The 117885-nt window shown below is 36.2% G+C and overlaps 1 protein-coding gene across 1 annotated transcript; it reads right to left on the bottom strand.

The window, feature by feature from the left end:
- Nucleotides 1–26907: 26907 nt before the first annotated feature.
- On the bottom strand, nucleotides 26908–92819 carry NDFIP2 (Nedd4 family interacting protein 2). Its single transcript, XM_063101524.1, has 9 exons — nucleotides 92689–92819; nucleotides 91421–91982; nucleotides 52458–52623; nucleotides 47561–47694; nucleotides 41406–41499; nucleotides 36676–36800; nucleotides 31749–31815; nucleotides 28945–29050; nucleotides 26908–27435 (listed from the first exon to the last, which is right to left on the bottom strand). The coding sequence occupies exons 1-8, from the start codon at nucleotides 92817–92819 to the stop codon at nucleotides 28947–28949; spliced, it is 1383 nt and encodes a 460-aa protein (XP_062957594.1). The 3' UTR covers nucleotides 26908–27435; nucleotides 28945–28946.
- Between the last annotated feature and the right edge of the window lie 25066 nt (nucleotides 92820–117885).

Below are 117885 nucleotides of genomic sequence, written 5' to 3' on the forward strand. Positions count from 1 at the left end.
GAATGTTGAAAAAATGAAGCTGTATGATTTCTGAGGGAAGGTCATACAAGGCAAAACAGCTTCTGCCTCTCTCTCTCTCTCCCTTTCTCTTTTAGGATGCTTACCCTTGGAACTCCACCACATCTGGAAGAATCACACAGAAAGGCCACACATGGTGACACCAACTTCAAGTACGAGGCACATAAGTGAATGAGCCTTCAGATAATTCCTGCCCCAGCCTTTAAGGCTTCCACCAAAGGCTCCAGTCATCACAAAGCAGAGAGAAGCTGTCTCTCCTGAGCTATGCCTCCATTCCCAACCCACAGAAATTGTAAAAGATAGGCTTATTGTTGTTTTAACCACTGTTTGGGGTAATTTGTTACACAGCAATAGATAACTAATACAGGTACATACTAAATGTTAGTTTAATTGGTTGAATTGGCTTGAATAATGCCAGTTCAGCTGGACAAAGTTGCTGAATGCCTGCTCCTATGTGTGGTGTTAGGCTCTAGAAATACACATAATTAAGACATGCCCCTCCCCTCCACTAGCCTCCAGTAAAAGGTAAACACAAAGTGAAGTTAATTCCAGAATAAAATGATCTGTCTTATTTTTTATACTAGTGGGTCCCTTCTGGGTTATATTTGGAAGGGTGGGGCTGTCAACTTCTGTGAGAACCTATTTCCTTGAATTGATTGGCATGTGGGCACCTGACTTTTCTTGTAAAGATGGGGATGAGAAACACAGCTAAAGAAGAAGGCAGAGGTTATGGTTTAGGGGGGGCTGAGGCTCCAGAGATGAGGGGCAGGGATACAGAACGAGGGTGGATATCTGTTTTGCACCATAGGACTTAATCTCAGTCTCTCTGAGATAGCAGATTGAGAAGTGGAGAGATTTAAGTTTCTGAAAAATCTTATGAGACTCTCAGCACAGTTAAGGTTTTTTCAGGGTCCAAGGGGGTAAAGGCATGGTCAACAAGACTTCAAGTACATAGTTACCATATTGGTTATTTCTCATTGAATTAATACATTCAAAGTCTGTTTTTTTATTGTGGCAAAATATAACATAACATAAAATTTACTATTTTAAGCATACAGTTCTCTGGCAGTAAGTACATTCACAGTGTTGTATAACCATCAACCAATATCCATTTTCAGGACTTTTTCACCGTCCCAAACCGAAACTTCATACCTATTAAACAATAACTCCCGATTCCCCCTCCTCCCAGTCCCTGGTAACTACAGTTCTACTTTCTATCTCTTTAAATTTGACTATTCTAGGTACCTCATATAAGTAAAATCATACAATATTTGTTCTTTTGTGTCTGGATTATTTCACTTAGCTTCATATTTCCAAGGTTCAACCATGTTGTAGCATGTATCAGAAGTTCCTTCTTTTTTAAGACTGAATAATATTCCACTGCATTTATGTATCACATGTTGTTTATCCGTTCATTCCTCAGTGGACACATGGCTTGCTTCCACATTTTGGCTATTGTGAATAGTGCTGCTATGAACATGGGTATGCAAGTATCTCTTTGTGCCCCTCCTTTCAATTATTCTGGTTATGTACCCAGAAGTGGAATTGCACAGTATGGTCAATCACTTGGATCACTTTCTCAGTGATTCCCTCAGAACTGCATCTCCAATGTTTTCTTAAACTCTGAAAGCAAAAGCCAATCCCACATTCCATATTGTCTTCTCAGTCCTTCCTGCAGGTAGCTGAGCTGCTGGGACAACCATACAACCATACAGATTGGCTGGAGTACAAAAGTCACGTCTCCATCATTAGCTGGGCTCACAACACTGCCCATCGATTCTTCCCTTCTGGTAGAACTCCATCACCCACCCCTTCAATGGCTATTGCAAACCTTTTCCACACTCCTCGAGTCCCACACCCTTCCTGGGCTCTTCTCTCCCAAGACCTCACTTCACCTCATATACCAACGTTCCCCGACCTCCATCATTCACATAGAACCTTCATGATTTTTGCCCCGGTCACTTACTCTGGGACTTATCAATTACTTAATATTTTTCTTTAAATTGTTTCATATCTAATTTTTAATCCATTTTATCCGGAAGGTCCGCATTATGATATACCAGATATTTTCTCTGTAACACCATTATTAAAAATGTTCATCCATATTCCACCTAAAATTATTACCATCAGTAAGTATATTACAATTTGGAAAACTGTCTTCCGTAAATGAGAAAATTGAAATTGAGCAAGTGTCTGTTCAACTTCTACAAGATAGCATACATCCATGCCCGTCTTCCCTTCACTTCATGCCCAGAGAATGAAGCAGGTGTTCCTCCTGCAGCTCCAGGGGAGTCTTACCACCTGGACTCCTACTGTCACCCACTGTCCTGTTAGGACATTGAGTCTCCTCCCTCCACCCACATCTTGAGCTACTCCAGCTCCAGCATCTCTCCTACAAGGGTCTCATCATCTGTCCCTACTTAAGTCTCCAGGTTCTTCTGTCACACCCTACCACTGACTTTTTGCTCAGCAACACAAAAGTGCTTGGGCTTTTAACATGTACTGCTTTGTCTCACCTTCTTGCCATTGCTCAGGTTGTTTTCTCTGTCTGTAATTCCTTTTCTTAAGAATCTATGTATCTATCAGAGGATAAGAGGTTTGATTTATTTTTGTTATGATCTTTGATTTTAAATGGATACAGCATGTGGATAAGCTAAATAGGTTTGCTCGTGATTTTATACCCACCACCATTCTTCATTCCAAGCTACCACTCTTTTTTTTTTTCCCATTCTTTAGTTTTGCAACAAAATGTCTGTGCTTTGTGATTTTATAATATTGATAATAACAGTATCAAGCCCAAAAGTTCATCTCTAAGTTCAAGGTAAAAGAAATGTATCCAAAATTTCTCTCACTGCAATATAAAGTCATTCTCAGTAGATATAACTTGTATACTTATATGCAAAATAAGTCTTTAAACCATATCCCATTACTAAAATAAAAGTTCTCTCTAATGTCACCAGTAGATCTCAGGCAATCTGAATATTTAGGAAGTTTATAGTAATACAATGATCTTTTGATCATAATAATTATAACATTAACATATATAATATAATGCATTTGATTTGTCCAAATTATTTGACCAATGTAAATCTTTCCTCAAAGACTTCATATGGATGAATCCTGTCAAAATTTTTGTTCATGATAATATTTGTCAGGAAAAAAAAAAAGCTATAAAGCTAAACTCAAAGCTAATTTTTAGAATAATTTGACAATGTTTATAGGGAAGATATTCCCTCTTAAGAACATCAGCTTCCTGTATGTCTTGTGAAAGTTCTTGCTAAGTCTTATTTTTTCAAGGTCACAAAGAGTAACAGAAAACTTAGTCTACTACCTCAGTATCCAAATCTAGGATAGTGTCAGCAATTTTCTTTGGTGACATTAAAGCAGCAGAAACTATAAGAATTTTCTTTCTTCTCACAGACTTCCATCGATCCTAGACTCCACTGGTTTCTGGACAGTGGTCATTGAATAAGGCACATTTCAAATACTGGAGTTTTTTGTTTGTTTGTTTGTTTGTTTGTTAGTTTAACAGAGCATCTCTATAAAAATATTAATCAATTTAATATTGTTCATATTAAGTTATCTTTCTCATTTCAAGTTATCTTCGAAAACTGGTAAGCCAGTAGTCAGGAAGTACTCTATTTTATACTTCAAAGTCCTCGATCTGGTCATGTCATATTTTTTGTTCTTTCACATCTCGTACATCATTTAGTCTCCACCATAGTCCTGTGAGGTGGTGTGGTAGGTGCTCTTTCCCCACTTCCCCCTCTTCCTTCTAATAGAATCTTATCCTAGTCTACATTTTGGGAGGTCATATGCTTCAAGGGAAGCTGGAGAATCCCATCTTGTCAGCCTAAGCTGGACTCTTTACACTGTCCTTGCCATGAATGGTTTAAAAATGGCAGAGAGGTAAAGTCTCTAAGGGGCCTCTGGAAAAGGTTTTAAAATAAGCCTGGGAGGAACCTCTCTCTTTTCCTTTGGATATTGTAGTCAGAGGAAGAATGTGAGCCCATAAGAGATTATGTGTGGGCCCAAGACCCATGCATTAATAGGAGTGAAAAAAAAGGAGTAAACAGAAGGGAGAAATGCTTACAAACAGTGGGCGATATATATAAATATAATAAATTATATATAAAGTATATATAAACATGTACAATAACATGCTGACATAGATTCTTAAAGCCTCAGCCAAAACTACAAAGTAATAGCACACCTCAACAAAAGAGAATCTGATGCAAAAAAAAATCAAGAAATGAACTACAGTCACACGCATCAACATGAAAGAATCTGAGAGTTGAGTGGAAAAGCCATCTGTGGAAGAATACATACAGGACGGTTGCATTTATATAAAGTTCAAACCATGCAAAACTAGAAACCAGGTATTGGGCATACAGATACAGAAAACCTACGAAGAAAAGCAAGCAGATTGCTATGGTTCAAATGTGTCCCCTCCAAAATTCAGGTGTTGCCAGTGCGCCATGCTCCTGGCATTCCAGCACAGCACTCCTTGGCCACCCCACCTGTGGCTCAAGTGGGTCCAGGTGTGGCTCTGGAGGACATAAGCCACAAACCTTGGTGGCATCCATGTGGTGCTAATTCTGCAGGCTTGCAGAGTACAAGAGCTATAAGACAAGCTTCCTCCACCTAGATTTCAAAAGATGCCTCAGAGAGCCTCTGGAGCCCAGGCAGAGGCCTGCTGCAGTTGTGGAGCCACTGCAGAGACCCCCATTAGGACAATGCTTACTGCAGCCATGGGGGCAGGGCTGCTCCTGAGACCCCAGACCTGTAGAGCTACTGGTGAGCAACACCAGCTTGAGAGAGCTGCAGGCACCTGACTCCAATCTGTGAGAGCTGAGGCATGACTGCACCCAGAAAAGCCATGAAGATAGAGGCCCCTGGAGACTTGAGGGTCTAGCCCCGCCCCACTGTATCTGGAAGGTGGGACTTGGAATCAAAGAAGATTATTCTCAAGCCTCAAGATTTAATGTTGTTTGCCTTGTTGGGTTTTGGACTTACTTGGGACCTGTTACCCCTTTCCTCTCTCCCATTCTCCCTTTTGAAATGGGAATATTTGTCCTATGCTGTCCCACTGTTGTATTTGAAAGCACATAACTCGTTTGATGTCACAGGCTCACAGCTGGAGGGGAATTTGCCTCAGGATGGAACATGCCTTGAGCATCACCCGTAACTGATTTAGATGATATCTGCATGAGGCATGGTACCGATGGGGTTTCTCTGCCGCAACTCCAACCCCACGTTTCTGTTCGGCATTACTCTAGCAAAGGCTGTCTGCAGTGACTCTGCTCCTGTGACAGATCTCTTCCTGGGCCCCCAGGCTTTTCCATACATCCTTTGAAATCAGGGTGGAGGCTCCCAAGACTTCACAGCCCTGGTATTCTGAGAGCCTGCAGACCTAACACCACATAGATGCCACCAAGGCTTCTGGCCTGTATTTTCCAAAGCTGCAGGTCCAGCCACACCTGGGGCCAATTTAGCCATGGCTGGAGCAGCTGAAGCAGCTGGGATGCTGGTGTGGGGAGCAGCATCCCAAAGTGACCCTGTGCAGAGAGCCCAGGGCAGGTGCCTCAGGCCTATTCCCCAAGACCATTCTGTCTCCCTAGGCCTATGGGCCTGAAATTGAAGGGTTGGCCCCAGAGGCTTGTGCAATGCCTTTATGGCCTTTTACCCTTTCCTTGATAATCTCTTTCTCTTGTACTAATCATCTTAGCAAACAGTTGCTGAGCTGCGCCAATATATTTTTCTCCTAGAAACCCTCTCTGCTTCTCTACCACATGGCAAGGCTGCAAATTTTCCAAATCTTTACACTCTACTTCCCTTTTAAATTTTGACTTTACATCATGCCTTTGCTGGCATAACTCAGCATAGGCTGTTGCCAAGTAGCCATGCAGTTTCCTTAATGCTTTGCTACTTAGAAATTTCTCCTGCTAAATATTCTCATTCACAAGTCTTAAGTTCCAACTTCCACAAAGTCCTAAGGTATGGACACAGTGCAGCCAAGTTCCTTGCTAGTTCACAGCAAGGTTGATCTTTGCCCCAGTTTCCAAAAAGCTCTTTCGAATTTCTATCTGAGACCTTCTTAGTCCGTATTTCTATCAGCATTCTGGTCACCACCATTTAACCAATCTCCAAAACATTTCAACCTTTCCTTGATTTTCTTGCCTTCAAAACTTTCACCTGCACCTAGGCTTTTTCTAGCCTGTTCCTCCAAATTCCTCCAGCCTCTCCTTAGCATTCAGTTCCAAAGCCACCTCCACATTTTTGGCTATTTTTTATAAGCAATACCCAATTTCTCTGGTACCAATTTTTTGTATTAGTCCATTTCTGTTGCTTGTAACAACATACCTGAAAAATGGATAATTTGTAAGAAAATAAAATTTATTGCTTACAGTTTATGAGGCTGGGAAGTCCAGAGTCCAGGAAACACACTCAGTGAAGGTTTTGTGGTGGCGACAGTGATGGTAGGGTATCACATTGCAAAAGTAGCAGAGCAGAGAGAGCCTAAACTCTCATGTGCTTTCCTTTTAAAGCCCTCAGAAGCACACCCTGCCCACCGTTATTAATCCATTCACTATGACATCGTCCTGTAATCTAATCACCTCTTCAAGGCCTGACCTTTTAATTACCATAATAGGATTTCCCACCCTCAACAATTACAGTGGAAATTAAGTTTTGGGGGGACATTCAACCCAAGGCAAAGAGACTTTTGGCTTAGACTTTAAAGTTGATACTAGAATGAGTTAAGACTTTTGGGGCTCTTGGGATGAAATGATGTATTTTGTATGTAAGAAGGACATGAATGTGGAGGTAGCAGGGGTGGAATGCTATGGCTTAAATATGTCCTCTCCATAATACAGGTGTTTCCAATGAGATAATATTAAGAGGTGGGGCCTTTTAGAAGTGATTAGGCCATGAGGGTTCCTCCTTCATGAATGGGAGCAGGTGCCCTTATAAAGGAGCTTGACAGAGGGAGTTGGTTCTTACCTACCCTTTTGCTTTCTGCCATGTGAAGATGCAGCAGGAAGGCCCTCACCCGACCAAATGCCAGGACCTTGATCTTGGACTTCCCAGTTTCCACAACTGTGAGCAATACATTTCTGTTCTCTATAAATTACCCAGTCTGTATTATTCTGTCATAGCAGCACAAACACACTAAAATATATAAAGAAAAGAAAGAAGATAATAAATAGTTCAGAAGAAGTTCCCTTATGGTGTGCATAGAGGGGAGTGATCTAAGAGGATCCACAGGGCCTTCTCAAGCTGGGTGGTGGGAGATGATTGTTTGTGTTACTGTCATTTTTTATGCATTGCACACTATAAATCTGATTGCACAGCATTCAATATTTACTGAAAACTATTTACAAAGAAAAAGGAATAATATGACCAATTAGATCTGTGGAATACTTGAGAATATTGAAATATTTTTATTTAGAAAGCAGAGTTGCTTTGACTCTGCAAGAAGGGTGAGGCCTCCTACTTTTGTCTGAGGTCGTGTGACCAGATTCTGAATCAAGGCAGCTCATGATTTTTTGTTGATAGCTGGACATGATGAGGCAAGTAAGCCTTTAGTGTGGGTTTTATGTTTGTCTACGAGTTAGGCTGTGCTTACTGTTTGCTATTGCTGTAGGTGTCAGAGGCTAAAATTTTCTCCAGTGTCCTTATTTTTGTCTCCCCTGTTGTCTTTGGGTTTCCCTAGAGGCTCCTTCTTTAAAAAGGGTCTGAGCCTTGAAGTTCTTTTGTTTGTAGTTCCCTGTTATTATTTTCAGAAGCCTGATTTTACGTGGTGGTAATGTGTGGGGAGAGGGGAAGTGTTCTATAGTCCTCTGATTAGGTTTCAGTCTTTTAGCGAGCCTGTGCCCCTGGGCCATGACCTTCAAACGTGCTTCTCAGCATTTTTTCTTCCTTAGGTGAAACAAGAAGGCGAGAGGGGCCTGGAGTTCTGTATTGCCCTTCCCCCAGGTTCTGAAAAAGATCCAAGAAAATTAATTAGGCTCTGGAATTATAATTTCCCTTTAGGGGAACAGAATTCTCTGGGCATATTTCAAAATGGCTACTTCCCATCACCCAACCAGAAGCGTTAGGAGATTTTTCTCCAGTCTTCACTCTGTGGGGCTCCTGCAGATAGAACTCATAAAGGCTTGGGAGAACCCCTAAAACTGGGCCCCCAGGGATTTTAACTCTCAAGCTCATCCACACTGAGCCTCCAGTTTATTGCTCCCAGTAAGCTATGGTTCTCTTTTTTCACCTGTCTCTCCAATTTAGGGGCAATGTCTTACCCTGTGACCTCAATCCTCTGACAGATCTAAGAAGAATTGTTAGTTTTCAGTGTGTTCAGCTTTTCTTGTTGTGAAGGCAAGCATCAGGACTTCCAAGCTCTTTACATATCAGACAGGAAACAGGTAGCTCAAAATTCACTCTGCAAAGTTTTAAATTTCACAAACAAAACTTTACAAGTAGTATATTTAAGTTTTATTTTCTTCCCCCAACATAGCATGCTTACAGTTTCCAAAATAAAAGGAAAGGGAAGCAAATCAAAATAGGACTGGCTGGGATGAGGGGTTTCCTCCAATGAGCAGGGCATTGGGCCACTCATCCAGGATGGGTCACTGCAGGAAACGGAACAGGAGACCAAAAATAGCAGACTGTGCGAGAGGATGTGCTGTGCAGTAAGTCCTCTCCAAACCCCTTTATTATTTTTTGCAATAACATTTTATAGAATTGGCAGAAATAAGCCACAAAAGAGCACCTGGAATCTTAATTTCACTCTCAAGCCACCTTAATATTTTCTTATAAGAAAAAACATCTGCAGATATGAATATTTTCTAAATCAGGTTTAAAATGCTTTCAAGAACTGTTTCACCAAAAAAAACAGGGACAAGAGGTAGGTGGTATAGGGTTGCATCAACAACCTTTGTGAACTGATTTCAGAAAGAACACTTTGTGTTAATATGTGTTTTGTACATGTTCGAAGTGGGATGTGAAAAACTTTGTAGTCATTCAGTCAGGGAAATAGAGCCCAACACCCCAGTCAAAATCATATTATTTCACCCCATACATTGTAGTAGGGCTTTATTGCCTAAAGTGGATTTATTTCTTTTCATTAAATGAAGATGTTACTGTAAGAAGAATAAATTGGAATTCTTCAATTTTAAGTAAGAAAAACCAGGTTAGCTAACTTAAGCAAAAATGATGAAAAGATTTTAGAGTAGCTCATGAAATCCAAAGATTCTTGAAAACCAAGTTTTCAAGACTCCAGTGGGAACATCACCACATGAGTTTACACATGAGTTCCTTCCTTCCTCCCACATTTTGTTTCAGCTACAAAAACTGCTAGCCTCTGTATTTTAAGTTTCGAATTTCCAAAAGAGAGAATCTGATTGGCCTACCCTGGGTCAGTTGTCTACCTTTGGACCAATTAGGTATGGCCAGGGGACTGGAGAAACACAACAGCTGAAATAGCACCTCCAGGTTTAGGTGAAAAGCTCTTCTCAAAGAAACAGATACAGAGTCAGTGTAACAGGGACCCAGTGTTTAGGATCCACATTTTCCCACTAAAAGGGGAAAAAAGCACATTTCTAACCAATTGGCTTCTCTGAATCAAGGTCTTCATTTAAACTTAGCTTTACATTACAATATTTTTTCTCAACAATAACAAAAAATAGTGTGACAGCAGTGACATTTACTGCACAAGAATGCTGTTGAAATTAGACTGGGAATCCCCTCCAAATGTATTAAATCTTGATGCAACTAATCTATAAAGTAAAAACTTACCCCACAAAGGTTGATATTTAAACTTTCATATGTGATTATTTTAAAATATTTCATCTTATTTGAATGTGTCAGGTTCTGATATAAATTTTTGACTAGGTCCTCATCCTAATAAATATGTACAGACATTTAATCTCATAAGCTGCAAATTCAGTTGTGCAAAAAGTATTTTTTGTAACTAAACTTAATTTCTTTCTTGAGCCTTCATTCCATTAATGACATAAAATTAATGCCTGTCAAGCAGAATTTCCTCAGTCACTTCAGAATGTTCCCCTATCCCCTTTCTAATTCTATGAGACTGCATCTAAGAGGCAGAAAGATCTATAACATCTAGGCATTGGGAGTGGGTATTGGAGGGAATCAAGGCCCTGTTGTCACCTGTCTATGCTGTCATATCTTGCTGGTCCTCACTCTCACTGTCCCTAGTATGGGACATCTATCTGTGCTAGAACCCATAATGGCCAGAGTCCCACCTGGCCTTCAGTCTAAACAGCTAGACAGTTCCTCTGTGTCACCCCTGTGCAAGTCCAACAGTCTTCTCTGACTGTTTCTGTGTCCATCTTAGGCACAGGGCAAGGTTTTAGATGCTCTCCCTGTTATTTTGCCTAGACACCATGACCTGCACATAATGTGGGAAATATCTGGAACCTCGCTGCTCTCCCAGACCCCACCCAGGAGACAAAGCAAAGTTGCATTGCATCCCCACATCCTCAAGCATGTGCATGAGTCCTTTATTTCCTCATGCCCTCCTCTCAACCATGGCATCTTTTCTGCTCTCTTCTTCCCCCAAACTGTGGTAACTTCATCTAGTCTAGGTAGGTGGATTACCTGGATCTCTCCAGTATTCTTTTATGCCTCTTATCTGTACAACAGTCATACACTTCAGTTCTTTACAGTTTGATTTTTGACATTGATTTTCTTACAACTCAATCTTTTTCTCTTCAATCACTATCCTTGCCATGAATGTAAAGTGTGTATTTGAGAACTTGAACCTGAACATTGACTTTTTTTGTTAAAGTCCCTTACTTTTTAGTCTTTGCTTTGCTGTTATAATAACCATACACTGAGAACCTTAGAACCTTCCCTGCTTCCTGACTGGGGAGCACATGCTATAGGTGGGTCATGGGAAAGACCAAGGAAGAAAGCACAGATCAATATTTTAGGCTGTTATCTCATTGAACTAATGAAAAATCTGCAATCATGTTTGATATTTTATTTCAAAATATGTATGGCATTGAAAGCATAAGACATTTTCCTTTAAGTTACCATAAATAAATGAAGTGGAACATTTATTAATGATGTATTAATGGACAGCAAACTTATTCATGAACACTATGATCCATCTTTATTTGGGGGCCTTATTTTGACATATTTTGAGGCTCCTTAGGTAGAGGTAATGATATTAATTAAAACATTTCTTAAACATATTTCCAGTGGGACAACCATATCCAACAAAAACCCAAAGACACAATTTGACTTGGTCAATTTGCCTGCCTGTATGGGCACAGACCAGAGCTGTAAGGATACCTGGGCGTCAGTCACAAGCTTGGCTTCTTCTGTAGAAGGAACATTTGCAGTTTGTGTTCGTCAGAGGCAGCAGGAAATTCTGATCTGTATTGGACTGGCCCCCACCCCAGCTGCCAGCATCCAGTGTTTCCAGTGCTTTAATCCAATCTCTCCACACTATTTCTTTCTCTCTCAGGTTATTTTCTCACATTATGGTTTCCAGAGGCAAGTGACCTATGTCAGCTGAGCACAATAGTCCTTCCTTAGAGGAAAATCTGATGGGAAAGAATGAAGTCTACAACTTGTCAACTCCTCTCTGCTTGTAGCACTGCCACATTGGGGGTTTGCTTCACTTTTGTTTTGTTCTTAATTTCAACAAGTGGTTGGGCCATCCCTAGGCCTCCAGACTCATTAGTCTTCTCCTCTCATCCTGGCTGTCAAGTAAGGTTTTTTGTAAGGGACATAACACAGGAAGCAGCATTGAAAGATGACTCAACCTACTGTGAAGCTCACCTTGACTGCTAGAGCCCAACAGGCTGACCAAAGAGCCACGATTAGAACCTTCATTCTTTTGGCTACTGTTGAAAGCACTGATGTCATCTTCTATCCTGTTTATAGGCCATGATTTACCCCTGCTGGACAATAACTATATTCATTATTTTATTTTCATATATAAGGCTGCCATGGACATTTTTATAGAGTATTTTTTTCTTCTGTTGAATTTTTTTCCATGTGATAAATTCCCATAAATGACATTATTAAAACTATTACAAATGACAATTATGACAATTGTATAAAAATAAAATTTAGGATAAAACACTCTTAAGAAAAAAGAGGATGCAAGTTTGCCTTACTGAAATAACAATAGCTATGCATGTGGTCGAGACCTGGAAGGAATATGCCAAAATGAAAATTGTATACGGATAATGGGATTATGAAAGATTTCGTTATTTCTTTCAATAATTTATAAAATAATGTTACATTGTGCTAAAATTTTAAAAATACTGCTGAAATTTTCTACTTATAAAAGCACATTAGTTTCTCATTGAAAATTACCATTGTTCTTTACAAAGTACGTGGGAAAAGAATGGCTTTTCTTCAGAACATTACAACTTTTTAACGACATAAACTATGCTTGCATTGTTTACTGGAGGTTTCAACATTTGAAAAGTATCTAAAGAGCAATAACAAAAAGAAAAAGAATCTCAAAGTTCCCTCTTTTTTCTACTATTCTTTCTCATGAATATGCACATTTCAGGGGGGATTGTAATGATGGCTGATCTACTAATCGAACACAGTTGAACAGTAATTTTTCATATTTTAGTCCTCACTCAATCAGATTTTAATTTAATTAAGATCTTGTATGTAAATTCCAGAGGAAACACAATATAAACTGTAAGAAGGAAATAACACTGACGGCTAAGTGGCCTTACTCTGTGTGGACAAGGGAATAATAAGATATTTCCTCTGTTTGTAAAATTATCTTAAAAGATGGCCAAAAGCCATCAATGCATTCTAGTTGCTTACGTTAAGTCAATAATAAGATACCCCAATTCTTTCTTCCTTTTGTTTCCAAATACCATTATATGTCACTTTATCCTTACTTCAACAATTAGGTAGGCTCTAGCATTTAATAAGGAGCTTTTGTTTAAAAGTTAAAAAACTTCCACATAGGCAAAAGCAGATACTATTAAAAAAGCAAAAATTCAGCATGCGTAATTCATTTCACTCTGAAATCACAGTACAAAAATACTACACACTGCTGTTGTAAATGCTGTATTTTAAAATTTTTTCTTTTTATTTAAAAAATGTTTTTGGCTGTTGAGTTTCCTCCGTGTGTGTTTCCTGCTTTGGTAAGATTCAATAAGGGAAAAATACGAGAAAAGGGAGGTTACAAGAAAAAAGCCATCAAAGTTCTCTATCAACTTGTATTTGCCATTCTGGAACGGAATTTTGCAAATAGGTCATTCATTAAATGTTTATATGGTGAATTCAGGAAGGCTGGTTCTGAGCAGAACAACAGAGAAGGTTTTATAGAGCATTCTGGGTGGGCGTAAGCATCGGGCAGAACCCAAAGCCTACATAAACCATTTCTCTTTCAGATACTCATCTAGCCTTTCAATAAGCATTCAGTCACTACTTACCCTTAAATAAACACATCTCATCTTTTTTTCTTCTTCTCAGGAATCAAGAGAAGAAAAACTTTGTTACACAATCAAACAAGCCATTCATCTCTCATACCCCTTTTACAGATATGTAAATACTAAAGAGTGACAGACCTGGGGGATGGGAGACAATGTAAAGTAAATTATTTAAAGAATTAGCAGTATTCTTTTCTCTTTACTTAAGAATGTCATCTTTTCCATTTTTGAAAATTTTCAAGGTTCCTCAAAAATATGTGGAACAATTAGCAACAATATACACTAGAGATGGAAATGTTTAAGATTTTTTAAAGCATTTTTAATTTTTACTAACATGGGCAAATTATCTACTTAGGAAACATAAAACTCTTGCCCATTAAAAGCTAACTATACTCTTACCTCTGAGAATTTTGCTAGCTTTGTTTTCCAGATATTTCTGGAAAAATCTGGATGCTTTCATCTCATAATTCAAGACCACTACTTCGTGGTTCTCTGAATGATCATGTTCCCTTTCATTCTTCTTCCAAGCTCGCAGTACGAGGGCTCTAGCTTTTATATGTTCAGCACAGCATCAAGCTCAGGGTGTAATAATCATAAGGGTGTACCTGCTTCTCACTAGTAACAATCTTAACAGACATTGAAATAAATAACAAATGACTGTAATCACTTGTATTTTTCTCCAGTCTAAGTCCCTTTTAAGATTAAATACTTTAACAGTCACATGGGCATTTCTTGGCATTTTTCCTTGGTTTGGATTTTTAGTAACTGTATAATTGAAACCCTTATGACGAGTGATTTTTGAATAAAACCCGGTAATTTCGTATTATGTTATGATTCTCCATAGCTAATTATTTACACCTTCTGTTTTAGACGGCTCTCTCCAGCAGCGGAAGGGAGTTGCTGCTTCAGTTACTGCCAGCTGGAGGCAGAATTTCCAATGCCCAACCAGCCTCCTTTGATGCCTGAGGAGGGGCACTGCTTGTCCCTGCTGGAGAGCGAAGGTCTCCACGGACACAAGGGGATGATCTTGTGGGGAGTGCGGAAAGTCCTGACTCCCCACTAGGCTTCCTCTGATACCCAAGTTCGAGCTTCCTATGTGGCCTTCTCCCTCCAGCTGGGGGTGTGTTGTGCCCTGTGGCAGCCTGGCAAGAATCGAAGTCTAGGATTCTTCCCACTTTGCTGGTGGAGGCTGGAGTGGAACCACTGTTTTTTCCGTGTGGTTTGGCTGCAGTGGAGTGGTTATTATTTAAAAGTTTGCCGTCTTGCTAGGCTGCTCCTTTCCTGGTCCTTTGAGGAGAGAGGTCATAGTTCCACTGAGGGCTTTCTGTGTCTGTGCCCTTTGGTGTTTCTGGGTTGCTGGCTTCTTCATCTCCATGGCCCGGATACATGAGACAAAAACAAACTCAGGGAACTCACACCTATGTCATTCCTTGAATCCTGGGGTTCCCAGCCAGTCTGCTGCCTTCTCTTCACCTTTTGGTGTCTTCTTATGTTTATCTTATGTATAAAGTCCAGGATTTTTAGCTGTACTTCATGGGAAATAGGCAAAGTTTGCCTACTCCATCTTCCTAGAAGCAGTTCTCCCTCCTGGCTTTCCTTCTGTCTTCCTTTACTCACTTTCTCTATTCTTCTTCAACATCATTATTGGATTTTGAGAAATACCACATAGTTTATGGGAATACAAAGATCAAAAGGACACATAACTGGACAAGAGTTGCCAAAAGGCCATCAAAGAAAACAACCCCCAAACAGAAATACCCATAAGACATGATAGGAAGCAAAGCATTTTATAAAAGAAGGTCCAATAGACAGGTATGGAAGTTCAGAGGAGAGAGATACTGACTCATATCTCCTGTGTCGCTAGGCTGGAAGTCATGTTATTGCCAGCCACAAGGACCTGTTAGTACATGTCTGGCATAAATAACAACACACTATAAATGGACACTGTGGAATATTCTGATTATCGGGCATCCTAAATCCAAATGACTGTGCAGAAATTATACAACCAAGAAATCAATTGTACTGGTTCAATTGGTTAGGTTATCGGAGGGGACAATGGGTTATTTTCGAGAGGCTAACTCCTTAATTTCTTCCGAGCCCTCTACTTACAAGCCAGCTGGTCTCTGTTTGATGATCTTGGAAGAGGAAAAATCCTCCTCTGAAAGATTTCAAATATGAAAGTTCAGATAGTCTTGCCTCTGAGTCATTCATATTGAAGGTGGCTAATGGGACCTCTAGTCCACAGCAGATCTAACCAGATGTATATTGTGAGTGTCTGAAGATCTCAATACAGTACCTTTCTTTTCCACCTGAGATATGCATAAGTAAGTAATGAAACAAAGCAGTGGCACGTGGAAAACCAAAATATTAACTTTATTACTGTTAAAATTAGGTTGGAGAAAATAGCTTAGCTAAATGATCTCCAGGCAGCACTGGACTATGGCCAACTCCCTGGGGAGGGGCGCAGCAAAACTGCCCTGGAGGACAGAGGACAACTGAGGAGGAAGGGAAGCTGAGCAGGGCATACCCAAGTATTTACATTTCAAATTTACCTGTCAGATAAATGACTCCCCCGAGGAAGAGCTAATAACGAGGTGGAGGGAGCTCAGGAGTTACACTAATTCCATTCCCTCCACATGGAAGAAACATCAAAAGCAGGGGAGAAATTGCCCCCCCAACAGTACATTAAATCTTAAAAAAACCCAAAAACTCCAGTTTACAAACATATATTAGCATTATAAGGAACATTTCCTAGAATTTGAGGACACAGAGATTTGCCAGTGTTGTATACATGAATTGCTGAAGTGAATATACTCGTATTACACGTGATTTCTCTGGGTGTTCTTTACACTTGGGCTTTGCTCCTCCCTTCAGACAATAATAAACTAGGTATATTTTAGCAAGGAAATGGTGAGACAGGGAGGAGGGGATAGGAAGAAAGGGCAGGAGGTAAGGGATGTAGAAACAGAAGAAAAGGGAGAAGGAAAGGAAGGAAGAGGGAATTACCATTCACAATTAGGTAAAAACCATGCCAGACATTTCCTGTGTATTTCCCCTGCACTCTACACAGAGTTGAGAGAACCATCAGTTTCAGAATCTGAAACTTATCTGCAAGAGGGTGAATTCTCCCTCTTCTTGAGCTGGGACATCTGTCTTCTCCTGCCTGAAGACATCAGAGCTCCTGGTTTTTGGGCCTTTGGACTCTGGGACTTACACCAGTCCCTGCCACCCCCCTGCCTTTACACATTAACTAGAAATTACACCATCCACTCCTCTGGTTCTCAGGCCTTCGGACTCACACTGAATTACACCCCCAGCTTTCCTGGCTCTCCAGCTTACAGCCTGCAGATGAGACTTTTCAGCCTCTGTAATCGTGTGAGCCAATTCCCTAATAAATCTCCAGTTAACATACATACATTCAAACATACGTACACACATCCTACTGGTTCTGTTCCTCTCTCCAGAACCCCAACTAATACAGAGGGGTTCTAAATGTCTGTAAGTTTAGCCAGAAAACAGTGACTACCACATCCTGGAACACAAGTTTGGCACTAAAACAAGGGAATTCATTTTAAACCGATAATCATTTTGTTCTTCTCTAAGCCTACCCAGGAAGGATTTTCTTGTCAACCCTGACCACTTTTCCTCCGTTATGACCTGGTTCCAGAGAACTTCTCACCGAATGGAGTTATAAGAAGATCATAAATTAGGACATTTAAATGCTACAAATATCAGATCCTGGAATAGTCCAGCTCCCAAAGGCCTTTAAACCACAAGTCATCCTTCATCTACAGAATAAAGGACCAAGGAAATAAACCTTGGTTTCTCAGTAGAAATAAACAATGTTTGCAGAAAGAAATACAACTCTCCCCTGAGAGCTCTCTCCTGGAATACAAAGATACACTTTTTCAGACATTGTACCCGGGATCCTCTCACCTTTATATAAAACCAGAAGTTATGCTAACATCTACAGAGCACAGGATCATCCTAGTAAAAAATTTATGTGGAAAAAGTCTGTAAGAGTATATAATAAATGGTTAACAGTGATTACTTCTGGAGAGGGAGATGAAGTTGGGAGACACATAAAAAGGATATGCATAATTTATTCTACATACCTCTTGTACCAGTTTATTTGGGGAAGAGGATGTCTATACCACTGTTGATGTCTGAAGTTAGTAATATCTGCAGTGGCAAAATGAGCAGCTCACAATGCCACGTGGAGAATCTTGGGCTTGATCTCTTAAAGGTGTTTACCCTGTACCAGACACATTGGAGACTATAACGTTACAACAGACGAGTCCTGCCCTCAAGCAGAAGTGATGAGGCATGAATGCACACTACCACACACACAACAGGAAGTGGTTTAATAAAGAGACTCAGATGAACTGTGATAAAAATTGGAAAGATAATGACTTCCTTCTGAGGAGGATCAAGGGAGGCAGAGCATCATTCAAGAGATGGCAAAATATGAAAATGTTTATTTTTTTTTCAGTTAAATTTATTTTTATTTTAACATTTACTTGTACATATTTGTGGGGTACAGTACACATGCATATACAGTACACATGCATATACAGTACACATGCATATACAATACATGCATATACAGTACACTGGATTCACTTAAGAGTAGACAGCACAGTTTTGTACCCATGAATCCACCACTTCCTCTCCCGCCCATTACCCCTCCTCTCCTGGCCTCTGGTAACCATTATTCTGTTCTGTACTTCTATAAGAACCACGTTTTAAAAAATTTTTGAATTTTTTAATGTGCATTATACATATGCCAACATACGTGTACTATTTAATTAATCTATTTATTTATTTTAACTGAAGCATGATTGATTATATGTATTTTGGGAGCACTTCATTGACTACTATCACCTGTGTACAACACGTTGATCAAATCAATATTAATAGTATGTTCATTATTACAAATCACAATTATTCTTTATACCCTTTACCCCAATCTCTCCTCACCTCCCTCTCTCCACTCCCCCACCCCCCGCCACACACACACCTTTAGGAAACATAGATTTGTTCTCTCCTTCTGAAAGATCAACATATTATTCTGGTCTTTTCTTTTTTTTTTTCTTTCTTTCTTAGCCCTCACTTATGAGTGAGGACATGTGATATTTCTCTTTCTGTGTCTGGCTTATTTCACTTAACGTAATTTTCTCCAAGCTCATCCATGTTGTTGTGATTGGCAGAATTTCAGACTTTTTTTTTTTAATGGCTGAGCGGTACACCATTGTTTATATATACACCACAGTTTCCTTATCCAGTCATATGTCAATGAACATTTAAATTGGTTCCATATTTTGGCTATTATAAGTAGAACTGCAATGAACGTGGGAGGGAATGTATCCGTTTGACAAAATGATTTCCATTCCTTTGGGATTGCTGGATCATATGGTAGATCTATCTGTAGTTGTTTCAGAAATCTCCATACTGTTTTCCATAATGGCCGTACTATTTTCCAGTCCCACCAACAATGTAGGAAGGTTCCCCTTTCTCCACATCCTCACCAGTATTTGTTATTCTCGGTCCTTTTCATACTGGCCAGTCTAATTGAGGTGAGATGATATATCAACGTGGCTTTGATTTGCATTTCTCTGATTAGTGGTGTTGAGCATTTTTTCATGTACCTGTTGGTCATTTGTATTTCTTTGTTTGAAAAATTCCTATTCAGATCTTTTGCCCATTTTTTAACAGGATTATTTGACTTTTTACTGAAGTTGTTTGAGTTTCTTATATATTCTGGATATTAATCCCTTGTCAGATGTATAATTTGCAAGTAAGTATTTTCTCCCATTCTGTAGGTTGTCTTTCCTCTCTGTTGATTGTTTCCTTTGCTGTGCAGAAGCTTTTTAGTTTGATGTAATCCCATTTGTTCATTTTTTCTTTTGTTGCTTGTGCTTTTGAGGTCTTATTCATAAAGTCTTTGCCCAGTCCTACTTCCTGAAGTGCTTCCCCTGTTTTCTTTTAGTAACTTTATAGTTTGGGGTCTTGTACTTAAGTTTTTAATCCATTTTGAGTTAATTTTGGTATATAGCAAGAGGCACAGGTCTAGTTTCATTCTTCTACATATGGATGTTCAATTTTCCCAGCACTATTTATTGAAGAGGGAGTCTTTTCCTCCGTTTATGTTCTTGTTGCTTTTGTCAAAGATCAATTGGGCTGTTAAGTATGTGGGTTGATTTCTGGGTTTTCTGTTCTGTTCAATTGGTCTGAGTGTCTGTTTTTATGCCAGTACCATGCTGTTTAGGTTACAATAGCTTTGTAGTATAATTTTAAGTCAGGGAGTGTTATGCCTCTGGCTTTATTTATTTGCTTAGGATTTCTTTAGCTATTCATTGCCTTTTGTTGTTCCATATGAATGTTAGGATTGTTTTTTCTATTTCTGTGAAGAATGTCATTGGTATTTTGATGTAGATTGCATTGAATCTGTCAATCACTTTGAGTAGTATGGATGTAGTGGATTGAATTATGTCCCCCCAATGCAATGAAGCTTAAATTGTATCCCCCAAGTTTTATGTATTAGAAACTTAGCCCCCATGGTGGCTGTTAGCAGGGTGAGAAACCCTATTATGGTAATTGTAAGGTGGAGCCTTAAAGAGGTGATTAGATTGAAGTGCAGTAGTGAATGGATTAAAAATGGTGGTGAGGAACATGGTTCTGAGGCCTTTAAAAGAAGAGGGTAATCTTTCTTTCTCTCTCTCTGCTTTCCCTGCTTTCAAGATCTTGCAATGTGAGACCCCTGAGTCACTGTCACCACCACCAGATGGATTTTGGACTTCCCAGTCTCAGAAACTGTAAGCAATAAATTTCATTTTCTTTACAAATCACCCAGTCTCAGGTATTCTGTTATAGCAACACAAATGGACAAACATAATGGCCATTTTCACAATGTCAATTTTTCCAATTCAAGAGCGTGAAATGTCTTCCTACCTTTTTGTGTCCTCTTTAATTTCTTTCAGTAGTGATTTGTAGTGCTCATCGTAGAGATCTTTCACCTCCTTGGTTACATTTATTTCTAGGCTTTTTTGTTTTTGTTTCTGTTTTTTTAAATTTTTGGTGACTACTGTAAATGGGCTTGCTTTCTTGATTGTTTTTTCTGCTATTTCATCATTGGAGTATAAAAATGCTACTGATTTTGGGGTGTTGACTTTGTGTCCTGGAACATGACTGAAATTATTAGTTATTTATGAAATGTTTAAACACACTGCACACTTCTATTTATTCTTTAAGATTTAGTTCCAGTGCCACCTCTGTAAGTGAAGGATGCCCTGCTTCTTCCAGGGTTTAACCGCTCTGACCCATGATTTTTGTTCCTACCTCAACATTAGCAAGTTTTCCTGATTATAAATCTTTCTCTATCAGACTCTGAGTTAAAGGCCAGAAAGCATTTCACGCATCCCGATACACATACAGATCCTACTAGCACTGGCATCCATCCCATCCATCCATTCATTGAATTTATTGAGTCTTGTGTTAGGTGTTGCACTAGGGGAGGCATGCAAAATTGAATAAAACACAATATTTACCACTGAGGATAGTAACACAAAAATCAATGATCACAGCACAGTCTCTTTAGTGCCTTTACAAAGAAAATTCATAGGGCTCGGGGAACCAAGAGGACCAAAATCAGAGTAAGAGAACAATAAAAGCCTCCCAAAAAAGATGGTATTTGAGTTTTTTTTGAGGAAGGTGGAAAGAGGAATAGAGTACAAGATGCACTTTGTGTGGAAGTAACAGCATCATCCCCTCAAGAACTATACAGACACCCAAAAATATTTAAATGACCCAAATTATGATCAGGGTAGTGTCTAGGGGACTTAACTCTCATCTAAGTATTTCCCTTTTGGAGTAACATACATCTTTAAAAATAAATCCAAGGTTAACCCATGACTATAGGAAAAAGCTGGTGAAGTAATTTATCCTAGAATCAGAAACAACCCACCACTTAATTTCCTGATCACTCCCCAACCAGGATTTCAGCACACTGGCTCCCTGAGCAAAAGAAAAGAATCACCAGTTACATAAAGTAATACCATCTAATCAACTGACAGTGAAACTGAGGGACTGGCCTCTGGACCCTCCAAGCTTCTGCCTGGAGAGACCTGTGGAGGCTTCTTCTCTCCCTACCAGCTAGAATGCTTTACTGCTCGGTACACAGACAACTTTTCCCCTCTTTGTTTGAGTGCCTTAAAATCAAATGTCATCTAGTCATCATTTGCTTTAATTCCAGAAGATGTAAGGAACAAACACTAGGTTAACATGTTCCTATTCTAGTCACCCTTTTCAAAAGGGCTGGCAGATACAATGCTCACATCAGGCAAGGGCTTATTTCAGGTCCTGGAGGCATCTGCTAAGACTAACAGGCAGCCTAGTCAGGAAACATAAAGAGCAGAAACGTAATAATAATGGCTACCTTTTTCTTTGGCATAAATCTCATCTAATCCTCAGGTATATATTGCACTTCCCAATGAACAGGTGAAGAAACTGAGGCTTCAGTTAAGCAAATTGCCTGAGTTTGTAGGAGAGCTGATATTTGAGTCTAAAGTTAATCTGGCTCCAAAACCCATTCTTTTTGTTACACAAAGCTGCCTCTCTCAATAATCCATAGGCTCATCAAGGATGGAGTAAGAAAGTTGCTAATGGAAATTATTTATTGAGGCAAGAAAAGTCAAGTACAAGTACGTGATAGAGCAATCCAATTCTGCTTGCTTTACAGGATTATGAAAAAATAACTGCCATTTTAGTAAAACAGTTCCATTCTGTCACAGTGTTCCCATACTGCCCTGGTGATACAGCCCAGCAGAGCCATGTTGTATGTTATAAAGGCATTAAAACCAAAAGGCCCTCCATTCAGACGTCATAAAGCAGAAACTCAAGAAAGCTCGTTAACCCTTTAAAGTCTGATTTTATATGCCTTTTCCTTTCCCTAGAAGAACTCTCACTGACACACTGATCCTAACATTTTTAACTCTCTATTAAATGTCTACAAGGAGCTAGATATAAAGAGGATGCACGATGACATAAGAATCCACAATACCACAAGACCAAAATTCCAGAAACTCAAACCACGGGAAGGAAATGCAGTCATTGGGGCAGATTTATTGCACTGAAACTTATGAAAATTGAGTCTGAAATGTTAATTTCCCCAAAACTTACAGTTGATTATGAAGCATCATATTGAATAACAATCACTGCTCTGGAGAGAGGTCCTATAAGAATATTCGATCAAGAATTCGTTCCTTGAGATCCTATAGGGTTAGGTAAATGTAGGGCTCAGATATCTTTTAAAAATTCATAACTCTCAATGAACTGATGCTACATTTTCCATGGTCTGCCCATCACTTAAAAAATCTGGGTTTAGTAAGTGATACTTCACAGTTATTCCATCACCATCTATTATATTAGGATGAGTGTTCGCCAATGCTTGCTAGCAATTAAGAGTCTTTAGGTCATCTCTCTGAATGAGTAAGATGGGAATTAAAATTTCACAGCCCAAGTCACATAGATTGCATAGCCAAACCAAATCACTATGCAGGAATTCAGATGTCTGAAAAACTAAATTTGATGGAAAAGGAATAAAAAATATATTTCCACACAAGGAATTTATGCGCATGTTCCATTCTTTCACCTTTGAAGAGTTCATAACTTCTAGTAAGGTTGTTTGCTACTTCCCATATTCTAAAGGCAGTGGTTGCCCTCCAGATTTCTTCTGAGCATTGGGCGGACTTCTATTTTACATGCCAAACTTGCTATACTCCTGGTAAAGCTAAGAGAAGAAAAGAAACTATGCTCCAAGAAAAGACAGCTTATGCCCTTTCATTGTCACTGATGGTAAGCGTTGATTTAATTAAAATGAACACACACAAAAGGAGTGGGAGAGTAATAAAGTAGTTCTTTGCAAGGATGAAGAGACAGGAAAACAAGTACATTTCTGTGAACTGGAAGTGTGATTCTTGCTTGCTATAATCCCAGCTGCTAATGGGGTAATACCCCTTCTGTTCTCTATTTAGTTACTGGATTGGGGTATTTTAAAAATATTTTCATTAAAATCAGGTGGGTTGTTTAGAAGCTGGTAGCTCAACCTTTCAAAACAAAAACAAGAAAATGAAATCTAAGCTGAAAACATCAAGAAAGTAAAACAAGCAAATAAATCAAGTTCAAAATAAACATTTTCTTTTTAATTTTAAAAGGCATGAAATGAGTTTTTAGGTTTTTTTTTTAATAACTTGAAGGAAGTTTTTACATTTTGTGTCCACATGTCCTAAACATGAATACAAGCCCATAAGCAGGTCTTACCTATGGGGACCACTAATCTTTTGCAAAGTAGAAATGAACATAAACTATTTTCAAAAAGCTGATTTTTTTGCACGTATTAAGCTGCAATTTATCTCCTAACATACAAATAATTGTGACAAGATAAATGATATCAAACACTCCAACCTAATTCCACGCCAGAGTTGTTTTCATCTCAAATCTTGAAAGGTCTGCCATAAAAACATTTGAGTGAAGCCAAGATGGTAAATCTTGTTGTGACTCATTGATTTCAAAGGGATGCACCACAGTTTCGTATTTCCACATCTATACAACTTTATTAAGAAGCAAAATACATGCCAGCATGTTTTATATATGGACACGGGCATTCCTGTAAAAATGAATGACACATTATCATCTAACAGTTGAACCTGACATATCAAGAATGGGGTTTTAAAAAATAATATACTAACATTTCATATGACTATTTGAAGAATTAAATAATAAAATAACCTTTAACAGCAGTTAAAAATACAAAAAGTCATTAATTGTTTACTATTTGCCATAATCTAGAATCACTCAAATACCTCTTCCATTAAAAAAAAAAAAAAAAAAAAAAAAAAAAAGACACTATGCCTCTTCTACCAGCCAAACAAAGGACTGGTTGGAAATCGCTATGATGGCAACAGCTGGCACCACCTGCCATTATTCCAGTTCCTTCTCTCATAGGGCAGTGGGTTAAGGTAGTCACTTCTCAGTACAGTGTGCAGTTACATATATAGGGTAATCATAAAACAACCTCCAAATTAGGACACTTCCGCGAGTGAGAGGAGGCACTGTTTAATTAAGCCGGGAAAACAGGAATAAACACAATTGTTCTGAGCTAACTCAGGATATATGAGGGTACTTTAAAAAGTTCACGGAAAAACAGAATTAAAAGATAATATGAATCTTTCCACGAACTTTTTGAAGTACTCTCGTATGTAGCTTTACTTAAGTATCAGTCAGTATCAGATTCACCACCATTACTTTTGTGTTGTATAAAGCAGTACATACCAGTTGAAAAATTTATATGAAATTAAGGAATCCTAAATTTTTCTCCAACATTCTGAACTCTGTATTTCCTGTTATGAGAAGTTTAACTGGAAATATTAGTGATTTTTTTTTAACAGGTTAAGATTTATGAACAACTTCAAAGGCATGTCTAAATTGGGATATATCTTACAAATTCAAAATAATAGGCTAGAGATTAATGTGTTTTCTATTAAGCAGAGATTTTAATTTTAACTGAGTGTAATGGGATTTGTATTTTCACTTTAAATTTCTAAAATTTATTCTGAAAAAGTATTTTTGCCTTAAAATAGTTTATTGCATAAATACATAAAATGGATTATCCTAGCTATAGTTTATTCAAATACAATAGAAATAATTTTTCCATTAATTTCCAAGCCCCAGTTCACATTCATCCAAAAATGTTTAGACACCCTAACAAGAGTTTTGATTTTCAGTCTTTAAGGTAGAGTGCAAAGGTAGTCAAGCCCCCAAAACACAATAGCAGCTGCTCAAGCTCACAGGAAATGAAGGTAAGTACACAGGACTTGTAAGTCTGAAGGGAATGTTAAGTTTCTGAAAGTAACATTTTGATTCCCCTGCTTGGATGATGTGATTTAAGGCTAGTACTGAATTTTACCAATTACAGAGGATTAGGTAATATGTACACTTGAACCCTACCGATTTTGGGGGAAAAAAACAAAACAAAAAGTGAGATTTTGATATTGGATCAAAAGTTACAAATCCATATTCAGAAACCAAGTATAAATACTATAAAAGCAAAAATGAAATTGTAATAAATTGATGTTTGATAGCCAAGCTTCCTAGTAATTTAAAATTATCATATATCAAAGTTTAATTTTGTTTAAAAGTTATTTTAAAAGAACGAAGTATAAGTCTGTAAGGAAACTAACATGAAATAATGAAGAGATCCAGCATGAGTTTGCACACATTATTAGTAACTTATAATTTTAATGAATTTCCAAATTAGGTAAAAATTAAATATTTTGTTTTCTTTACCCCACACCATTGTTTTAACTTCAAGGGGTGTAACACAAGTACTTTAATTGACAATAAAAATTCTATGCGGGGGAGTAAAATGAATGAGGAAAAACAAAAAATTGGAGGCTCAATTAGCAAAACAAAACTGTATGTTTTATTTATCAAGAACAATGAAAAAAATTAGAAAATACAGAGAAATACAGAAGAGGATATAAAGCATAATAAATTTTATTTTTTCAGAAATGGAAAAATGTCCCTGAATAGTTAGATATACCTTTTAGTAGTAGTCAGTGTTTAATAATAAGCTATCAGTTTAATATGTTCTATATAGCTGTATTAAATGATTTTTAAGTTTAGAATATGATATAATTCCCATCATTTTTAATGTTGGCATTCAAGAGAAAGATATAACTGAAAAGAAAAACAGACGAGACATAAAATGATTTGCAAGATGCAAAATGTAGTAGCTTACGAATGTAAAGCAGATTCCAGTTGTAATTATGGCTATACACTCTCATCACAAACACACACCCCCACACCCTTGTATTCCACAGACACATTTTCATAACTTGAAAATGGGTATTTCACATATCCCAATTCAGGATGTTTTTTATGAGTCAATCCTACAATCATAAAGCAGGAAGCTATTAATTGCACAAGATTTTATTCACTAATCTTAAACATTTAAGGATAAATTTATTACAATGATATTGAAAGATACTTTTATTGGCTTTTTAAAAGACAAATGCAAATGAGAATCATATTTGGAAAATTAGCTTTCAAAACTCTTAAATGAAATAAATATAATATCTAATACAATCTTTTCCTACAAGAATCTATGATGGGCAATCCTAAAAACGAAGCTTCTCATTTGAAAATCCCTAAAACTAGTATGTCCCTTAAAAAAGAAAATTTTCTCATAAAGGACATTTGGTATACCCACATTTTCTTAAAATTTGTCCTACAACTAATTCAGTCTTTAACACTCAAAGTTTCTATATATGTTTAATTCACTTAATTTAAGACTAATGAAAACATATCTAGATACAATTTCTTAGAAAACAAAGCAGAAAGTAACTTATGCATGGTTATTTACAGAAAGAGTTTTCCTAAATAATAATATAAATATCATGTTCAAAAATTTGACAAATCCTTCCTAATAATCAGTACTGCCAGTTTCAATGAACTTGACAAATAACAAAGGATGTTTCATTTGTAGAATTACTAGATGAATCTAAAATCCAGAAACTAAACCATTTGACATGGTTAATAATTTTATTTTTATTATACTAAATGTCAGGATAAAAATCAATGGCATTTACAAGCTCAAAGACTGTATCACACTCTCAATTATATCAAACACTGATGAACCAAACATGACTGGACTTTAATGCTACAACTTTATGGTTTCTCTAAAGTAGATGCAAATCTTTTAAATGGGCACATACGCAAATGTACAAAAAAATATAAATATTTAAAGAATGAACAGAAATGACTTTTAAGCATAAACCACCCTGCCATTCAATTTTGAAGCTCTATCTTTTCTTCATTAATTTGTCTTCTGTTATTAGTAGTCTTCTATCCTATTAAAGTTGTAGGTTTACAGATGATTTGGAAATTTCACATAAGTATAAGAAAGGAATGTTGAGTTGATGACAGTCTAGGGACAAAGAAAGAATTAGTCTTAAAATGAATTAAGTTGCATTTATCTAAATCATAATACAATAAAAACCATTTTATAGCAGAATTATATCAAGTATATATAATATTCTTCTGATAAAGATAACATAAAGTAGTATATATCAGAACGTATTCTAAAGTATAAAGTTCCTGTAGGAGACGTTCATCCAGAAAACATTTACATTATATTTTAGACTCTCCAAGATGCATTCATGATAATCACACTTAATATTCACAGAATACCATTCAAATTAGTAAAATTACTTTGCCTTTTATCTTATTGCTAACACGGACAGACTCTTTTTTTTTTTTTTTTTTTTTTTTGGCAGCTGGCCGGTGCTAGAATCCAAACTCTTGACCTTTTGACAAACTTTTAATGCCACTGTTTGGCTGTTTACAAAGACATTTTACTGGTTTAAAAGAAAACGTGTGTGGAGGGTGGGGGCCTTAATGGAATACTTAAAATGAAACTATAATATGATCCAGAAATGCAATTATATTTATAATACTCTTCAGCAAAAACAAGTAAATTATATAAGCTTACGTATAACTCATATAAGTTATAAATAAAATTTAAGCAACCAAATCACAAACCACACTACTTATAAAAAAAGAATACTTACTTATATAGTAACCTTGAAACACACTGTCCTTGTAGTCCTACATTCAGAAGTTAAGTGTTTTAGAAGACATTTTGCTTATGTAGTTCAAATACTTTGAAAGTTTAAATTATTTATAGATATGAAGTACATGGTACTTGTTTTAAAAACAGGATAGGGAGTAAAGATATTAGGTCTGTTTATGTGAAGATATTCTTGACTGCACAATAAATAAATGCTATTACTATATACATGGCCTCCAGATATTCACTGGATAATTAGTAAGACATCCTCTGCTCACGTCCTTATATATTCTCATTTATTCAAGTTGTAGTTTTCATTGTTGATACAAACTGACACACATTAAGGAAACAGTAATAGAGCTTCTATTTTCTTCACACAACTTTTACACCTTGATCCAGATTAACATGACTGCCTGACAAATTGCTTTTCAATCACAGATTTGTTTTTCTGTTTTTTTCACCAGATGTCTATGTGGATTTCACATTGTTTATTAAAAATGCCCATTCCTTCTATTTAAGTACTTTGTCATATTTTGTTTGTTTTTCAAGTCTTCAAATTTTGTGCTGGTGGTTACTAAGCACACATCCTGCAGTCTATCTTTAAAAAGAAGTTCAAAAAGTCTGATTTAAAGTTTAAGTTTACACATTATGTCTTAATAAATTAAAATTTATGAAATTCAATTTTAAAAATCTAAAAGTTATTTTATAAGTCTACAACTTATTAAATTTCAATAAGCTGTTAACAGTATAAAAAATAAATACGCTAACTCTGAGTAAAAATCATGAGTACACATTAAGCATTTAATATGTACTGGTACATATGAATATATAAAGGAAATAAACAGTTAATATATTAATATTTCCTACCTCTATAAGAAGAAGAAATATCTTGTTCTATGAGCAGCTGCCATACTTTCAGACATATTTCTGACTTTTAGGTAATTTACAAATCCTTTGAAGAAAAGAAGCAGGCCTGAGAAGGTTGAAATAATATGGATATATATTATGTTCTTATATAAAAAATGGTCATGGTAAATTTAAAATAAGACAATTATAAACAAGATCTTCTTGGCTTAAGAAATTTAATCTGCAGGATTCCATTCATTCCGCAATATATTTTACACTATAAAGATAACTCCATCGTGAGGAAACATAATAAAATTTTACTGCCACCCACATTCTTTCAATTTGTTAAGCCTAGATGTACCAAAATTAAAGTAAACCAAATCCAGCTATGAAAATCAAGAATTACACAAAAACATAATTTGTTAGTAATTTCTTTGAATAGCAAAGTTACCTAATGCATTTAAACTGATTCAATTAATAGAAACCCCATTTTATACTAATTTTTTCAATTAGTATAACTACTGAGCAAACTAAGACATATTCACTTATATAAAAGCATTCAAAACATAATACATGCATGTAGTTCCTACCAATTACGGAGAAAAAATAAATAATAAGCCTGTCTAGCAATATAAAGTGCCTGTCATTGGCGAAATCTGTATTTGAAGATGTGTGTATTATGTACATATTTTTAATTATGAGTACTTATTTTCAAGTAATAATAAAACACTAACTTATAGTAAAAATTAAGATAAAAGTCAGGAAAGACGACTTGGGAGGCAGTCACTAGTGATTTCTTAGATGACTTAGAATACATCTTATATCTCAGTTTCCTCTGTAAAATAGTATTTTCAAATGATAATCATTTACATCACAGATCTCTAATAATTAAAAAAATGCTTCTAAAATGCTTCAAAGTTTCAGATAGGAATATTAGATAAGTACAAAAGCATTGCTGTTATTAGGATAAGCCTATGAAATATTTAAGCATACAATTCCCAGGGAAACATTCATTGATTCCAGTAAATTTTTAACTCCAGACAATGGTATTGGGCAAAAACAAAAAACAAAATATATATATGTGCAGTCTTCCTCACCATGAAGAAAAGGGTCTGTGAATTTAAAACACAATGTCTCAAACTAAATTTGTACCCCAAATCCAATACAGTAATCAAAGCACTAAAATAGAAAGTATGTTTGTAATAAATTGAAGAAAGATAGAAGAGATGCACAAATAACTACTTAAACAAGTGGTATAAATTTCAGCTAAATCCAATCCCATCTGCTTCCCATATCTTGCTTCCCATCTCCCTCCATTTGTGACTCCCTCTCTCTGAATTCCACCCTCATGCCCTTCCAGATGGTGTTCGAAGATAAAGGTAAAAGTATTATTGAAAAATGTAAACCTAAATTATTTGTGAGATCCTTTCTTTTGTCTATGAAATTGCTGCTTCTAAGACACATTTTGTTCTGTTCAGGAATTTTCTAAACTAAGTCAATTCATATCTACAAATCAATCACTCGGTGGCTGTTTCTTAGCATTCTTCAATGTGCTCGATGTTCTTTTGAGTATATGTGAGAGCAACATTTTCATCATTGATTAAATCTTCACATTCTTCTAAATAAATGTTAGATTATGGCTCTGATGTGGAACTGAAATTGTCCTCTGCATTCTACTCTGCCTCACAGTTACCTTCCTAAGATTCCTCCAATCTCTAAAGAATACACACATACATACACACACACACACACACACACACACACACACACACACACACACACACAAATATTCACTTAATATGCTTAAGTACTTAATAGGCTTTATAAATTTTTCCCTTTTAGGTAAGAAACACAAAATTCAAGCAGTCAGAACACAATTAACAATATAAAACTGGCTTAACCCTTATATGAATCTGGCTTAACTCTTACACAAGTTCCCAATAAAGTCACAACACCATAATAATTTCACTATAATTATTAAAGAATTTAGTGACTTAACTGACCACCAAGAATTTGTTTCCCAGAAGATCCTAAAGATCCAATAGCACGACTAAATAAAAACGCAAAGAGAAGACTGCCACCTACTGAAATGCTATTATTTTGTGGTGCAATTCTTAGAGAAATGTGGGCTTTTAAAAACTTAAGTAGAAATAATACATATTCTTCATGTCAGTAAATATATTTGAAATGTGGGTTAAAGATATAATGTGATTTTAAGATTAATTTAATTATCATGCACCTAAATTGAAAAACACAAGGGAACAAAAATTAAAAATCCATAAAATTAAACAATATTAATAAAAAGATATACCTTGCAAGAAGATAACTCAACAGAAGTCCTGTAATCATTAAGCATGATGCCTTTCCTTGTGCCTGGCTGACTAATGATTAATGTCAGGCACATTTCAAAAGCATAAAGAATGGTTCCATAATCCAAAAATAAGAGAATGAATAGAACATCCAAACTATCATACTCTAAAATTTCCTAAGATCACTAAAGGAAATCATGCACATATATTTTCCAAGATAAATGCTAAAGACAATTTTTTTTTAAATCATGTCAGAATTTTCCAATTTTGTAGCAGTCAATTATCATTCAACCACTGATTCTTTACATTGACAGCCTCTGGATTTTAAATCTAAGAAATGTGGAATGAATTGAAAAGCTGAGATAATGTGAATGTTTGGATATGAGAATTTTACAGAAGAAAATTATTTCCACATAAGTGGCAACATAATTTATTTACATCTCACAGTTTTAGGAAATATCAAAGTTAAACTAAATGCAAATTAGTTAAACTGAAATGCATTAAGAATAAACTTACCAAGTACAAGAAATATCCATAAAAACCAATGTTGTCGATTGAAATATCCAGTAAAATAATCAGAAAACTATGGAATGAACATAAATATATTAACCATATTTGTACACCTAAATTTGAAAATTGTAGATTATCCTCACTTTCAGAATGATTTACCTCAAATAACTCTTAACATTTAAAGACAGCACAAAAGGAAAAATAAGGAAAAAATAAAGACATTAATAACATACAGATACATAATTATTTGAGAAAAAATCTTATGCAAAAGCAAACACAAAATATTTTAGAAACAATAAAACAATTTCAAACTGCTTGCAAAAAAGAAAAGTAAATGCTATACATCTGAATCAAACATTTTCTCATTAAAGAGTTCACATCAGTCCTTTTTTATAATCTCTCATGCCACAACTACCATCCCAAACACACTACAGCAACCCGCTGCTTCAGATATTAACACCAAAAACCATACATTAGTTTAATCTTATCAGATGGGGATGTTCTGCTGGCCTCTAAAGAGAAAAGCTTTTGACCTTCTGTACACCCCCTACTGTTAATCGCTGCCAAAAATACTAGGTGCATAAAGGCCCCCAACTCATTAGAGTCTTTTTATTTCCAAACTAAATGCTCTAGCTTCAGTCCCCAACAGCGAGCTGAGAACAGCTAAATGAACCTTGAAGTGGCATTTCAACAGTTCCTATTAGTGGCCATGGTAGACAGTTTTATATTCTCTGTGATGTGGGAATATGAACAGGCAGATGGAAGGCAGGGTTTGATGATACTGGACACAGGTATGTTTTCCTTGATTAGACTCTAAACATCATACTTCATTAATTTAAAAAGGTTTACAAAAACCAATCTAATTTTCTTCAGCTACTTCAGATAATTCTTCCTTATTATTCTTAAGCACCTAAACAGTGCCCCAAATAAATATCTTTTACAAGTGTTTAATACAAACTATTCTAAAACTACTAAAAACTATAAAAACTAGCTTGTTTCATCCACTCTGCTTTCACTGGTCTCCAAAGTGAATCTAATTTAACTAAAAATGATTTTGTTAAATGCAGATTTACCCTCAAATCCAAAATTAATTCAAAGAATTTCTAACTTTATAGGTAATTATTTCTAATTATTTGTTGGTGTTTTCCTAAAAGCTTTAAAATCCTACAGAATTGGTAATAAAACTGCTTACAAATTGTAAATAATGTCATCATTTAGAAAGCATATCAGCTAAAGATTATGCAAATCTGTCTTTTTACAAACCTTTTAAGTATTTTCTCAGGAAGTATTTTCAATTAATTAGTAAACCATGATTTAAATTCTCAGCTTGGAATTTTAGCAATTTCAAATACTTAAAGTTTCAAAGTACTATTAAAGATGCAAATCCCACATACTCCTATAGCTTCAAAACATGTACAATGAAGAAAGTTTGAAAATTGAAAAAAATGAAACTTATAAAGTAGAACTATACTATATTATTTTTAATCAAGTGATTAATAATTAGAAATAAAAGGTTTTCATATAGGTTTTATAGGCTATAGGAACAACAAAAAAGAACCAAAAAAAAATATTTTGAGCTTTCTGTATGTGTTAACCAGTAAGAGGCCAGAAAATCAAGAACAAAGTCATTCTTCACCAAAAATAATTTCCATAAAGCTATCTCTTATTTACTCCCAACTGAATAATATAATTATCTGCACCCTTAAGCCAAAGACAAAGACTCGCCATGTAAAAGTATGAAGAAATAAGCTTTTGGACTTATTACTGAGTTCTCAAAAATGTTTTAAAAATACTAAAATCATAGGGCTGAGCCAAGTTCTTAATTTTTTTAGTAAGTAAACCAATAATATTGATTGGCCAATCACAGGCTGCAGAAATCAAATTTTTAAAAATAAATAAAACAACATTAAGAATGTATTTATTTTATTTTATTAATATAAAACCAGTATTTTAGATAGAAGTAATATCAGAATCCTGGGCTAGCAGCCTTACAACACCAATGTCATGGGTTCGGATCCCTGTACCAGCCAGCCACAAAAACAACAACAAAAAAAAACAATCCTGGGCTAAAGATATTTACACCAAATCTGAGGTCCATGGCATCTAAGAAACAAAAAGGAAAGCAGCAGTATGACTTAATGTCTAATGAAAGAAACACCAGGCTTTTAGGAGAAAACCTTTTTCTCAACACTAAACTCCAAGAGGAATTTATTCCTTGGAGCCTTATAGAAAAAGACAAAGTACAGTGAAACAAAAGTAGTACAGAACTGGGAGAACAGGCATGTAATCGAGACCAAGCAGATTTTAATCCACATATAAACTGTAAGGCCTCTCAGCAAGTTATTAAACTCTTTTTAATAACCAATAAAATGGCTGAATCATCACCAGCTTCAGAAATATGGATAGGGTTAAGGAACTTGGTGTTCTTAACAAATCATGCCTGGAACTCACTAAGTGTTCAATGGATGGTGGCTATTGTTATCTTATACAAAATATTTTTTTAAATCCTTTTCTTATATCAATTCTCAATCCACACTAAAGGTGCAACATTAACCTTAACTCAGTAAAAGTATTTTAAAGGAAAACTAAACAGTCCTGGTGATCAAACTTGATGCTAGTAGAATTGTCTCTTGGTATCTCAAGGGGATTGGTTCCAGGACCCACAGATACCAAAATCCTAGGATGGTCAAGTCTCTCATATAAAATGATGAATTATCTGCATATAATCTATACATATCCTCACATATACTTTAAATCATCTCTAGATTGTTTATAATCCCCAATACAATGTAAATGCTATGTAAATAGTTGTTATACTGTACATACTGTTTTTTTATTTGTACTTTTTTTTGTTGTTGAATTATTTTTGAGTTCTTTTTTTCTCCAAATACTTTTGATCCATGGTTAGTTGAATCTGCAAATGTAGAAACCATGGATGTGGAGGGTCAACTGCATATACCTTACAAAACCATGAGAAACTCTACTCTTTGAGTTTAAGTTCCCCATCTTATCACATTAACCAGAATTGATTACTACATAATATAACCGCTTCTCAACCAGGGATTCTATGAGAGAATTAGGTTCTAATACCCTAAAGGCATAGGTTGTATATAATGGATTAACTTTCTTCTCATGCATCTAGAAGGATACTAGCAATTTACCAACTTCGGAAAAATTGAGAAAGTAGCCCTCAAATCATTTTCTGTATTCTGTGACTTAGATGAGAAATACCATTTGAAAAATAATAATTCTATTAGTATCATAACTAAGGTTGGACATATAGTGTGCCTTTATCTTTGTATGTTCTATAATAACTGATAGACTTATGCTTATGGTGGGGCATGCTATACATCTTTTAAAATAAAATTAAAGCAAGAAACTGCTAGAGGACAGTTCTTAAAATGGCTCAGATTTTAACCATCTTAGAAGAAACCAGTCCACAGATCCCAAACAAGAATTAAGTGATGTATAACTAAAACCTATAATTTGGTCTGAACTAAGATGGGATCTGGTAAGATTACTGAAACCCTGGGAAGCTAAAAAATAACTTTAAAAATAATAAAGAAGGGCCAAACCCGTGGCTCACTCAGGAGTGTGCGGCGCTGGGAGCGCTGAGGCTGTGGGTTCAGATCCTATATAGGGCTGGCTGGTGCGCTCACTGGCTGAGCGTGGTGCAGACAACACCAAGCCAAGGGTTACGATCCCCTAACCGGTCACAAAAAAAAAAAAAAAAAATAATAATAATAATAATAATAATAAAGAAATGCGTTACACCCACAGTAATACTATTTTTCTATTGGATACTTTTTAAACAGATTTAATAATCTAGGTGCATTATCAAAGTGTCTGAAACATTTAAGAGAAGCTAACATATTAGGCCTATGATTCTACTGAAAATTTTATGAGGATTCAGCTCATTCAATTAGAAATCAATGTTTAAATCAATACGTTTTGTAGAATTTATGTATTTTAATTTATTAATTTTAAAATAGCATTTAAAATGTGTGGGGAAATTTTCAGAAGAATTACTGAAACAATAAATAAATAAAGGCACTCTCGATCATTCTCCTAGGCCTTAACCTAAAACAACTAGGAAGAAACATTTGTAAAAAGGAACCAAAAGGGTCCTTAAGAAGCAAAGGTAGAGACCTAGGGGAAGATTATGCTAACAATACCAATGCCTACGCAATTTACAGAAAACTATTTTGGGACTAGAAAAGCTGTTGAGCTGGGGAAAAGGAAAAAAACCTGTCTTCCTGTGCAACACCTTATAAATGATAAACAGGCAGAGAGTAATTTCAGGGAACAACAAGAAAATGAGAAGAAAGGCTTAGATGGAACATAAAGGAAAAAAAGATGAGTTCTGACAGCCACTTCACAGGCCCCTTCTTTACTTTTGAACTCTCAGCATTCCAAAAAGAAAAACAAACAAACAAAAAATGAGAAGACATTTAATTTCATGATAATTTTACTAACCAATAGAAATTTTTATGTTTTAACTCATTTTAGGCATGCCTGCACTATATCCCAATAATAGTAATGATCTACTGATCACATATATGTGTGCGGTAACTGGGCAAGGTAATTTAATTATATCACTTCCATACCTCATAAAAGTCCTGGCCTATTAATGAAGAAACTAATGCTCAGAACAATTAAACAACTTCAAGTTAGAACACATATAAAAAAAATGAGATTCAAACTTAAATTTTTCTGATTTCAAAGTTCTTTCCACTACACTAGCAGCCTCTCATATAATGTTATAAAATGTTCACACCACAGAGATCACTACAATAATTACATACAGAAGGTAAGAATAAGCCTTGAAATAACTGTATTCATGAGCATAAAATGAATATTTATGAACCACACAGAAAATTTCATAGATTTTCATTTTAAAGATAAAAGATATATAGGCTATCAAAACACTCACCCTGACAATAAGGATCCACTTGATCAATGACAGGCCAAACCCACAGATAGCACCAGACCTTCCTGCTATGGTATTCGTGATACAGATGGATAAACAAAATCCAAGCCAGTTGAAAATAAATGCCACTAAAAGCAACAGAGACATTTTTTTAAAAGACCACAATTTAGAAGCAAATTAACAGAGACATAATGTTAACAATATTTTATCACTCAATGGAAACAGCAGTTCCCTTTCTTTCAACTCAAATATCAATTAAGCCTTTTTTATAGACTGTAGCTTACCTTTTGCAAATGTAGGAGTTATTTACTATAAATCAACAAATAGGTAAGCTTGGTTTCTTGTCAGTTTGGTCAATAGGAATCAATTCCTCAAAGCTTATCACTAGTAAGTGAAACTGCTAAAAACCTGATCACAACACAGATCCCATGTGGTCCCACCCAAAAGTCCAGCCTAAGCAATCAGCCGACAAAACTGGCTTTTTTTTTTTTAATAAAACAAAATAATAAGATTAAATATTTCACACATATTTTATGGATTTCTTAAGGTACAGTTACAATTCTTACATGATCTTTTTCTGGGTTCATTTACAATATGTAACCCCATTTAAAAGCTATATAAAAACAGTATTAATTTTCAGTGTTTGCTGTCCTGATAACACTTTTAAGAACTGTAACATTTTAGACTTGTATATGGTAGGTGCTCAAAATAATTTATTCAGTAAAGATGGTTAACATCATTAATCGTTAGAGAAATGCAAACTAAAACCACGATAAGATACCACCACACACCTATTAAAATGTCTGAAACAATGGGCCGGCCCCCGTGGCTCACTCGGGAGAGTGCGGCACTGGTAGCGCCGAGGCCGCGGGTTCGGATCCTATATAGGCATGGCCGGTGCACTCACTGGTGAGCGTGGTTCAGACCACACTGTGCCAAGGGTTGCAATCCCCTTACCAGTCAAAAAATAATAATAATAATAATGTCTGAAACAAAACAAAATAAAACTATCAATACCAAATGCTGGTGAGGGTTGCAGAGCAACAGGAACTCTAATTCACTGCTGGTGGGAATGCAAAATGGTTCTCTCTTTGGAAGAGAGTTTGGTAATTTCTTACAAATCAGAATTCACATTTCAAACACTCTAATTCTTTTTAAAGTTACAAATAACTTAATTTCTCTTCAATTATATTTCCTTCAAGTCTAAAATGAGAATAATTTGGGTGATTAATTATTACCACAGCATGCTGATGTGAAGGATTGCACATGATACAAATGGCTAAACCTTGGAGGAAAAGTTTTCTGAATAAAGCCAAACACAGTCCATTACATTTTTAAAGCACTAGAGTTCAGGTTCATTTCCATAGACGGTCAATTATCCAGTGAACCAAATCTTAATTTCTAATGTTTAACTATCTGACAAATAACTGGATTCTATTCCATTCTTTTAGAAAATTTCTTAAAAATAAGATCAGAGATATGCAGGTTAGGCACTTATGAGAGGCATTTGTTGTATTATGAGAAGCAAAAACATTATCAGGGGATATGCATATTTCTTCTTTTACATTTTCTGTGCAAGAACATGGAATTATCTTAGCAAATTTAACCGTAAACTTTTTTTTAGGTTTATGTGAGGTAAGAGACTGAAACATAGACAGTGGAAACAAAGAAGTCAAGAATTAAAAGAACAAATGATTTTGGCTGACATAGTCTTATTGATTCACTGTAATTTTATTTTCACAAATTATATAACCTGAAATGCTTAAGTTATAAACCACATTACAGAAAATGTATTTCTAGACCTTTTTACCAACAGTAGCTACTAGAATAGTTTAAACATGAAAAATATACCAAGTTGCAATTTGAAGAACAGCCACTAGATGGTAGTGATTACAAATAAATCTATCTATGCTTATCAAAGCAAATAAGACCTAAGCCTACAGTCTAGCAGAAAAGAGTATAAACGGAAATAAAGGTAAAAAATATAATTTTATTCTAATAATATTCATCCAATATACGTAGAATAGAAAGCATAAAAAATATAGGTTGTAAAAACAATTTAGTAAAAATCATGAATTAAATATATACATTTTTATGTTAATTAGTATACTATTACTGGCCCAAAATAAAGTTATACAGCGTGTCCTTTACAAAATTTACATCATGTATTTACAACACTTACATCAGTAAAATGTTTCAAATCTAAAAAAATAAAGATTAAAAAGAAGATAATGGAGTTAAGTGCAATACTGAAATGAAGAAATAATAAGACCAAAGCCAAATAATTAGATGGTATCAAATAACAGGTTTTTATTCCTAATAAGCATTTATACTATGAACAGTACAATAAATTTAGATTTTCTCTTCTAATTAAGATTTCTTAAAAGATATAACCATGAAAGAAATTAACGTTTAATCTACTCTTTTTGTAAACACAATATGTAGAAAATTTGTTATTAAAATAATTAACAGTTGAACTAAAAAATGATAAAAACCATGGTTCATTAATAGTATAAAACAATAGTCATTTGTAACCAAAGAGTTAATTTCCTTTTCATTGTACCTAACATATCTAACAAGAATTATAACTAAAACCATTTAAGATTTAAATTTTGCATATATATTAGCTGGTTAACAAGCTGAATATAATTTAGAAAATTTGAAAAGAAAAATATATTTGCCTGCCTTCCTCCCCAAACTACCACCTCTTCTTCAGCAGATGACATAAAAAAAAGAAAGGAAGAACCCATTTCAAAATGGAGGAAAAACACTACTGATTTTTGTATATTGATTTTGTATCCTGCAACCTTACTAAATTCATTTAACAACTCTAAGGTTTTTTGGTAGAGTCTCTTGGGTTTTCTCTATGTAGAATCATGTCATCTGTGAATAGGGACAATTTGATTCCCTCTTTACCTATTTGGATGACTTTTATTTCTTTCTCTTGTGTAATTGTTCTGGTAAGTGCTTTCAATACTATGTTAAATAAGAGTGGAGAGAGCAGGCATCCTTGTCTTGTTCCAAATCTTCCAACAAAGAAAAGCCCAGGACCAGATGGTTTCACTGATAAATTCTACAAAACCTTTGAAGAGGTATTAATACTAGTTCTTTCCAAACTATTCCAAAAAATTGAAACAGAAACCATTCTCCCAAACTCATTCTATGAAGCCAGCATCACCCTGATACCAAAACCAGACAAAGATAACAACAAAAAAAGAAAGCTACAGGCCAATATTTTTGATGAATTTAAACACTAAAATCCTCAACAAAATACTAGCAAACAGAATACAGCAACATATCAAAAAGATTATACACCATGATCAAGAGGGATTCATCCCAGGAATGCAAGGATAGTTCAACATATGCAAGTCAATAAATGTGATACACCACATCTACAAAGTCAAGAACAAAATTCAACATTCCTTCATGATAAAGACTCAACAAATTAGGTATAGAAGGAAGGTATCTCAACATAATAAATGCCATATACAATAAACCCACTGCCAATATCATCCTGAATGGGGAAAAGCTGAAAGCTTTCCCTTTGAAAGAATGAAATTCTACCATTTGCAGCAACATGGATGACCCTGGAGAAAATTATTCTAAGTGAAACAATCCAGGTACAGAAAGAGAAATACCACGTTCTCACTTATAACCAGGAAATGCATCCATAAGTAAACAAACGAACCATAAAGAGAGACAGAGAGAAAGAAAGGAAGAAACAACAATCACAGCAACACGTTGAACTTTTAGAAAACTAGAGGTGGAAAAGGGGAGGGGAGAGGGTAAGGGAGAGGGGCTAATGAGGAATTGGTCAACAGACACAAAGAATGATTGTGTATTGTAATGATGAATAAGCTAACTATACTGATCTAACCACCACACATTGTACACAATTATTGAAAATCAACATTGTACCCCACATGTATGTATAATAAAAAAAAAAAATGGAGGAAAAGATTAAGTGAATTTCCAGACTCAAACTCAAGAAGTATGCATTTTCTATTTTTAAAGTTGAATATGGCACATTAAAAAAGCAATTTAATTTCTGTTTTATCATCGAAATAAACCTTATAAGTAAAATGAATTAAATTAGTATTCTATCCAAGAAGGAATGAAAGCTTGATCATTTACCCGGGTTGGGGGCAGAAATTAACTGTATCATAGTCTAATAAATTTACTTATATAAATATTGTGTTTCTACCACAGGTTTTGAAATTTAAAGTTTATTGAATGTTTTAGTATTATTTAAAAAGTTCACTGTGTGCCAATACCTGTGGTAGGAATTGAAATAATGAAGACTATAATATTGTTCCAGTTGTCCAGAATATCCCCTTTTCCAACCCTTTTTCTGGCTTAAGGACATTCGAATGGAAGTCCTCTGCTCCAAATGCAGAATTTAGTTCCATTTTATATGCTTCTGTAAGCAGTGAATGTACGTCAGTATTCCATCATTTCTCTTATAAAACATTATTTAGCTTAAATATGCTTATATACCTTTATACAGACAGCATCCAGTATAATGGCTGCAATGCATAATTATCCAGTCAGTGTTTAATCTAGGATTTGTCTTATAACATACAATCACAGTATTCATTAGTTCAATATCAGGAACAATACATTTTAAAGAAGGTAGGCACATGCTAACAATATTTGCTTTTCTTCACTATGTTACTTTAAATACACACACAGCCAATACACACACAAAAACACAGCTTGGAAAGATCACTTACTAAAAAATGCCAGCATGAAAATGCCATCATTGCCCACTCTGAGCTGGTCTGCATCACTGAAGTCATCTCTTGGTGAACACTCTTCCTCCTGAATCTGTAAAACATATATCATTAGAACAGCTAACTAAAATAATTACAAGTTTATAATCTTAAATGTAAGAATAAGAACTTGAATAAAATCTAATGTTGTGTATTTGTTGCACAGATAAAATGAGATAATGAGTACAGTGTCTGGCAGAGTAGGTACTCAATAAATTTTAGCAAGTATTACTTTTTCAAGTAACTTTAAAGATAAACACAAAAAGAGATAAAAGTTGAATAACATCAAATTTATAAAAACAGTATCAAGAAGATAGATGGGACACTCTACATTAGTATGAAACAGGAAACAGGTACTTTCATGACCATTGGAAGAGTATAAATTGGTACAACCTCTATGGTTGGCAATTTGGCAATTTTTATCAAAAATAAAAATGTACATACCCTTTGATTCAGCAATTCCAGTTCTTGAAATATATTGTACAGATATATACACGCATTCTCACTTATAAAAAATGATGTATTAAAGATAATTCATTGCAGCAATGTTAATAAGAACAAACGATTAAACACAATCAAAATGCCCATCAACAGTGGACTGTGTTAGGAGATAATTCTCCATGAATCTCTCATGTTTCCGCATGTTTTCCAAGCAAAGGCATTGGCTTCCTTTTCTCTGGATGCTTACATAGCAGAGATCTTTAGAAGAGATAGTGTGTCTGTTAAGAGCAGAGGTGTGGGCATTCTTATTGATCATTAGAAAAGATGTAAGTTTCCTAATCTCAGAGTTCCTCTCTTATAACACAACCCACTGCACACTGAGGTTCTCACTTAGCCCTCTTTGTGTCACCCTCTGGGAACTGGGACTCAGAACTGGCAAGAGAAAATGCTAATAGTTTGGCTACTATTATTGCAATGAATAATGAAGTCTTTGTCTCTGACCCAGCAGTCTCGTGTCTTCTGCCAGCATCCCTAAAACTACGACAAGTTAATCAGTTAGCTTGCAAATCAGATAAAATTTCAGACCATTCACAGTTGTTGACAGACTGGTGAAATAAATTATTGCATATCTAGCCAATGAAATTCAAAAAGTAGGGTAAAAATTTAAAAGGAAATAAAAAAGAACCAAAAAGTTCTTGATGTTCTTAATATTCTAATAACAATCTCCAAAATATATTAAGTGAAAATCATTTGTATAGTATAATACCTTTTGTGTACAAAAATAATATACTAACAAATTAATGTATTTGCTTTTAAATGTAAAAAGCTTCTGTGAAAGTATATACAAAACCTGTTATCACTGATTACTGATGAATATTCAGCAAATATTAATGGAATATCTATTCTACAGACTTTGCTTCCTGGTCCTTGGGATACATCAGTGTACACAAAACAAAGATGGTTGCCCTTCTGAAGCCTATATTCCAGTTAAAGAAGCCAGACAATAAACAAAGACATAATAAGTAAGTTATTTATACAATTATTATGCCCCCTCCAAAAAAAAAAAAGCAAAGAAAGGGGAGGGGTGGGGGAGGGAAGGGAAAGAGAAAGGGAAAGGGAAAAAGAAAAGGAAAAGAAGTTTGGAAATACTAAGGTGTTAAAGGTTACAGGTGACACTTGAGCAAAAACTTAAAGAAGAGGTAAGAGAGTTAGCTATCCAGGTATTTCACAGAATAGTGTTCCAGGAAGAAGAGAAGAGTAATAAGCCAGAGCTAAGGTTCTAAGATAGGATTGCACATGGCATGTTAGAGTAATAGCAAGGAGGCTAAAATGGCTGAATCAAAACAAACACAAGAGAAAACAGGTAAAAATGAGGTCAGAGAGAGGCAGAGAGGCCACTGAAGGACCTTAGATTTTACTGAATGAAATGAGAGATATTACAGAATTTTGATCAGATGAGTGACATGACCTGATTTACATATACATTGTATGTACTCAATATCAGTTAAGTTTTAATGTTCTGATTTTGTGAGACTCGGTCAGAGAAGCTAGCGCCTTGCCCAAGATCACATAATTAAGAGGGTCAAGGCAAAACTTGATCCAGGACACTGATGTTCTTTCTACCTAGTCATGGTAATCTCACTAAGTATACTGCTTTCCTGAAAGAAAACAACTTTCAAAACCATGTTATGTTGATAATTATTTGGGCACAAAGATTCCTGAGGCTCTGCAATCATATACCCAAGGCAAACTATGTATGGTAAATTTAATGACTGGCAATAATTAAATGCATATTAATAAAATTTTATATAATTTCAAATTAATTCAAGAAATAAACATTAAAGCACAGTATGAACCAAAAAATACCACTGTCAATATGATGGCAAAGGCATAAATATTTCGTACTATTTTAAAATGCCAGTCCATACTCTGAACGATAAATGCTGGCGAGGTTGCGGAGAAAAATGAACTCTCATACACTGTTGTTGGGACTGCAAAATGGTGCAGCCTCTATGGAAAATGGTATGGATGTTCCTCAAACAATTGCAGATAGATCTACCATATGACCCAGTTATCCCACTGCTGGAAATATACCCAGAGGAATGGAAATCATCAAGTCGAAGGTATACCTGTTCCCCAATGTTCATTGCAGCACTCTTTACAATAGCCAAGAGTTGGAACTAGCCCAAATGTCCATCATCGGATGAGTGGATACAGAAAATGTGGTATATCTCCACAATGGAATACTACTCAGCTATAAAAACAAATGAAATACTTCCATTTGCAACAACATGGATGGACCTTGAGAGAATTATATTAAGTGAAACGAGTCAGGCACAGAAAGAGAAATACCACATGTTCTCACTTATTGGTGGGAGCTAAAAATTAATATATAAATTCATACACACACATAAAACAAAACCGGGGGTGGGGAGAAGATATAACAACCACAATTACTTGAAGTTGATACGACAAGCAAACAGAAAGGACATTGTTGGGGGGGAGGGAGGAGAGGGAGGAGGGAGGGAGGTTTTCGTAAGGGGCAACAATAATCAACCACAATGTATATCGACAAAATAAAATTTAAAAAAATAAATAAATAAAAATAAAAAAATGTAAAATAAAAAAATTAAAAACCTGCTGCATTAAAAATAAATAAATAAATAAATAAAATAAAATGCCAGTCCAGAGATTTTATCAAAGGGTATCCTTTGTTAAAAAGACAGAAGACATGCACAAAGATATCTTTTATAATGTTAACAACAACAAAAAAAACCACCACCAATATTTGAAAATAATCTGATTATTCACTAGAGAGGAACAGCCACTAAATTATAATAGCATATTGATTCCATGGAATTTCACTCAATCATTAACAAGAAAATATTTACATAAAATGTCTAAAAAATAAAAGATGGTTATCTATACAATAGTTTCGACTACATTCAACATTGATTTATAAATCCTAAAATTGGTAAAAGACACCAAAATATTTTAAAATGAAAAGCTGTAATAGAACATTGTGGTGGTACTTCTTTCTAACTTCCCACATTGGCTAATGAAAAGAAATTATTCATTAACTTAATCAATGGTCATTTATCAAACACCAAATATGTGCTAGATAATAGCTAGATGCTAGAAATGTAAATGTAAGATCTCTGTCCTGTTGATCACAATTTATCAAGTGCTAGTTCTTATGTGAAAAGACAAATTACTGGAACAATTTAAAGCAAGTTACAAAAAAATGAACCCTACCCGCTATAACGTTGTAAGATGAGCCTACCTCATGATCAAACATGTTTGAAAAGTTATATAAAGTGAATGATTTGGAACTCAACTATTTTTCATAGAAATACTACAAATGAGTAGTTCCTTTCCATAAATCTATTTAACCATTCTATAATGTACATGCAACTCTACACTTTAGAAACAGGAAATAGTAGAAAACAGTACTTTTTGAAAGTCTCTTGACTACTATATTCTCCCAATGAGAGTTGATTTCAGAAATAAGCTTTCAGTTTCCCAGCTGAGACTCATTTACAATTGAATGTACTCAAATAGCTAATTGGAAAAACTTTTTTTAATTTTTAAAACTTTAAATTGACAAATATAAATTGTACTTATGTATGGTGTACAATATGATGTTTTGAAATATGTATACAATGAGGAATGCTAAATCAAGCTAATCAACATATGAGTTAGCTCAAATAGTTTATCATTTTCTGTGGTAAGACCACTTAAAATCTATTCTCAGCAAACTTCAAGTACAGACCAGTTTTTTATCCGAATCAAGGGTGAAGAATCATATACAAACACTCATACTTTGCAGAAAGAGGGTGCTGGAACACTAGATTAAGAAGCACTGATAAATCTAAAATATTTTTTACAAGTACCTAAGTTAGTCTCTTACATACAATTCTACTTTGCTTTCTATGAAAGTTTCTACAATGCCCATAAGCTGGGGTTACAATAACACCAGAAGCAGGTGAAAACAGGGAACTTTTCTTTACGGACATATTCCAACACAGGCTGGGGATCACATTTACTTTCTAAAACAAGGTACTCGAAATGATGACAGTGAAGAAATGGAACAGTAACACTTAAAAAGAGTGTTCTCTACAAAAGGTGTAAAATCACCTTTTTGCTTTTCTCAAAGTTCACAGAGTAAGATTTAATGCTTCTTACTTTCTCTTTAGAGTTCTGTCCTATTGTATGGAAGTTAGGGCAGTAGATGATCCAAGGTCCATAATACTCTTTAAGGACCTTTGCCACTGCCAAAGTCTATAGGGAGAACCTCCTGAGAAGAGAGGTTATTGTCAATTTACTTCACTGAGAGAACGTGCATATGCAGTTATAAATATGTTTCCAAGCAATCTTGAGTTAATTTTGACAGATATTCCCTACTTTATAGACCTACCCTCCTTCTCTATGTGTCTCCCCTCACACATCAACAATCCTACTGACTAATTTATATTTATGCCACTGTCTTAAAGAGACTTAGTTTCCCTCTCTGAGAGGAAAAAGGCATAAAAAATAAATTTGGGGTTTATTGTCTTTATCTAACTTTGTAACTGCGCCCAAAGCTATTTACGTTGATATTTGACTCTCTGTATGTTGAAGGATGGAAGTGGGAGCAGCTACGGAAAGGGTTGTAATTGATGAAAGAAACCTATCCAGGAAACATGCTCATATCTCAGAGGATCTACTGGCTGGGCTCTGGCCTCACAGTGGCAAGGAGAGAATGTTGTACAAGGAAGCACATCCCTTGGCTCCTCACCTGATTCTAAGCTTTCCTGGGTAAAGTGATTTTTTCTTTTTCCTGAACAAAATGAGATGAATCCAGGGATCTGAAATGACATCTCTAAAGTCTGAATCAAGAAAAAAAGGTAACAAATTCTAGCCCTCCTTGCTGCACACTAAAATGTAAGTAATTTCTACCTTTTACCTGACTGCAGAATAGCATACATGTATCTCAGTGACTCTCTCTATTACTAAGACAAGACGGCGAGGAAGAAAGGGCAAGTAGAATCCTTGACCTTCACTCCAAAATTCTAGGGTAGGATATGATAAAAGGGAAGAAAAACAAGGTAGCTGACAAAAATAATCTGAAAGCCTTATAACTTATTTCTCTGTGTTATTTAGCCCAGCTTGAATTCTTTCATAGAATCACTAAACTGGCTACACTAATATATAAAACATGAGTACAAAAAAGATGACTCCTGATTATAGTGGTAGAGCACAGAACATAAACTATATAAGGAGAGGAATAAGTACATGGACAGTGAAGAAGTCAATGTACTTGAGGTGAAAGAGAACTGTTGGGGTGGTAAGGAGAGTGAGTGAGATAGAAGGATGGGAGGTAAAGGTTAGCATGTGAGATGTCTGAAATCAAAATTTAGGGCATGATAAATATATTGGTAAAGATAATATCTAGGAAGACCACAAGCTGAGGTAGGGTGGAGGGGAAGATCAATAGAAATGAAGAATGGAAGTGAACTGAAGTAGGAGAATGCCAATTTCACCAAAAATGATACTACACACAGGAGTAGTAGAAAAAATACTTTAAAAAAATCTATACTCTCTCTTATACACAGAGAACTATTTTTGATATCACTAGATGTACATATTAATTTTTAAAAATAATATTATCAAAAGAAATGATAGTTTTTTCTTACTCTTTGAGATGTTTCGGCTGCTGCAGCTGCCACTGCAGCAGCTTTTGCCTTCTCAGCTTCATCATATGTAGGAAGAGAGGTAGCAACACTGTAGGAAGGTGGCACAGGATAAAGTTCACTGTAAACTTCTATATCTGAAGAAGAAGGATTTTAAAAAATAACCATTAAAAATAAACTATTTAGTATCATTTTTATAGCCATAACAAGAATTTAATAATTTACAGTAGGCCACTAAGGGCTGCTATTGCTATTGTAGTCCCATGTTATATAAGCTATACAAAGGTACTTCAAAGAGTTCATGGAAAAATAGAATCGAAAGATAATACAAATCTTTCCATGAACTTTTTGAAGACCCCTTGTATATATGTAATTGCTATTACAATTGTATCTTATTTTAGTCCTATATTTATTATAAAAAAGAACTGATAAATATCATCTAAAAGCTGATACACTAAATAAGAACCTCAAGAATAAGATTTTGAAAAGGTGTGCCAGATAACAAGGGAGGTAATATATGATGCTCACCATATATGAGCATCCTCTATGTGCTTATTAGTATGCATAAATAATTTAGTTTACTTGTCCATTGTCTCACAGCCAAAAAAGGGACCAAAAAAAAAAAAAAAAAACCCAAGAATAATAAAAAACATTAGTAACCACTTCATATATCACTCCTATACACATTAATTTTAGCAGCTCTGAGTTTCAGAACAGTTAAGAGACTTGCCTAATACTAAACAACCAGTAAATGGCAGACCCAGAGAGTTCCTGACTCCAAATACTTCACTCTGATAACATCTAAGGGGAATTCTTCTACACATATTGATTTCAACAACTGCCCTAATCTCTTAAACAAACTCAATATTTTCCTTTGCTAAAAGATTGACAAATTTTTACTCTTTTTCACTCTTCTCCCTTTTCCTCCCATTTTTCCCACATCCACCTATTTCTTTAGATTTTCTTTTCATGAAGTAGTTCTCCCTCCCGAATTTTTAAACTATTTCTGCAATATGATCTCCAGAAATACATTACCATAGTAAATGCAGACTGTTTATTTTAAAAATAAAACTTTATCACATTTCTAACATAAGTAGTATAAGTAAAACAATACAGGTGAATCAACTGATTGGGCATACTCTAGAATTCCTGACATGAAAAAAAAAAGGTAGATTCTAAAAGTAGTACACACCACAATGTTTGACATCACTTTTGTAATTTCCTCTATTCTAATTACAGTATGTTTATATTTTCTACATTAGTTTATAATGTTCTCTATCTTTATCAGAATTTAATGCATTTCCAACATGAAAACACACTTTAATCTAGAATACTTTTCCAATTGTATTTTCATGTATATAGGATTTAAAATAATTGTTTATGCTATCAATAAAAGCTAAGAATCTGAGGTTAGGTCATTTTTAATATAAGAGGAAGTGGTAATAGCAACATAATACTAAATGTTATCCACCAGAAGACACAAGGGTCATCAATTCTTAGAAAAGACTTATTATCAGGATGTAAAAATACTACACACAGTCAAATTAATAGATCTCTTTACTTCTGAGACTAGAGTAGAAGCAAAATCTAAGTGAAAACAATGGTTATAAATTTTAAGGCACTAACATTAAAATTGTAAATTTTAAAAACTAAAATAAGGACACATTATCCAAGGAGATGGGATCTTTTCTCATGATAACAAACAAGTATATAAATTTTTTTTAAGTTTTAACACTCAAGTTAGAAAAAAAAATCTCCATCACTGATAGAAGAAAGCTGGGAAGGAGAACTAAATTGCTATGGCTTTAATTTTTGCTTTTTAATTTTATTTATTTTTCTTTCTAAATTTAAGGCAGTGGTTCTCAACTAGTGGATTCAAAGTCTGAGGAATTCCAGCTCCAAATCCTCTTCTTGGAAATCGTGTGACCTCAAGCAAATCGCTTAAGCACTCAGAAGATCCTCTTTCTCATCCATAAAACTGACTCAGCAAGGCTATTACTTGCTATTATGAGATGAAACAGAAGAGTATTCAAGACTGTAAACTGTGAAGCATTATACAAATGTCACATATTATTATTGATGTTGCACAGATCTTAAAAACCAGCCATAGTGACCTAATGGTGAGTGCAGAAAAACAGCACAGCCCATACTTAAAATATAAAACAGGGGCTGGTTGGTTAGCTCAGTTGGTTAGAGCACAGCCTTGTAACACCAAGGTCACGGGTTTGGATCCCCATACTGCCCAGCTGCCAAAAAATAAAAAATAAAAATAAATAGAAAAAGAAAATAAAATTGTTAAAATGGTAAATTAAAAAATAATATAATAAAATAATAAAATAAAACAACACTGATTACAAAGCTGAAGAAAAATATTAATATTGTTCACTAAGAGACCCCAAATCCTAGAATTACTCAGTTCTTGTGCTCAATTATTTTCATAAATGGCCATTCAGCACAAGGTGAAAAAAAAAAAATTTAAAAACTGGTAGTCACAGAGGAGACTGTAAAAATAACTGAACATGTAGGTACCAGGCTTAACTGCTTTTACAGCTGAAATTTATCTAACCTTTAAAAATGATATACTACATCATCAATACTATTTCAGATCACAGAAAAATGAGACACTTCTCAATTCACTTTATGTTGCTTAATACCAAAACTACAAAGACAGTGCTTAAAGTCATAGATTCCACTTAATAAAGCTACAAAAATTCTAAATAACACATTAACAATCTAAATCCAGAAGAGACTAGAAGAGGACATGACAAACAATTTATTCCAGAATATAGGGATGTATTAACTTAAAGAAATCTACAAATAACCTATTTCATTGCATCAAAAATTAATGGAGAAAAGCCATATATCTTTATGATCAGTTACCAAAAAGATAACTCCAAGGTTTCTGGCCTATTGGAGCCATTTACTGAAATGGGAGGACTACACAAGGAAAAGGTTTGGTGGTAGGGGTAAGAGGAAGTATGCAGTTATGGTAGTTTTTAAAGTTAATCTACATGTTCTTTAAAACTCTTCTCATCAAGAAGTGGAGACTAGAGTAGTGCTGATAACATCAAGGTCCATGATTCAATCCCTGTATTGCCTAGCTACCAAAAAAAAAAAAAAAAAAAATGATGTGAACACTAATTCTTCTCTGCTTGAATGACAGCTGAACTTACTGACTCACTTCTAACAAAACAAGTATGGCAGAAGTGACTCTATGTAAATTTTGAGGCAATATTGTAATAGGTAATATAGCTTCCATCTGGCTCTCTCTCAGAGTACTTGTTCTTGGAACCCAGTCACCATTCAGAGAGGAAGCCTAGGCCACAACAAGAGGCCACATAACAGGTGTTCTGGCCAATAGCCCCAGCTGAGGTTGTAGGTGATGCCAGCATCAACCATCTAATATGAAAAAGAAAGCCATTGACATGACTCCAGCCCCAATCACCATCAGATGGCAATCACATGAAATCCTAGGAGATAATGGCAAAGTTGAGCTTTGCCCACTCCCAGAACCATAAGAAATAATAACAATAAATGATTGCTATTTTACTCCATTAAATTTGGGGTCATTTGTTATTCAGCAACAGCAACAGTAGCCACAACAAAGTGATAGCAGTTACACATAAAATTGGCACCTTCCATTACTCAGACATAAACATCCTCAGAAAAACAACTCATTTTCTTTCTTCAAGGTTACCTCAAATCATTTTTTTTTTTAAATCTAGAATAGTAAATTCATTATACTACATTCTGGACACTTGTAAAATATTGTAGAAAATTTAGCACACAGCACATTTTAACAAGCACCAAACCAGCTGTTAAATCTTATTTATCAAAGACAAAGTTGGTGGAAATCAATATAAAAACTGGGCATGAAACTGGGCACTAAACAAGCATATTTATCAAATAAACATGATATACATATAAGAGGAGGAAGTGCTTACTCATTTAATGAGTAAGAAAATCTTCACGGAGAAGATGATTCCAGCAACTGTACAAGAAAAAAAACTGGTGGAAGAAATATTGGGTCTTTTTACACATTCCAAATGCAAAAATGGTACCCAGAGAAAGCTGGCATGAGTTTGAGAAAGTAGATTACGTTAATTACAGAAAAGAAAAAATACAGAAGATGAAATATTCTAGTGAAGGGTTTTCTCTGTTAAAATGTTTTTTAATTACTGATTTTTAAAATAAATATTTCATAATGAATATATAAAATATTTAGAGAAGTAACTTAGAATTTATTTTTAGAAGTTATTAGAATACTAGAGAAATTATAATAGTATACGAAATCATACAGTCATACAAATCAAATAGTATTCAAATACATAATGGTATACAAAAGTCATCATAATGACTAATTTAGCATTGCTAAGAAAATACAAATTGTGGCCAGAGAAAAAGATGAGATTAGTTCTTTAGAATGACCTGAATGGATAGATGAACAGTAGCAAGCAGGAATTACTGCCTTGTATTCAAGAATTATTATCATGCATATGGAATAATTCTACGTACATCCTTCACCTCCAGTCACATATACTCACCACATTCCCACTTACACTCATCATCAGTAACACCTTGTTCAGACTATGTAAGTATGTACACATATACACTCATACTATGTATGTTATGTATGCACGTGTGTGTACGTATATATATATTTGTACATTTATATAAAGGTACTTCAAAAAGTTCATGAAAAAATACATTTAAAAGATAATACAAATCTTTCCATGAAATTTTTGAAGTACCTTCATGTATGCCTGTGTGTATGTATGAATATACACGTATGAAAATGTGTGTACATATGTTTAGAAGCCTATTAACAGACTTGATAATTACACAAAACCATATTGTTAAAAAAAATGAACTACTGAAAACATTACTAGCTGTGTCATACCTGAAGTTGTAGGTACTTCCACAGTAATACTACTATAAGGTGGAGGAGAGGAGTCAGTTTCAAGTGCTAGTGCTGAAGAAGCAGTATGCACAATTTGTGGTGTTGGGTTTGAAGTGGATGGCTGCTCTATAACAGATGACTCTAAATTATCCTCTTCATTGTGAAGCTAAGAGAACAAAGGAAAAAGAAAACATTAGTGTAGTGCTACTTATTATTTTTTTTAAAATTTAGCCTAATTTTTAAAGATCATTTCAGGCAAAGAATTATTTTTGGCCAAACGCTAAGTAAAATAGTATTTAAAAAGATGAATAAAATTTTTAAAAGGTGTAATCAGTCATTTAAAAGTTTAGAATTTTGATACAATAAAGATGAAGTTGAAATTGTTAAGAATATATAAAGGAAAAAAGTATGATTCAAAATAGATTCAAATTTATATAATCCTGCAGTAGATACTAAGTTTCTATCATGTATCGATTACTATATACTAAAAAGAAAAGCCAAAATACATAGCCACAATATCATTTCTACTCTACTTGAATCTACAATAATTGAAAATGGAAACTAAATTAATAAAATGGAATAACAATGTATAAATATTCTAAAAATGTGAAGTACTCTAAGTAGGTTTTCCTAAGTACAAGAAAAAATACTTATAATGCAAAATAATTTAATGTATAAATAAAATTCTAGAAAATGTATTTCATCACAACAAATTCATTAAGAGTTCAATAAATGCTAATCATATGTTAAGATCTTTAATCATTAGATCCATTTATTCCTCACAACAAAGCTATGATATTAAGACTGTTAGTACTCCCAATTATAAGAAGGAAAAAAAAAAAAACCAACCCTGGAAGTACAGAGACTCAAAGTAACTCGCCAAACATCACAACAGCTAGGAAGGGTAAAGTCAGGAATTAAACCTTTTACTTCATTTATAATAACCATTGAAATAGTCATCTCATCTTTAGGACAATAACTATACACAGGCAAATTAATACGATGCATGCCAAAAGCATCAATACTACAAAAAGTGATTCATCCTGAAGGTGCTATAATTGATCCTTAAGTGTATTTGGAAAGGAGATCTTATTAAAATATTTTTAAAGATACTTTTAAAACTAGAATCTCAATTTGAAAAGAAACTACAAGTTTTCAACTTTATTAGATTTTTATATTTTAATTTATTTCTATAACCTTAAGAAATTCAATGTTAAAAATAATCCCCCAAAGAAATTTTGTCACAAAGCTAGTACATTAGTACACATACAAATTAGTGTTGTGATGTAGCAAAACAAACATGGATTTTGGAGTTTAGAAAGAACAGCATGCAAATTCTTGTTCTACCTTTCAAGCTTGGACAAATTTATATTTTCGGTGCCTCAGAGTCCACCTACAAGTTCTGAATGCATCCCCAAATCTTAATAGGGTTGTAAAATAATATTTGGAAAGCATCCAGCATAACAACTAACACACATAAGGCATTTAATAAATACTAGTCTCGCACTTCTTCCCTTTTATGTAGCATACTTTATTTCATGAATTCAAAACAGAAATTATGTGGTGCTCTCTATCAGTCCAATAAGTAATCACTTACTTGCCTCTAAAAAATAAAAAATATATATAAAAAGTAAAATAGGTCAATTTACTACATTGGTGTTTACATCTGTCTTGGTAAGTGATCACATCAGCAGAACATTTTTGTGAGTAAATAAATGTATTATAACTTTTAACAAAACTGTCATAAACATACCTGAAATCATTTATCAGGTTACTAAGACAACTCTTCCCACAGACATCATAGCACCAAGGTTTATATAATAAAATCAATTCACAGAAATTGAATTCTAAGGTCAAATAATCATAAAGTGAATTTCCCATGACATTTACTTGCAGCATGTTTCTGAGTAAACACTAAATTACTACCCTCTTGATTAGCAACATTTTGCACCTATATTACCAAGCATCTTCCATGCTTTGTCATTACATGGTACCCAGGAGAATTTCTCATTTAATCATCAACTGATCATACTTTTAAGAGCAAAAATGTTAGATGAGCAAGGTAAGGCAAATAAAAGTACAGATGTTTACTTGGCAATATCAATGAAACAATTAATAGTGAAGGTGTCAAGAAAAGAAAACCACTTTTACACATTTCCTATTAAAGCTGCAAATGTAGATACAATGAAGTTGACTAACGAAAAAACCTTATATGACAAAACAGCTCTCCTCCAGGTCCTCTCATGAAACATTCACTCCTTAACACATCAAAAACATAATCTTGCTCCCCAGAATGACCAACTCATTTTTAAAACCTGTCAAAATTTACTCACATAACTACAATGAAAAGAATAACTACAGACACTTTTTCCAGATGATCTCCAAAGTAAACCTTCGGAACCTATAAAACATACCATAATTTATTTCAACTATCCTACCTAACCCTACAATTTTATTTTTACAAGATTATAACATACAGTGAACATTTGCTACACGTCAACAACAAAACCCAATAACTCAGTCAACAACCTCTACACACTGTAGCATATAATTCCAATTTATTTAAATGCACCATTGTAATTCTGACTTCTTTGTTAAGCCTTTATTTAACCTTCTTGGATTGCATTTTAAATAAATCCACACAAGAGTTAAATCAAACTACATGTTTATCAGATTAGACAATGCCATTTGGGAATCATTTCCCAAATGAATACTGAAAACTACAAATTTTTTGCCTGAAGGGAAAAAAGATGACAAGGGAACTGTCTTAAAAATATCTGTAGCTAGTCTTTATAGATGTATACTGAGTGTTTTTAATAAGAAAACTGTAAGCATTATGATTAACTCTACCTAGGTAGAAGTCCTTCCTGTGTATAAACTATTGCTTCTTTTACTTTGTCTTATCTCCTATAGTATAGTCCTTCATTCTATCTTAAGGTGATAAAATATTAATGTAGTAACTGGAAGCTTCATTTCTGAGAAGACAGAGACCTCACTGAATGTTTTCTCAAAGTACCAAGATGAGAATGTATAGATGTGCTATCAAGTGTTGCTCAGCAGCAGTGCCCTGCATCAGGGCCTAGTGGACTGGCCAGCAGTATGGCTTTTTTTCCCCCCATTTGTCTTCTCATTTATTTTCTATTCTTTTCTGTTTTAATTTGGCATGGGTTGGAACTATAGGGGAAGAACTGCAAGATTTTGTTAAAAGAAAAAATTTAACCATTTTTAAACTTGTAAAATAACAAGCTATTTAAAGAGCTAATGTATTTTGTATACTACCATATCATGACTATATTTAGTATCAGAGGGCAGAACTAGAAATAAGAGTTAGTAGTTGCAATGAGATAAATTTTAGCTCAATAAAAAGACTTTTCATTATTAGAGCTACCCATGCCACTAGTCTTTTTGTGAGTCAACAAATATTTTCAAGAAGAGTTTGAATGATGATCTGGCAAGGCTGTGATATAACTGGGATGACCACATACCTGTTTTTCCCAGGACACTTATACTTTATACCTGTTGTTCCAGAGTCCCACCCAGTTTAGCATTTTTCTCACCCCTTTCTTTCCCCAAAATGTTCCAATTTGATAAAGTGAATGGTCAATCTACATATAATGGAACTCCTGTCCTCAGCAGGATATTAGAGTAGATGACAAGGCTTCTTCTAACCCTAAGATACTATGACGCTAATAAAAACCTATAGTAGTCTCTATCACTCTATGCCATCTTATTTAACACCTGATTTAGAGAAGAAAACAGATTAGGGTTGCAATAAAATCAAATGGTAGAGTCAAGCTACTGATCTAAGTGACCCAAGAGGAAAGTGAGCTACCTTATCTGTGCTCCTAGGGATTAGGTTATCACAGCAGATGCTAAGAGATCTCTGCAGATAGTTCAAAAGTTCTAAACCAACAGCTCAGAAGAGAAGTTCCAACTAAACAGTGTTGCTGGGCAAACGGAGCTAGATTTTCTACCAATAAAACTGAATTAACAGCAGTCTTTCTCATACACATACCCCATTAAGCAAATTCATAGAATTTTCTTAAAATTTATGCTTCTTTTCCAAATATTTTTCCCACTAAAACTTTGCTGTCTCTAGGCACTATCTGCTAGTGGGAGCTAGCACATGACAAAGCAAAAATATGCACAATTACGAAACATATATAAGCAGTAAATAAATATTAATGAAAAAAACTGTAAGTCAGCAAATCAGGCCTAATTTTCAACTTCTTATTTTGAACAAACACTGAAGTTTGGTGTGGTTTTATATTTCATAATACAATACAGGCATATTTTCTGTTAGTAAACACATTTCTTGTTAATAGGACAGAACATATCAGTATCTCATGGTGCTCCACAAAGAGCACCATGAGCTCCAGATGCTCTATCACCTTAACAAGTTTGTGTAACAACTGTTTAAAACCAATTATCATCAGATATTTTCATCATGACACAGCTAAGTTGTCTTGAATAAACAGGGGTTTCTGTTTCATTTAAAACTACTGTTGTCTGCTCATGATACGTCAAGTGAAAAGTTGTAGAAGGGTATATACACTGTAATTGGCTTTTAAAAATAATAAGAGATATTACTGATGTAAGATATGTGAGCCATCAAAATTTCTGGAAGGATACAAAAGAAACAGCTGTAAGTGGGAGAGAGACTCTACCGTTCTCTATTTGAATTTTTCGCCCAGAACGTAAGTTAACACATAATTTTTAATTTTTAATAAGTAGAACCAAAATGCAATAAAATGAAACCTCTAATTTCTGGTTTGGCATGTCTCAGAAGCAAAAATGTTAAGATACACCCTATAATCTATGATAAAAAGCTTTCTTCAACATAAAATAGGATATAACATTATTACAATAGCTCCCTTAGGTTTACGTATATGTAATTTTCTGTTGAAAATTACACAATCTGGATTTGTAATGAAACAAAAAATAAATTTGATGAACACAAATCAGAAATAGTATCTGTCTTTTCAGGAAAATGTAAGGAGAGGGATAATTAATGGGGCAATGAAGTGATTAAAGAATATAAAACCAAATTTATATTGCCAGACTAGACTGTTTTGTGAGCTCCAGACCTGTGTATCCATTCATCAATCCATTTCTTTAAAAGATATTAAACATAATCATATATGAAAAAGGGCTCTGGGTCTACATATGTTGAATTCTTTTCCTCCCATCCCTTACTACCTAGCTAATTCTACATATTATTCAGATTTCAGTTTAAAACCAAGTTTTCAGAAAAGCCTGTCTTGTCTCCCAAAAGTAGATTAGGACTTTGATAAAAGTTTAACCTTAACCCTGTTCTTCAGAGCACTTATCACAATAGCAATTTTATTTATGTAATCATTTATCTACAATCTGTTTTCCCAGCTCTACAAAAGCAGAGGTTATGTCTATCTTGTTGACACTGTGAAAATACAAGTAAGTCCCTACAAGTACTCTGATTCAGCCTCAGTTAAAATTAAAAGAAAATGAGATATAGGTCACCAGTCACAATAGTATAGGATCTAAAGCTTTGAGAGAATAATCTTGCTAACCCAAGTACTTTGAAGTCTCTAACAGCCAGCTAGTTATTACTTTCCTTAGTAAATTAAAGAAGAGGAGGTTGGATATATTTACATCTCAAAGACTTCCAAGGAACAAAGAAGCCAAATATAAATTTCTATTAAAGAGAATTAAACTTCTGGTTAAATTACTTTTCAGATGCTAAAACATAAATATACTAGACCTTAAGAGTCCCTTCTTGAATAGAACTTGCTCTATATGGCACGTTCATTAGTTGTGTTAATAGTCCTTTAATTAAATGACCTATGCTTCTTAAAATGTTATAAAATATCAACAAAAAAGATACTCTTCAAAATTCTACTAAGCTCCTCAGATCTTACTTGCAATTATGCCTTTTTATCAATAGGTCAATATGATCTTAACACAGATTATTAACAGCTTGCTGGTTGCCTAGTCCTTAAGTAGGAAGAAAGGGAGGAAGGGAGAGAAAGGGAGGAAGGAGAAGAAGAATGAAAGAAAAAAGAAAAAACAGAAAAGAAGCTGGGCTGGCACCTTCTGATACTTTCTTCCATCTAAGATTGTCTGTCGGGGCTGGCTGATTTAGCTCAGCTGGTTAGAGCATGGCCTTATAACACCAAGGTCACAGGTTCGGATCCCCATACCAGCCAGCTGCCAAAAAAAAAAAAAAAGGATTGTCTGTCTTCCATGGCACTGCTCCCTGATGGCCTCCACTTACCTCAAAGTCTCCTGATAATCCACCAATATAGTTCACATCAATTTAGCATGAAAAGACCATAGTGTGAGTCAAAAATGTCTACATTTTTCATCGTGGGAGAATGTTCAGCTTCACTTTTTGCAGTTTTATACCAAAGTAGGTATTAGCTATGACATATTTTAAGTTTAGTTTTAAAACATGGCATTTTTTGAAGTGTGGCCACTAATTTGGGCTTGTGTCTCTCCTTGATACAATGCCCTAATTTCGTCAATGCAAGGAGATTTTGGAAATATATTTACTAGTGACTATGCTGTGGTCTCAAGCAATTAGGGCAGATATTCTTTCTGTCCCTCTTTCATTATAAATCTACATTAATTTGGGTGGAAATTAATCCATCCCACTCCAGGATTAGCCCCTATCTACAGCACTCACGTGACTCCTTTGGCACAGCAACTGATTCCCAACCAGCATGGCCCTCCTCCCAGGCAGGGTACCTGGGTCAAAAGTGGGTGATAAGATGACTTAAGATGATCCAACTAGAGGGTACCCAAAACTGGTCGGGAGAGAAGTGATGACTAGAAAAGGAAAGTTGCAAGAGTGATAAGCCTCCCCTCACACCCCACTCCCTTCCTCAACACGACGGCACTTTTTAGTATTTGTGTAAATTAACAGGGCTGACTAATTCCAAGACAAAGCTGCCTTCCACTACATTATGTCTTATTAGAAATGGCAATATAGAGCATTTCTAGTTTTTAAGATTTCCCTCAAGTGGCTGTGGGACCATAATTTAGAAACCCAGATGGAGAAGCTGCCACACACATTTTTAAAAAGCAGAAGAAATTTTACATAATAATGTTTGAATTTATGAAATTGTTTGAACCCTGACTTTTCAAAATATTCCAATGTTCTGATTTTTACAAGCTCATACTGGCATTTTACCCAACATAGGCATTGAAAATGTAATGATAATGGCAATTTGTAATAAAAGGTTTTATTCCTTCTCTGTTTCCATAATCAAAATAAATAAGAACATTTTGACAGATTCTCCAGAAAGTTTCTGATTTGCATGTACCAAAAATAAATCAGCAAATGTGGTAGCTGTTAAAGTTTAAACAATAAAGTTGCCTAAAAAATATACTCCATAATAAAGAACTGAGATCTCAGACATTAAAGAGCAATAAAAATATCAAACTAGATATCACCAGACTCGGAATAAGCCCCTTTTTAGCAATCAGAATCTGAACATTCAAGAGGTTTTAAAAAGCAAAATTATTTAGGCACAAGAAAAGAAAACATGAGGCAGAAAATTCAAATTGCTACCATTTCCACCCATGAAACACCTAGATGCAAGTTTGTGCTGCTATGAGTCCCTGGGGTCTTAGGGACCTTCTAATTAGTTTTCAAAATGATTCTGCCTTCCCAATCAGCTCATAAGCTTCTGAAATTTAGGAAGTATACTTTGTTCACCTTGATGTCCCCTAAAAGAGGTGGCACAGTCCTCTAAACCTCTCAGAATTCTTCGCTTACTGAACTGGGAGCTTAGTCAAGTATGGATGCAGTATGCACTGATCATCTCAGATTAAGTCTCACAACTAGCAGATTTCTGAGTTTTACACATAGTAGAAACTTGAAATACTGAATCAGTTAACTGTTGTGAGGCAGTCACCATAACTTATGCAACTATATGCCCCCAAAAGTTTACTAAATTAAACTATGTTTTCCAAAAACCACGTCACACTAAATATGTATTCTAAACAAGAATGTAAATTACAATGCCACATCACCCAAGTCTTCACAATAACTACTTTAGAGATGTCCATGATTACTGCAGCTACACAAGACAGCCAACAGTAAGAGTCAAAAAAAATCACAAAGAGCTCATCCTTTCCCACCACAAAATCAAAGAGTAGGCTAACATCACTAGATTAGGGATAAACTGCCTCACACTCTTTACTAATTGATGGATAACGCACCAGTTACCTACAGCAAAGTACAATAACAAATGTTCATATACTCATCAAAACAAAAAGTACACTATTAAACAAATTTTATTGGACAAAACGCATGAAACAACACACAGAAGAAATATAAATTATTGATAAAATTTTTTTTGAATTCCTAGTAACACATTGTCTGGCTACGACAAGGGCTACTGCAAGGCTAAGGCTGATATTGCATATCCTACTCACAGCGCCAATTGTCTAGCTCTTAATCCTGCTCATGACGTCAACTGTAAAGCTAGGTGACCACACTAGTTGTCGTGGCTCTTTTACCTGCTGGTAATCCTGCACCGACTGGGCCGATGGTTGAGCTAGGTCTGGGTCTGGAGCTCCCAGAACCCTCAAGCCCATTCACAGACTGGGTCACAAACCCTTCACACGCCAGGCTGGTCACCATACTCCTTCACGCAGGTCTATGAGCTAGGTAACCGGCCACACAGTCCTTGGAAGCTGCAGGTCTGGGAAAACATGGCCGCACAGGGAGGGTGCCCCAGGTAGTAAAACACCAGACAAAGTGGCGCCATGTGGGTGCACTCACTCTACCCACACTATGTTTACAGAACTGCCCTCAAAAGGCTCCAGGGTGAAGGGAGCCTGACCAAATTGTTCCATTTTCTCAACAATCCACCCCTTCAGTGTCCCTCACCATACAATGTATGCATTCAGAATCTTCCACAATGTTCCCTTAGCAAGGATAAATGACCCTTATATTTACATAACCTATTGTCCGTTCAATATGCCTTAAGGCTTGCAGTTCTGTGCTTTTAACTGTCAGCCGCATATGTCCAGTTAGTAGACACCATTGGTGTGATCCTCCATGCAAATCCTGCAGTCACACTGATGGGAAGTTCAATGCATATTCAGCAGGCCAACATGATCACGCAACTCTATGGGCAAAAAGTTGGAAGAGTTATTGATACCAATAGAAGTTCTCGCCCCTCTGGTAAGATACATGCCACTTTGCCATCCTGAGAAAGGATGGTGGCAGGAGTAGGTATCTTACCTGGCTTATGATACCATACTTTACCTGCTAACACTGTTGGATCTGTAGGTTCTACATGTAACAGTATAGGGGAACTCATAATTGGCCATAATGATAATACAAATGTGCCCTTTAGAATAGAGCATTCATCTGTTCCAGGCCATGTCGCCTTTACTCGAGGTAGCCAGGTACTTGTCACCCAAGGTGTAACTTGAAAGCCCTCCTCCAATCCTTTTCCCCAAGGCCCTATTAAACCTACCCAGCATATATGGGGGGATTTTATTCTCCAAGGCCATTCCCATTGGACTGTCTGTCCCTGTTGCAAACAGGTTGAGGCCAGTAAGAGAATATTTCCATTCTTGCCATACCCTGGCTTCAAAAGCTTATCTTTAATAATGATTGGCAGCTGTATAGGTGCTGCAGCCCTATTCAACAGAGCTTCCACTGAAGAGGGTCCGCCCTTGTGGGGGTCTCTCATTTAGAATTCTGACTGTTGGCCATAATTGCCGTGCCCACCCCTTCAGGGACGGGGGTTGGGTAGATAGCCTTAGTCCCTTTTTAAAAAGGCTATTGTACCATTCAATCATTCCCCCCACCTGGGGATGAAATGGCACATGTAACTTCCACTGAATGGACAACTGGGAGGCCCACCTCTGAACCCCATGTCCAGTAAAGTGGGTTCCATTATCACTTTCTATAACTATAGGCCGACCATACATAGCTGTAAGGCTATTCAATGCCTTCAGAGTGTTTACCTGGTCTGAGGCCTTACAAGGCCATACAAACAGAAGACCAGTAGCTGTATCAACAGCTGTGAAGATGTACCTGAAATTCTCCAACCTTGGCAGTGGTCCGACAAAGTCCACTTGCCATCGAGTCAGGGGCACCCTTCCTCAAGTTATTTGCCCATCTGTATGGGGCATCCGCCGGGGGTGTGGACTCTCTTGAGCACACACTGGACAAGCACGACAAGCATTCACTACATCTTCCCATTTTATAGTCAAGGCCCATCTTTGAGCTGCCATCCATATGGTTTTACTGCCAGCATGCTGCATTCATCGATGTAACCACTGGGCTACATCAGCAGCTGGGGCTTTCTCCAGCCATCTTACCTTAGCCAAGGCATCAGCTTCATCATTTCCTGGACTTGCTAAGGGGAAGTGTCCTGTGACACGGAAAAGAGTTACTTCTTTCTCATGCCCCAATTCCTATAACTCTTGCCACATGGCTTGTCCCAGTGGCCTTCTATCCACCATTGATACTTCCAAGTAGAGATCCAAAGGGTTAAACCTTTGAACACAGCCCAGCTATCAGCACAGACGGTTAAAGACCCAGGCTCATTCTTTATCACCATCCATACTGCTCTCAATTCAGCCCATTGACTGCTTTCCCTGTACCATTTTCATACCACGTGGTATCTGTTAAGGGCTGAACAGCAACCACTGCCCACGATACTGAAGGTCCCATGCTAGAGCCATCTGTATACCAAGCTTGCTCTGTGATAGGTCCCTGTCCCTCATGGAAAGGTGTAGCCTCCACCTCCAAGGGTAATGATTGTGTCAAAGTTTCTTCCACAACCTCTTCTGGGCCTAGCACAGTTTGCAACTCTTTGGACAGAGGATTCAACACAGTGCTCCTTTGTTGTATGTATGCTCCACATTTAGACAAAGTGGGAGTCTGAGCTACACCTGTTTTAAAGTTGGTTGCCCACGTGCGCAGCCAACCTATTATGGGGTATGTCGTCCTTACTATGACTTTGGCAGTTTCTGTGATAGCTTCAGTGGCTATCAAGGTAGAATACACCGCTGCTAACTGCTTTTCCATTAGGGTGTAGTGCACTTCAGCACCCTTCCAGAGCTGAGACCAGAATCCTACAGGTGTGCAGAATCGGTCTTGTCTCTGCCACAAGCCTCATCCTAACCCCTCCTGGGTTATATGTATGTCTAACTCAAACGGCTTAGTGGGGTCGGCCACCTGTAAAGCTTGTAATTGCTGTATTGCCCTTTTGGTATCCCAATAAGCTTGTTCTACTTTCTCAGTTCAATCCCAGAGGGCTCCTTTCTTTGTCAATGCACATAGTGGGCATGCCATTTGGGCCATATGGGGTACAAAAGCTCTCCAATAAACCAAAAGACCCAAATATGTCTGTAGCTGAGCTACTGTTGTCAATCTAGGGTATGTCTGTATCTTATCTATAATAGCTTCTGGGATGACTCTCTTCTTACCCGAACAGACCACTCCCAGGAATCTGACTACAGCCCAGGTCCTTGCACTTTGGCTGTGTTCATGGCCCACCCACATTGTTCCAAATGACTTAGCAGTATTGGAGCTGACTGGGTTAAATCTGCAAGAGAGTCAGAGGTTAGTAGCACATCATCAATGTAGTAAAACACTGTAACCATGCTGGGCCTAGCCCACTTGGTTAGGGCCCCAGTCACTAAACCATGACAGATGATTGGGCTATGCAGATAACTTTGGGGCAATACTTGAAAGGTCCACTGTCTTCCTTCCCAGTGAAGGTGAACTGATCTTGGCTATCAGCCAAGACCAGAATGGAGAAAAAAGCATTTGCAAAGTCCAATACACATAATGATAAGTCCCCAGCTGAGTTGTCAGCTGATCCATCAAGTCATGAACTGAAGGCACAGCAGCATGCAAAGGAGGCACTACTTTGTTCAGTTCTCAATAATCTAGTCATTCTCCAGGTACCATCAGGCTTTTTCACTGGCCATACTGGAGCATTAAATGGGTTCTGGGCCAGACAAATAATGCCAGCTTTCTCTAATTCCAATGCAGTGGCACTTATCTCTGCATGTCCTCCTGGGAGGCAATACTGCTTTACATTAACTACACATCTTGGCTTGGGTAACACCTGTGGGTCATGTTTAGCATATCTTCGTAACACAGGCTTTACTGTTCTTACTCACAGCCAAAACTCTCCAACTGTTGTTTACAGGTGCAAACCGTAAAGTACATCCACACCCAAGATGTATTCCGCTACAGGAGATACATATACCATATATACACAAAGAGGTAATCTTCCTATGCCCAATGGCAATGACACAGCTTTTACCTCAGTAGTATGTCCTCCATAGCCATCTATACGAACTGTAGCCCCTGGAAACCTATCTGGATTGCCATATATCAAGGTACATTCTGCACCTGTATCCACCAATGCCAAAACACGCTGCACATTCGTCCTCAACCAATATATTGCCAATTCAACATGAGGTCTCCGGTCCTCACCTGCCCCCAAAAGACGAGTACCTTGGCCTGCTCTCTAATCAGAATGGAACAGTTCATCCGCCTCCTTGGGAGCAACCAAAAAGTCCTCTAAATCCACTGAGCGTACCTTGCTACCTGTTTCCCAACGTTTGGTGAAATGCTGTTCAGGGCACAATTGCTGCCACAAGGTAAACAGAACTGCATTTGGCTGCCAGTCAGTTTTCTTTTTATCAACCCCTGCTGCAAGCAAGTCAAGCCACATCTGCTTACAGCTAGTCTTGCTTGGTCCCTTTGGGATAAAATCCTGAGCATTCCTTGGACGTTTGGTCTTAGCCACCTTCCAGACCCCTTTTGCTTGTCTTCTATCCTCTACTTCACCCAAGCCCGCTATCACGGTCATTACCTCATGGATAAGACGACCAATGTATGGGGCCAGTATGGCTATCAGTGACCCAAAGGACGTTGACGGGGCATTTTGCAGCACTATGTCTCTCATGCTGCCTGTAAAGTTTTCATCGTCCAGGCCACAAGTGTTCACATTAAACATGGACTGCCACATCCCCAGCTCCTGAATTATTTGGGCCAATTCAGCATATGTTTGCCATTTACTAACAATCTTGGGCAGTTCTCCAGGATTTGCCCACACGGTTCGGGCAGCTGCATTCACCCAGTCCATCAAAGAGTGATTACCTCACCCTTGTGCATACCTGTGACTATTCTTCAGCCACTGCCTCAGGGATGGGTGCATGGTAATGGAGGCCAATTTCTCCACCTCCTCACCAAAGCATACCACACTATCCACCCCTAGGTCCCATAGCCGTAACAGCCAAGAAGCAGGGTCTTCCCATGTTTCTGCCTGAACTGTCTCCCCAAGTTAACCAGTTCAACCTAGGTATACGGGACATACGTGGTGAACTGAGTCACCTGTGGATCGCCCACCGGTTGTCCATCCGGTCCCATAGGCTGCTCGTGCCTCAAATTCTCATGCACAACAGGTCGTGCCTGGAGATGCACGGTTTTCCCCAACTCACCATTGGGTTGGTCGTCTTCTCTGCTGTGAGGGGCTGGAGTGGTCAGTCGCTGCATGTTGTCTTCCAGGACATTTATCCATGCTTCCAATGACTCTGCTTTTTGCCTCATATCTTCCAGTCACTGCACATCATCCTCCAGGATAACTGTCCATGCTTCCAACAACTCTGCTTTCTTCTTCAGCGCTTGATCAGTTGGCAGCAGAGTGAGCAAAAGCCACGCTCCGGTCAGCAGAAAAGTGGCCACCGGGCAACACATGCTCAAAGACAGCCACATTTCTTCCCCCTCCCTAGGGGTTTTCTGCCATAGTACCTGGTCTATGCTGCCTTGCAGTACAGTGTGCAGCAACCAGGTCCCAGTTAACAGAAAGGTGGCCATAGGGCACAGCATATTCACAAATAGCCACATTTCCTCCTTCTTCCAAGGGCTTTCAGCTCCTGTACCTGCTCAGAGTCCTGACGCAGGCTATGTTTGGCATTTGTGTGGCATAATCCTGCCCAACTACGCCAATTTGTCTGGTGTGGTCCTGCTGACTACACCAATTTGTCTGGCTATGACAAGGGCTACTGCTAGGCTAAGGCTGTTGTCATGTATCCTACTGACAGCACCAATTGTCTAGCTCTTAATCCTGTTTGTGACACCAACTGTAAAGCTAGGCGACCACGCTCATTGTCACAGCTCTTTTACCTGCCAGTAATCCTGCACCAACTGGGCCGATGGTTGAGCTAGGGCTGGGTCTGGAGCTCCCAGACCCCTCAAGCCCATTCACAGACTGGGTCACAAACCCTTCACATGCCAGGCTGGGTCACCAGACCCCTCCACACCAGGCTGGGTCACCAGACCCCTTCACGCAGATCTATGTGCTAGGTAACCAGTGACACGGTCCTTGGAAGCTGCAGGTCTGGAAAAACATGGCTGCGCAGGGTGGGCGCCTGAGACAGTAAAACACCAGCCAAAGCAGCGCTGCTGTGCAGGCACACTTACTTCACCCACACACAATGTTTACAGAACAACCCTGAACTGGCTGCGAGGGGAGCCTGACCAAATTGTTCCATTTTCCCAACACATATCTTATTTCTGGTTGATAAGATGTGGGTGCTTAAATTGCTTACTTCTTTGTTTTCATACTGCCTGTATTTTTTAAAATAAGTATATATCACTTTTATATAAAGGTCATTACAAAAATACACACACTTCAGCTTAATAATTCCCATTTTAAGACTATCCTAAGGAACTAGTCAGAAACTTAAAACAAGACTTCTTTATAAAGCTGTTCATAATGTTATAATAACATAAAACTGAAAAGAAAACCCACCCATCCAAAATAGAAGAGTTAAGCACACTGTGTCAATATAATGGGATATTATACTGTCATTTAAAATGATGTTTTGGAAGAATATTTGATGGCACAAGGAAATGCTCATAGCAAGGTGTTAAAGGAGTAACAAAATTGTGTGTGTGTGTGTGTGTGTGTGTGTGTGTGTGAATCATATCATTCCAATTTTAAATAAGACAAAATGTTAACAGTTTCAAAATGACTGTTAATAATAGGCAAAATAGGTAGCATGGTTACTTACAAGTTGTTTTTCTTTTCTTTTTTTGACTTTTTTGTATTTTTTCCCAGTTCTGCAGAATAGGGATGAAAGTAAGAAACGTTCTTTTGTTTTTAATGTAGGACAGAATGTAACATGATAAAAAGATTTCCATCTGTGCTTAAAGTAAGTTTCTATAAGTTAGAAAACTCATACTTGTAAAATTTCTCAACGACACAAAACAAAATTATCACAGACTATATTCATTCAATAACCTTTTATAGTTATTATTGTCTTCACAAGAAAAGTCAGGTACATAAACCCAGATATGATTATGTTTGTTATTTACATCAATCATTTAACAGTACTAATGCTTAAAGTAGCATGTATCCATTTTACTGTGACGATTTTCTTATGAAAACTAGTTTAGAGGTAAAAATGCTTCATAAGGACTTTTTGTGTCTTTCCTACCTATAAAAAGATTTTTCCTCATAGTGCCCTTTTGCCATAACTAGTTATTAACCATGTTATATATTTGTCTATATAATCTAAAAGGGCATTCTGTTTTCACATAATATGAGGGTACTTCAAAAAACTCATGGAAAAAGAATCTATCCATGAACTTTTTGAAGTACCCTCATACTATCTATTCTTTAGAACTACAACTGTAGTTGGCAAACTAACATTGTGAACAACATGCCACCAATGTTCCAACTGCTTTATTCAACAACTCAGCTGATAAAGAAGTCTAACAAACTTTCCACAAACAACTCTATGAAAAAAAGTTCATTAAGCACCCAGCACAGTAGCAGTAAACTACTATGACAGTAACTGTTCTGTTGTTCAGTTTTCTTCCACTGTTGCCCTGTATTTATGTAAGGGCAAACAGTGCTTCTTCAATCCAAATTAAACTCTAGAAATCAGACACTTTCACAGTATCTAAAGGCTATATAGAAGATAGTACAACAATGATAGGGATATGTTACAAGGACACAGGAGCAGATAGAAGAGGCTCCAGCTGGTCAAATCTGGGATAATCCGATCTTCAAAATAAATGACAGTATCACCATGAATTCACACTGACATAAATAAATTGGGAGCAAGGGAAAGCTTTTCTTTACAGAATTCTACTGAATAAATGTAGGGAATAAATGATAAAATTAGGAAATCACGATTTGACAACCACCACAGTTCTAACTATTTCAGGCAAGAATAACCAATGAACTCTAAAACCAGTGGGTAAAAGTACAAAAAAAAACAGGACATTTGTGGGGTATACTACAAAGTAACTGACCTGAGTCTTTTCAAAACATTGATATCATGAAAGACAAAAAAAAAAAAAAAAAAGATTAGAGAACTGCTCTTGATAAAGATTGAGACTCGATAACTAAGCACAATGTTAAATCATAGATCAGATTTTCAATTCAAAAAAATGCCTTTTTCTTCTGCTATAAGACATTAGTGGGAAAACTGGTTAAATGTATTTACAGATTATAGTATTTTATCAATGTTATGGCTTTTGATATCTGCACTGTACTTATATAAAAGATGCCTTTATTTTTAGGAAATACACATTGGAATATTTAGATGTAAAGGGACATTATCTCTTCCATTTACATTCAAATGTTTCAGAAAAAGAATATGTGCATGTGTGTATATACATAAATACAAAGAGAGTATTACAAAGCAAGTGTGGTAAAATGTTACCATCATTTGGGGAAAGTGAGTAAATGGTACACAGGAGCTCTATGTAGTATTCTTACCATAGTTTATTGAAAGTCTAAAGTTATTTTTTAAAAAAGTTTAAAAAAACCCAAAATGCTATATGATAAGAAAAAACAATATATCATATAAAAACAAATACATTAATCTAAAACTCTACAATTCAGCTTCTAACAATTTCCGTTCTATCTCTAGAAACCCTTTATAATCAACTCCTCTACACTTTCACTTTACAAAATGATCTCTCCACATTTAATCAAAATCCAACTTCCCTGGATGACACTACTTCCCCCCAAATCTCCTCAAATAAGTATGTTAATGTTCCCATCCTTCTATAAGGCAAGAAAAATTGTCTTGGATATTGTCAATTCCAGATCAAGAGCCTCTCTTAAAGTTCACACTATCCATACAGCCTGCTAGACCTTCTCTTACCCTGTTCTTATTAGTACTATTTACAAGCATCCAAATCATTTCCAGTGAGTAAGAAAGACTTACAAGCCAGGCTCCCCACCGCCAGCATTATCCCCTCAGCTTTAAATCTACTGTAATAAAAGACAGCTAAACCATCTTAACACCTCATCTACAAAATAGTAAGTAATGATATCTGGAGTTGAGTGGTCCAGTAACTACCTCAGTTCTACACTCCCCTGGTAGATTCCCTGACCTGGTCATCATATAAAACTGCTTCTCCTCAAAAACATTAAATTTACACATCTTGGTTCCAGATCACAACCTCCTGGACTTTACCTTTCTCACTCCCTTACTTTCACTGAGTTTATTCTTTGGCTCTCCATTCAGTGCCACCTGGTTTTACTTCTATTCTATGTAACCCGGACTATGAAATTTAAAACTTGCATGATGACACTCAATAGCACCCTCCATTCCCTAGTCCTCTTACTCTGGCCACATCTACCCCATCAAGACCCAATCTGGGATAACTGCCTTCTGGTGGACAGAGGAAAACAAATCACACAACTGTGTAGACTGGTACCACTACGAATTTAGTTTCCACTCCCAAGAGGGCCATCAGAATTAGTCATCACCATGGAGTGTTTCAATTCAACCATTCTACTTTCCCCACTTCAACCATAACTCACAATCAAAATGGTTGCTTCCTACTTCACACAGAAGAAAATAAGCTTTCAAGCAAAAATTCCTTTGAATTCTCTCCCCTGAAGATCTAAACTTAGAATTATGGCATCCGTCTTAACTTACATTCTTCGCCTCCAAATGCCAGACAACTGTACAGAGAAAATCCTGACTCCCAAAGGATTACTTTTTCTTCTCTCCTTCGTTTTCAACACTGACTTCTTTCTCTCTACCCACGTATATAATTCTATTCACACCATACTTTAAAATAAACTGCCCCCAGTTAAAAATGCTTTTCTACTGCTTTTTCAACTATTCCTATCTCTCCCTTCTTTCCTTCAATGAAAACACCCTGAAAAGAAAAAAAAGAAAAAAAAAAAAAAAAGACATCTATTCCCATTCTCTGTACTCCTAATTCTCATTTCTTTCCTAATCCATCATCTGGCTTTCACTCAAACATTACTTACTAAGAATGATGACCTTCTATTTGTTAAGCCAAAAGCCAATTTTCAGTCTTCATCCTTCCTAAATCTTTAATACATTCAACACACTTGACTACATTTCTAATTAGTTTTTCTTTAGCTTCCAGGGAGCAATTCCCTTCTAATTTTTCTCCTCCCTTTGAACATTCATTCAGTTTATTTTGTTGGGATCCTTATTTTCCTCTGCCAACTTTAAAGAGTCTTAGCTAAAACTGAATCCAGAGTTGCTGATTCTGTCTCTGACACAGGGACTGGACTGAAGCCAGTGTGTAATTGATTTGGTTTAGTTTCATTTGCAAGGGCATCAAATCAACTAACACCACGTAATACTATTAAAGTTACTCTTACAGGCATTTATTTGTCATTTTCAAAATTAGCATGATATACTGCTTTATTTGATTCATGTTCTCTTAGAAGATTAGGTACTTGCTAAATGAATAAACTAGAAAAGAACATAATCTGATGCCAGGAGATTTAAGTTAAAGATATGAATCTACCACCTACTAGTTGGATAACCTTGACTGTGTCATTAACCTTTCTGAGCATCAATTTCATTCTGTAATTTATGTGTTTTCATTCAGTCAGTCAATCAGTCATTTAACCAACATTTACTCAATGCCTAATATGTTCCAGGTACAATACTGGGTGCGGAAATAGGTACAAATCCATTCATCAATCCCTAGAACTTCAGCTTCTAACAACTAGGAGCTCTAAGGCAAGGCCACAACACAGTATGACTGCAGTGAGGGGAATAAAGGAAAATAAAAGTTAGCATATTATATCACAGGTAAACCAAGCAGCTAAGACAAGTAAGGGCCAGGCCTGACACAGCAACTTGCTTCACAAAAAGTTTCATTCTTCCCTCAACAAACACAGAGAAGCTAAGAACAGAATCCTCAAGCAAAACTAAATACAGCAATGTCGATTACTTAAGATGATGATTTATCCTATAAGCACAGCAAATGCCAAGACACTACTGCAGACAATAGTTTAAAGATTTATCCATCAAAGTGTTACACCAAAGCAAAAATTCTCAAAAGTTGGCTGCTAAATCTAAACGCATAATCTGAATAACTTCAGAATGTCAGAAGACACACACATACACACACACTATCACTCACTCAGTCTTTGATTCTCTCTCGTTCGCTTTAAAGTTAGCAATCATGTACCCCTATACTAATTTACCATATCATATCTTTTTATTTTAATTCACTTTATTTATTTAATTTTTATTTTTATTATGAGCATATTCAATTTTTTTTATATATTTTATTTTATTTTGTCAAAATACAATGTGGTTGATTATTGTGGCCCATTACCGAAACCTCCCCCCCTCCTCCCTCTCCACCAATGTCCTTTCTGTATGCTTGTCGTATCAACTTCAAGGAACTGTAATTGTTAATGTCTTCTTCCCCCCCGCCCCGTTTTTTTTGGTGTGTGTGTATTTATTTATTTTTAGCTCCCACAAATAAGTGAGAACGTGTGATATTTCTCTTTCTGTGTCTGACTTGTTTCACTTAATATAATTCTCTCTAGGTCCATCCATGTCTTTGCAAATACCTGAGTAGTATCCCATTGTGTAGATGTACCACATTTTCCATATCCACTCATCTGATGATGGACATTTGGGCTGGTTCCAACTCTTAGCTATTGTAAAGAGTGCTACCATATCATATCTTTTTAAACATAGTTTACATTAGGGTTTACTCTTGGTGTTGTACATTCTATGGGTTTTGACAAATGTATAACAACATGTATCCACCATTATATCATACAGAGTTATTTTCACTACCCTAAGAATCCTCTTTGTCCCATCTATTCATCTCTCCCTATCCTCCAAACACCTGGCAACCCTGATTTTTTTTTAAACTGTCTCCATAGTTTTGCTTTTGCTAAATATCATATAGCTGAAATCACACAGTACAAAGCCTTCTCAGACTGGCTTCTTTTGCTTAGTAACATGCATTTACATTTCCTCCATGTCATGGCTTCATTCACTTCTTTCTAGTTCTGAATAATATCCTAATATCTTGATGTACCACAGTTTATTTATCCATTCACCTACTGAAAGATATCTTGGTTGCTTCACACTTTTAGCAATTATGAATAAAACTGCTATAAACATGCACCTGTATGTTTCTGTGTAGATCATAGGCTTTCAACTCCCTTGGGTAAATACAAAAAGTGCAATTGATGGATCAAATGATAAGAATATGTCTAGTTTTATAAGAAACCACCAAACTATCTTTCAGAATGGCTGTACCATTTTGCATTCCCACCAGCAATGAATAAGAGTTCCTGTTGTTTCACATCCTCACCAGCATTTGTTCAAAGTGTTCTGGATTTGGGCCATTCTAAGACGTGTAGTGGTAACTCATAGCTTTAACTTGCATTTCAGAATGATGCTGAGCATCTGTTCATATGCTTATTTGCCATCTGTATGTCTTCTCTGGTGAGGTGTCTGTTAAGGTTTTTGGCCCATTTTTTAAAAGAGTTGTTTTTTCTTATTGTTGACTTTTAAAAGTTATTTGTATATTTTGAATAACAGTCCCTTATCAGATATGTCTTTTGCAAATATTTTCTCCCAGCCTCTGGCTTGTCTTTTTATTCTCTTAGCAGTCTCTTTCACAGAGCAAAAATTTTTAATTTTAATGAAGTCCAGCTTATTAATTCTTTCTTTCATGAATTCTGCCTTTGATATTGTATATAAAAGGTCATAGCCAAGCCCAGGTTCTCTAGATCGTTTTCTGTTATTTTTTAGGAGTTTTACAGTTTTGCTTTTTACATTTAGGTCTGTGATTCATTTTGAGTTCATTTTTGTAAGGGTGTAAAAGTTTGTGTCTAGGTTCATTTTTTGCATGTGGATGTCCAGTTGTTCCAGTACCATTTGTTGAAAAGACTATTTTTTGCTCCATTGTATTGGCTTTGCTCCATTGTATCGCCCTTGTTCCTTTGTATCTCCTTTGTTCCTTTGTCAAGACCAGATGACTATAATTATGTAGGTCTGTTTCAGGGTTCTCTATTCCATTCCAGTGATATACCTATTTTTTCACCGATACCATTTTGTCTTGATTGCTGTAGCTTTATAGTAAGTCTTGAAGTCAGGTAGTGTCAGTCCTCCACCTATGTTCTTATTTCAATACTGTGTTGGATATTCTGCATCTTTTGCCTCTGTACATAAACATCAGAATGTTTGTGAATATTCACAAAATAACTGGCTGGAATTTTGATTGGGATTTCATTGAACCTACAGATCAAGTTGTGAAGAACTGGCATCTTGACAATATTGAGTCTACCTATCCATGAACATGGAATATATTTTCATTTATTTAGTTCTTTATTTCATCAAAGTCTTACATTTTTCCTCATATAAATCTTATATATATTTTATCAGATTTATACATTAGTACTTCTCTTATGGGGGTGGTAATATAAATAGTATTGTGTTTTTAATTTCAAATTCCACTTGTTCATTGCTAGTATATAGGAAGGCAATTGACTTTTGTATATTAACCTTGTATTCTGCAACCTTGCTATAATCACCTATTAGTTCCAGCAGGTTTTTTGTTGTTGATTCATTCAGATTTGCTACATACATAAGCATGTCTTCTGCATACAAAGATAGTTTTACTTCTTCCTACTCAATCTATGTATTTTATTTCCTTTCTCATCTTATTGCATCAGATAGGACTTCCAGTAGGGAAGATATTGAAAGCAGTGGTGAAGAGATATTCCTGTATTCTTCTCGTTCTCAGTAGGAAAACTTTGACTTCCTCACTATTAAGTATGGTGTTTGATGCAGGTTTTTAGTAGCTATTCCCTTCTATTCCTGGATGGCTGAGAGTTTTATCATCAAAAATGGGTGTTGGATTTTGCCAAATCTTTTTTCTGCATCTACTGTATGATCATGAGTTTTTTTTTCTTTAGCCTGTTGATGTGATGGATTACATTAATTGATATTTGAATGCTGGACCTGCCTTGCATATCTGAGATAAATCCTACTTGGTTATGGTGTAAAATTCATCTTATGCATTAGGGATTCTATTTGCTAATATTTCGTTGAGGATTTTTACATCTATATTCATGAGTGATATTGATCTTTTGCAAGTATTTTCTTACATTACAAAATTTCTTTTCTTGTAATACAATGACTTATCTGGTTTTGGTATTAGGGTAATGCTGGCCTAATAGAATGAGTTAGAATTCCTCTCCTTCAGTCTTCTGGAAGAGACTGTAGAGAACTGAAATAATTTCTTCCTTAAATTATTGGGAGATGCTATAGTTTGAACATGTCCCCCAAAATTCATGTGTTGGGGACTTAACCCCCAATGCAACAATGTTAACAAGTGGGACTAAACTTTAAGAGGTGATCATGTTATTTTATGAGGAACCCACTGCCGTTATCATGGAAGTGGGTTCCTCATAAAATGATGAGTTCAAGCCCCCTTCCACTTGCTCTTTTACAGTCTCTTGCCTTTCCACCTTCTACCAGTACAAAGGCCCTTGCCAGACTTCAGAACTGTGAGAAACAAATTTCTTTCCTTATAAATTACCCAGTCTGTGATATTCTATTATAGCAACACAAAATAAACTAAGACAGTAGAATTCACCAGAAAACCCATCTGGGCCCAATGCTTTCTGCTCAGGAAAGTTCATATTTCTTTATTCCTATATAAATAAAATCTATTTTCAAGTTACAATGATCACTATAAGACCACATTTCTAAAGACACTAGTCAATATAAAAACACTGTTGTTTATATGAGGTTTAAAAAACTTAATAATTGGCATTTTCTGGTAAAAGTTTATACACTTAATTTCATTACTACATTCATTTGCAACAGGAGTAAAGATCCACAGGACAAAGTTATAATTTGTGCCTCTAAAGAAACCAGAGCAGAAATACTACCCAGAGAGAAGCTGAGTAGATGGCTCTTTATGGTACTCAGATTCCAATCGTCAACAAACCTATCTCTGGTACACATAACAAAACATATTACCAAATAGTTTTGGTGGAGAAAAAACCTGGTAATCTAAATTTTGAACTTTATTTTTTAGAAAGACTGAATTTTGCTTTAGAGAGAAACCTTTAGTTAACATAATTAAAACACTGATGAATTAAGATTTGAAACTATTTCCTTATACAGTAATTTTGTTTCAACTAGGCCAATAGAAAGCACCATGCAGGAATATATTATGTACAGATAAAAGAAATAACATAATACTGCCACAAATAGTTCTGAGCTTATGTACAGAAATGTATGTTCAATCACATACATTGGGCTAAGACTAAGAAAATATGAGGTAAGTATGTAGACTCGGGAATTATAGTTTCTCAATTAAAATCCAGTCCCCAGCACTTATTAACTCTGTGACCTGTCTGGGCCTCATTTTTAACATACGTTAAATGAGGACTATTTCCTCACAGGGTTTTTGAGAGGACTACAAAAATTAATAGCTGTAAATAATTAGAATAATGTCTCATATAGTAAAAGCCCAATAAGTGTTAGTTAAAACAAAAAAAACAAAAACATCTTACATATATCATCTGTTTTAATCCCTACAACAATCATCTGAGGTAGATATCATTCTTCCTTTTATAAATGATGAAACAAACTTGAAAGAACTGAATTGGCACAGGGACACAGTCAAAATTCAAATTCAGGTATTACTGCCTCTAAATTCAGGCTTTTTCTATTTTAAGGTGCTTTCAATAAAAATTCACAAGTAGTAATCTACCCTGCCCCTCCCTCTCTCCACAAATTGACTTTTATAAGTATTTGTAATACTGATTTGAATACACACACAAATGCACACAGACACAGATCTTTGAATCCATCCATCGATTTCTCTTCAGTGCCATCACCCTAATCCATGCCACTATTATGCTCTACCTAAACTACTGTCATAGCTTCCTAACTAAATTGCAGACACTGACATTTGGGAAATAACCAATGAAAAGGCTGGCTCATCAAGAAACAACACAACACTGAAACAAGTCAAGAAAACACAAACACAACTTACAGGATATAAACAGGCACAGAAGGAACACTCAAATTTAAAGAAAAGGTCCAACATGAAAGAAAAACAAAACAAAACAAAAACACTAGGAGGCAAGTTAATACAAGGAGTACCTTTTCTATGATTAAATACACAAATACTTACTATTGCATTACAAATGCCTACAGTATTCAGTACAGTAACATGCTGTACAGGTTTACAGCCTAGGAGCAATAGGCTATACCATATAGCCTAGGTGTGTAGTAGGCTGTACCACCTAGGTTTGCAGAAATACAATCTATGACATTCGCACAATGACAAATTCACCCAATGATGTATTTCTCAGAACATATCCCTTTCATTAGTGACACATGACTGTGCGTACCTTACCTTTTACTGTTAATTATAATCTTAGAACACCCACAGAAAGCTAACAAGGCAATAAAAATATTGAAAGGGACACTACATTTCTTTTCAAAAACTGAATGATCCAAAGACTCAAAAAGGTGAAAAGAGGAACAAAAAAATAGAGAAGACAAATAGAAAACAATATAATGGTAGACATAAACCAGACATAACAATAATTACACTAATACAAACACTCCAATGAAAAGGCAGCGGCTGCTAAAAGCCAAGACACACTACATTAACAAAAGACACACTTAAGGGACTCAGATAGGGTGAATGTAAACAGAAACAGATATGCCATGCTAAAATATAAAATGAAAAGGCTGGTATGGTGATATTAATATCAAATAAAATAGACTTGAAGACAAAGAGCACTACCAGAGATTAAGTGGGACATTTCACAATAACAGAGCATCAAAATACAGGAAGCAAGAAATTGAAATAATTAAAGGGAGATAATTCTATTATCATAGCAGATTTTAATCTAACAACCCTTGCTCAGCAATTAGTAGATTAACACAAAAATGAAAATTAGTAGATATGGAAGACCAAAACAATATTATGAACCAACTTGATCAGACATTTTAGAACACTGTACCCAACAACTGAAGAATATATATTCTTTTCAAGTACACACAGTATATCACCAAGATGCACATATTAGGCCATAAAATAAGTCTCAATAAATTTAAAAGAAATGAAATCATACTGAATGTGTTCCTTTCCACAGAAGAATTAAATTAAAAGAAAAGATACCTAGGAAAATACGAAATAAGTGGAAATTAGACATTTCTAAATAATGTATCATTCAAAAAACAAATCACAGAAGAAATTAGAAAACATTTTGAACTGAATAATAAAAATACATTTCAAAATGTGTAGGACATAGTGAAAGTACTGGTGAGAGGGAAACTTACAGCTCTAAATGCTGATATTAGAAAAAAATACAGTATAAAATCAAAGGTTCCACAATTAGAAACTAGAAAAAAACCAAAGTACACCATAAAAGAAAAAAGGAAATGGTAAATAAGTAAGGCAATAACATAAATCAGTGAAATAGAAAACTAAGAAATTTAACAAAGCCAAAAGCTGGTTCTTTGAAAAGATCAACAAAATTTACAAAAAAAAAAAAATTAAAATAAAACAAAACATAGCTAAACTATTCAAGGAAAAAAGAATAAAACTAATTCCCAATATTAGGAATGAGAAAGAGGTTTATCACCATAGATATTAAAGACATTAAAATGATAATGAGATTATGAACCTTATGCTAACAAACTCAATGTCTTAACATTTTTTTTCCACCTCCCAGATATCCTTTCTTAGGAACCTACTAGAAAACATGTTCCACCAAAATAGAGTAAACCGAAAACAGAGAAGACTTAGGATACAAGAAATGGGACATGCAACACAGCAAAAGAAAAATCTGCATCAGGCCTAGAGAACAAACAGAACAGACAGAAAGAGAGGATGGAGAGCTCTAGGAAGAATGTCTTCAAAGAAAAGAATAATGGAACTAATTATTAACGGATTCATTTAACCATGCAAAAATTATATCTGAGAAGCAAATTTTAGAAAATTACTAGAGGATATACAAAGAATTACAATAGATACATAGAAAACTAAAGAAATAAAAATTAGGCAACTTCATGAAACACTTAAGTTATATAAAATACACTACTTGACTCAGTGATGAATCAATATTCTCATAGTCATAAAATATAAACAGTAATCACCAATTTAACCAAAAGTTAACTTGTTTTAATATATTTAATCCTCACAATAATTCTGTGAAATAGGTAACTGTACCATCCTCTCTTTATAGATGAGGAAACTACGGCACAGAGTAATTGGCCCAAGGTCACGATGCTTGTGAGGAGTCAAGATTTGAGCCCAAGAGGTGGGACTACAGAGATCTCGATCCGGGTAGGGAAAACAGGACATGTAAGAAAGCAAAGTAAAATTAATAAATCAACAAGTAGCTGAATATGCATATGTTAAAAATATAGAGTTAAAGCAACTGAAAAAGTTAAAGGCTGTTTTCTTTTGAGGAGAAAGACTTGAGTACAAAGGGTAGAAAAGGAGACTTGCTGTTTTCATTATTTGACTTTTAGTACTCAAACTTTTTAAACTGTGCACATGTACTATTTGATTTTTTAAAATGATAGGTAAAGAAACTTGCCTACAAGCTGAATCCAGCCCAATGAAAGATTATTGACTTGTGAGTTCTGTATAATCAGCTGGGTTCACGCAGTAGCTAAGTGACTAAGACTCTTACATTGTAACATCCAAGCTCCCTATGTCTGTCATCACCATGAATAAAAGAAAGTTAACTATAATAAAATTGTATTTCCCAGGATCTTTGATGTATTTTAACATAGCTGATATGTTTACAAATAATAAAATTTGTCCTCCAAGCTTTGCTGCATAATCTTGAACAGAACCTCCCTCAGACAGTCTTCTATAAAATGAGAAGATTGAAGAAAATGATCATTAAGGACTCCCCTACTTCCATGACATCTGGAAACAGTTTATTTTTCTCTTTTCCATGGATAGGCCAAATGATCTAACCATGGTTACTATCTTGCAAATGCCACTGGTCAGAAGAGAGATTATACAAAAATATTTACCTACACAGACTCATCAGTACTATTCTAAAAGCAAAGCACATATCCTAATCATGGACATCAAGAATATCAACAGTGTATAGGCTGCATAAAACACTATTACTTTTACAACACAGAACTCTGTAAAACTACACATCACTTAAAAAATATAATATACCAGCATCCCCATAGATACACTTGGAATCATTCAGAAAAGGCATTCATTTATTTCTTTAATAAGTATTTATTTTGCACCTATCAGCACCGCACTCTCCCGAGTGAGCCACAGGCCGGCCCCATATTTTGCACCTATAATAGGCCCAGACAATGCTGTATGCTATTATAAACAAGACATATCTAAGCTCTACTACCCATTGAGTTTACAATCTAGTGGGGAAATACACACCATGAAATAAGGGTGACAGGGTAAGTGTACAATGTTAAAGGAACACACAGAACTTGGAACTGAAGAGTGGGAAATGGAAATGGGGAGGCAGAAGGTGAGGAAATGTTTTTTGAAGAAAATAACATCGAAAGATAGACATGAATAAAGAACAGAAATTAGTCCTAGAGGAAAGAGAAAGAGGAATAATATTTTCAAAAGCCAGAAGGCAAGAGAGAGCATGGTTTGGGGTGGTGGTTGGAGAGGGGCAGGACAAGAAAACAAGAGTATTACAGCTCAAAACTTGGCTAAGTGTGCAATGCAATAACAAATTAAGAAGGGATGAGGTAAGCAGGGGCTCATGTTGTTCTCTAAAGGTTACAAACAAAAACTTAAACAAGTCTCAAGTGTTATTTCAAGACCCTTTCCTTTTTGGGGAAATCACACAAATGTTATCTGATATAGATGAAAGCTTTCACAAGGTAAGAACAACAAATATTCTACAAAAGTTGCCACTACTGGACTTCTTCAGCCAAACTTACAACTGGTTACAGGTCCTAAGACCCCAAAATTAGTACAGAGGTTAACACCAATCACAATAAAAGATTCTTTTACATAATAAACTCCAGTTTATTTGTTATTCTCAAAGACTCTGTCCAAACAGCACAATTTCTTTACATAATGTTATGAGCAATTCTGGAGAAACATCAGAGACAAACTAAGCCACAGCACATTCTTGAACTATTAAAATACTAAGTTGTTCATGTTCAAACAAATCTTAAAAGTAAGCAAGTCAAAACCTTAAAATTACCTAATAGTAAATCCTGGACCACTGCAGCATTTCCCAACTTGCATTTGGCATGTCTTTAACAAGATTTTTACCCACACCTTAATTCCACCTAAGTTATCAAACTTTTGAGAGAAACCATAACAACATGGCCTGAAAACACAGACATATGATGATTTACAATCACATGATAGGTAGGCTAGCCTTAATTACAATGATCTGTCAGTAAACTTACAGTTAATAAACATCAGCAGAATGTATTCCATAGTTATTAAAACTCAAGTCAGGCCTACATATAGAATACATACAAAATTCTAAAATAAGGGCTGGGTGGTCAGCACAGATGGTTAGATCATGATGTTATAACATCAAGGTCAAGGGTTTGGATCCCCATACCTGCCAACCACCAAAAAAAAAAAAATCTAAAATAATATTTTATCAATACACACACAATCAAGCAATGTTTTAGGATATAGGTCAGATATTAAGGAAAGAATAAAAAGAAAGTGCTGGCTAAGTAATCAATATAAAACAGATGAGGAAAATTAAAGCAGTACCCACAATTCCACAGTTAATGAAGGTACTAAGCAGGATCATTATGGCTTCATGGACTATTCACTGAACGACTCTAGGGGACACCATTCAGACAGAGAGAGAGAGAGAAAGAGACAGATTAAGGAATATACGTTAAGCTGGAAGGGAATGCAAAAAACAATCACCACTACCAGAGAGCCCAGGTCTTAGCAGAAATGATAAAATAAATGTAAAAATAAGAACAAAATAACAGAAGCAAGGTTTTAAGTCTACCTTGGTCCTGGGCTTACTGAGTGCCTGCCATATGCTAGGTATGGAAAGATCTCTCTGCCCTCATGAGGTTTACATTCAGGGGAGAAGAAGGGAGGTACGAAATAAATAAGCAAAACATTTAGAATATCAGATGGTGATAAGTACTATGGATAAAAACTGAAACAGGGAATGGGGATATAAAGAACTGTGAAGGGGATATAGTGATTTTAAATAGGGTGGTCAAGAATGGCCTCAATGAAGGGACCACTCAAACAGAATGAAGATTCTACCAGATTTGAGAAATTTGTCTTTGGCATTCTGAAAGGGAGTTTTATACTCTATTCCACTACCCACTCATCTCCACCCCAGTTCTAGTGACAGTCTAGGTACATGTCTGATTACCAAGTACAAGTAAGTAACGGAAAACAACATCACCACATTCCTAAGGATTTATTTAGAGACTGGGTGAAATAAAAAATTAATTTCTCAGAAGAATCCTTCAACAGGTCCAAACTTCAGGCCTATATAAGGTACATCCTTATATCATCTACATCAGAGTGGGCAAACTACAGCCAGCAGGCCAAATCTGGCCCAGCATCTATTTTTGTAAATAAAGTTTTATTGGAATATAGCCACATTCATTTGTTTTCACATTTGGCGTGAATACTGTTGTGTCACAAGAAAGATTTGAGTAGTTATAACAAAGACCACACGGCCTGCAAAGTCTAAAATATGTACTATCTGGTCCTTTACAAAAAAAGTTTACTAACCGTGGTCTATACCATCACCACTACCCCCACCACCATCCCCACAGTGCTTTCAGGGCCATCTTCGTGAGCATGTAATCACTGCAGTCACATGGGACCCCACATTAGGAGGGCCCCATGATAGGGGTTTAATGCTCTGTGGTCACTGTCTTGAAATTCTTAATAATTTTATTTTTGAATCTGAGTTGTATAAGTGAATTCTAATAGGACCAATGAAGCATGTGCCAGTGGCTTGGAACCTCAGTTCACAAGCAGTCTTCTTCCCCATATAGGGCTCTCAGTCAGCGACCTCCCTAGTTCAGCTCAACTTCTCCAGCCTCACCCAGCAACTAGGGGAAAGGCAATGCAGAGGGCAGTCACATCCCAGGCTAGTATCACAATAGCACACTCACCATGCAAACCACTGGGACCTCTTGCCTATTACTGATTCAGGTAATGAGCATATCCTGGCATGGAGACTGCAATCCTTTGGGGGTTGTCTTTCTGCCATGGGTTGGGATGGGCCTGTACGAAGGGGATATTGACTTCCCCAGCCCAGGCCAGAGCCCTACATTTTCACTTGGTATTGGGCCTCACAAATTATGTAGCTGGAACTGACCACTTTCATAAATCAAAAATTATAAACTGTAGTTCCATTCTTCTATCATATTCAACATACAATTGATTTCTATATTTTGTCCCATTCTACTTTAAGCCATCTCTTTCACCTTGCTGCAGCCGCACAGCCTTGTTCCTTTTTCTTAAACCTACAAAATCATATCCACCACAGGCCATGATCACACCCACAATACTCATCAACTGGAACTAGATCTTCACATTTCAATCAGGTCTCAACCTGACTGTCACACCTTCAAAGTGGATAGAGTTCCACAACTATCCTGATCCCTATCAACTGAGAAGTCAAATTTTATCATCTCCAAAGATGGCAATGATCAGTTTCTTCCCTCCACGTATGTGCAGGCCCTTCCGCCACTGAGATATGGAATTGATTTCCTCTCCAGTTGAACCTGGGCTGGACTTAGGATTGCTGTGATGAAAAGGAAGCAGCAGAATTGACATTCTGAACGTAGAAACACAGGCCTTAAAAACAATGGCAGCTTCTTCTCCCTTCTATGCTGTGAGAAGCCAAGGTCACATTGGGAGGGCACATGAAGAAGACAAACAGAGGACACACAGACGAGCACTAAGATGTTCCAGCCAAAAGTCCCAGCTGAGCTCCCAGACGACAGTCAGCATCAACTGTCAGTCAAGTCAGTGAGCCATCATAAAAGTTCCATCACAGTGGAGCCCCAAAATGGCTGTGGTCCCAGCTAATATCACTTGAAACAGAAGAACCATTCTGCTTATGAGTCAACCCATGGAAGCCTGAAAGATAATAAAATGTCTGTGTTTGGATCAGTCTGTTATCCAGCAATATAAAACTAAAACACCACAGTCTGAATACCAGTTCCATCACAGACGGGCCTATTCTTTAACTTCTTTGTGTCTCATTTTTCTCACCCACCTTATCTCATCAAAAATGAGGATGATGACATTATCTACTTCACAGATGTGTTCTGAAGGATTAAATGTGTTAATATGTAAAACACTTAGCAAAGTTCTCAGCATATTCCTGACATAATTATTGATCTATTATTGCTATAATAATAGCAATCAATTATTGTTTTATTATTGCTATTTCATTATTAATAAAATTTATTTTTTATTCCATCAGCCTGCTTTATTTTCTTCAAAGCACCTATTACTATCTGAAGTTATGCTTACATACTTATCTGCCTCCTCTCCACCAAAGTATGATCTATAAGACAAGAATTGTCTTATTTATCAGCACCTAAAACAGAATTTGGCAGGTAGAGATACTTCATAAATTATTACATATTGAACAAATGAGTTATAAAACCTTTCTCTCACAGTTAATAATTTTATCTAAAGACTGCTCTCATATTTTAGCTTACCTTAAGCATAAATCTGACAAAGCACACTCAAAACATAAAATAAGCTTATAAAACTATGATATTTTCATTACATAATTCCAATACACTTATTTGTTACTACATATATACCATTACTAGATCTTGTACTGCTCAAATGCTGAATTGAAGGCTAGCATTTGCTTCAGCATTGTTCATATGTGAAGTAGTTTACTCATTTGTACAATTTTTTTAAAAAATGACCTACACTCAACCCAATCAATGACATACTTACAGTTAATAACATAATACACAAAGAAGTAGCAAGAGAAACTTTGACCTGGGGACTGTTTAAAAACAATTAATCCTGGCAACACAAATTTACATAATACTAGTCTTCAAGCTGTATACAACAGCTTGGTATACAACACACTTGTGTGTTAGTGTACAACATCATATACCAATTGGTACACAAAACATCTGAGTGTAAATTTCCTCAATTACAGTTTTTTAAAAGTTTAAAAATCTATTTTAAAGATGAAATAAAAATTGGACATTCACAGAATGCTGAAGCACCTTTGAGGAAAGCACTGGTCTAGAGAGAAAGATATACAAACACATAATTCAGTATAACAGGTTCTCCCATACCACAGTATTCTCTGCTTTCCTTTGCCTTTAGGCAGATGACAAATGCAAGAAACTCTCTGCCTCCCTCTTCCAATTATAGATTCAAAGAAGTTTTTACATTTAAGAATAGGATTTTATGAGGCAAACAAACCAGAGAGGAGTGGTACAGGATGTCAGATTAGAAATAAACACATTAAAAGTTAGAGAAGCAAGAGAGAACACACTATGGTTGGAGAACTAATAATATGTAGGTCCTGCTGTCAGTGCATAAAAATTAAGAGAACAGAATGCTGAGATATGACACTGTACAGGTATTGAAGGCCCATTCAAGGAACTTGTATGCTAACAAGATTTTTAAACTTCAAAAATTCAATAAGCTCACCAGAATGGTTAAAATTTTAAAATATTGACAATACCAAAATTTTGGCAAGGTTGTAGAGCAACCAAAACATTCATATATTGATGGTGGAAGCATAAAATGGTACAACTACTTTAGAAAAAACTGTTGGCTTCTTATAAAATTAAACATACACCTACCCTATTACCTAGTAGCTCTACACAAGTGAATTACATATATCCACAAAAAGATTTGCACATAAATATTCATAACAGCTTTATTCATAATAGCTCCAAACTGGAAACAAGCCAAATACCCACCAAAAGAGTAATAGATAAACTAGTATATTCATATAATTTATACATGAAAAACTATTCAACAATAAAAAGGGATAAACTACTGATATACATAACAACTTGGATCAATCTAAAAAACTTCACGTTCAATAAAAGAAGCTTTGTAGACTCCATGCTGTATGATTCCAGAATAGGCAAAACTAATTTAACATGAAAAAATCAGAACAGTCACCTGAGGGGTAGAAATTGACTGGTAAGAGTCATACAGAGAACTTTCTAGGGTGATGGTAATGCTCTGTATTGGATCAATAAACTTTATCTGTAAAGGGCAGTGATACAGATGGAATGTTTGTCCCCAAAATTCTTACGTTGAAGCCCTAAATGCCCAAAGCAATGGTATTTGAAAGTGGGGACTTTGGGAAGTAATTAGGTTTAGATGAGGTCCTAAGAATGGGATTCCCATGATAGGATTAGTGTCTTTATAAGAAGAGGAAGAGACCAGAACTCTCTCTCCACCATGTGCGGACACAAGAAAGTGGCCATCTGTGAGCCAGGAAGAGAGCCTTCATCAGAAAACCAAATCAGCCAACCACTTGATATTGAATTTCCTAGCCTCCAAAACTGTGAGAAATGGCAGCCCAAACTGACTAAGACAAGCAGAATAGTAAACATTTCAGGTTTTATGGGCTCTGCCTCAAATAGTCATCTCTGCCATTGCAAATGAATGGGTATGGCTGTGTTCCAATAAAACTTTATTTGCAAAAACAGGAGATGGACCATAGTTTGTTGATCCCTGCTCTATATTTTGAAAGTGGTTTGGGACAACATGGATGAACCTGGAGAAACTTATGTTAGTGAAATAAGCAAAGCACTGAGGGATAAATACTGCATGTGCTCACTCGTAAAAGAGAAAGAAGGAAGGAAAGACAGACCACGCTGGTGTATTGGACTTGTAGAGGGAGAGAGCACACCTAGGGATATAAAGTGGAGTGGGGGAAAGGGGGATAGGGAGGGAGGTCACGGATAACCGGGTGGGGGAGACAGGGTATAACAGCAATTCGTGGTAATGGGCATGCTGCCAGTATGGATCTGGCCATCACATCTTGGGCACCAGTGGTGACAATCAGCTTTGTATCTCATGAACATTCATAACCAATAATAAATAAATAAATATAAATAAAAATTTTAAAAAGGGGGAAAAAAAGAAAGTGGTTTGGGTTACACAGGTATATGCATTTGTCAAAGTACATCCAACAGGCTATGTAAGATTTGTGCATTTCACTATATGTTGATTTTACTCTAAAGACGAAGAACCACGAACAAATATTATACTCTAGGCTAATGATAAGCATATGGTTTACAAGGGAAGTACATTAATATCTGCAACTTACATCAAAAAATAAGACAGATTGACAGGTATACAAAAATATAACAAACTGTTAACTGTACACCCTACAATTTGCATACTGAATAAAATTGTACAATTCATTCAACTTTTCTATATATTTGAAATTTTTAATTTTGAACGTTATTAAATGTTTGGGGGTCAAAAAGAGGCTACTGAAGGTTTTTGAGCAAAGAAATGAAAATCAAATTTATATTCTACAAATATGGCTCATGCAGTGCAAATGATGCACTGAAGGATTGTCAGATAAAGGAAGAAAGTAGTAAGGAAACCATTACAATATTTCATGCTGTGGAAAGCAGCCACATTTAAGGAGTATGACGTACGAAAGGAGTTCACAAAAAGAAGAAAAGTCAGAGAAGTCAAGAGAAGTAGAAAGTTTCTAGGTATCAGGAATGAGGAAGGAGGTTAAAGTTCACAGTGTTGATAAAACAGAAATCAAGCAAGATTTATTTAGATTATTTAGATTATGCAATTAAGTAATCTTGATTATGTAAAAGAGGTATGGTAAGTATATAACATACAGAATATTGATAAACAAGTGAAAATTAAAGGAATCAGGCCAGCCAAGAAAAGAAAGTAATAACTACAGAGCAACATAAGGTAACAGACTGCAATACTCCTTTAAAATGGAAAATGAAAGGAAACAACTGTACCTAAATATCACCATATATTATTTCATCCAGAACATGTACTATTGGATGAGGCAGTCTGTCGTGGACCTGAACAGCCCCACACATTCTTGCTGAGTATGCCAGTCTGCAAAACTTTCCATTTCCCAATACTAAGATGTTTCTTGTACTAAGTCACATATGCAACAAAGAAGATCAAGGAAACCACAGCAAGTAACTGCCTACCCAAGGAGAGGTGAACTACCTTGTTTGTTGTTTGGTACAATATTTGCTGCTTGCTAAAAAAAAAAAAAAAAAATGGCTCTGAGTTCCTCAGCTATAACCCAAACCTAATGCATCTGTCCACCTGGATACCAAGTCCCACAGGGGGTGATGGGTAACAAGGAAAATCTACACAAATGTGCTGATGTTCATTCATGCTGCTTACTGTGCTGTGAGTAATGTTATTTTTCTCTGATCTGGGAGTCTCCTGTTTTCTGCCAGCAACCAGGAAATATTAACAGATTAATTTATTATTTTGCAAATAGAGTACTTATTTATCACATACCAGTTTGACATGTATTAACATATATTACATTATTTAATTCTCATAATAATCCTAATGTGGTAGGTACTAATATGAGGATATTGCGGCTTCAAGATAGAAAGTAACTAAGCCAAGGTACCACAAATTACAAACAGCACAACCTAAATATAAGCCCAGATGACTTTAAAACCTGTTAACCATTAATAGTCAAGGCTTCTTCCCAGGTGATTTATCAAGGGCAACTCTAACTCCCCAGAAACAACAGCAAAGCACCCAGACCTTTGCAGTATGAACACTTCAAACTGTGTTCCACAGAAAACCAACATTTTAGAAATGTCAACATAATCTTAAAATTAAACAAACAAACAAAAACGTCTGGTCAAAGATCAGAAAGAGCTAAGGTAAACACATCCAAACCATTGTCTTTACTGAAGAATTTCTTGTGATTTTAATATGCTAATTATTTTTTAATATGTTACCATATGTTCTAAATCTTCCAAGAACACATATGAACATCATTCTGGAGTATAGTTTGGTAAACTACTGCTACAGTCAACACTGCCAATTTAATTTGTATATAGAATACCTTTTAAATCTCAGTAGTCAGCTTGGTACAGGTACATAACCCTTTAAAATAGAGAACGTCAAAGTTAAAACATAGTACAACAGCTGCAAGCCAAGTAAATTACTTCATCGTTTGGCAACATCGTTTCCTACCAAGCAAAACTAAATTTCCCATAACAAAATTAAACTATGTATTATACTTGGCTTTTTCTGAAATTAGAAGGGTAACAATCAAGACTTTTTGCAGTTCTACATTGTTATCTACTGCTTTACTTAAAATTCAGAACTGTTTTAACAATGCAAGGGAAGAAGGTTAATGTCCATTGGTTAAGGGTAGTAAGTCATTCCGATGGACCTGGCCATCACTGCTAACTTTCCAGTATGGAGAGCTAAATTTTAACTCTTAAAGTAATAAATTAATGGCATACCACTTCACCCCTAAATATAGTTGTCTATCTCCTGTACTGGTCATCCATTAATATTCAACAACCAAAGTTATTAATCATTCCAGAGTTTAAAAAAAAAAAAACAAAACCCTGAACTAAAGGCAGGCACAAAACAGTTGCATTTACCATATAAGATGCAGATTGATCCCTAGCTAAAAAGTCTACTTGAAACTTCAGTTCAGCTACTTCTATAGCAAATACCTAGATTTAGTTACTAATCGGGCCATTCTCAACAAAACCAAGTGTTACACGGGATAGACGAAATCGCTATGTAATGACACAGTAATAAATTAAAATCCAAATTTTAACTGTGCTAAGATTCTCTAAAACTTTGCCTTACCAGGAAAACAAACTGATGTCCTACCTACTTAAAGTGAGTAGTAGCTTTAGGACAGGTAGGTAGCATATTTAGGACTGATTTTTGCTCTCTGCTCTCAAGGAATGTCTCTACCCATTTCGAAGTCTATAAAGACACAACTGTAGTTTGAAAAAAAGGGGTAATAAAATATGAAATTGTCCATTTATTTTGAAAAAAAGTTGTAGAGAAAAAGAAAACATCTTAAAACTGAGAGAGCAAATTTCAATATATGATAGCAGGAATTTTAAAACCTAATAAATCTCAACTAGTCCATAACTATTGAAAGCAAATGTGACAGTATAATAAAATTTTTTAAGGTGTAACTAAACCAGTTAAATATGTTGAGTAGTGACTTGTGTGTGAGAACATGTTTGATTCTGTTAAGCAAAAGCACCCAAAGAGAAAGAATTCAAATCAGCTCATGCCATTAAGGGAAACAAACAGGAACAAGATTTAAAAAATGAAGTAAGTCCCACAAACATTATTCTATATCTATTTATTGTGTTTTACTTTTGCTAACGTTTACAAAATAAGAATGACTTTTAAAGAAAAAAATCAAACCACCAAAAATGTATACAACAACTTGAAAAATGCCTTCCATACTAGCAGTGATATCTTCCAAGCCACTCTATAAATACTGATAAATTTTCAGAGAACTAATAATATAGATCTCTTGGAGGTTTTACAGTATGCAAACTATTTGACAATTGAAACATCATGAGCTTTTGTCTTAGAAAAATGCCAAATTTCATTCATTGGAATCTCATCTTTCAGTGTCCTTCATATTTGCCAAAATGCACTTAATAAAATCCTTAGTTCATAATTAACTCTTACGAAATAGTTTTGAAAGGTGAAATCTGGAACTAACATATCTACATTTGTAAAATTTTACAAATTATAAACTGTGCTATCTGCACTACATATTAATGTTTTTCTCCTCTCCCTCAGTAAATAGGCTTAGCTAAATTACCATCTGAAAGTTTGTAGAACAGCATGCTACCTAGCTGCAACAGAACAATTACTGTTGCATCCATTTTAAAATAGGATTTACAACAGGAATCTCCAATGACACCAGAATTAATACACAGAAGAAAAAATATATTACAAAAATTGACATTGAACATTGATTCATTGCAACATACAGAGGTTTACATGGTTAAGTTAGAAAACCTTATATTTAATGAAAAATAAATTTTCAAACAAAGTTAGAATATTTTCTGATAAAACTTCCTCTGTATCCCCTCCAGCCAGGGAGGGAAAAAAAAGTGGGGATGGGGAAGAAAAAAAAAAAAAAAAAAAAGAATAGTCACTTTTAATACTAACATAATAGAAAAGGGCAAAATGACAAGGTTAACTAGAGCAGATAGAAAGATCAACACGACGGTCCGCAGTTCTGCACGTCCTAAAGGGCATCTTCACCAAATCCACATTCCACCCTACGCACCGCTTACACCTCCTTCCCCCACCCACCCACCCACCCACCCCCGTTTTGAGGGCGATCACCTTCCGGGCAGGTATGTGAACTCTGCCTCACTTCCAGTAGACAATCGACTGGAATGTCTCAGGAGAGACTGAGTCAGAGAAGAAGAAAATGGCAGAAAAAGTGATTAATAAAACAGATCTCAGTTTTACTGGGGGGCGGGTGGGGGGCTAGGAGGGGATGGGCCGAGAGGGAAGGGACTCGAAGGAGTCACAGGCAGGGGTCCAACAGGGGAGGTGTAAAGGAAGCACTTTCGGCCAGAAGAGCGGAAAAATAAAACAGCCAGCACGCCCCCTCTGGGAATGACCTGAGGAGAGGGACCCTCGGGGTCACGGCGGGAGGCCGGGAACTCACCACTTGGTAACGGCCAGTCCCTTGCTGGTGAAGATCCATCCTGGCCGGCTCGGGATCCGGCTTCCGAGCAGTTGAGTCCCCGCTGCGCTCAGCTCCTTTGGCCACCCCCGTAAACGACGTCGTAGCCGCAGGGCCCCTTCCGCTTCTGTTTCTGCCGCCGGGGCCGCCCGGCGGGGCCACTTCACTTCCTGTCGCTCCCGCAGAAGCCGCGGAGACCTCCACGTCCGTCGCGTCTTGGTGGAGAAGCTCCGGGGCGCCGCGCGCGCTACTGAGCATGCTCGGAACGGTCGCGCATGCTCGCTGGGTCCGCCGGCGGACGATCTGCTCCGCGAGTGGGAAGGTGTCGCCGCGTGGGATGATGGAGAAACGTAGGAGAAGACCCGGGGAGCTGTCCAGGTTGTCAGCCTGTCGGGTGCGGGCGGTGGCAAAGGAAGCAGGGTCTTTGATTGGTCTTTGATTGGTCTTTTCTATGTGCCCAGGTTTCGCGCAGGCACAAGCGAGTTCACAATCAGACCACACAGAGACGAATGTTGAGGTGGGAGGGGACGCATTCCTATAACACCTGAGGGCAGGTCACCCAATTACTCAACACTTGCTCTTATAATTCACCCAGCCTAGGACATCGTATGGAGATCCATCTCTGGGACATTACTAAAACAGTCATTCAAAATCATAGTGAGGTAAGGGATTTTTTAAAAGACCATTTTTTCAGAGCAGTTTTAGGTTCACAGCAAAATTGAGAGGAAGGTACAAATGTATCCTATATTCTCTCTGCCCCCGCTCATGCATTGCCTCTCCTGTTACCAAATCCCCCATTAGAGTAACTGGTACGTTTATTGCAACTGAGAAACCTACGTTGACATATCATTATCACCCGAAGTCCGTAGTTTACATTAGGGTTCGATCTTGGCGTTGCACATTCATGGCATTGGACAAATACATGTATCCACCCTTACAGTATCATATCTAGTATTTTAACTGTTCTAAAAAATCCTGTGTGGGATCTTTTTTTAAATCTTTTTCCCTTTATGTCCTAAGAGAATACTTGGTTGTAAGAATTCAACAGACTTCAAACATATCATAAATCTCACAAGGAAAGAGGTGTTCAGAGTTTTAGGTCACTAGAAATGTAGAAGAAAATAAAGAAATTAGGTTGGACTATTTTATGGTAATACTGAGATCAATGATTTTGAAGGGTTTAACAGTGTGAAATCACTTTGGAAAATTTTAATCCTATCTCAGTGTCTGGTTAACCACTCATGACCTACTGTGTGTGAATCTCTTGAACAGGGCACAAAGCATGTTTCTCTAGCAAGTAGAAGAGTATGATCAGGAAGCGAGAAGTACCTTTTAGCCCAAAGACTTTGTTTTCTGTACACAGTAAACTATAATCCCACATGTTCTGGTCCAGTTATCTTTTTAAAAATAGGCGAACCCCTTTTCCCTAAATGATTTTACAGTGGAGGCTCCTAAGGGGAGGAAGGAGAGGGATCTGGAGTCCCACCCACTTTACTTCGCTCATAAATGTACGGAGATCTGGAATAAAGAAGGCCACCGGATGAGCCTGATCAGCTGGTTAAAATAGCAAGTTATGGTAAAGTCAGAAATTCAAGAGATCAACTAAAAAATTTAAGTTTTCCCGACAGCTCTTTTCAAAGCATTCATCAGCTCTTCCTATTTTTGACATCTTGACATATCTAGCAGTAGAGAGCATTACTAGGCTAAAATAGAGGCAATGACATCATTATACTTAAATTTTCTTGAACTTGCTTTCTTTTGATCTAACTTAATGTATCTTAGATTCTAAGACAATAAATATATGCTATTTTATTGGTATTATTGGTATAAGCACTCACTCTTGCAATATCACCCCAAATGGTATTGCCTCTCAATGACTGAAACCACAGTCAGTGTCAGCAAAATGAAATTAGACTCCTACATCACTTAAGGTTCATTTAAAACTTAATTCTATATGCACTTGTGTTTTCATTAGTCATTTATACATTTAATTTCTTTCTCAAATAGACTGCTGCTCAGAACAGAGACCATTTTTTTATACCCGGCACAGCACTGAGACCATAACAGTGAAAACCAGAAACCTAACTAAAAGCAGACACCCTGAATCTTGTAAGAGTAACAGATTCTTTCAATTTTACCCTGCTCTCAAGTTACTTAAACATTTTGCTAACCTAACAGAGCAGGTGACAACATTCAACAGGAAAGCATATTTTCAACAAGGAGGAAGAGAAAGAAAGGAAAGAGAAGTACAACAGCTAACAATTGAGCCCTTCCTAAGCAAGGGACTATGCATGTGTTATTTCATCCTCACCTCAAGCCCATGAAGTGTGCACAATTGTAATCCCCATTTAACAGATGAAGAAACTAAGGCAAAGAGAAGCTCAGCAACTTGTCCAATGCCAAGTTATTAGTAAGTGGTGACAGATGCTAAAGCCTCCACTATATTAAGCACTATGCTATAATATACCCTAAAAAAGGAAAGGAATAGAAAAGGGCCCTTGTCTCTTTTCCATCTCTGGCCACCACTACTGTGAAACTTGTGCAGAAGACATAAAAAAGATAGTGATGCTTCACAGAGAGCCAATCTGACTTCCTTAAATATCACCTTCTCAATCTTTATAAAATAATGGTTCTTTCTCATCATCCCCAAAAGAGTCATTCTGAGCTCCTTTTTCCCATTTCACAACTAAGCCCGTGTAACTTATTATAGGCCATGACAAGCAGAGTCAGTGAGTTGTCCCACTAGGAGCAACTTATTTAGAATGAAATGGGAGTAACAATCTTCTTCACCACTTTAGAGGAATTAAGCAACATCCAATAATATTTTCAGTCCCTGATCTTTCGGTGATCACTATAATTACCTAAGGAATTGGTGGTGCACACCACTATAAACTACCTCAAGTAGAATTTTAGTACACTTCACTAATACCTCTTGTTCTGTTCTAATCAATTTTCATCTCCAAACTCATAGTCACCCAAAATCTTATTAGTGCTACATTTCAGCACTGTGGCAGACATGGAGATGGAGATAAATGGCCCAAATTCTCTTTCCAGAAAGCACACTCTGCCCAGCGGCAAGAATGTGGCTAGCCAGCAACTTCCAGTTGTTAGGTCTGTCACGGCCCCTTCAGCTTTCAAATTGAAGTGGTGCTATTTTTAGGGTGGCACCCTACCATTGTCTGAGCAAGGCAGTGGCACAAGGCTCTAGCTGTTTTTGCCTGATACTGGACCTCTTTAAAGGGCAAACTTTGCTTTAGAGCTACCTGTATAGCTGACAGATACTTTGTCAGCTCTGGATCATGTTGTGACGGCTCCCCCTGCCCAATCCTTTTTCTTTCACAGAGGTTACTCCCCAATGAATCACTTGCACTTATGAGTGCAAGTTATATGTTATGAGTGCACTTATACTTAATATCAGTATTTACTTCCTGAAAAACCCAACCTAGGCAAGTACCGAGATATAAAATGATAGAACATTGTAAATATTGTTTTAGTCCGTTTTGTTTTGCTATAACAGAAATACCTCAGACTGGGTAATTTATAAGGAAAAGAGGTTTATTTGGCTTACAATTCTGGGATAGCTGCATCTGGCACGGGCCTCGGGCTGCTTCTACTCATGGCGGAAAGTGGCAGGCAGCTGGCGGGTACAAGCAGATCACATGGCGAGAGGAAGCAAGAGAGAGAAAGAAGGTGCAAGGGTCTTTTTAAGCAACGAGCTCTCACGGGAACTAATAGATCAAAAACTCACTCATTAATCCCCCCTCCCCCAGGAAAAGCATTAATCCATTCATGAGGGATCTGCCCCCATGACTCAATCAGTTTCCAACACTGCCACATTGGAGATCAAATTTCCACATGAGTTTTGGAGGGGACAACACATCCAAACTCCATCAATCATCAAAATTGTGTTAAATGACTACAACTGTCACTTTATGTGGTTGATGTTTCATCTCCAGAATAATCCCCAGTACCCTACATTGTTAGCATTTTCTTGTGTGGACATAATGTATCTACAACCTTCCCACTAAGGATGACTTTGATGTTGTTCTGTATAGTGATGCTGTCAGATCATAGGGACCTTCTTTGCCTGGGATGTGCTTCTCATGGGGAACTGCTCCCACCTTCTCACAAGCAGCCATTTCCTCCAGAGGTAAACTAACTTCTTGTCATCCATCATCCTCTCTTATTTCTAATCAGGTATGTTGAACTGCATATTAGGGGTCTTCAAGAAGTTCATGGAAAGATTCATATTATCTTTTAATTCATTTTTCCACGAACTTTTTGAAGTGCCCTCATACACATAGGCTAGGATTCTTTGTTGAGATTCCTACCCATTAAAGAGTAGTAGACATGCTGTTGCCTACCGAGAGCCATGTACACAGGCCTTAGTCACATATAGGCAAATGCTTTAAATTTTCCTTACTACTTCAGTGATTTTTAGTTTTTTGTCACTTCCTTTACAACATAGAAGATAGAACATAGAACTTCTCCGAGTAGCTACTGGCGGTTAGTATCTTAATAATTAATTGTATTTGGAACATGTATGATTTTTGTGTATTTATCTAGAGGATGACTAAACAGAGGTAAAATTACATTCTCTATCTAAAGATTTCTATCTCTACCTAATAAAAAATCACTAGCCATCATTTTCTGGACATTAAATTCTAAAGCATATTTTAGGACATACAAGAAACTATTGCCTTTCACTTTGGAAAGTGAAAATAAGCACAATTATTACTCCCAAGTTTTATCTCTATTGCCATGTATATGGATCTTTTAAGCAGTTTGTAGGCTTGAACCTCAGGTTAGATTCACACAGTGTTCCTTATTTAACTGGTCTGAGACTCCTGTCATCTGCTAAGCTCTATAATTTTAGAGAAGAAATCTAAAGTAAGCAGTTTGACAATCAGGTGTCTACTTCCTTTCCCTCTCTTTATTTTCTTCCAGTACATTGAAAGAATTAAAAATACAGATAATGTTTTTGTCAGTCAAGATTCAACTTGAGAAACAGAATCAGTAGAAGATATATATTAAGAGATTCATTGAGAGGAACTGGTTTACACAATTGTGGGGTCTGGCTAGGCAAGTCCAAAATCCACAGCACAGACCACCAGAACTCTAGGGCAGGAGCTGAAGCTGTTGTCTACAGGCAGAATTTCTTCTTCCTCAGGGAAGCCTGAATTCTGCTCTTAAGTACATTTAACTGGTTGAATCGCGCCCACTTATATTATAGAAGATAATCTTCTTTACTAAAGTCACATAATTTTGGACTTTAATTATATCTATAAAATACCCTCAGAGAAATGCCTCGATTAGCATTTGATCGAATAATTGGGACTAGAGCCTAGCCAAGTTGATGTAGCGAACTGACATCACATGTTTATTTAAATACTACAAGCTAAAATGGTCATTATATAATAAAGACAAAGGATAAATAGAGAAAAAGAGGAAGGAACAGGAGAGAGAAAGGGAGAAAATACCAGAGAATAAGATAGGAAATTAAAATACTTTTTTTTAAATTTAAGTATTTCCTATCAGCTTTATTTAATATACATATGGAAGCATCACCAGGCAACAATTGGAAAATTTTTGAATTCTGATAAGTTGCTTCTCAGTCCTAACAATATTTATATTTAGCATTTTCATTTTTCCTTTGGTAACGGGCAACAAATGTGAGTAAATCAATAGCCATTTTGCCTTAGAGATTTCATATTTTAAATTGGGCTCATAAGTTATTAAAATGATCTTTGCTTTACCCTGAGTATGGAAGGCTTTTCTTTGACCATACTGAGGCAGGACTTTATATGTTGTTATCTCCTTTTTTCTCTGCAAGCCTATCACTTTCATCATAGAAGAGCAGGGCTGGCACTGGGTATTATTGCTACTATGATATGTTTCCTTTGACTGAGTAAAGTGTGATCATCATGTAAGAAGACAAACATTGTGTGTGTGTGTGTGTGTGTGTGTGTGTATAAAATAGTAGGAGAGAAAAATGTTCCTACATGACAAGATTTTCTTAATATGTTAATACCTTTCTTTCATAACAGAAACCAGGCCTCATTTATTAAACAGTCTGATGACAGTACACTGCTTCACCATGCACAACATAGTACAGCACTAACAATAAGATCATCATATAATAAGGTTGCCTGATTTCAGTACTGAAGATAAAAGACATTCAATATCTGAAGGATAAAATGACAATGGTAATCAGATGGAATGAATTACCAGATGCTGCCTTGTCAGAACTAAGAAGAAATTTATACTTATTTCCTAGCCTTAAGATTTAAATAGGAGAAAAAAAACTAGTGGTCTGACAGAGCCAAAGTCAAGTCAAGGTAATGGAAAAAAAAAATTTCCTTTTGTATCTGGCAGTTATATTCTAAAATAAATAAAATATTTATACTGCATCCCACTTTAACTGTCAATATTATGCAAAATTCTCATGAAATATCTATAAATTCTACTTATGAAGAATGATTACAGAGAAAACTGTCATGATTTCCACAATAAAGGTAAAAACATCATACTGAAATCTTCTTTCTCCAGATACTGACTCTTAACAACAAAAGCATAAATGTTACAAACACACACACACACATACATACAGCAGATATAGTAGAAAATTAAACTTAATTTTTTTATTTGAATGAGACAGATGATTTGGCACACTGTAGGCTCCTGAAACTTCCTTAGAACCCAATTGTCAAGAAAAGAAGGAAATACATTCATACGGATTGTGTCCCCCAAGTTTTATGTGTTAGTAGCTTGGTCCCCACTGTAACTGTTAAGAGAGTAGGAAATCCTAGCACAGTAGTTGAAAGATGTGGCCTTGAAGAGGTGATTAGATTGTAGACTATGCTGTAGTGAATGGATTAATAATGGTGGTCAGACATGTGGTTCCAAGGGCTTTAAATGGAGAGTTCATGAGGAACTCACTCTGCTCCACCATTTTCTGCCATGCAAAACCCCTGGGTCACTGTTGCCACCACCAAGACTTTCACCAAATGTGTTCCCTGGACTTTGGACTTTCCAGCCTCTGAAACTGTAAGCAATAAATTTTGTTTTCTTTATAAATCATCCCATTTCAGGTATTTTGTTATAAGCAACAAAAATGGACTAATATAGAAAATCAGTACTAGAAGTAGGGTGTTGCTTATAAGAAATACTTGAAAATGTGCAAGTGGCTTTGGAACTGGGTGTTGAGGAGACACTGGAAGAATATGGAGGTACAGGCTAGGAAAAGCTTAAATGCTGGTGAATGTTTAGAAAACAAGAAAATCAGGGAAAGTTTGGAATGTTCTAGAGATTGGTTAAATGGTGGTGAGCAGAATGCTTACATAAAGACTATTCTAAGGAGCAGATATTTAATGAGAAAGTACTTACTGGAAACTGGGGCAAAGATCACTCTGCTATGAACTGGCTAGGAACTTGGCTGCATTCTGTTGGTGCTCAAAAGATTTATGAAATGTGGAACTTCCAGATGCTGACCCAGGGTGTTTGACACAGAAAATTTCTAAGCAGCAAAGCATTAAGGAAGCTACATGGCTACTAGTAACAGCCTAGGCTGAGTTATGGTGGCAAAGGCATGACATAAAGCCAGAATTTAAAAGACAAGCAGAGCATAAAGATTTAGAAAATTTATTGCTTGGCCATTTGGTAGAGAAGCAGAGAGCATTTTCAGAAGAAAAATGCAATGATGCTAAAAAGATTAGTGCAAAAGAAAGGTACTATTAAGAGAAGGGGGAAAAGACTGTGAAGGCATTGCAAAAGCCTCTGGGGCCAACCCTTCCATAACAGGCCCATAGGCCTGGGGAGACAGAATGGTCTCGGGGAATTGGCCTGAGGCTCCCTCCTCAGGCTTGCTTCCAGCACCAGCACCCCAGCTGCTTTGGCTGCTCCAACCATGGCTAAATTGGCCCCAGGTGAGTCTGGATCTGCAGCTTTGGAATATACAAGTCAGAAGCCTTGGCAGCATCCACATGGTGTTACGTTTTCAGGCTTGAAGAATGCCAGAGGTATGATGGCTTGGGAACCTCCACCCTGATTTCAAAGGATGTATAGAAAAGCCTGGGGCCCAGGAAGAGCTCTGTCACGGGTGGAGTCACCACACACTGCCTTTGCTAGAGCAATGCCAAGAGGAAATGTGGGGTTGGGGTTACACCAGACCTCACCAAGGCCAAGCCCAGTGGAGCCTTGGGAGCAGGACCACCATAAAAACCCCAGACTATAGGGCTACCAGCATGCAATACCAGGCTGTGAGAGCTGAAGCATGGTCTCAGAACAGGAAAGCCACAGAAGCTGCCTGAGGACTTGGGGAACAAACCCCCACACCAGCATGCAGAGGACATCAAACATGGGAGTCAAGGTACATGATTTGCCAGCTTTGAGATTTAATGCCTGTCCTGGTGGGTTTTGGACTTGTTTGGGACCTGTTACCCCTTTCTTTTGGCCTATTTCTCTCTTTTTGAATGGGAATGTGTACCCTATGCTTGTCCCACCACTGTATTTTGTGAGTATATGACTTGTTTTGATTTCACAATTGGTACTTTGAACCTTGGACTTTTGAGTTGAAATAAGTTAAGATTTGGGGGATGAAATGAATGTATTTACCTGTGAGAAGGACATAAACTTTGGGGGTCGGGGTAGAATGATATGGATTATGTTCCCCAAGTTTTATGTATTAGTAGCTTGATCCCCACTGTGACTGTTAAAAGGGTATGAAATCCTGTTATGGTAATCGAAAGGAGGGGCCTTGAAGAGGTGGTTAAATTGTAGGACCATGACATAGTGAATGCATTAATAATGGTAGTAAGGGGTGTGTTCCCATGGACTTTAGAAAGGGAGTACATGAGGAACTATCCCTCTGCTCTGCCATTTTCTGCCTTATGAGACCCCTGGGTCACTGTCGTCACCACCAAGGCCTTCACCAAATATATTGCCTGGACTTTGGACTTCACAGCCCACTGTAAGCAGTAAATTTTGTTTTCTTTATATATCACTCAGTTTCACGTATTTACAGAAACAGACTAATACATGCATGTTTTCGTACAGCCATAAAACTTGGGCATTTATAAGTATTTTCCATAAAACTTCAAAATCACCCTTCCCACACCTTCATTTTGAAGTTGTGAAAACTGAAGCTCAGAGAAGTAAATGCAGCCTTAGACTGATATCTGTAAAGCAGCCACCACTGTACTTCTAGCTTGGTTAAAATGTGCTAACACATAAAACAATCCAAAATACTCCATTGATCGTTCTCACTTCATCTAACTAGAAGGGATAGCCCTCTAAAACAGTACAAATAAAAATCAGAAATGCAGAACTCCAATACATCATGAACTCAACACATCAAAAATGCCTTTGAAATATTATAGGCAAATATATTGCCACCAAAAAGGATAAATTCTATGGTAGTTATGAATCTTCTCAGGGGTTGCTGCTTTGGAACAAGTAAAACATCTACTTTTTAAAGTACAGTGAGAAATGTTCTCCACAAATATAGTCTTTGAAAATATGTAGTTGTAAAACTTTGAAAACATTAGTTGTATATATTCAAGCTTAAAAACCAAACTATCCCAACACTACACATACATTTGCATTTATATAAGGTTGTGATATAAGGAAACCTAAACATATGAAGTGAATGGTATTCTACCTTCCTTAGTCCAGCCCTTGTCCATGGGACTTCAATCATGACTCCTGAAACAATACAGCTGCACTGTCCAACACAGTGGCCCCTAGACACATACAACTACTTAAATACAAATTAAATAATATTAAAAATTCTGTTCCTCAGTCACACTGGCCACATTTCAAGTGCTCAGTTGACAGAAGTGTCCAGTTGCTACTGTATTGGATAGTGCAGATAGTAGAACATTTGTGTCATCACAGAAAGTTTCACTGGACATCATTTTTCAAGGAAAGATTCTCTTACTATTTACCTTAAATTACCCTCCTTCCTTCACTTCCTGAATTATTCACATAATTTTGTAATAGCCTTGGTCCCACCTCTGACACATCTTAGCAATGTGTCCAATAGGTGAGTCACTCAATCTGATGAGCTGGTTTGCTCATCTTTAATATCAGAATAATAATTCCTTCCCTATATGTCTCACAAGTTGTTGTGAAGCCCAAATGAAAATGTAACCATACAAATATAAAAATTATTCCTGGAGGCCCTTTTCCTTTCTTTTATTTTCTAGCTGCTGCCAGAAAAGAAAAAAAAAATGTTTTTTTTAAAGTTTTACACTTAAAATCTGGAATTAACATTGTAATTTAGGGAGGATAGGGACTACCTAATACAACACAGAAGCTGGTTAGTGCTCCCAACTTGGCCAAATCATAATTTTTCTAGACTAAGTGATTGGACTTATGCTCTGCACAATGACTCACTGTAAAATAATTAATAGATTCCAGTGTCTGTAACCATAAAAAATACATCAATAGTTGTTTACCCAAGAGTAAAACGATTATCTGGCATATTTGTCAATCATTCCAACTATGGCAATAAAAGCTAACATTGACTGAATGCTGCTAGCAATTCTGTTAATTGCTTCATGTGTATTATCTCACGATATTTTACAACAAATATATGGAGTAAGTACTATGGTATTACCATTTCACATATCAGGAAAGTGAGACTTAGAGTCATAAGAAATTTACCAAAAATCACAAAGCAAGTGAGAAAAGGAAGATTTTATGGGTTTTTTTGTTTGTTGGGTTTTTTTTTTACTTAAACAATTTTTTATTGCAATATACGTACATACAGGAAAGCTTACAATTCATAAATATATACCTCAATGATTTTTCATAAACTGAACAAACCCATGCAACTAGCACCCACATTAAGAAATAAAATATTTCCAGAACCTCAAAAGACCCCTTGGCCCACTTCCTGTCTCCACCTTTGTACAAAGGATAAGCATTATCCTGACTCATAACACCATGAATTAGTTTTGACTGTTTCTTAACTTTATAGATGCAAAATCATACTATATGCACCCTTTTGAGTCTCATTCTTTTGCTTAACTTTACATTTATAAGATTTATTCATATTATTGAGTGTGGTTGTAGTTTGTTTATTTTTGTTGCTGTAGAGTATTCCATTCTGTGAATACACTATTTATTTACTGAATAAATATGGCTGATGGATATTTGGATTGTTTCCAGTTTGTGCCTTGTATTAATTTCCGAGGACTGCCATTACAAAGTACTACAACTAAGTGGCTTAGGCAACAGAAATTAATTGTCTCAGTTCTGGAGGATACAAGTCCAGGATCAAGGTGTCCACAGGGTAGGTTCCTTCACAGGGCTGTTAGAATCTGTTCCATGCTTCTTCCATAGTTTCAGGTGGTTTGCTGGCAATCTTTGGTGTTCCTTGGCTTGTAGAAGGAACTCCAATCTCTGTCTTCATCTTCAAATGGCATTTTCTCTGCATACAGGTCTGTTTCCAAATTTTCCCTTTCTATAAAGTCACCAGTCGTAGTGGATTAGGGGCCCACGTGAATCCTACCTGGCCTCATCTTAACTAATAGCATCTGCAGCAACCCTGTTTCCAAATAAGATCACATTCTCATGCCAGGTCTTCAATATATGAATTTGGAGGGGACACAATTCAACCCATAAGAGGGCTATTATGAACAATACTGCTAAGAATATCTTTGCACATGTTTTGGTGAATATATGTACTGATGAGTATATGTTCCTCCAAACTGATATCCTGGATTACAAAGTATACACATAGGTTCAGCTTTAGTAGATATTGCCAAGTGGTTTTCCGAAATGTTTATACCAATTTTATCTCCCGTAATCAATGTATGAGAATTCTAGTTGAGTTACTGCTTCAAAAAATCTAGTATTACCTATCTTTTTTATTTTAGCCATTCTCATTGGACTGTAGTTGTGTCTTGTGATTTTAATTTGATTTACCTAATGACTAATAATGTTGAACTCTTTTTCATATGCTTCTGGGCCATCTACAGATTGTCTTGCTGAACTGTTCATTTGCCTGTTTTTCTATTATCACCTGCATTTTTTCTTGAATTTACAACAAATCATTATTTTTCTGGAAATGGTCCTTTGTTAGATGTAAAAACAGAGATAGAGATAAAAATACTGACATCTCTTTTTCATTCTTCTTTGCACTAGGAACCGGCTTCAGGCAGGTGGACAGATGTAGTTGATCTGCCTCACCTTCTGCCTCCTTCTCTATGCATGTGTTTAAAATGCCTAAGGTAGAACGTGAAAAATCATACCACAAAATATGAGGGGTCTTCAAATGTTTGTGGAAAAAATGGAAATAAAAGATAAAAAGTAAGAAATATAAACTTTATTTCTCAACATAAGCTCCATCAAGTTCAAGGCACTTGTAAGGGATGACACCAGCCATTCAGTCCATCCCTAAAGAACTGAGGATCCTGGGAATTTAACCCTATCAATGCAGTTCTTTTTTACATTATTAACTGAAAATGGATACCCTTTAAAGATTTTTTATGATTAGGAAACAAAAAGAAGTCAGAAGGAGCCAAACTAGGACTGTGAGGTGGATGCCTAATGATTTCCCATCAAAACTCGCATTTGTTTGATGAGAGGAATGAGCAGGAGCTTTGTTGTGGAGAACTCCTCTCTGGTGAAGCTTTCCTGGGAATTTTTTTTTTTTTTTCCCCTGTAGCTTTGGCTAACTTCTGGAAACACTCTCATGATAAGCACATGCTATTGTTCTTTGGCCCTCCAGAAAGTCAACAGCAAAATGCCTTCATCATCCCCCAAAAACTGTTTCCATGACCTTTGCTCCTGACAGGTTTGCTCTTGCTTTGACTAGACCACTTATACATCTTCAGGATTGTACTGGTAAAGCTGTTTTTCATCTCCTGTTCCAATTCTTGGAAGAGATGCTGCAGGATCTTGATCTTATTTTAAATTTCCATCGGAAGTTCTGCTCTTTTCTGCAGCTGATCTGGGTGCAACAGTTTTACCACCCATCGAGTGGTAAACAGTTTTTACCACCCATCAAGTTAACTCGACTGTAATATTTCAGTCAGAATTGTATAAGCTGAACCAATTTAGATGTCTATGATGTTGGCTATTGTTTCTGCTGCTAATCATTGCTCTTCTTCATTTAGGGGGTGAACAAGATTAATTTTCTCCTCACAAACTGATGTAAATAGTCTACCACTGCAGGCTCATTTTCAATATCATCTTGTCCCTTTTTAAAACAACTTATCCACTTGTAAATATCTTTTGAGCATTGTCCCTATAAGCTTTTTTAGTAAAGTATCAGTGATTTTACTATTCTTCCACCCAAACTTCACCATAAATTTTATGTTTGTTCTTGCTTCAATTTTAGCAGAATTTACATTGCTCTGATAGGGGCTCTTTTCAAACTGATGTCTTATCCTTCTTAATGCCTCAAAGTAGATCTGGTTCAGACATGTTATAAAAATTAGTATGAGTTTATTTTGGTGTGGAAACAATTTTGAAATCCATGCATAATTTTTTCATAATATGCATTTTTCATAAAGTTTTTGATGACCCCTCATAGGTACAAGTGGAATAAATTGGTGCAGAACTATCAATCAACAGATGGTCTATTTGAAGTTTGTTTTGTTTTGTTTGTTTGACCTTTATTTATTTTTCTCTTTATTTTTTTCTTTTTTTGATGACTGGCCAGGGATCTGAACCTTTGACCTTTATGTTGTAACACCACATCTGACCTTTAGTTTCAGGGAGTGTCTATCCTTCTGTCATTTGCTTTTTATTTCCCTTCAGAAGGCTTTAGCTATTTTGTCCGCTCACTTCTCTTATTTACAGCTTTCTATCTAGGCTTACTTTCCCTGCCTTCCAGCTCTGGCTGCAAAGGGTTGGATGTGTCCACTTTCAGGACCTAACACTGGACCTCCACAGACTAGGTCCTTATTATTGATTTGTTGAAGTTTTATTGCTATGTAGAAATAATCATAAGATGCTGTCTCACTTTTTAAGAATTGTTAATATCAAGAAGGAAATATTCCAGGAAGCAAAAAAAAAAGTGTCATGCTTTGCAAATGAGATTTAGGAAACTCTAACAGTTCTCCATAAAAAATTTTTTTCTGATTTTCTCTAGGTAAATAAGTCTGACCACTTAAACAACATCTCATTAATGATCTCCTTCCCACTTTCATTTATTATTACAGATAGAATTTCTTGTCCTCAACAATGTGTTGGTTCTATAATGGGCTCTACTAAAGAGTTTTCATGAGTGACTTTTTTTATTGTGATATAATATACATAACATAAAATTTACCATTTTACGTGTACAATTCAGTGGCATTAAGTACATTCACATTGTTTTGCCACCATCACCACCATCTTTTATCCCTAGAACTTTTCAAAACTCTGTACCCATTAAACACTAACTCTCCATTCCAGCTTTCTACTTTCTGTCTCTATGATTTTGACTATTCCAGGTACCTAATTGTATTAGTTCATTTCTGTTGCTTTTAACAAAATACCTGGAACTGGGTAATAAAGAAAATAAAATTTATTACTTACAGTTTCAGAGGCTGGGAAATCCAAAATACAGGGAACACATCTGGCGAGGATCTTCTTTGGCAGTGGGTTTATAGTATTACATGCAGGGTTCTCACATGGCAGAAAATGGTTTAGCAGAAAGAAAGAGAGAGGCTCTCATGAGCTCTCCTTTTCAAGCCCTCCGAACCATATCCACAACCACCATTAAACCATCAACTTAATCACCTCTTCAAGGTCCCATCTTTCAATTATCATAATAGGATTTCCCACCCTCAATAGTTACAGTAAGGATCAAGTTTCTAATACATAAAGTTTGGGAGACACAATTCAATCCATATCACTAATATAAGTGGGATCACGTAATATTTGTCCTTTTATATTTAGCTTATTTCTTTTAGCATAGTGTCCTCAAAGTTCATCTGTATCACAGTATGTGTCAAAATTTCATACCTTTTTGTGTCAGAATTATTTATTTGGCTGAATAATATCCCATTGTATTATATGCCACGTCTCTATCCATTCATCCATGGATGGACATTGGGTTGTTTCCACCTATGTTATTTTATTTAATCTTTACAACTACTGTCTCTGGAAGTCCTGAATCTTAAAGCTGGCTCTGTCACTTATGCAGTTGACCCCGACCAAGTTGAATTTTCTCTTTGTAGTTTAATTTCCTCCTTCGTGAAATGGAAATGAAAATACCCATCTCACTGGAGTGGAGTGAGGATTTAATAAGATAACAAGATATCTAAAACAGAGCCTGCCATATAGTAGGTATCCAACAACTGGTAGTTAGAAACATAACGATTTATGTTTATAGCAGATAATTCAAAGTCTGTTCCATACATCTCAGGAGACATCCAGACTGATGTATGCTATGTGTCTTTTGCTTTATGAAAAGTCATCTTATGTTGAATATATATGGCATATCCAAAAGATATTTTTGGCTTTTAAAGAACTAAAATCAATGAAGGAAGACAAGAATCGATTGTGAAACATGTACTTTTTCTTCCACCCACAACCTGTTTGTCAGCCTTAGAGAGGGTTAAAATGTTCAGGTCAAAAAGTTCAGTTTTAAGGAGTACCAAGGACTTGTCTCTCCAGGGAAAAATATTTCACTTTATCTGGCAAATAAATAAAATCATACCTTTAAGATATATGAACTTAATTTCTTATAAGTAAAATCATCTTCAGACTCAACTAAGTAATCTAATTCACAGGGGGAGCATCTGGGAAAATAAATGGCCAAATGTTTTAAGAGAATTTTTTATGAACTTTTATAAAAAGCTAGGTTTAGATTTCCTCTTATAAAACACTAATACAAATCATAAAGAACTTCTAAATATGCTTTATAATTTTAATAGCTAAAGTTTTACAATAAACATTTTCCTTTTTTTCTTTTTTCTTTCTTTTTTTCTTTCTTTCTTTCTTTTTTTTTTTTTGAAGGGACTGGTTCCTTATTTCAAAAACACATTGTCAACATTCAGTATCAAAGCAGTTGCACAATTGGTTTTTCTTTCTCCCAATCGGGCCCAAAGAGACCAAACCAAAGGAGAGTATATTTTAAGCCAGTAAGCTGCAGAATGTACACCTAACAGATCTCACAGAAACCTCATCAAAAAGTGGGGGTTGGGTGGGGAAAGAAATTTTAAAAGATCAGCCCACAGACTGTAGAGAACTCTCACAGCCAGTTTATAATACTTAAACTCATTGAAGCTTAAATTGTGCCCCCAAAAGTTCTAGGTATTGGAAACTTGGCCCCCCAACTGTGACAGTGTTGAAAGAGTGGGAAATCCTATCGTGATGATTGAAAAGTGGGGCCATGGGGGGAGGTGATTGGACTATAAGGGCCATGCCCTAGTTCATGGGTGTGAAGGGCTTTAAAAGGAGAGTACGTGAGAGACTCTCTCTCTTTCTCTGTTTAGCCATTTTCTGTCATGTGAGAACCCTGCAGTGCTGTAAAACCACCACCAAGAAGACCCTTACCAGATGTGTTCGCTGGACTTTAGACTTCCCAGCCTCTGAAACTATAATCAATAAATTTCATTTTCTTGCAAATCACCCAGTTCCAGGTATTTTGTTTTAAGCAACAGGAATGATCTAATACAGATACACTCTTCTCTCCTGTCCATGGACATCAGAGCTCTAGACTCTTCAGCTTTTGGGTTCCAGGATTTACACCAAGGAAACCATCAGCTTCCCTGGTTTTGAGGCCTTTGGACTTGGACCGAGCCATGCTACTGGCAGCCAGTTTGCAAATACCTGTCATGGGATTTCTCTTCAAAATTGCGTGAGATGATTCCCCTAATAAATCCTCTCTCGTATGTTTATAACATATCCTATTGATTCTGTCTCTCTGGAGAACCCTGACTAATACAGATTTTGGTACCAGGAGTGGTATTAGAGAAACAGAATCTTAAAGATGAGTGTCTTCAATTGGTTTCAGAACTTTAGACCTAAAAATGCTAACAGCTCAACTTCTAATAAGACAGAGAGCCCTGATAAACCATGGCATGAACTGTTTAAAGATATATGCAGAATAAATCTATTTGATACTCCAGATTCACCACTTATAAAAGGCAAGGGATTCAGTGACTCTATGCATAATGCTTTTGAGTATTTGTGGAAATCCAAAAAATGTAATGACATTGGTTGGTTCCTTCTAGCATCGCTGGACAAAGTGAGGAAAGAAAGAGAAGAGCTCTGGGATTCAAATTCACAGCTCGAGTACTGCACATATGGCCTAAAAGTTTTTAAGTGTGCTCTAGGCCAGAATCTTCTCTCCAGTATGCACAGGGCTGAAATTGCTGAAAATCAAAAACAAGCGCTCAGCATAATATTGGCAGTAGTACAAGGGCAGTTGAATTATCAGCCTGTTAAAGTGAGGGCATAGGATCCAGCAATTTCATTTCTGGATATATATCCAAAAGAATTGAAAGCAGGGTCTTGAAGAGATATTTGTACACCCGTGTTTATAGCAGCATTATGCCAAATAGCTAAAATGTGGAAGCAAACCAAGTGTCCATCATGGATGAATGAATAAGCAGAATGTGGTATATACAATGGAATATTACTCAGCCTTAAAAAGGAAGGAAATCCTGCCACATGCTGCAACATGAGTGAACATTGAGGATATGATGTTAAGTGAAATAAATCAATCACAAAAAGACAAACTCTATATGATTTCACTTATATGAAGTACTTAGAGCAGTCAACATCATGGAGACCAAAAGTAGAATGGCAATTGCCAGGGGCTGCAGAGAGGTGGGAACGGGGAGTTATTATTTGATGGGTATAGTTTTAGTTGTGTAAGATGAAGAGTTCTGAAGATGGATGGAGATGATGATGTACAACAATATGAATATATTTAATACCACTGAACCTTACACTTAAAAATGGTTAAGATGATAAATTTTATTTTTATTAAAAAAATATGCGGGAAAAAAATTAATACTATCCTATTTGCAACAGAAGACAAACTTGTGCATAAAGGGTGAGACAAGACAGAATAATAAATATTTTGCCTATGTGTTTTCAAACCCAGCATACATACACAACTGATCCCTATATATCTCGAAGAAGGACAATATCATCCTCATCATTTTTGTTTGGAGATTATATAATTTTTAGTTAATGTAGAGAAAATGATTAATAGTAAAAATGATTGTGCAAACATAAAAGGTTGATGATAACTGTCTGGATAGGTGGGAGGAAATAAGCTGTTTCATTCAGTTAAAACATCCTACTCATAGGTTGGAAGTAAGAGATGGACAATGGATTCTGAAACATTTGACCTATTTAGCACAGATTCAGATACAGGGATAAATAGACAAGACATACTATCGGTCGAAATGAAGTTACTAGTTGGATTTACTATGCGCATTAGGAAATTCGGTAGCCACTGTAAGATTTTACGGGGAAGAGAAAGATAAACAAAGGAAAGGCCAGAGAGCCAAGGGTACAAAACAAAACAGGAAACCACGAATACAGACCCCATTGGTTTTGATGAGGTGTATGTGAAATGACACAGAATGACAAAATACATGTATATATCTGTACATGTCTGTACATATATGTGTACTAAATGCAAAACATAAACAGCTGGCTACCCATATTACTTTCAGAACTCAAAAATCTTAGTTTTGTACCTTGAAGTCAGTTACCCTCATACAAACAAACTTCAAGGAAACCTGTGTTCCACTGGTTTAGGCATATCTTTACCAAAGGTCAAAAACAGACATCATAAAAAAAAAAAAAAAGGACAACATAATTTTGGAGTCATACTTTGATAAATTAAAACCTTAATTATGATGGCAATGATAAGGTCCTAATTTACAGTCATGAAAGAAGCAAGCCATCAAACCAATATTGAGTCTTCTCTTCTTACTTAATAAGAAAACTTTTATTTTATTTCAGGTAGCAATATGACCAGCTAAAAGATTCCTTTTCACAGTTTCCATTGCAGCTAGACATGGAACTTCCAGAAAGGCTTCTTATGAGAAAAATAGCCATCTCGCATTAGCCCTATCTTTATCTGTTTTGTGTTGCTGTAACAGAATACAACAGACTGGGTAATTTATAATGAACAGAAATGCATTTGGCTCATGGTTCTGGAGGCTGAGAAATTTAAGATTGGGAGACAGGCATCTGGCAAGTGCCATCTTACTGTGTCATCCATGTCAGAATGCAAAAGGGCAAAGAGAGTGAGAGAATGGGGCTGAACTCATCCTTTTATAAGGGACCTACTCTCATGATAATGGCATTAATCTATTCATGAGCGCAGTTCCCCCATGACCCAAACACCTACCATTACGTTCCATCTCCTAACACTGCCACACTGCAGATAAAGTTTCCAATACATAAGCTTTGAGGGTCACATTTAAGCCATAGCAAGAACTTTTTTTACTTTTCCCCCTTTTTTCTTGCTTCTTGACTGGAACTCACACGTGGTGGCTGGAGCTCCAGCAGCCATCTTGCACCATGAGAGAAACTTGAAGATAGAAGCCGTGGTACACTAAGAATATAAGAAGAGGTGGGGTTTCTGATGATTATGGCACCACCCTATGAGATCTAGACCATCTACTCTTAAAACCTCTTTTACTTGAGAGAAAACAGTTAAAGATCCTGTTATTTTTGTTGTTTTGTACTAACCACCAAATGTAAATCCCAACTGATACAAGTGTTAATTGTGAATGTAAATAAAAATGAGTATTTCTTGGATTAGTAATAACAGCAAAACTTAATTCAGTGCTTGCTGTGTGCCAGTCTCTGAAATACTTTCTAAACATTTGCTCATTTAATCCTCACAGTAAGTCTATAAAAAAGGTATTATATATAGATTATCTTTCATATGAGGAAACTGAGCTCAGTAATGTTAATAACTTACTTAAGGTAACATTACTAGGAAATGGTGGTTTTGGGACTCAAACCCAGACAGGCTACCATGAGAGCCCTGGCTCTTAAGTTCTTAGAGGTTAAAGGAATAACATTCTTAGTGACAGAAAGTGAAGAGGATTTAAAAATGTTTATTAGATCAGTCATTTGTGAAATTGTCATTGAGCATTTATTATAAGCCTTGCTTGGTAGAAGAAGCTAATTACGTAGAAATGAATGAGACTCATCTTTGTAGCTCTTGGTTTAGGGGAGAAAAGTGGTTGGGAAATATTTCTTATGTTAATAATATCTACTAAATATCTTTATGAATCTTCTTTAATAATCATAAGGAAATTATGAGACATGGGAAGTTTTCCTTCGAAGTCCTCCAGTCCTCACGGGTTCTTTCCTCACCTCTAGTTACAGGCAGGGCTGTAAACACAGTTGTGCAAGATTATATAATGCAGGATTCTAGGGGGCTCTGCTCACATCTGTTGTCATTTTTTATTTTTGATATCTATCATCATGATTTTTGGCTGGTGGCAGTAAAATATCTCGAGAAAGGATTTTTTTTTTCCTAATTTGCACAGACACTCTGGGCTAGTGGCAAGACTTGGTTATGTGTTTCTGCTCCCTACTTTAGGTACCGTAGCTTGTGATATCCCACCAAATGCATGCCAAACAGCCCTAGCCCCAGTACTTTCCTACCCCTAACTCACTGAGCTCTGTCTCAGACAGCTTCCAGTGTTCTGGAATAAACCTTCTCATTTGTCAAGTCAATGAAGTCTACAAACTAAATTATGATAAAAATAGAAATTAGTCTGTATTTTTGGTTTTATGTCTTGTCAAGACACACTTGGATACTCAAAAGCCTTAATTCAGAGGTGTGTGTGTGTGTGTGTGTGTGTGTGATAGAGAGAGAGAGAGAGAGAGAGAGAGAGAGAGAGAGAGGTCTTAAGTAATAACAATCTAAAAATTATAGTATTCCCACTTTAATCCCTTGCCCATCTCTATCTCATTCCCCAGATGAAACCACTTTCAACTCATGTTTTTTTCTGGTATATACCTCCATATTTCTAAATAATCTGTTTGTACTAGTATGTCTTATTTATCAATTTCAAATTTATTTATTAATATACTGTTATGGTAAATAAGGATTTACATCTCTTATGCCACCAGTCCCACTTTCTACTTACTGTGTGCCAATCTCTGAAATGGTTTCTAAACATTAACTAATTTAATCCTCATGATAACTCTATAAAGTAGGTATTGTAGGTATTGTATATGGTTCATCTGTCATATGAAGAAACTGAGCTCAGGAATGTTAAATAATAATTCAAATATATTATTATTATAAATAATAATTTCAAATTTATTTCTTAGTGTTCTGTTCTGTAAATAAGTATTTACATCTTTTACACCACCAATCCCACTTGACTTACATCTCCCATTCTCCCAGGATAGTTATACCACAATTTTTGGTTAAGTCAATATTCAGTGTTGACATTTTCATGACTGGTTTTTATTGACCCTTCAGAGGCAAGTTCTTTCCTGTAAAACATTGTTTTTCCTAGTATTAATAAATGCCACATTTTTGTCATTTCCTAACATTAATGATTTCCTTATTTCTCAATTTTCCATCAGAGATATTTATACATGCTCTATCACATCTCTTAAATACTTATCAATATTTTTCAAGTGCTCAAATGTGTCAGATGATCTACTCCTTTTTTTTTCTTGGCAGCTCCCTAGCCCCATCCTCCTGCTGTAATATTGATAGACTGATTGCTAAGTTTGATACACAGCTGTCATTTAGAATGTCCTTTCCATATTACCCTGAGACTTTCCTTTGCTTCCTGCCTGTAATGGTTCCCTTTCTTGTGCTCTCTTACGTCTTCTCATGGATACTCCCTCATCTGTTGTAGCATATTCTCTAGCAGTTTTTATATGTTTGAATTCCCATGTGTCTTCAAATGTTTTTATTTACCTTCATGCCTTACCATTAATCTGTCTAATTTGTTTAGGAGAAAACCATTGTCTCACAAACTTTTGGGTGGGGGCAGCTGGCGGGTAAAGGGATCCAAACTCATGACCTTGGTGTTATAAGGCTGTGTTCTAACCACCTGAGTTAATTGGCCAGCCCTTTCACAAACTTTTGAAGTATGGCTTTGTTGTCCTCGAGGATGATAAATTGCTGCTAACAAGTCTGATGCAATACAGGTTCTTATTTACTTGCTTGTGAACTGATTTTAAAGTCACTTCAAGATTCTCTCATTTCTGATATTCTGAAATTGAATGGCAATGTGCCTTCATGTGGATCTTTTTTCATTCTGCTCAGTGGGGGGTCCTTTCAATCTAAAGACTCATGGCCTCAGTTCCAAGAAATTTTCATGTTCTCTTTTTCTAGAACTCCTCCCTCTTCAGATATTCTCATAAATTGATCCTTAGGTTCTATAGCATTTTCTCTACTAATGTCTTTTTCCTTGTCCTTTTCTCTTATTTTCCTGGGAGATTTAAAAAATGTTATCTCCCATCTCTTCTATCAAAGATTTTATTTTGTCTATCATATTGTTAATTTCTGTAAGCTCTTCTTTGTCATTTTTCATTTTATTCTGTTTTTGTTTTTATTTTTATTTTTTATGGATGCAATGTCTTGGGGAAGGTCAGGTATTCACCTTTATATAAATATTTAGGGATCAGGTCAGGAAAAGATGGTTGGTAAACTTCTCTGGAGAAATTAATACACAAAAACACTTTCTAAGGAGATCACCAGGAATAACATAGGATTAGACATAACCTCTCAAAGTGGTTTTAGTGGTTTCCTTGTTTAAATCTATGGAAGAACAATAATTTTTGAATGCAGACACAAGTCAAATGTGTGGATTAGGTCACAATAAGCATTAGACACTCTAATCAACTAGAGAATTATTTCTAACAAAATAAGACTATTTTCCTATTATTAAGCATTCAGCAATACCAAAAGATCCAATTAGATTTCATTTAACTTAGATTTCATTTATCTTCTCCTTATGTTCAGAAATATTTCAGACTGCTTTGTATGAGGCAAAAGTGACTTTCTTCTATCCTTCTAGGTTCTTTGGCTGGGCTACAAATTAAATTGACACAAAACAGATTAAGAGGAGAAAAACCATTTTACTTATGTACATAAACAGAGGAATCCCACAAATTGTGAGACTTGAAGAAGGGCCAGATGACTGAAGCTTATATAGATAGCATCCTGAGCTACAGAAAGGAATGGGGGTTTGGGGCTTTTGGGGGTAGGTAGAAACAAGTTAGGAGATGGTGAAGGGAGAAAATGCATGGTGAATAAAGGTCATCCAGTTATGCAAATAAAAAGTCTCTCGGGTAATAAAAGTTGTCTAAAGCCACCCTCTTTCTGATACAGATGCTTTTACTAATTTAGATTTCCTTCATAGATATAAATTTCTTCTGCAAAAGGGCAGCTTTTCAGAGCTACTTCTGTATCTGCAGTTTCTCAGAATAACCACCTTAAAATATGCTGAAGAGGTATAATTTGGGGTGGTATATTCTGGTCTCCTACAGTCATATTTTAGGATGGCATGTGCTGATCCCCAACAGCTTCATAGAGATGATAGGTATTTGCTCAGCTTTCTCAGTTTTGAGAGGCACCTAACTGCACAATAGTAATTAAGATTCACAAACTTCATCACGCGGAGTGATTTTCCTCAGTTTCTTTCTTGTTGATTACTATTTCTTGTAGCTGGGTAAAACTTCCCAGTCTGTAGTTCTCTCAAGGTTGTTTTGTTGTTGTTGTTGTTGTTGTTGTTTAGATCTTTCCTAAAAGATCAGCCAAACAGCCAAACATCTTTGTACCTTGTCTAGCTGTCAAATCAGCCTCAGATTAGAATCTTTCTCTTCCCCCACCACCGAAAAAAAAAGTTCTAGAACAGTTTGCGCATGGACAGACACCACAACCGCTTTCCAGTTGATGGACCAATGTATTTTTACAGGAGGAATTACATTAATGTGAAGATTAGGGGTAACTGGCATGTTGTTTAAGAAAAATAAGGGAAAGATAGTCTGACCTTTTCCTTTGAAGACAAGGGAGGCCATCGTGTGCTGATTGCATAGACACAGATCTCAAGCCTTTCACAATGGCTGAGCCACTTCCTCTCTTGCTGAAGAGAGCCACTGTCCTGAGTCACTGCTCTGTTGTTGCTAAGCACTTGTTTGCTTGAGTAGTAACATTCTCCACCCCCACATCCCCCCACACAGAGTTCTGGGGAATTGCCCCAATTTTCAGCTTGGCAGAGGTGGTTAGTGACTCATCCTCTTTTCTCTTTAGTGACCTTTTAGAGGAGCAGAGATAACCCCATTTTTATTTTCATATTGTAATTTCTCTTGTAGACCTCTTTTTATTTATTTGAACACAAGCTATAATTAAGTCTAAAATCAATAAATTTGCTTTACATACCACTTATGTAAAATTGGCTTTCTATTCTGCTTCCCAGATAAAATATTTTCTTTCCACTGGGGAAAAAACAGCGCAAGGAAGATCTTCTTTCCCATGGGATAGTCAACATGATATTTCTCAGTAATGTCATCAGTAGTTGTTTAAAATAAGGTACAGAGCTGCAATTCTAGGAGTCCACTTTAGGATTTGTTTATTCACAGCTTTATGTGCAATACCTTTCCTGGAATGAGGATTGCCCAGGCAAGCCACATTGAAGCATCCAATCTTAACACTATTCTGCAATAGTAAGTGATTTCTTTAAAAAAAAAAAAATCCTAATTCTAGTATATTTGTTTCTTTGTTCTATTTTATTGTTATAATTTTAAATGGTTGTCATAAATTAGATATCTTTTACCTTTTAGAAGTGAAAACTCCCAATATTTTGGAAGTTAAAATTCTTGGCAGGCTTATTAGCAGTTTAACCTCCTATAAGGTAGAGAACCCATATGGATAGGTTATGGGAGACAGGTCTTTGCTTATGTACTTAACTCCTATCACTCTTGGAGCTGAGTGGGTTAGAGAATTATAACTAGCCTGATTTTGTTGGAACATAAGGTGTGAAGGTGGAAATGGCAGGATGTGATGTAGGAGAAACAGTGTTAAAGACCTTGAATTTTTGTCATTTTAGGCTTTGTGATAGGTCTAGAGAGAAAGGACGGGCATAATCTAATTTTAGGAAAATCTAAATTAGATGAAATTTCCTAAGTTGAAGAATATAAATTTTAAAAGGCTCAGAGGAAAAAAGTATAAAACTCCTATATAATTTGAGAGAATTAAGAACTCCAGAAATACATATCCTGCATAATTTAAATGGCACTAGTAATCACACTAATACTGAGTAGATGCTCTATACAAGAGTGTTGGTGGTTTAGCATATGTGTCCGTGTATGACTGAATGGGGAAATATCAAAAGAAACAACGTGATTCACAGTGAACCTTTTGTTAATCTCACCTTTAAAACTGTATAGTTTTATTGCCTATACATACATACACCACACACACACACACACACACGTGCATATATAATGGAAATAAAAAGCATATAACTAAGGAGCTTCAATCTTAGAAGTCCGAGTGCACCAATATGCCTAAAGAATGAACTGGGATTATTTTTAAAATACTATAAATAACAAGTTGTTTCTTTCTTTCCTGTTTGCCTTCCTCCCTCCTTCCCTCCCTTCTTCCTTCTTTTTCTGTTATATTTGACAAAAAAAAATTTTAAATACAAATAAAGAAATAAAGGAGAAGATCAAGTTCCAGGTCCTGAGGCTGGTACCTGCATGTGGTTTGTGCCAGCCAGACCGCCACACCTCATGCATGTTTGTAGACTGGTCATTGTTGCATGGTGCCAATGAGACGTGATTGCAGTGTTACTCTACTGGATAAGACCAATCATTTTTATGGACCATGTAGCAAGAGGGTGTCTATGACACAGTAAAAACTGTACCTAGAACCTGGATGGTGATCCAAATAATGCAGTTTGCTTAAAGTTTTAGAAGCCATATAAAGTAATTATCCTGGAGTTTCAGATGGACATGGCTTAAGTAAGAAAAGCAGCAGTCAATCCAGGTTCAGTGAGGCCTGAAACATATTCAGTTTGTGGGGAGGGCCCTGCTTAAGAAGAAATAAAAACTGACAAATTGTAAATTTCTCTGTTCTCTCCCAAGGCCTTGGAAAAAGCTCATGCAAATGAGGGATCCTAAAGCTTAAGCTTAAATATGCCTTTACTCCAATGGGGGACTGTCTTTTACATGATAGGACCTTAACCTTAGACAATTACAAAACCATTGCCACGACCTGTCTTAGTCTGTTCAGGCTGTGTATCAGTTGGTTTCTGTTGCTTATGACAAAATACATGGAACTGGATAATTTGTAAGAAAATCAAATTTATTGCTTACAGTTTCTGAGGCTGGAGAGTCCAAATTCCTGGGAACACATCTGGTGAGGGTCTTGGGAGTGGTGACAGTGATCCAGGGGTCTCACATGGCAAAAAATGGTGTAGCAGAGAGACTAACCTCTCATGTGTTCTTCTTTTAAATCCCTCAGAACCACGCCCCTGACCACAATT

Source organism: Cynocephalus volans, chromosome 7, assembly GCF_027409185.1.
Source record: "Cynocephalus volans isolate mCynVol1 chromosome 7, mCynVol1.pri, whole genome shotgun sequence".
In the NCBI taxonomy this organism is placed as follows: Eukaryota; Metazoa; Chordata; class Mammalia; order Dermoptera; family Cynocephalidae; genus Cynocephalus; species Cynocephalus volans.

Coding starts and splice junctions, on each gene's coding strand:
- NDFIP2 (XM_063101524.1), bottom strand. CDS start 92,819: ATGTGGGATTATAGTTTACTGTGTACAGAAAACAAAGTCTTTGGGCTA. Junction 52,624..91,420: donor GGACTGGCCGTTACCAAGTG/GTGAGTTCCCGG, acceptor TTGTTCTCTTAG/CTTCACAATGAAGAGGATAA. Junction 29,051..31,748: donor ATGGATATTTCTTGTACTTG/GTAAGTTTATTC, acceptor CAACCTTCTCAG/GCCTGCTTCTTTTCTTCAAA.